The sequence below is a fragment of the Siphateles boraxobius genome, unplaced genomic scaffold, assembly GCF_051911475.1.
Source record: "Siphateles boraxobius isolate OS27281-9 unplaced genomic scaffold, OSU_SipBor_1 18, whole genome shotgun sequence".
Classification (NCBI taxonomy): Eukaryota; Metazoa; Chordata; class Actinopteri; order Cypriniformes; family Leuciscidae; genus Siphateles; species Siphateles boraxobius.
Window position 1 is genome coordinate 4,882,501 of NW_027508788.1, and position 118,236 is coordinate 5,000,736.

General features: G+C 39.0%; 12 protein-coding genes across 18 annotated transcripts; 5 read left to right on the top strand and 7 right to left on the bottom strand.

The window, feature by feature from the left end:
* Window positions 1-8,044: 8,044 nt before the first annotated feature.
* Window positions 8,045-9,378, bottom strand: LOC143740689 (growth arrest and DNA damage-inducible protein GADD45 gamma). The gene is given in 5 exon segments (XM_077232689.1): window positions 8,045-8,652; window positions 8,756-8,957; window positions 9,065-9,207; window positions 9,209-9,339; window positions 9,342-9,378. Coding segments are annotated over 5 exon segments (627 nt in total). The 3' UTR covers window positions 8,045-8,538.
* A 2,696-nt stretch (window positions 9,379-12,074) lies between these two features.
* gadd45gb.1 (growth arrest and DNA-damage-inducible, gamma b, tandem duplicate 1) lies at window positions 12,075-13,475 on the top strand. The gene is made up of 3 exons (XM_077232690.1): window positions 12,075-12,280; window positions 12,390-12,597; window positions 12,712-13,475. The coding sequence occupies exons 1-3, from the start codon at window positions 12,138-12,140 to the stop codon at window positions 12,823-12,825; spliced, it is 465 nt and encodes a 154-aa protein (XP_077088805.1). The 5' UTR covers window positions 12,075-12,137; the 3' UTR covers window positions 12,826-13,475.
* A 667-nt stretch (window positions 13,476-14,142) lies between these two features.
* Window positions 14,143-18,699, bottom strand: nim1kb (NIM1 serine/threonine protein kinase). Its single transcript, XM_077232966.1, has 4 exons — window positions 18,405-18,699; window positions 17,688-17,975; window positions 17,265-17,533; window positions 14,143-16,575 (listed from the first exon to the last, which is right to left on the bottom strand). The coding sequence occupies exons 2-4, from the start codon at window positions 17,956-17,958 to the stop codon at window positions 15,820-15,822; spliced, it is 1,296 nt and encodes a 431-aa protein (XP_077089081.1). The 5' UTR covers window positions 17,959-17,975; window positions 18,405-18,699; the 3' UTR covers window positions 14,143-15,819.
* Window positions 18,700-21,986: 3,287 nt separating this feature from the next.
* ccdc152 (coiled-coil domain containing 152) lies at window positions 21,987-24,394 on the bottom strand. Its single transcript, XM_077232967.1, has 8 exons — window positions 24,145-24,394; window positions 23,914-24,019; window positions 23,575-23,643; window positions 23,067-23,131; window positions 22,862-22,964; window positions 22,580-22,707; window positions 22,350-22,445; window positions 21,987-22,235 (listed from the first exon to the last, which is right to left on the bottom strand). The coding sequence occupies exons 1-8, from the start codon at window positions 24,205-24,207 to the stop codon at window positions 22,110-22,112; spliced, it is 756 nt and encodes a 251-aa protein (XP_077089082.1). The 5' UTR covers window positions 24,208-24,394; the 3' UTR covers window positions 21,987-22,109.
* A 1,154-nt stretch (window positions 24,395-25,548) lies between these two features.
* On the bottom strand, window positions 25,549-37,279 carry ghrb (growth hormone receptor b). Its single transcript, XM_077232972.1, has 9 exons — window positions 36,600-37,279; window positions 34,584-34,674; window positions 31,348-31,483; window positions 30,959-31,134; window positions 30,108-30,292; window positions 29,714-29,855; window positions 29,527-29,617; window positions 28,697-28,766; window positions 25,549-28,621 (listed from the first exon to the last, which is right to left on the bottom strand). The coding sequence occupies exons 2-9, from the start codon at window positions 34,657-34,659 to the stop codon at window positions 27,758-27,760; spliced, it is 1,740 nt and encodes a 579-aa protein (XP_077089087.1). The 5' UTR covers window positions 34,660-34,674; window positions 36,600-37,279; the 3' UTR covers window positions 25,549-27,757.
* A 3,279-nt stretch (window positions 37,280-40,558) lies between these two features.
* LOC143740872 (succinyl-CoA:3-ketoacid coenzyme A transferase 1, mitochondrial-like) lies at window positions 40,559-46,347 on the top strand. Its single transcript, XM_077232988.1, has 17 exons — window positions 40,559-40,757; window positions 41,488-41,599; window positions 41,813-41,903; window positions 42,109-42,244; window positions 42,689-42,838; window positions 42,955-43,061; window positions 43,246-43,306; window positions 43,410-43,517; window positions 43,629-43,743; window positions 43,851-43,945; window positions 44,029-44,077; window positions 44,546-44,618; window positions 44,778-44,853; window positions 44,953-45,042; window positions 45,137-45,217; window positions 45,308-45,409; window positions 45,772-46,347. The coding sequence occupies exons 1-17, from the start codon at window positions 40,659-40,661 to the stop codon at window positions 45,805-45,807; spliced, it is 1,581 nt and encodes a 526-aa protein (XP_077089103.1). The 5' UTR covers window positions 40,559-40,658; the 3' UTR covers window positions 45,808-46,347.
* Window positions 45,910-53,770, top strand: LOC143740871 (complement component C7). Of its 4 annotated transcripts, none has more exons than XM_077232987.1 (18): window positions 45,910-46,049; window positions 47,340-47,389; window positions 47,485-47,560; window positions 47,652-47,793; window positions 47,878-48,013; window positions 49,201-49,339; window positions 49,431-49,565; window positions 49,659-49,902; window positions 50,374-50,487; window positions 50,607-50,773; window positions 50,881-51,109; window positions 51,708-51,879; window positions 51,965-52,052; window positions 52,163-52,295; window positions 52,648-52,836; window positions 52,912-53,005; window positions 53,101-53,282; window positions 53,486-53,770. In XM_077232987.1, exons 2-18 carry the CDS (start codon window positions 47,340-47,342, stop codon window positions 53,653-53,655), a joined length of 2,460 nt encoding a protein of 819 aa, XP_077089102.1. In that variant the 5' UTR covers window positions 45,910-46,049; the 3' UTR covers window positions 53,656-53,770. The 4 variants fall into 4 exon arrangements, with proteins under 4 accessions (XP_077089102.1, XP_077089099.1, XP_077089101.1 ...); XM_077232986.1 differs by lacking the exon at window positions 45,910-46,049 and adding an exon at window positions 46,744-46,932; XM_077232984.1 differs by having other exon boundaries at window positions 45,917-46,049; window positions 47,652-48,013.
* A 117-nt stretch (window positions 53,771-53,887) lies between these two features.
* c6.2 (complement component 6, duplicate 2) lies at window positions 53,888-67,627 on the bottom strand. Its single transcript, XM_077232983.1, has 18 exons — window positions 67,371-67,627; window positions 66,689-66,863; window positions 66,418-66,574; window positions 65,581-65,725; window positions 65,288-65,435; window positions 65,005-65,137; window positions 64,441-64,551; window positions 64,083-64,323; window positions 63,819-63,941; window positions 63,576-63,742; window positions 63,191-63,416; window positions 62,787-62,955; window positions 61,626-61,743; window positions 61,390-61,522; window positions 61,088-61,282; window positions 60,856-60,943; window positions 54,450-54,691; window positions 53,888-54,337 (listed from the first exon to the last, which is right to left on the bottom strand). Exons 2-18 carry the CDS (start codon window positions 66,832-66,834, stop codon window positions 54,156-54,158), a joined length of 2,724 nt encoding a protein of 907 aa, XP_077089098.1. The 5' UTR covers window positions 66,835-66,863; window positions 67,371-67,627; the 3' UTR covers window positions 53,888-54,155.
* Window positions 67,628-69,620: 1,993 nt separating this feature from the next.
* On the bottom strand, window positions 69,621-73,348 carry rgs7bpb (regulator of G protein signaling 7 binding protein b). The gene is made up of 6 exons (XM_077232993.1): window positions 72,911-73,348; window positions 72,127-72,293; window positions 71,890-72,020; window positions 71,531-71,675; window positions 70,616-70,686; window positions 69,621-70,512 (listed from the first exon to the last, which is right to left on the bottom strand). Exons 1-6 carry the CDS (start codon window positions 73,058-73,060, stop codon window positions 70,421-70,423), a joined length of 756 nt encoding a protein of 251 aa, XP_077089108.1. The 5' UTR covers window positions 73,061-73,348; the 3' UTR covers window positions 69,621-70,420.
* Window positions 73,349-73,824: 476 nt separating this feature from the next.
* On the bottom strand, window positions 73,825-79,627 carry rnf180b (ring finger protein 180b). 2 transcript variants are annotated; one of them, XM_077232990.1, is made up of 8 exons: window positions 79,498-79,627; window positions 78,945-79,043; window positions 78,703-78,795; window positions 76,722-77,039; window positions 76,401-76,643; window positions 74,787-75,000; window positions 74,575-74,700; window positions 73,825-74,479 (listed from the first exon to the last, which is right to left on the bottom strand). In XM_077232990.1, the coding sequence occupies exons 1-8, from the start codon at window positions 79,513-79,515 to the stop codon at window positions 74,286-74,288; spliced, it is 1,305 nt and encodes a 434-aa protein (XP_077089105.1). In that variant the 5' UTR covers window positions 79,516-79,627; the 3' UTR covers window positions 73,825-74,285. The 2 variants fall into 2 exon arrangements, with proteins under 2 accessions (XP_077089105.1, XP_077089104.1); XM_077232989.1 differs by having other exon boundaries at window positions 76,401-77,039.
* Window positions 79,628-82,853: 3,226 nt separating this feature from the next.
* On the top strand, window positions 82,854-86,844 carry LOC143740866 (uncharacterized). Of its 3 annotated transcripts, none has more exons than XM_077232969.1 (11): window positions 82,854-82,982; window positions 83,514-83,601; window positions 83,693-83,827; window positions 83,914-84,018; window positions 84,123-84,256; window positions 84,392-84,528; window positions 84,613-84,706; window positions 84,789-85,121; window positions 85,209-85,389; window positions 85,873-86,000; window positions 86,086-86,844. In XM_077232969.1, the coding sequence occupies exons 2-11, from the start codon at window positions 83,520-83,522 to the stop codon at window positions 86,350-86,352; spliced, it is 1,596 nt and encodes a 531-aa protein (XP_077089084.1). In that variant the 5' UTR covers window positions 82,854-82,982; window positions 83,514-83,519; the 3' UTR covers window positions 86,353-86,844. The 3 variants fall into 3 exon arrangements, with proteins under 3 accessions (XP_077089084.1, XP_077089083.1, XP_077089085.1); XM_077232968.1 differs by having other exon boundaries at window positions 82,890-82,982; window positions 84,123-84,262; XM_077232970.1 differs by having other exon boundaries at window positions 82,905-82,982; window positions 83,959-84,018.
* A 1,325-nt stretch (window positions 86,845-88,169) lies between these two features.
* On the top strand, window positions 88,170-89,868 carry htr1ab (5-hydroxytryptamine (serotonin) receptor 1A b). The gene has a single exon (XM_077232691.1). The coding sequence runs from the start codon at window positions 88,543-88,545 to the stop codon at window positions 89,782-89,784; it is 1,242 nt and encodes a 413-aa protein (XP_077088806.1). The 5' UTR covers window positions 88,170-88,542; the 3' UTR covers window positions 89,785-89,868.
* Window positions 89,869-118,236: the final 28,368 nt, after the last annotated feature.

A 118,236-nucleotide genomic window follows, 5' to 3' on the forward strand; every position in this document is an offset into this window, starting at 1 on the left:
TGTCAAGACTGTTAAAATCACCATGAAATCAAGCATTATTTATTATAGGCTAAATGATTTATCCATGCACATGATTTTTTTTTTCAATTCATGTGTCATGATTTCATGTGTCAATGACATGATGATGTGTTTGCTGGCGCGAGCGTGGGACAACCTGTCACTAAAATGAGCAAACCACAATGATTTTATCAATTCCTGTAGGACAAAATCAAGTCCCGCCCTACATTTTTTCTTGTTCGAGAAGCCGTTTCACCAGAGCTGTGTATAAATCACCCCTGGCCTATAAAGTTGTGTCCAAAACCTTAGTGGACCTTTTTAATTGATTATTAAATTGTTTTATTTAAGATTTATTCATGCCAGTTTCCATGACAGTTTAAGATAATCTTTTCATTACTACTGGAACTGCCAGTTTGCTAAGTTTAAGTGATTATTATATAGCAAGCACAAACTAAACACGGCAGCCCTTCCGGCACAATCAGTGTCCGAATTCACTCTCTCGTTTTCATTCACTCCTTCAAGTGGACTATATGTGGAGTAGGCCTAATGTAATAGTCAAAGTGTGTGTAGATCTGATTTAAAATGGGAATGAAAGCGAGGCTGTGAGGGATAGACCTACATGCATCTCTTCAGTGAGTTGTAGCCTACTGTTATTTCATGTGTTTTTGGATTGTTCTGTTGACGAAACACTGCAGAAATTACAGGCAACATGAGCTGTGGAAAATTAAAGTGATCTAGGAGCTTTATGCAGCTTTTTACAACGAGTGCCATTGAAAACATGGCAAGTCTATCCCTGAAAGCCTCGCTATCATACCTATCATGGCGCTGCTTTAGAATAAGGTCTATAATGGGCGATTTAGGATGTCGCACTATATCGCAACTTCCGTTTCATGTCGACTTAAAAGCTTTTCTCCTTTTCTTCTTTTTTTAGGGATCAAATGAACTGGGTGGCATTAGCATGAGAGATTTTGTATCAAATTCTTAATAAAAAAAATAAAGACACAAGTGTAGCCTACCACTATGATGTCAATTCACACATGTTGTTTCTAATATGGCAATCATTTAACAATGCAACTGTGGTTAACTCAGCTGGGATGTGTTTTTTATATATATATTTATATATTAGCCTATAATAAAGCCTGTAGTTAAGTTTGATTACCATGCAATCATCCAGGCTAGCTCGACCACACACCCTGTTGTGACCATAAGATAACCACGAGGCAGCCTACGGCATTGACGGAGTTCATCTGTACGTGGCCTAAGTAACCACTAGATGGAGACATCAACACATGCTGTAGTAGACTGTCAAAAGCAAAAAATTAAAATCTATTATTATTATTATTATTATTATTATTATTATTATTATTATTATTATTATATGAAACACTAATAAAAGGGGTCAGAAGGAAAATCATGATACAATGCATCCACAATTATTGTTATTTAGATAGATTTAGAAATTTTATAGTATGAAGCTTGAAATTTCGGCTACTAAATAATCAAATCTGAATTAAAAGACCCATGTATACATTTTATATCAGGTATTTATATACGCAATACAGAAAACCTTGAAGGAAACTTTGTGAGACAGTAGATGACAGACCTGTATTTTACAAAAGTACCGCAAGAGGGCGTCGTAATACATTAATTAGTTGTATTTCTAAGCACACCAGATCTGACGTGCTTCTTCAAAGCAGATTAATTATTTTGGGCCTCTTTGAACTTATTTATTTATTTATTTATAATTTATTTAGATCCTTCTCACATGCACTCTCCAAAACAAAGCAAACTGCATGCATAATAAATGTATGCAGCAGTTCCTGAAAGGAAATTTTTGAAATGCTGCTTAATGTTATAAAAAAAAGTATTTTAAAGCTACGTAATGTTCACCCCTAAGAACATCAAAACTAACATATGCACAGTTGGACCCATTTTTATATTGCACATGACTGAAATAAACTCATATATGCCAAATACTCAAAGCTAAATATGAAGACTCTTGTTTGCCGAATTCTTAGTGGTTGTTTAAGCTGTGATAAAAGGTACCGGTGATTTCCAGACAAAAGACAAGGATCCTCTGCCCATATGGCTGCCCTGTAGGACTCTTTTGTGGAGTGATGGATATACTCACGTTAAAGGCTGTCATCTTTAAAAGTTCTTTTTCAGCATCAGACCACCATACCTTCCCCCTTCCCTCCCCGCCTCCCTTTACTGCCACGAGATGGTCGTATCTCCAAAGTGTGCCTTTCGTTTTGAACACAAATCCTCAATGCCCCTTGTCCTCTACATACCCCCACCGGTTCCAGACTTTGTATTTATGAAAAGGGGGCATCTCAAATGTCCTGTGCAGGCGCAGCAGCTGCCACCGCGACCACGCCGTTCTTTCAGAAGTTCAACAAAGGGAGGGGAGTGTTTTCTCCCCTTTTTCCTTTTGACAGGGGGCTCTGTGCACTTTTGTGTTTTAACACCACCCCTGACCCCCCCATACACTTTGAGTCTTTGAGTTTAGGAGCAGGAGAGGAGGCTGCAGCTTTTGTCTGCTCATGGACGGGGGGAGCCGCTCTGCAGCTACTCCTTTCAACCATCTGATACGGGTCCTCTGCAACCCTCAGGGCCCAAGCTGAGCCCGACAACAGAGCCACGGCACAGCTGGCCAATACAGACAAACTCCCTGACCCAAACCCCCTAACATACACGAAAAGACCACAACTAATCCGGCCTAGTCCAGCACCATCAAGAGAGACTGCAGAGGGTGGTGAGCCTCCAGCAATCTTCAAGAGCCATAACAATGTCTGACTGATAGTGCTGCATTGTGTCAACAGTTGCCAACAGCTCTGCACACCCTTGATCTGGCACTGATATGAGGCTGACACTTCTGTAATGAAACAATATATTGCGTACACATACACGCATGCTTTCTTAGCAGTGCGAGTGTAGACGGAGACAGAAGTACACAATATGCAATTAGTGATCAACACCTGGTGAAAGGATAGTTCGCCTGATAATCAAAATTCTGTGATCAATTAATTACACAAACTCTGTCTCATGCAGGACACACAAAACAAAAAATGAAAAGGAAGGATGTTTTAACTGTGTTTGCTTGTACAATGAAAGTCATTGGAATTCAAAACCACATTGAACCGCATTGACATTCATTGTATGGACAAAACCAGCATTTTTCTAATTATTGATTTGAATTTATGTTCCACGGGGTGGGGGGGGGGGGGGGGGGTAATACAGGTTTGATATGACGTGTGGATAAATGATCACAGAATTGTCATTTTTTAATTTTGAGTAAACTAACGTTTGAATACAGCAATGTAGAGTGATGCTTTAAAGGGATATTGTGTAGGAATTTCTCCCATCTAGCGGTGAAAGTGTATTTTGCATTCAAACAAAGTGTGCTCTCCAGCGACTCGCTTTTTCCAATGCGTGTTGCATCTACGGTAGCTGTCATGTACCAAAAAGCTATGACAGGATGTCTTCTAATAGCACTTTGTCGAGTTTTCCTTCGGGTGAACAGGTTTGTTATTTCAAACAAACTGCAACTTGACACAACGAACACACGAATGTTACAATATGAATAATAACAGTGCAATGCAGCCTTGTAAACTTGCCGGCGCAGTGACAAGCGCCTTTCACTGCTCTGCTCCTCCCTTTCTGCTGCTTTCAGTTACGTGACGCTGGCTCTGAACGAAAACGCGTTGTGGAAACGCGTTGGCCTAGTACTTTTTGACCCTCTCTGCTATTATAGTTTTGCAAGATGACGGAACGACATGGAAGCCTTCGTGGACAGTTTATGGGACCTACCCGTCATATGTATATAAAGATAACAAATTCTTCGTTTACGAGGATAAGTCAGATAATTGGCAGAGGTATTTGTACACCATTGAGGACATATTTATGAATTAAAATATTGATTTTAGATAATAAAATACCTAAAAAAACTACACATAGTCCCTTTAAACATTTTAGTAAAAGTTTTTTTTCACTAACTCCACACACTGCTCAAATACTTTACTCTTTCCACAAATAGCAAATTATTTCTAATTATACTTTTGATGAACAGCCTCGATCAGTCCTTGAACTTCATGTCAACAAGATGCAGTGCAATATTTGCTATTTATTCTTGGTGCGAACAGTATCTACCACTATTTAAACTCAGTCTAATAATATCTACCTTTTTACACTTAAGGTCTGGGCACACATACTGTTGTTCGGCGAATTTTCACGGGGAAAATCTTGTCATTTCAAGAGAAATCCATGCAATCGAATTTCCCCATATGATTTTGCTCATGTTTAAAAATTGGTCACTTAAATTCACCATGTTGACCAACAAAAATCTGCTTAGTTTGAAAGTAAGTCCTGTGTGAGCTGGGCTTCATTCATCACTACACTATAGATAATGGACCTTTTTTGCCCAAAAATGTTCACAAATATATCAGCATCTTAAGTGTAAACAGCCATCCGGTCCCATCATAATTTGTTTTCAAATGCTAAAAATGAAATGCTAAACTTTGATATTTGCATCATCTTTCGCCAAGCTAAGACTTTAAGTGGTCTGCTAAATCAAAATGAGCTTTATCGAGACTAAAGCTCTATGTTGAATGTTTGAGCAGGTGATGTGGAGGCCCTGGCGCTCGTGCAGGACCGTCAGCATTAGATAGGAGGGGTGACCCTCTGACCCTGTTCATAAAGACAGCTGGCTCACATAATGAGTAATTACCATACACTGCAGACTGGAGCCTCTCTTACCACACACTATAATCTGCAGGCCTGCTTTACAGCCTGCCAGAGCAATGGGGCAACACACGACCAGAATGAATTTGCCAGAAATGAACTGAAAACAATCTATATTGTTGTTGAATTTGTCCTACATTTACATATACTTCTTCTTAAATCTTGAAAAATCTCATTTTAGAATACTCAAAAGAGCATGCATGATACATACACGGTAAAAAAAATAAAAATAAACAATTTTGTTTAATACAATAGTACTTGATTTATTTGTAGTTTGTGAAATTCATTAGAAATTTCTATGTGAAAAATGTTTCTGGACAAATGTTTCTAGTGTATTAGAAGTGCACTGTAGTGTTTACAAACATAACAAAAACGTGCTGGTTTTGTTGGCATCACAATTAAAACATTCCTCCGTTGCTTGTTCCCTCATCGTTTTGTAACACCCTAGGGCTGGTTCTTGATAAGGTGTTTGTTGGGACAACAGAAATACCAATCGCGGTATCCTCGGCAACAGGAGAGCCCTTCCAAATCCACCCTTCACCACCATCTGCTGCTGTTCCTGGGGTGTCTCCACTTCGGGAGGAGGGGATGAGGGCTGGCTGAAAAGGCTACTCGAAGCCATGCGATAGGACCACTGGGATAATGTAATATTATAATAAGGTTGGGGATTGGGGTAGTGCAGCACTCGTCCACAGAGACAGCTTGCTCCTGGACATGTGTAGGCCCTCCCTCAGTCCTCGAAAGTGGCCCACCAGAGCACGCCCCTTTTGGGGGTCTTTGTGAGAGCCACTCAGTAGTGGGGGCGAGTGGCAGATATCCCAGGGGGGAATGGTTGTATAGGGACTGGCTTGTGCCAGGCACAGGGCGGCCCTGTCCCGCTTCCTCTCCTCCCACTGCTAGGCACCTTCACTCCAGCTCATTATGCACAAGAGCAGATGGAGCCCGTTTTAGTGGCCTATAGTCTCTGGGTAGGTTTTAGGTTTTAGGGCTTGGCTTTATTTGTATTCTGCAGGCGCTGGCTTTCTGAAAGAGCACAATGGGGCTCGCCTGCATGCTGACGTATTGTTCTGCAGGGGATTATTTGATTGCTTCTTTATGCTTTTGGTAGTTTAAAACAACAAAGAGCGAGGGGTAATGCAAGTTCAGCTGTTTCTGGACGTGGCAACAAAGTTCTTTTTAAAATATAAAAAAACTAATGAGATGAGTAGTTTAGTGTAAAGAGTTGCTTGTAAGTTTTGTTATATCTTAGATAACTTCTACAATCCTGCACAGTATTTTAATGTGTAGAATATGAGTATGCCTTTAAATACTTTTTAATAGTCATGCTATGCTCCTTTAAAGCTATTTCAAACAGTAATGTGCTAAAATTTCACATCGTAAACATGTAGTGGATTATAAAACATTATAGAAATGTATAAACATGCTGCAGCTTTTATTGCTTTACGTTAATTGAGGTACTTCGTGGAATCATTTATTTGTCACAACGCAGGATCATTTTAAAGGTAAAAAGTAAAAATGGTAAAAGATTTATAAGAATGGGAAAAACAAAGTTATAGGATATTTTCATTTACTTTCATATTATAAAATAAGTCAATTTAATTCAAAACATAATCAAAAGTTTGAGATTGTATGGGGGAAGTGTGGGAGGGTGACCAGATGGCACTTTCTAAACCAATCAGATGCTGTTGTTAGGAAGGTTCCGTCATCTATGAGCCAAGCAGAGGAAATCACACTTCACAGATATAAGCAGGAAGAAGTGCAGGCAGTATTAGAAGTTTCATTGAACTGATGCTGGCATTTCATTTAAGGTCATGTTATTTTTGTCATTAATCAGATCAATTTCATTAGAGGCTAGTCTATAAAATAGTCTAGATGTAGTTAGTCATTAATCTTCACCAAACATTCGTGATCTATCGCAATTAAAGATTACATCTCTGGTGAAATTTAAACATTTTCTGTATCACAATGTGGGTATTGAGTAATATACTATAATAATGTGTAAAATTGTATGTATACTCGATTATATTTAATAATCTTGTAAATAGACAACACACTTTAAACCCATATGTTGAATGTCAAAAAAATAGCATGTGTAGGTTCAAAGCAATGAAGTAAAAACCTTTCTCAACACTTGTAAAGTTTTCATCAAACGCAGTCTTCAATGAGTAACTCATATTTGCATAAAATTTTGTTATTTTTACTTCGTAATCTAAACTGAATTGAGAAACTAAACTTTTTCTCTACAGATCTAATGCAGCAAAATCTGCTGTTTACTCCTGTTGCAATTTTTCTTTCTTGCAGACTTTTACAACAAACATCAAGGACAGATAGAACTAACAAACACTTGCATGTCTTATGTTTTGGCCATCCATAAGCAGTCTGGGAGAAAGAGAGATGAAGTGGTCATTTTCAGTTAAGTCATGGTTAGCAGTGTTATTATTTAGGTATGTCCAACATTGGCCAGTAATCTGCTAAATAAACTAAATGCTGTTGTTGTTGTTTACTTTATTGCATGCATTCATAATTCTATAATCTGAATGTTTTAGTGAGTTAATCAGGACTACAATGACATCTTTATTGGTGAGATCAGGTTTGTCCCCCATTGGTTGAGCCTCATGTTTTTGGCCAGTGCTTCTGCTGAGAAAATGTCTAATAAATATGGAAAAAACGTTCATTTTAAGATCTAAATGTGATTGGTTCAGGTCATAACTTTATAGGAGATGTCAATTTCACTCATCATGAAATTGCATGCCAATCAGTCTGATTTAGAGATAAATGTACAGGCCTATATATATATGAATAGAAAGTAACAGTTTTCAATGCCTTTGTAAGAAGCTGGCTGTGTCATGTTTTGGTATGGAACTCAACTCACAAAAATTGAGAACAGTGAATACACATAATGCATTAAGTTTACTGCATCTAATGTTTGTTCTGATGTGACAACAATCTAATATCCTGGTTACCCAGGAATTCAAGTAAAAATGAGGGATCAAAAGGCATTGACTGTTTTCTGTTGATAAGTCAGTACAAATATACATACAAAAATAAGCTGCTGCACAATCAAGATGAATTCAAACTATCTTTTATTTGTATACATTTTTTTGTCTCATACAAAATATCTAAAGTGAAATCTCTAGGCAAATTTAATCATATTCACAAAATTTTCTTTTGTCTACAAAAAATAACAGCATAATTAAATATTTCGTTCTTCATTTTTTTTAAATCAGATGTTTCTAAAGTTAAACCTTTAGAAATTTAAGTTATTATTATTTTTTCCCCCTTTAATGTCATATTAATATTTCTAAAGTGAAACCTTTAGAGAATAAGACGATTCTGGAAAGTGGAAAGCACATTGCCGACAATAAGGCACGTTATATTGTGCAGCAATTTCATTTTTAAAAACGTCCGAGATGTTAAAGTCCATTTTTAAAAACGTTGCTTCGACGCACCGCCGCGTCCCCTGCGTGTCCAACGCTTGCGATATTTGCTCTGTGTAACAGAGGCAAAACTCGCTTCTCCTTTCTCTCCAAACCTCATCCGCACAAAGAATGAGGGCCATTGTGTCGCTCTCGTGGCATACCTGACCTCATTCACATAAAGAATGAGGATCATCTTGGCATGGACGGGACGAGGAACGACGTAACCGCGAGGGCCACTCGGGCCTGCCTCGCGCTGCCTGGACGGTTCAGCCTCCTCAGGAGCATCCAGGGATGTGGAAACATCATCATCCTTGCTTCAAAGGATGAGCAGAGTATTCCTCAAGGTTTACAGCATCTCAACAGAGAAGAGTAAAGGTCCAGATCAACGCTCGGGGAGAGTGATTTCAGGAACCCACTCGTTATAACTGCGACTTTCTTCACAGAACAGGTGAAGCTTCTCCAGAGCTGGATCCTCCCATGAGTCCTCAGCTGGGTTCTGTTAAAACAGAGCGGAAGAGTTTTAAAAACCAAGTCTTGGGACAAATAATTAGCTTGATGTTGCACTTAAATGTTACTTTTGAACATATCCTTAATCTCACCGTTATAAGGACACAATGAGCGTCCTCGAGTTGACCCTTGGCACCGACAAGAGCGTTGAGACGTTTCAGGTCGTTTACTCTGACGATGCTGATGTCGTTGTCAAAGCAAAACGCTTGGATCAGAGTGAAGTGAATCTGTAGAGCGACGTCACACTCAAAGTCATCAGTGGCCAAAAGGCAGAAAGACACACTATCAGGGTCCCTGTGAAGACAAAAATGGGGTTGAAATGAGTCAATCCGCACAGTATCATAATACGGATAAATATACATGACATGGGTTCTCGCATGGAAGACTTCCTCCAAACTTACTCGTTCATTATTTTTGCGCACTCGTAGACGCCAACGGTGAGGCGACCCTCCGCCTTGGCAGACAGCAGGGCTTCGGACAGGGATTTTCCTTCTTTAACCATCTTGGTTTGGATTGAAGTATGCAGTAGCTGCTTGAAGTACAGTCAGTGGCACGAGCTGAGCGAGATAAGTTGGGAGTGAATTTCCACCTGACACGCGACCCGTACTTATAGTGGGATAGTGGCACGCGTTTTCACCGCGCGTTCTGATTGGCTGTTCAGAACAATAAAGGAACGGACTTATCCAAGGCGCGTGCCTTTAGATATGCGTGACATCTATAGAACTGTAAGAAAGGATCAAACTCTGATCCTTTCACTTTTGTCCTTAATTAAACAGATCAACTTTTCAACTCAAAAGACATGGCATAAATTCAACAAGCTGAAAAGTAGGCTATTGCACACATGTTGCATTGGGGGTTGATATGAGTGACTAAAAAGTTTACATAACTGCGTTGTGACATGCTATTATTCTTTCAAACAATTATTCTAAACAGCTTTTTGTTGTTGTTATAATTATGTTCATGGAATATTTTACAGCTTAAAATGAACTAGTGAATGCAAAAAGTGCTAATTAGAGGGAAAAACTTAACCAATTTCAGAACGATAAACTCCCTTATACTAAGACTATGCGTGTAAAACATAACCTACCCTAAAATATTGACGTTAAACAAAACTATCAAAAACAATTAAAAAGTGAATTAATCAACATGTTGGCATAGGCCTATATATTCCATCAGTTATTCCAAGTTATAAATTTGAAATATGTTAACTCATTACAAATTGGTGATTTTATCAGACTTTTGCTGCTGATTTGACATGTTGAAAGTTATTTAATACCTTGGTGATCGTCTTCACATACGCGTGGCTAATTTGCATAGCCTGACTTACGGCGCGTGGCATCTGGACGTGCTTCTCTTTTGCTACAGGAAACACTCCCCATCTGCTGATGGGGGAAGATAAAGGATCAGCTGAGCAAAGTTCAGCTGTATTTAGACTTATAGCCCACCTATTTATGCCTGCAGACACAAACTTTATGGTGCCTTTAAATAATAAACGTGATATAAATATTCTTAACTGCACTTAAAACAATCGGTTTGCTGACTGTGTAAGCTATAGCTTTGCGTGTTTGGAATTTTTATTAAAATCGTCTTGAACGCGTCTGAACAAATTTTTGCCTGACTTCTTTTAATGACCGCTAAATCATAGCCTATATAGAAAATGAAATGGCTTTGCAACAGATGACTGTGCTTATCTGACTGCAGCTGCAGGAGGGACTAAGTAAAAGCATTTGTTTGATTACTCTGCTTTGCGCTCGAGCACGTTTGTCTTGGAACACCTGTCACTCTCGCGCACTAAGGGGGGTAGGAACGGGATGCCCGGACTGCAGATGTGAAAGAACAATGCATTGCCTACGTTGCAAATCTGAAACGAGTTATTTTCTTTTTACTTATTTTCTTTGTATATAAAGAACAAGCCTCTATGGGACGTAGTGTACTTTTGCAAGTGTTTAAAAAGATTTTTAAGTTATCATTTTATTGTTTGCATGTATGAACCTCAACTTGCAAAATATCAGGAAAACATCACACTCCGTTCTATTTTTTCCTGCTGCAGCTTCACTATAAGGAAAAGTTCAACTGAATCTGTTCATGCTCCATTTTGAAGTAGACACAAAAAACTTGCTCACAATAGTCATATGTGCTGCTGTGATGCGAGGGGGCAGTGGGGGCATCCTAAATGAGGCCTCTCCATCTGCTCCTGTTCTGCATGGTAACAATAGGCCTGCATCAGTCATCGTCAACCTGTTATCTCGAGCCTCTCAAATAACCAAAAAAACTTATTTCATTCGCTGCATATACATTTGCACTTAGTAATGATCTGTGATTCTGACTTTTTTCTTGACATTGACATGATGCAGTATATCAGGATGTTTTTTTCTCTCTAATGATTTCTATGCAGCTTTAAAACCACCTGTGAACAAAATGATTAAAATGTCAGTGCATATGAAACGAGTGGTTTATTCACACATTAAATGCGTTAAAGCTGCGAAAATGTCAGCAAATGGAGAATATAAGAATATAAACATTGATGAATTTTCAGGGTGGCCTACATTTGGAAAGCTGCCTCTTATCACGTGGTCTGTGGTCGTAGCAGGCCAGATTGGGCAGCGGGGCGTCATGGCACGCGCATCCTATTTGCATTTGTAAAGGCGTCTAATAATAGAAGTTTCTGAACTAACAATAGGGCCGTTTCAGTGTGTCCACAGATGGCCACACACTCCACCTGTCTTTTGCGCTGAGGGAGGGGGGATGCATGCGATCCCTTATCCACATTTGCCAACTTTCACCAATACATTATATAGGCTAAAATATAGCCTAGCCCTAGCCTATACTAAAGTTCACATAACTTTAAAAAAAAATGTATTAGTGTAATTTGATCCTCTGCAATATTTCACTTTACTAAAACACATTGCTAAATAGGCTACCTGTTACAGCCTATTTAATTAAATAAAAGCTCTTAAAGAGAAATGTATCCCAAGTATAACAAAGTTATTTGAATCTTTTGAAGAGAGTCAGGTGAGATATTATTTTTTGTTCGTGTAGCCTAAACAGTTAGTCCGGAGATAACAGAACACATTTTAATACATCTAAGACACTAAAACGCACAAAATCGGGCAAAATGAATAGGCCAAAATATGATTGATAATAAAACAAAAAGAATACTGCTTAAACGTATCAGCCTAATGCATTTGGTTTTGTAAGATGCTAAAATAATCGAAAGAATTAGTTGAAGTCTGCAGCAAGCCTCAAAAAGTGACATTATAGCTTTCATCAATCTGCCACGAGCCGGAGTGTGACAATAACATTAGCATACCAATGCACAATTCAGACGAACCAATCATAAGACGCTTCTTTCATAGCCACCACGAGCCGAAGAGTATAAAGGCAGCGAGCACACTCCGTTAGGGCACCAATCCTTTTGGATTACATCCAACTTCAGTTCTGCTGTCTGCTCCTTGTGGAATTACAACCAGCATCATGACTTTTGAGGAAGTGCTCACCCAGAAAAGCAGCGACAGAGCTCAGTGCACTGGACAAGCACTGGAAGAGGTTTTGCTTTCTGCCAAAGCGAACGATTACCTTACCATTGGCGTTTACGAATCTGCTAAAATTATGAATGTGTGAGTATGCTGTCTATTCACTTCTTTCATGCTTCCTTTTTTAATAAATCACTTCGACTGATTTAGTAGTAGGCTACATGTTATTAATTTGCCTTTTCTTGTATTTCAGTGACCCGGACAGCGTGTCTTTCTGCGTCCTGGCAATGGATGAGGATTTTGAGTGTGACATCGCTCTCCAAATCCATTTCACTCTCATCCAAGCCTTCTGTTTTGACAACGACATCAGCATCGTCAGAGTGAATGACATGCAGCGTCTTTCTGAGATTGTTGGTGACGAGCCTGAACAATTTGAGGATGCTCACTGTGTGCTCATCACGGTATGTAGGCTATAGAAAATATTTTACTCACTTTAGCAAAAGCAGAAACTATATGTGTGCATTCACAACGTTTTTGGTGTCATGCTAAATTGCATTTTATTATGACCACAACAGAACCCAGCTGAGGACTCATGGGAGGATCCAGCTCTGGAGAAGCTTCACCTGTTCTGTGAAGAAAGTCGCAGTTATAACGAGTGGGTTCCTGAGATCACTCTCCCCGAGCGTTGATCTGGACCTTTACTCTTCTCTGTGGAGATGCTGTAAACCTTGAGGAATACTCTGCTCATCCTTTGAAGCAAGGATGATGATGTTTCCACATCCCTGGATGCTCCTGAGGAGGCTGAACCGTCCAGGCAGCGCGAGGCAGGCCCGAGTGGCCCTCGCGGTTACGTCGTTCCTCGTCCCGTCCATGCCAAGATGATCCTCATTCTTTATGTGAATGAGGTCAGGTATGCCACGAGAGCGACACAATGGCCCTCATTCTTTGTGCGGATGAGGTTTGGAGAGAAAGGAGAAGCGAGTTTTGCCTCTGTTACACAGAGCAAATATCGCAAGCGTTGGACACGCAGGGGACGCGGTGGTGCGTCGAAGCAACGTTTTTAAAAATTGACTTTAACATCTTCAACGTTTTTAAAAATGAAATTGCTGCACAATATAACGTGCCTTATTGTCGGCAATGTGCTTTCCACTTTCCAGAATTGTCTTATTCTCTAAAGGTTTCACTTTAGAAATATTCATGTGACAAAAAAGAACAAACTAACTTAAAAATCCCTAAAGGTTTATAAATATTTGATATAAAAGTGAAGAAAAATATTTAAATATGCTGTTTCAAACTTTGCATTGTAGAAATAAATAAATGAGTGCATACAAACAATAAATATGTTCAAATGAATAATTGTGTCATGTGTTCTCTTCCGCAAATGACTGCATTCTTAACACACTCACACATTTGATACGTCCATATTCATATTTCGTAAATAAAAACGAGGCTGTTCGTTCAGTCCGTTCAGAAGTTGGATCGTAGTATGCCTAATATCTGCTCTTGTTCAGCTGAGACATCAATTCCTTAGTGACAAAAATACTCAGGCTGTTAAAATAATAGGCATACATGAACCTCACTGCACGCGTATCCTTCAGGCTCACTTTTATTCGCGAAAAACAATGGCTTCTATAGTGAAAAAATTTCTGTTCACAAAGTTTTCTTTCTGAAGTAACTCTGTATTGGGGGCAGCATAGTGTCAGCTGCCATCTGCATGTGTAAAGCTACAGCACAATAGTAGCGCGCTGTCCCGTTAAATTGGGGGCCCCAGCACAAGGAACTCATTGTTACCGCGGCAGATGTCTGAGGCACGACGCTACTCCATCTGCCAAGCAGCGCAGATGGGAGGTGAAGGCGGTGTCGCGGGGTGAGTGTTTGGCTGCCAATCCTATGGCTCCCTGTCAGTTGCTGTATTGTTTACAAACCGCCCATGGCTTCTGCACGGATTGCTGTGGCTCTCAGCGTTGAAAGAGGGGCTTCAATGAAAGCAAAGAGGAGCTGTAAACTGATTATGCAGGGCTGTTTTATTTAGTGAGAGTTTGTACACAAAAATGGAGGAAAGCAGTAAGGGCTGACAGACGTTTTCATACATTTTTACTTGCGAAAATAGAATAACAGGACTGAAACATAAATATGACAGGCCTATTTAAGCCTCTGATATAAACAGGTTTCCTATGTAATTACAGAAAGCAAATGATTTTAAAAGCACTGTGAACGTTGTGAACGTTTAGCAATAAATATATTAATTTTCTCATTGATTTGGTCTATTAAATATTTTGTGCTACATGGCATGATAACTGTAAAACTGTAATTACACAACTCCCACACTTTTAGGCTGAGGATTTTTCAACCAAAATGTTTATTCACCCTCATTTTGTTCCACATCTGTATAATTTATTTGTTCTGTTAAATACAAAAGCTATTTTGAAAAATGATACAGAGTTATTTTGTCCATACAATGAATGCCAATTGGCTCCAGTATGGACCCAATTGACTTTCATTGTACTAAACTATCCATTTAAAGGTGCAGTAAGCAATTTCTCATAAAGGCTGTTGATATTTGAGATCACCAAAAACAAACACACCCCTACTCAAAAGGAAAACACCCCAATCTTGATGCCGCCGCCCCCACATTCACATAGAAGCTACACTCTAAAAAGTTCAGTTTAATTAACATCAAAAAGTAAGGAAACCCGTTGCCTTGAAGATATTACAGTAGGTAAATAAACGTCATGCATAATTGAAACAATTAAGTTGTGTGGAATTGTCAAGTTCACTTAACTTAATCTTTTTCAATTACACATGAAGTTTATTACTTTATAATAATAATAATTTTAAGGCAATGGTTTCCTCATTTTTTTTTAAGTCAGCTGATCACTTTTTTCATTTTAATGACTATGGCGAAACCTTCTGTACTGCCCAAGGATATGATGGCATCAATAAGTTAAAGCAATTTGTATTACTATGATAATTCATGTTGAATGTCTCATTGTTATAAAGCTCCTCTACTCCTTCGATAACTAATTTTACAAATATGACAAGATTAAGTGGTTATAGCAATCACTAAAAAGGGAACCAAAAGAAAAAACATTTATTAGGAGTATGGTATCTCACTTTTCAGACTCATTTTGAGAGCTGGTGCTTGAAATGGGCAGAGGAGGAGGTTTAGACATTCCTAGTCTCGCATAACCAGACCTCCAGACTGACGGAAGAAGGTCTGGACTTCATCACAGCTTTCATAGGCCAAGGACCGCCCAAGAGGCCGTCTGAATTACATGTAATGCAACCAATCACAATTCGTTTTGTTACACGTCATGTTTAGGGGCGTGAAAATGTAAAGTCGATGTACCTACGATAACAGACTAGTGCATCTAATAAATTATTCATTCAAGAACGTTGTGCAAGTTTACTGCAACAATTGGGCCTCAAACTTCACATACTTTGGAAAACCCAGCATTTAGTTGATCCTGGTAAGTGCTCATTGTCACAGTTGTAAACACGGCGGCTTTCTTCTTCCATGAGGGGGTTTGGCATCACGATGGCTTTGTTTCCAGGCGGACTGTTAAAGAACACGACACACAGGTCTCCCTGACATCCTGTAGAATTCAAGCAATTAGATGACGACTTCAAAACTCCTGAAGTGTTTCCAGTGTGCCATATGCATCAGATCACCTACCGTACCTTTAAGAAACAACGCACAGTTTTGAGGAGTGCCGTAGATTTCTGTAGGCACGAAGACTGTCTCTTTTAGGATCTTTGACGACTCCACTGATTGTAGGCACAAACTCGGCTCCCCTGTTTCTCTTAACTCTGTGCAAGAGTATGCGGTAAACCCCTGTAATGGGACTGCGAATGTTTTTTCCTTGGTTATTAAGAATATGTTCCTGAGTGACTCCCAGTTTCTCCAGGATACCTTTTACCTCCTCCTGGTCTCTGTCTAACTCCCCTGGACCGGCCTCGACCAGATGAATGGGGTTGAGCTGGTATAAGGGAGGAATAGGGAAGAAGAGTTCCACTGGCAACAGCCACTCGCAGCCCAACATCTGGTCCAGTGCGCATCGCTCTAACGGTTCTGGCTTCAGTATCCCCCGGATCAGCCGCTGACATGGAGCAGATACCCAGGTTGGCAGGACATAGGCCCCGTCCAGCACACTTTGGCGCAACTTGGCCACAGTGTCAGCACGGAACGGCAAGGAGCCAGTTACCATGAAAAAGAGGAGGACGCCCATTGCCCACACATCCACAGGTGGCCCGATGTAGGACTCGTCTTTGAAGAGCTCCGGAGCTGCATAAGGAGGAGAGCCGCAAAAGGTGTCTAGGGCTTGGTTGCGATTCTTGACCCTCTTGCTGAAGCCAAAGTCAGCCACTTTAATGCAGGAGTTAGTTGTATAAAGAACATTTTCAGCCTTCAGATCTCGATGGATGATGTTGTTCTCGTGCTGAAATGAAAACACATGCAAATATATAAATTCAAGAGATTCAAAATTCTCACGCAGTGATTAAGATGATTCGGTTCGATGACATACTGTACACAATAAAGAAATGAAAAAAATAATTTAAAAAAATGTAGTATCAAAAACATTTTAGAAATGTAGTCTTTGTATTCATGTTAGTTTTATATTATTTTGAAAAGCTTTTAGAAAAAAATATAGTTTAATGGTATATTTTAAACATATTTTTGAAGGTTATATATATATATATATATATATATATATATATATATATATATATATATATATATACATACATCATGAATTATAATGTATTTTAATAATTATTATATATGTAATTCATAAATGTAAATTAAATATTTGAAAAATCAAAATATTAACAAACAGTTTTTTTATTGTTTTGTCCTGAGACATAATTATAAAAGATCATGCTTCAGAATTGAGTTTGATCCTTATGAGGGTTTTGACATTAAAATATCAAAATTAACTTTAATGCAGAAATTTTAGACATGCTGTTCATAGAAGAGGTGTATTTAAATCGTTTTGTGTGTGAACTGCATTTTAATCTGGACACAAAAATGAGCATCATTAACCCATTTAACAGTTTTACTATACTTATTATGACTTACTATTGATGTGTTTTCTAAAATCTAAAGTACAATGTTTTTGAGTCTGACCATGTATTTGACTGCTGACAGGACTTGGGCGAATACAATCTTGCTTTCTCGGTCAGAGAGTTTTCCTCCAGAACTGATTCTGGTGTGGAGGTCTCCTCCTCCAGCAAACTCAAGAACCAGGTACAACCGACTTGGCGTCTCCAGTACCTCATAGAGCTGCAATAAGTTTGGGTGATACAAGCTCTCCATGTTGGAGATCTCTCTGGACAGCATCTTCTGGGTCTGCAGATCGAGTCTCATCTTATCCATGATCTTAATGGCAACCTTGTCTAAAGGAAATGCGTGCAGAGTCAAATCTGAATGACGTCATTACACATTAATCCTGTTAATTTCTTAATTCTGACCTACCTTTACCATTTCCTAACCTAGATTCAAAAAGTCGAAGGTTTTGTTTATAACCACTTTGATAATGAAAAATCTCACCTTTGGTGAGGGCGTGGATGGCCAGTTTGACCTTCGAAAAGTTCCCACAGCCGATCTGACCACGGACTTTGTAGAAGCCCACCCTTCTGCCCACCATCAGCTCCTTTATGGTGTCTTCGTCTTTGCACATTTCCAGCGTTAATTTTTCCAGGGGTGTCAGGCACTTGGAAGGGTCTTCCTCTTCCTCTGACCCACATTCTGAGCTGCCCGTCAGGGTGTAGTGATTGTGCCGATGCACCTGTGGCGACACCTGAATTGTGCTCGCAGGCATTTTGCAGCTGCTTAAGGCTAAAAAAAACAGGAACCAACAGTAACCAATAAGCAAATTAGTTACAGCGCACAAAATTTGCTTGCATGCATAGAAATGAATGTGTGATGCATAAAAACATCTAATCTTCTTGTTCTATAAGAAAAAAAAACATATAAGCAGTACAGCAGTGAATTATGTGAAATTGTTCTTTAACAGACAGAATCAAAGTGTATAGCTGGCATGAACATATAACTGCAGCCCATGCTAACGCTAATCACATAGACTTACTTCACCTTGTTAATAATTTTATATTGTCTATTTCAGCACTGTATGCATTGAATACACTTCAACAACATTTTAAAAGTTAACAAGCATGTTGACAAGCTTTGTTGACTAAAACATCCACAGGTGTGACACTACACAACCACACTACACAACATTAGAAAATGTAAAATCATTTATCTCACCGTTGTGCTCTCGCAGTAGACTAATGCATGGCTGCTTTTCTTTTTTATAGGATCAGAAGTCAAAGAATATCTCCACATGCTTACATTTTAAGATTTGATCTAAATAAGTCAGAGTAATAATATTGAACTTATTTTGCAGTTTAAAACAATAGTCACATTAAGTTATTGTAAAGGTCAAGTAAGACCAATATGTAGATGTTCATTTTAACTGCCCTGTTCTGTAACTGCATGAATAAAAATCACTGATGTAGTTTCCCCTCAATAGTCTTCCTGTCTCCAGGGAAGTCTTCAGCTCTCTCTCTGTCCATCACGTTGTCAAAGTGAAACAGAACATCCTGGTATCATGTTTCCTAATCTGCCAGCTTTATTTAGAGCTACCTTAATCCTCTCTGCTGTCTGAGACGATGCCTGTGATAAACAAAAGGCAAGAACCACTGCGAAAGGAGGGTGAATAACTGGCAAACACGTGCATCGCTGATTCTTTTAAAGTACTCATGGGATATATTGTTATGTTTGTGCTGGTGGGATACAATCATACAGGAGGTCAGGAGACCCTAGATGTGATCGTCAGTGATCTTAATGAGGCTGATCTTTGACCGTACAGACGTTATGTAACAGCATTACTAATGAGATTACTGCAGGCCCTCCCTGACACATCAAGGGGTTTGGCCGATACTATAATTATTACTAGTCCGCCAGCCTCTCATTGTGAATGATGAGGCTTCACATTCTCATTCTGGAGCGCATGTGTGCCGCTTGTGATGGAAAGAATTGCTAAAATTGAAATAAAACAATAAAAAAAATTGATTAAAGAACTAAACAAAAATTTAAAAATGTGCATAAAGGGTAACTAAACCCCTGGTCGGAGCCTGACTCAACCCACTGCCAATATTTGAAAAATGTTGAAAAAGTGGGAAGAGCCCAGCAGAGATAGAGAGGACGAACAGAGCATATGTGAGCCCCCTGAGCGGGTTGGGGGTGGCGTGCACCTGAGACCCGCAGTGACGGATTAATTGACAGCTGCTGTCAAACTCGCTTAAATGGAGCGCGACTGGAGTGACAGAACGGTCATTTGAAGTCGAGGACTTTTCTCCCCCAACTTCACCTGAAGTGGAGGATGTTGAATTGTCTGTGGACACAGGGCCACAGGCATATCAATTCGAGCCGCTGGCTCAAACTGTTATTCAGTCATTTTGAGGTAATTCTTTCCAGGTTTATTACTACTATTACGTTCAGTATATTTTGCTGCTATGTGATAAAATATCCAGCAAATCGCGCGTTTGTTGACACTAGAGGGTTAGCCTGATAGGAAAGAACATAAATTGTGATTAAAAATATATGCTCACTCACATCATGGCGTCGCTGCGGTGGTGGAGTCCATGCAGGAAGAGCAGCTTTTGGCACTGCGTCGCTTTTCAGCACGAGCTGTGTGGAGAAGCCCATTTCCACTAAATAAAGATAAAGCTAATGCTAAAAATCATCGCTATCCTAACTGATGTAATACTATGCTACTAACTAACAATGCTTCTAACAACTATGCTAATTAACTACCTAGGCTACACGAAATCTACGTAATTCCAACTCCTGACTCGCTACAGTAGTTTTAACGGAACCAGATGCTCTTATACCAGGGGCTGCCAAGGGCCCAATAAAACACTTTAAACCCAAATGTCAAAAAATGTACTTGAATCAATGAACAGCTTTTATAAAGCTCCATTCTTACAGATCATTAACTTAAACAAAGTTGTTTTAGTGTTTAGTTACCCTTTAAATAAGTTGAAGTAATATAAGTTTCTGTCATGAAACTCTAGATGGCGCAGGCTGATCGGTTCCTGCTGCATCAGTAGCCAATGAAATCGCTGCTCAACCTTGCTACTGTTCAGCATTGGCTATAGCAGTGCAGCATGCATCAGAGACCCTCCACCTTCACCAGCTCCACTTGTATTGATTTGCTACGGGTAAATCATGTATGCTATATCAGACTGATCTCATGAAATGGCGTATGTATGACACGCCAATTCGTATTTCCATTTTTGGCGTGCTATCAACACGCATAATCACTTTTCAGCGTGTTTATCAACGCCGTTGACTTAACGTTACATCACTGTATATATAAATATATGACCTACCCCAACCCCGTCCCTAAACCTACCCGTCACTGGGGTTAACACCATTTATGAGTCTTCCCCTACCATCATAGGAAAAAAAATATCGCTCCCCAGATGTAGATATACATTTTGCTTCGTTTCGCTCGGACATTTAACTGCGTACACATGCACGCGGAATCACTCGGACATTTAATGGCGTAGACATACACGCGGAAGATGACGGTTCGTTTCGGCGCGGACATACACGCGGATAGCTAAAAATGCGTATAGATAACACGCCACTTGACTTGAAAGTGGCGTGTATGTTTACGCAAAGTCATGATGTCATGTTGGCTATATTGTGCAGCAGCAGCATGTCTTGCTCACAGCCATAGTTCAAATTACAGGGGGTATTGGGGGTGCAACCCCCCTAGATGAGACTTGGACCCTCCCAAAAGGGATGAAATTAATAATTTGTGGGGTACTGAAAAACTGTAATAAAATAGAATGTTAGCCTGTCCAAAATTGTATGTATTTAAATGCAGTATTACCATCACATACTAACAATTCAGGAAATAATCTAATAATCTAACAATCTAATGAAATACGATTTTCAAACCCTCACTCCCCATTGGGCTGTACCATTTCTCTGGTAGGTTCAGACTGTGTTCTTTGATATCACTTCACTAGCTGTTGAAATGTATGTACCTGGTGTGTCAGTGAAAAATTTAGAGTAAGTGGCTGAATCAACTTTAATCTCTGCATATAGTTTTGACTGCCATGTATATCATCATGCGTTGTGCTTTGTGGTAAATGTTATGAGCAGCTCAGCATCTAAACAGGTTTTCAGAACTGTCTTAATGTGGTTGTTCATAGTGTTTCACTCATCTATAATGAAGTCATAGTCTAGCTACCTAGCTAGTTAAAAGTTCACGCAGCTCCTGAAGCTCTCTGTACCAAGCAAATATTGTCCGTATCTTGGTGAAACTAAGCCAAGAATGGTTGCATTAATGCAAGCAGTTGTTTATTATCTCACGGAGATAATAGGTTGTTGGATGGAAACGTGCTCAAATGTGTGTTTGAACTGCTGCAGAAGCTTTCACAGAATTTCGGTTGGGCTGCTGAGTGATTTAAACTGTACTTAAAAAGTAATTTATTTCAATAGTCTGATTCTTTGAATGAACCAGCATTTTCCTGGTATTTGATGTCACGAGGCACTTCCTTTGTGTATTTGCGTGCATGTACATGTCTGTGTGTCTGAGCAAGGCACTGAATTGCCAACGTCTCTATTGATGAGATTACAAGCTTTATCTGGAACATGGCCGTTGTGTTTACAGGTGTGCGGACGACATGCAAGAGCACTCAGGCCATAATCTCCCTGAAGTCCGTGTCACCTGCCACTGCACTCCTTTTTAATTACCTCTCACATAGCAGTCTTCACAGCAATATGTTCATAAATGCACATTTAATTAAATTAAGAACATAACACAGAACGTAATTGAAAAAGATTTAGCATATATTCCAGGGGAAATGCTTTTTCAAATAAATACAACTGTCAAACACAAACAGGTTGCTGAAGTTGGCCCTCACGTTACAATGGACAGATCATAAGAGGTTTTCAGTTTTTCCTCCTCTTCAGGCGAGGGTCCATCAATCCGTAAAGGCTCTGCTGTTCCAGCTCTCTCACCCTCTGACGCAGAACCTCGATCTCTTTGTTTTTCTCATCCTGAATGAACTGGAGCTTCTGAAAGTCACAATAACAACGATACAAAAAAGAGGTAGAAATAAAGGTGTAATCATAAACCTTTCTTTCCACAATGCTATGAGGTGTTTTGACGGACGCTGCAGTATGACTCACTCTTTTAAAGATGTTCTGTGGATGAGGAGCAGAGGCTTGTGTCTGTGGATGACTCTTTGCAGACATGCTCTGTGCCCTTGCAAGCTTAGCACCAAACTGCAAATGGATGAAACATTTTTACAGCCATAAAACTAAAACAAACATTAAACAATGTATATGATTTAATAGTGTATTAAAACCCATTAAAGTTTAATTTATTTACAAAATTAGGTAACTGAATTAAATTCTACCTCCATTTGAAGTTTAATGGTTTGGCTTTGCTTTTCTTTCTCCTTCTCCCTCATCTGCCTTCTCATCTCCTCCAAAGCGCATTCATTTCTCTCATGAGTCACTTTCAGATCAGTATCTTTAGCATCCACTTAGAAAGCAAGATATAAATGTATCCTTTTTGAATGTATAATCCTGTTTAACTGTATCTATACTGGACAGTAGCTATACTAGCTGTCTCATCTGTTTTATTACGGTTGATACTGTAAGGATGGTAGATACAAAGTGTTGTGATTTTCACTCACATTTCCTTTGTGCTTCTTTTTCACGGTCTTCCAACTCCCTCTGGTGTTGATCTCGCAGCGCTTTCATTTCAGCTGCCAGTCTTTGAAGCCGAGTCTTACTTTCCTACAACCACACAGGGGGAGAATAAAGCTCCAACAACAAACACAAAAACGTGATGCAATTTTATGCTTATGCCAGCAGTAATTGAATACAGCCCCATCTTACCTCTATTTGAGCTTCATTTTCTTTCTTCATCTGAAGAGCTTCATTTTTCAGCCTTTCATTTTCAACTAGAAAGAGTTGTGATCATTTATGCACATTTTAATTTGGATTGGATTACACTGAAATGTACTGTTTATATTAAAGGGACAGTTCACCCCAAAATGAAAATGATGTCATCATTTACTCACCTAAAAGTTGTTCCCAATTAATTTCTTTCTTCTGCTGAACACAAAAAAATATATTTTGAACAATATGGGTTACCAAACAGTTAATGGACCCCCTTGTCTTCCGTAGTATGGGGCAAAAATACTATAGAAGTCAATGGGGCCAAGAAATGTTTGGTTACTGACATTTTTTAAAATATCTTCTTTTGTGTTCAGCAGAGTAAAAAAATGTATACAGGTTTGAAAAAACTTGAGGATGAGAAAATGATGACAGAATTTTTATTTTGGGGTGAACTATCCTTTTAAGAGAACAGTAGCTAGCCTTCGAGTTAAGATTATTTCTCTACCTCTGAGGTCGCACTGTTGTTGTAAGGTGTATTGTAGACCTTTGACAGTTTCCAAAAGTCCATCTCTCTCTGTAGAAGAAAGTAAACCATGTCAAAGGTGTTATAATATTATATATACTGAATTAATTAACGGGATACCTTTACGTAGAAAGAGAGCAAATTACTATATTGCAATTCAAGTATGGGGATAGAAATGTAAACCCTATAATTCACATAAACACATTAAACAACTGAAAAACTTCAACATTTCTACAATTACACCGCCAGATGGCAGCAGAGTTCAATTTTTTCCAATTCTTTGGCGAATACCTTATTTTATATCCATATTTATTGTCTTACCTTCAGTTAAATGTTTCTCCTTGTTTTGGGCGAGTTTTAGAAATCTGCTAGTCTCGTCCAGTTGTATTTCAAGAGTACTATTTTCCCCTTTCATCTCCGTAATTTTCTTAATCACACAAAACTCAGGTAATTTAACAGTTACCTCAGAACTAGCGCATTCACAGAGCTTTTATAACAACGTTCTTCACAAAGTTTACTTGAATATCTTAAATATACATTTAGAGGCCTTACATTCTCCAGTTGGATGAAATCTTTCACAAGTTTAGTCAAGTCGACGGCAGTAAGCTTTTTCATCTTGGCCAGCGTTTAACTAACGTTATAGGCAGCAACAATTATATATATTTGACGCTTAGTCGTCACTTTGAGGACAAATTATTGTAAATAATGTATGGTAAACGAGTTTCTCAACGTATACTACGGGTACGTTTTCAGGATAAACACATGGAAAGAAGCATGTGTGTGAAATAAAAGGCTTGTTCGACTTGAACCGGCGCTGCGCAGACCGATCGGTTGATGACATCAAAGTACCGCGAGAGCGATTCAAAAGCATAAGGAGCCGTCTGCTCTCTAATCGCTCTCGCGGTACTTTGATGTCATCAACCGATCGGTCTGTGCAGCGCCGGTTCAAGTCGAACAAGCCTAAAGTAATAGAGTGCCGAAGTTATGACGTCACTTTGTAGGCCAAAACACGAAAGTGAGTTAGCATTTTAGCACTTCCGGTTCCCTCGCCCGGGTTTTTGCTAAATCGCCTGAAATAAGGTCTGTGGTTAACAAAGCCTCTAAATATTTTCACGTTTTGATCTATGACATAAAACACACCAATAACCTGCTTGTGTTTTTTTTAAACTGTGTTGTGTCTGCTTGTGTTTTTTAAAACTTGTTTAAAAAATTTTAAATTTTGGATTAACTTGTAAAGATTATCTTGATAGACAAAACGTGTAAGGGTCACAACTCTTTGTTGAACACAGATCTTATTTTTTTTGCGATTTTCCAAAAGTCTCTGGGGAAAATGCATAGCTTTTCGATCGAGGGAACCCATGCGCTAACTTCCGAGTTGTCATACAAAGTGACGTCATAACTTCGGCACTCGAATTATCCACCACGTGATCCCTGGTAGTAGTATACAGAAACGTCTTAAAGGGATAACTCACCCAAAAATGAAAAGTAGCCCATGATTTACTCACCCTGAAGCCATCTTAGGTGTACATGACATTCTTCTTTCAGATGAATACAATCAGACAAATACAACTCTTCCAAGCTTTACAATGGGAGTGAATGGGTCTATGTATTTGGAAGTTCATCAAAGCGCATCCATGATTAAAGTGCTTCACGCATCTCCGGGGATTAATAAAGGCCTTCTGAAGCAAAGCAATGCGTTTGTGTAAGAAAAATATCCATATTTAAAACTTTATCGACTAAAATAACTACAAAAAAGTAACCCTTGAACTTGATGCACAACGTAATGACGAACGCGGTTGCCCAGTCCTGTTTGTTTGAACCGCGAGAGGGGTCAAAGCTTACGCTACTCCTACATCCTATGTCATACATCGTCAAGTGTTACTCTTTTGGCGAAAGTCGACTTGTGTTGGCCGGGAGTATAACGGGAGTTGTAGGTCACAGAGAGCAAAACCAGTATTTCTTAGTTCACTGCTGTCTTTTATTTTGAGATACTGCTTATTTTACAAAGTTAAAAACATCCCTTTTGAAATGATAAACAATACTGAACCAAGGCCCAAACACCACTAGACAACCATGCTAACAAAAAACACATCTTAAAGGGGTCATCGGATGAGCGTTTTCCACTAGTTGGTATAATTCTCTATGGTCTTCATGTAAAGTTTGTAACATACTTTGGTTTAAATTCCTCAATGGTTGTGTAAAACAACATCCTTTTTCAGTCTTTCTGTCTTTTTCGGCGACCCGTTTCGGTGCATGTCTCTTTAAACGATAATGAGCAACTGCTTACCCCACCCCTCTCTTCCGTGGGGCGTGTCCACACAAGACATATAAATTGCTGCCTTGGTGGGCTGTATAAAAATGCCTGAGGGGGAAATCATATTGCTCAGAAAATCCAAATGGCTTGATTGTTGAGAGTGTTTAGACTTTTTGAGGATTAAAAAAAAAAAGGAGTGAATGGATTTTTTTCATTGTATGGTGGTTGTGTCGACACACTGCAAAGATAAATTTATATGCAAACACCATACAAAAGTGAATTTTGCATCCGATGCCCCCTTCATAACTAAAACTAAAACTATAGTTTTCGCTGGTTAATGGTCTTTCAGCCTGGCCAAGCTGGTGTTTAGCTGCTCGGAAATCTGGTCTCCCTTGAAAAGTGCCCAAAACCAATCTAAGACCAAACTGATAGACCAGGAAACCAGTTGAGCCGGGTTTAGCCCTTGTGCATCAATTAAAAAAAGTTACACATAGCTACATAGAGGACAAAAATGTCCACGTCAAAAAACTGTCATAAAATTTTTAATCTTGGGAGCACAGACTTAAAGAAGACCCGTGGCAGATTATTGCTGAAGTAAAAAAATAAAAAAATAAAAGGTATATAGGTTTAATATGAAACACATTGAACTCTAAAATGGCTAGAAAAAGCCATAAATCTAAATAAGTTGTGTTCTAAATTTGAGGTTGTTATCTCAAAAAATTAGCTTTCAGTAAGATTTTGTTTGGGTGCACTTACAGATTTTCCCCATTGGATGCCAGCAAAACTCCACTGGTGCACACAGTAATTGGATTTGTTATTTGCAGTTGAGTTTTTCTCTCTCAATATTACAAACACACACACACACACACACACACACACACACACACACACACACACACTTTTTTATAACACACATACTAACCAAACTCTGACATCCATACCAACACTCCCACACAATTAATGTTGCACAATTTATCCAATTAGCTCTATAATATGTTGAAGCAGAAAACAGGAATAAAGCGAGTACTGTATTTGCTTTATAGGCCAAACCTGAAAAAATGGCACCATCTGATAAAAAATACTAAAAATTTTAATTTTGAAGCCTTGCCAACAGAATGAAAGCCTGTTAACCAAGATTGCATCATTGTATAGTTAAATGGCCCTGGGATAAAAAATTGCGGTTTTAATGGGGCCATTTTTTCAAAACGACGCTAAGTGGGAGTATTTTGTGTACCTAGTGCAAAATAATAAAAAAATAAAGGAAATGGGGTGAAATATTAAAATTCCAATACAAATACACACCTGTGGCAAATTGTATACAGTTAGCATTAACACAAAGTTATCAACAAAAAAAAAACTGAAAAAGCCAAAAATGTCCACAAGGATGCACAAGGGTTAAGCTGTTTTTGTTTGTTTGTTGTTTTTTCAGCAAAGTTGGCTAGTCGTGAAACAATATTGATCATATATACATATTGTGGCACTGAGGACAAAAGCCTGTAACAGTTCACATAAACATAAGAATCCCTCTTGATATAAATGTGTAACATTGTTTTTTAACACTGATGATAGAATCTTAAGTAGGCACATATTGGTGGTTTGTTCTCTGAAAACAAACTATAAACACACACAAAATTATATAGCAATATAACTGTTATCCAACTGCATGTGAGAGCATAATGTATACTTCTGCTCCATTTCTGCTCAAAATAACCTCTGAAGCTGTTAAACCTCCAAATTAGGAGAACAAAGAAAAGACTCCAGGCCTTATACAGTCCACTATTAGCTTGCCAAAAGATTTGTTTCATGACATACATTCCCCTGGAGAAGGCTTGGATCATGGATCCACATCTTGTTCGATGTTGGCTAACCATGGCAGACGGCACATGCACAAAGAACAAACGCACTCCACTTTTAGTTAGGGGTAATGTTGTCGAGTAGGTCAGGAGTCAAGTATCCTTCAGGAGTTGGCAAATTCTTCACCGCTGCCTTCTGTGGGGTGGTTGGTGTATTTGGTTTCAGGAAGAGACTGTTTTTCCAATCCACCCCATCTACCAAAGTGTACTCTGGAGTGGTGGGCTTTGCAAGGGTGGGAAATGCAGTAGACAGAGAGGACGTGTTCGTCTCAGGGCTCAGGTTTTGAATGTCTCTGGATGCACTGTGTTTTTCTTGACTCTGTGATTGGTCTGTAATAGGTGGGTTTGGTTTATCGAGGTGTGCGCTGATTGCACTGGCAACAAGCTCGGAGGTGTAGCCGCTTTCGTCAGGGATCACCACCAACTGTTGGATTTCTTTTCTCTTATTGTTGTCTTTATCCTTCTGAGTTTCATTATGACAGGTGTTCATTCTTTCTTGCTCTTCCAGAGAAAGCACAGCTTCACCACGCTGGGTGACGTCACTCACTTGTGAGTAAAGGCTGTTAGACCAGGTTGTTTCTTGTGGACAGATGGCTGCAGGTTGCGATGGCCCAGAGTGTGTACGCGACAACGGGTGGAAACCGTCGTGGCAACTGGTTGAAGGGTGATGTAGATCCGTTTGATCGTGATCTGACAGGTCCGGATCACAGCAGCTAGCCCGTCCCGAATCATCATCCCTGAAACTACTGGACATTTGAGGCGAGTCAGAAACCGGAGAGTCGATAAGGAGCTCTTCTTCGTTCTCGTGTGGTTCGTCGATGTCCACCTCTATGAACTCTACCCACGGATCATTGCTGTACAGTTCTGGCCGCAAGCCCGGGTGGGTGCTTAAGATTGATGTGAATTCACTCAGCTGACCTTTCTTTGGAGAAATGAACAGAAAAGCTTTAATTTGTAGCCCCTAAGCGTTCAAAAAAATGAATGTGAAGTCACATACCTGTAAAAGCACAGGGTCAATCCCTTTGATTTTTGGTCCGGGGACTGGCGGCAGGAAAATCACCATTAGCCTACAACAGAAATCAGGCAATACTTAAGTTAAAGCTTTTCTTTGAGTAGCCAAATGGCCAACTATGCAGTTTTCTATACTGTATATTCCATCAAAATAATCAGAAAGGATGCATGAACTGATAAAAAAATAACAATAAAGACTTTTACATTGTTAGAAAAGATTTATATTTCAATTAGGCTAAATGCTGTTCTTTTGAACTTTATATTCATCAAAAGGTTTCTGCAAAAAACGCAAGGTTGCGAGACGTTTTTTAAAAGTTGAATTTGTTTTAACTTAAGCGCCACGTTTTTAGAATGCAGTGTCATGCGCGAGGTGCTACAAAAGTGTTTAAAATAATGGAAAAGTAGCGCAGTAGAAATGAAAAACGCATTCTATGTGAATGACCCCTTAGTGAGCATAAGAGATTTCAACATTCAACCTTTTGAACAGTAGTGAGAATATTAATATATTTTGAGAGAAAAACACATTCCTACCCGTTATAAATGAGAATCGGTCTTGCCTGACTTTGAATTTGCCTATATTGAGGTCTTGAATGTAGCACAGTGGAATTCAGTTGTAATTTATTGTGTGTTTTAGTTGTAATGCAATAAAAGAATAAACTAATAAATGCAGTAAAACATTAAAAGGTAATGCAGGAAAATGAAAGGACAGAGAAAACTAATAAGTGTTTAGATACGAATGCCAGAGTAAATCATTGTATTTATACATACATCTGTTAGATTTCCTTTACACTGTTATATATCAGAGCATGTACTTACTTATGTTGACGTGAAACTACAATCAGCATCAAGATAATTGCGACACCAACAGCAGAGAAGACAAGCACAGGTGTAATAGGAATTCTTGATTCTGAAAATGAAAGGAGACATTCAAAACATCAACGAAAAAAAACTTCCTTCCTTCCTTCCTTTCAAAACCTACAAACCGGTAGATCTTTAATCTGACCTTTGTTAGGAATGAGAATGAAGATGGAGTCACTGAAGACACCAAAATCGTAGCCTCTCATTTTTGACCTGACTCTGACTTCATATTCAGTGTTGCTGCAGAGACCATAGATATTCGCCTGTGTGTCTTTGCTATTCTCCAGCTGTAGAGAGTCAAAGAAAGCTAAGACACATCATAACACTCCAACCTTGAAGCCTTGAAGATATTGTGTTCCAAACATGGTCTTATTATGTCTGCAAAATCCAGGTCATAGTCTTTACCATGGTGAATCAAATGTAAATGCCAATTACTTTTAATAAAGCTTCAGAGGAACATTTGACTTCAAGTCTTTTTCTCATTAGGAGCAGATTAGAAATCTGGATGTGATGATTACACAAGGTTGCGTGAGACTCACTGAGATCCACTGGTCTGAACCCTTTTTTCTGTACTGTGTCTCATAAACCAGCAACATCCATCCTGTCTTTACATTCTCTGCAGCAGACGGAGGAGGATCCCAGCTCACAACCACATCAGAGATTAAACCAGATGAGCTCAGACTCAAAAGAGTCCAGTTTAGTCCTACAGGCGGATCTGGAAACACTGAGAAAATAATGAACATCTATGAATAAATGGAACATGTTTGCAGGTATTTTGCCTTTTAATGCAATGAAAAGGGGGGTTTAGTTATCCAGAGGAAAATAAGACTGATGGGAATGTTTAGTTAAAAGAGCATCATCCTCTCTTAAGAATGTATTATTGAAAATATATTTTGGACAATATAAATATATCTGGTAACAGTTTAGTTTAGGGTCCAGTTCTCAGTATTAACTACAGCTTTTTAGCATGCATATTACTAGGATATTGGCTGTTTATCAGTACTTATAAAGCACATATTAATGCCTTATTCTGCCAGACCATATTCTACATCCCTAATCCAATACCTAAACTTAACAACTACCTTACGAACTACAAATAAGCAGTAATTAGGAGTTTATAGAGGCAAAAGTCAGAGTTAATAGTAAGTTAATAGTGAGAATTGGACCCTTATCTGAAGTGTGTTCATATATTTATATAGAAAATGTATAGAAAAAATTAACAAATAAGTAACTAAAACTTATTGAAAATAGATTTATAAAAACCTACATGTATATATGCATGTATAAATATATATGTGAAAAAAATTAGCAAATAGGGATTGTATACTTGAAAGCATGCCAAGACAGAAAAGACTAAAGAGCCGGGGTTTGTGTTTGCCACATGGCTTACCAATCTCCTCCACGCTGAAAGATTTTTCATCATAAACAACATCAAGAGAGCGTGAACGCAGCTGTATTGCGTAAGTGTACCATATAACAGTATTACTGGAATCAAAGTAGCATTCATTCCTCAAGGAGCTGTAACTTGGACATTCACTCCATTTTCTCTCACTTTTCTCAGAATCCCTGCAGACATATGGGAAATTGGTGATCATTATTAGAAGAACAGTCATACTCATTTGTCATCAACTGACTGCTATAGACTGATTGTACTTGCATTAATTCTCTTTTACTTGTAGGTGCAAAAGAGTTATGTTACCAAATAATACCAATTATCATGCAGTTTTTTATATATTAATACTGCATTTTATTCTATGATGTACTATGATTACTAATTACTTTTCTAAGATGTAGAAAAGTCTCAGATCCTCAAGTTCTTTGCTGTTCTCTAAGGATGCAGTCTCCCACTGGCAATGGAAAGTCATCAGCTCTCGAGAAAAGCATCCAGTCAGACGAGGCAAAGTTGAAGTTTGACCTGCAAAGAAAGGGGAAAAATACTTTAACCCTTGCTGGCATTAAACATACTTGGCTTGGTTTCCAAGAAGTCTGATGGACCAGAAAAACATAATTATGACATTTTTCACTGCATCATCTTCCTATACAGCAAAATAAACATTTCAAAAGATATATGAACATGGCATCAATAATTAAGTTCTATATTATAATGCTTTTTTTTCTTGCAATTCATAAATTATAAGGAATATGGTTATTTTTTATGCAAAAGTTTAAAAATGTGTGCTATCATGCACATCTGAGAATGATCAAATGTTTTAAAGCTAAAATAATATTCTGAAAAAGGGAAAAGATTCTGTGAATTTCCTTCAGTTTAAATCAGTTTAGGACTAACAGGATGTAACATAAATCCCAGTTGGGCTATAACTGTCAGCTGTGTGTTCCTGGAAATGTGTGCAGGCATTTTTCACATGTAGAAGTATATGAGTGGCAGAGCAGCAGTTATTGCCTGCAAGCTCTTTGAAAGGCTCTCCCCGACCTGCTCAGATGACAACATTTAGACAGCAATTCTGATAAAACTTTAATTGACAATTTAAAGTAACAGCTAAATTTAAAAATGGTTCCCAATGGTACGATTCATCTCAAAGTAGTGTGTAATGGAAGAATGACTGAGGATTTATTTCTAGGCCACAACATCTGTGTGTTCTGGTTATTTACACTCCCAGTGTTTTTTCAGTTCATTCATTTACATTACATTTAATCATTTTGCAGATGCTTTTATCCAAAATACTATTCTTCACCGTCTCTTATTTTGTCGTTTTTTTCCCTTAGGAAAAACAGAGGAATTATTATTAAGAGCCATCATGCTAGTTTGGCTTGTGAACTGGACATGTTTGAGTTTGTCTGTTTAGGGCAGGGGTGGACGAAATCTTATTTCACGATAACAATATATATATATCATGATATAGTCATTTTTATATTATTTCATTTCCATTATTACATTATAATATTTTATTTTTTATTCAAAAATATGAATTAAATTCAGTTTTCAGGTACAATAGGTTTGTTTAACATGTAGTTAGAAATAGTACAGAAATTGAATAATCAAATGCTGGGGGGGTCTTCCCTGTATGAATTAAATATAAAAATGATTATTATTAAAACTGCAAAAGTTATTCAGTCAAGAGCAGTACATTTTTATCTCTTTTGCTGATAAAGATTAATGACAGAGAGAGCAGCAGGTTTATTAGGTTTCTGTCACTTTATGACCGAATGCACGGATCCAATATAATGATTAACACATCCGGTTTACGGCCAACTGTTTATTTTCACTTGATTTATTCATGTTTACATGAATACTCCACACGATGGGCATTTTGACATAATTGAGTTTGTATTCGACCATTCAAGTGCAATAAGACATGAAAGAGAACTGAATTCGTGATCACATGTGGATAGTTTTCAGTCTGTGCGAGCACCGCACTTAGTTTTTTCACAGCTTATTGCGCTTAGCTCTTTTTAACATCAAGCAAGTCCCGCTCTTCATTGTCTCATTCATGCAGTAACGATCCCTCCCTGTGTTTCCTGTGTTTGTTATCATGGACTCTTATTTTGCAGTTCTGCGTTTCCATTGCTGCTTTGTTCACCGCATGTTTGGAATCTCCTGTTTGTTGTCTGGATTTACATTCATTGTTTTAATAAAATAGTCACTGCATTTGGGTCCTACTCTTGTTTCTCTGAAACAGCCATCGTAACAGAACACCAGACCACTTATGGGTCTCTGACAAGGAGAACAGCATTGAGGGCTATAAACTAATGAACTAATGAGTTACTATGGAACCTGAAACACAACACTTCGAAACAAGAGTCCATAACAACAAACACAGACAGGGATCGTGATTCGTTACACAAGTGTTTTATCACTCTAAAGTGTCATTAGTGCGATTCTATGTGTGTATATTTACATACTACGATACACAGGACAGAGCAAAATCTCTAACGATAGGTGTTTTATACCATCGCCACAATATATATCGTCATACCGCCCAGCTAGTTTGGTGTCATTGATCCATCAAAAGTATTCAGTAACAAATTGTAACAGAGCAAAATCTTTTGCTTGATTTAAAAGATTTCCAACCATGTATTCTCATGTTTGTGAGTTTGATTCAGGCTTGCATCTTGTGATAACACTCTGACTCTCAAATAAATTCAAATTTAAAACGCTGACTAGCAAATTACAATTTTTTCCTTGTGCAATAAATTAGCCATGCTATTTTATAGTCAGTATTTTATAGTCCGTTGTATACTGTATATGCATTTTTTAAATTAAATTGTTTGGAAACTAATACTCTGCCTGATAAAGTATAATAATTAATCAGAGCTGTCATTTCAGGAGAATATGTTCCCATAGAAACTAATGTATAGCACAAACAGCACCTGCAGAGTGATGTTGTTAAGCAAACATCCATTTCATAAAGCAACATGCATTCCCTCCCACTTACCGCTGCCACTTTCACTCAGAAAACATTATATTTGATAGAATTCATAATGGGCAGACCTGTTCAAGGCACAGTAGACTGTTTCAAAATGAAAGCATTAAATGGGCTTGTGAAGAACGGAAGTGTGGCGGTAACAGCCAAAAGAAAACTGAGCAGTGTAGTTCATTAATTTCATCCTAAGAGCAATGGAAAAATTCTGATTCCGGCTCAGATTGACTTAATTTGCTTAATACAGTTTCTCTGCAGCCTGCATTTGGAGTCCTGAAAATATTTTAAACTTAAGGATTTATTTGATTTCTTTTGTAAAATCCAATCAGTATGCAGAGGTCCTATTGAGTATTTGCAGAAAGCCAAACAGCTACCTCAGTGTTTCACAATGGTGCCCAACTAATAGGGTGGAGCAATGGGTGGGTTGCTAAAGAAAACATCCTGTTTTCTTGCTGTTTGGCTACACTGTTGAACAACATGGCTCTTTAAGGAAAAAAAGTTGCTGAAAGTGGCAATAAGCCTATTTGTGTTGTTTTCTCTGAATGTTCCAAATTCAAACGCCTCAAGCAAGACGCGGAGCATGTCACAATGGGCTAGTCCAAAAGACTGTATAACTAAAAAAAAAAAACTGCTAACCTTGTATTGTAGGAGGCACACTTTGTGTTGCCACAGCACCGGTGAACAAGATACAGATGAGAAGGGTGGTCTCCATGGTATAGTATAGTCCCTGTGAAAACCAAAATAAAGTCAAATATGAAATCTGTTAAAAGCCTACATTGAGAGTAATGGAAGCTAGCACTAGCAAATAGTCCTAAATCTTCATATTTCATCTTTACTTCAATTCAAACACAGTTGGGTCCATTTATTTCAGTGTTGAATTCAATCAGTCCATGATACTGACACGATTACGAAATCACAGTAAACAGTCTTCAGCCATCCATTTTAAACCAAAGGCTCTAGCCAGCTGTTGTGAAATATATCCCCACGACAACATGGGTTCGCTCCAATCTGCTTCTGGAAAACATCTTCTCAGAAATCCATGTATTGACTCTGCACTTCAGCTGCATGTGGATCCCAGCCCTTCTCTTTGAGATTAAAATGGCCTTCACACTCAGTGCAGCAGTACAGAGATAACAAACTCTCACTGAGGGTGAAGGGCTTGGTCCTTGAAAAAATGGGCACAGCCTGTTCTACAATGCCAAAGTGCATAATTAGGAAGTTGATAACAGAAGTGCTGTATGTTTGATATGGAGCTTCCTGGAAGAAATCTGAGATAGTCTCTGCGCACATTTCTCATTTAACATGACAATACCACAAGTGACTATATATCAAAACAATGAGCTACTGACATTGTAAAAAAAAGTAGTACAAAAATATGTAGCCCTACTTGACTATGTTCACTGTATTTAAAGGGATAGTTCACCCAAAAATGAAGTCAGTAATTATTCACCCTCATGTTGTTCCAACGCCGTAAGACCTTTGTTCATCTTCGGAACACAAATTAAGATATTTTTTATTAAACCTAAGAGCTGGATCACTCCTCCACAGGCTTCTAAGGGATTAAAACTTTTCGACGTACAACACTGAAGCACTATGCTATTACACTACGTGAACTGACTCGAGACCCACAGAGAAGGAAATGAATAGTTGAAATAAAGTCGTTATTTTTGTTTTTTTTACGCACACAAATTATTCTCGTCACTTGATAAACTTACATTTGAGCCACTGTAGTCACTTGGACAATTTTAATGATGTCTTTAATAACTTTTCGGGGCCGGCAAGTTAAAATCCCTTAGAAGCCTATGGAGGAGTGATCCAGCTCTCAGGTTTAATCAAAAATATCTTAATTTGTGTTGCGAAGATGAACGAAGGTCTTACGGGGTTGGAACAACATGAGGGTGAGTAATTACTGACAGAATTTTCATTTGTGGGTGAACTATCCCTTTAACACAGAGTTTGTGAGGGGACAGTGTAGTTAGCCCTGAGCGAGAAATATGTGAGTTAATGGTTTGTGCTTTACTCACACAAATAAAGTGAAGATACATAACTCAGCAAGGAGTTTTTTTAAATCAAAGCTTCAGCAAGGAAATTCACAAGGACATCTCTGTCGCTCAGCTCCACTCAAGTGTTCCAGTCCGGCTTTCAGTTTGCCAGTTGCTTGGTGACACAAAAAGCTTGAGTTTTGGGCTTCTTTTGGAACTGTTTTCTTTGTTTGAGATGAAATGTACAAATACTGGCCAAAAAAAATACTGAAAAACTATACATGGACCTGTATAAAAGAAATATCACACTTGCAATCATGCCAAAGACAGAACTGCCATGCTGATATGTATTTTAACTCCAGCAATGTTGCTTAGTTAAAAACGTATTGTATACACTGTCATCCACATCTGGACATAATATGACGTGCTATGACGTAAACCTAAAGTCCCCATATACACGTAGGCTATACATGATAAACATAGCCTAAGTGTTCCAAACAGAAATACAGATAATGCAGTTAAAAACAACTTTACATGATACATCTGTATGATTTTTTTTTCTTTTTCTTTTTTGCCTTAAAAAGTTATATTTCCCTAAATTAATATTCCACATCAGCATCCACAATGATACAGAATGAATCCCATGTGTGTCTCATAACATTGAACTCACCTTTTCCAAGAGTGCGATACAGATTTGTAGCCTATATCCTGTACTTCTATGAAAGTATTCCTCGCGGAAACTTCTTCGTATGACAGCTTGGTTAAATCAATCAATTTTTTTAGAAAGGTATCATAAATTAGCCCGGTGTTCGCTTCTGCTGCTTTGCCTAAAATGTGTGGACTGGACCTAGTCTGCTACACTCTCTGGTCATCTGGCTCCAGCATCCGTAACTTACTATAGTTTTTCTCTAAGGCGTTCGAAGAAAGGCTCCAGTTTTCTTTGAAGCACCCTGCGCAGGGAGCTTGTAAAGCAAACCCTTATACAGCAGGGCACTAAATCGGTTTACTGCATGCAGATTTTCGCATGCGAAAAATAAATGCACACGGGACTCCGCCCTAACAAGCGTCACAGTGTTTTCCCACAACTGGTCTGTAAGGGGAAAAAATGCCACGCGCGTTATTTATCACTGTGTTCATTTTTATAAACGCTCGCCTTTAAATACATAGGCTACATCAATCGAGCATTGTGGTCAGAGATTAATTATCTGAGCTTTCCTTCTAAAGCTAAAAACATTGACAGTCATTTTCAGAATCATAGCTGTCGGTGTAATTAGGTTTTCACATAGGCATAGCCTTCATATCCATCCCCATAATGGCTATTATTGGCAGGTTTTGTGGTGTTGTGCTCTCCATATATAGGCGCTTACACATGATAAACAATACAGGGTTGAATGGATACACGTGACTGGACTGGGACACGTGTTTAAGGGGTCTTGCAATATTACCCTTTAGACTCAGCCAGAACAAACGCATGTAGCCTAGTAGAAAAGTTTGTGTGGCAAAGTGAAATATTTAAAAGTTAGGCGTTGTGTCAAGAAGGGCTTTAGTTGGCACACTTTTAAAACAGTGAATATTCAATTTCTGTATAGCCTCTTTGTTCTGGATACAAAAAAGCTAATGCTTGCTTATTTATTGATTGATTGATTTATTCATCACAACATAATAAGTATTCAAACAGCAAAAAAGTCTCATTTTATTAGATGACATATAAACATGTGACTTGCCTAAGTTAAAAACTATAGTTGAACCTCAGTTGTTTATTCAACAGCTTTAACAATATTTTTTTCTTTTTTTTCTTTTTGTTCTTTTACAGTATTGGAATTTTAAATTTGGGAGAAAAATGTAATTCAACAGAAAATATTGTAATTTAAGATTTCCATTTTATTGTTTGAAACCAACATACAAGTGATTGAGGTTTATAACATTCATATTTAGCCTACAAGAAGCAAATAAAACATATAAAAGGGTATTATAAATCTCATTCTGGCTTATCTCGAGTTTACCAAAACACACAAACCCAATCTGTTGTTGAATGTTTGGTTTCCTGGAGACATTCAAGCTTACTATTAACAATAAATCACAAAACAGGGTAATTTTAACGATCATTAACTGTATACATTTAAAGGAAAGTCTCTTGATCATACATTATCTATGATCATGTAAATGATATCTTGTAAATCTCAGAATGACAGACACACAGCATATAGCTGATCAACTCTGCGGTGTCCAGTGTCAGAACTGTTCCTGTGTGCTGTTATTGTGGTAGTCTGGACATTTCTCAACAGCTGTCAAAATTCTTAAAAGGGAATGACCTTTAACCCTGGTCTTCAGTGGTTTTGCATGGTGTGTAAATGTGATTAAGTTTTCTATAGCAAATAGTTTCCTCCACAACGAGTAGTGGGGAGCATAGAGAGACCTCACGTTGGGTATGACAACATAGATACTACAATGAAGATGTTTAAATGTCTGTATTTTGGATGTGGATTTCATGTAAAGAATGAATAAGTTAATGGAAACAGAGGTTTATGATTTTGTATCATTTATAATACACTGAAAAAAAATTGGAGTAGGATTTACTTGAAAAAAGCTAGGCAACTTTTTCCACTCAGAAAATGCTAGTAAATTTACAAAGATTTGCCAAGTAAAAACCTAAACATATTTATCAGTAACTTTAATTAGAAATATTTAAGTTAAAATTTACTTGGAATTTGGAATTAAGTAAACTTTACTTAACCTAGTTAAGTGAAAGTAACAAAGAAAATAAGTAATTATAACTTGGCTAGTAAAAGGTTGATTAGTATCGATTTAGTTGAAATTTCCTTTGCATTAGTTTCACTCAAACAATTTTATTGATTTATACCAGTCATTTATAGTATGTGTTTTACTTAGACTAAGTAATTTATACTTCATCATGTCAGATGTTAAGCATGATGTGAATGCAAAGTCCTCAATACTTGGTAGACAATACACAATGACGGTAACATTTGATGGATCGTTTTTGTGTTTGAATGTGTCATTTGCAGATGATACAACAGTAGTGGGGCTCATTTCTGGGGATGATGATGTTGCCTATAGAAAGGAGGTCCTCTCACTGACTGAATGGTGTGCCAAACACAATTTAGAGTTAAATGTCTCCAAAACTAAGGAGCTAGTGGTTGACTTCCGTAGAAGGGGGAAGTTGTCCCAGCCCCTGTACATTAATGGGGAGGTGGTGGAGAGGGTGGACAGTTTTAGGTTTTTAGGCACTACGATATCATCATCTTTAAAATGGGATGATAACATACTAAACATTACGAAAAAAGCCCATCAGCGGCTTTTTTTCCTTCGCCAGTTGAGGAAATTTGGGGTGGCCTGTAAGGGTATGCTGCAGTTCTACCAAGCTGCCATCGAGAGTATCCTCACTTTTTCTATTACTGTCTGGTATGGCAACTCTACTGTCCAGCAGAGGTTGCAGCTAGACAGGATGGTCCACACAGCCTCAAAAATCATTGGCTTTAAACTCAACTCCATCTGTGAGATTTACGAGGCCCATATTCGTAAAAAAGGCCTAAAGATCTTACAAGATGATACTCACCCGGCCGACTCTCCTTTCTCTATACTCCCATCAAGAAGAAGGTTGAGAGCTATTAAGACAAAAACCTCCCGCTTCCTTAACAGCACATACTGCAGAGCCATTAAATCTTTAAACAGCTCTCAGCTTCTGAACCAGTACCTTATGAAAAAAAGGTTCTCTGAATAAGTCTGCATAATTTGAACTTTTTTAGAAGTGTTTTATTATTATATCATTTTATATGTATATATATATATATATATATATATATATATATATATATATATATATATATATATATATATATATTTTATGCCAATCATATTAACGTTATAGATTTATTCATTGTAAAGTTGAGGAGCTGTGCTCTGTATCTTTATGCAAATTTTTACTTCTACCTGACATCAGCCACTATAGTCTCCTGGACTGTCATCCAGGTACATGATGAGTGGCGTGTTCTCTTTATCTTTATCTTTTCTCAAGTGTCATCCCATGTGGGATATTGTTTGTGTTGATTTATGTTTTTTGTTGAACGAGCACACTGAAGCAAATCCCTAACAACTTGCACCGAGTTGTATGGCAATAAAGTATAGAATTGAATTTTGAGCAGAAAATTTACTCGAAATGTCACAAAATGGCAAGTTACTAATCCTGACAACAAAAGCAATGATAAAACAGTGCAAATACAGCTGGAAACCAGTGAAAAATGAAACTCATTAATTATGCAAGGTCCAGTGCATGATGGGAACCCCAGTATCAGAAAAGTTGAGTAATTTTTACTTAATTTTATTGAGTTGATATTTACGCTTTCATTTCTACTCGCTTGAATTAAGTACTGATATGGAATTTACTTAGTTTTTTTTTTTCTTGCCTGAAACAACTTTTTCTTGTAAATTACATTGGGTTTTTTTTCAGTCGTATTTACCTTACCAAAAAATCATTTTTTACAGTGTAGTTTCAGTTGATGTACAGAAGCCAGCAACAGGGGTGGGGGTGGGGGGTGCTGGGATGGGATTCATTGATCTACAATGACAGAGTACAAAAGTACACTTCAAACAGTCCCTAACCCCCTGAAAACCTTCCCTTTGCCCTATTTTAAAACTGTGCAGGATTGATCCAGGTCCTGTAGTAGACAGTGATTACTTTCCAGTAAAAAGTTTAAGTTAAGTTGTTCTGAAAATGTCATTTCAGAGATTACTATCTAGGTCAAATTCTCTTCTCAGAGGAAGACTAATATCATTAAGAGCTCAGGGATGTATTTATATTCATCATGGTAAGGTAAGTAACAATTGCTGAGAACACTAATATTTAAAGAAAAGTAAATATTTGTTCAAATAATCACATAAATGCATGTTTCAGACATCAGGAGAGATGTCAATATATGGCAATCCCTGAATAATCTTTTTGTCTAAAGAGTTAAGCATTTTTTACCCTCTATAATCAGTTTGAGATATTGATGCAAATCAAACATCCAAACAATTCACTTTGTAAAGTTTTATATTTTGCATATACAGAGGAACAGATTCAAATAAAGTTTAAAATAAACTAATTCTGCTGTATTGATTTTCTGTTTGAACAGCAATGATGTTTGCACAATATCAGCATGTCCATATGTCCATGTTGCGCTGTCAGGTTGTTTGTGACGCATGAAGCTTGGCACTCAGCACATTTCATCTTGCCTAAATAAAATCACAAAATGTGCTGATTTGTCTCTATTTATTAATGCAGCTGTTTATAAAAGCTAAAGGAGACTAAAATACATGAGTGATATAGCCTAATTAACTTTTAATGCTACATAGTTATTTACTGTGAACTTCTCTTCAAAGAGCTAAAGTTTTGCCTGATTCAAACAACCGTGGGCATCAACAGAGGTTCAAAACGACAGCACATTCAATGTTTCATAATTTTAGTAGCAAAAATACTTTAATTAATGAAGGGAATAAAATGCATTTTCACTTTAATTGTGCCTAAAAGTGTGCCGTGCTCTCCCTGTCATATTACCCCACAGGAATTCAACATTTCACGTTTCTCAACCTCTCAGTCATGGAGTGCATGTTTTTATTCGGATCCCACAGAGATCGTCAGAGACATTCCTCATGGCTCCACGCTTCTAGTCGGAGGTAAAAGGAGGAACCTAATCCTTATCCATACATGTGCCCACTGCATGTGGCCTCTATACATGTATTTCTGCACAAGGATGCAGTACTGTATCTGATAAGTTGTTTGTACTAAATAGCATTTCCTCCACTGATATTCTTTTGTTGTAGATAGAACATAATGCGTCCCCAAGCGTTATCATTGTTTGTGTTTAATTTCCCCCTTTTCTGTCCCAGGCTTTGGCTTGTGTGGGATCCCGGAGAATTTAATCAGTGGCCTGTTGAAAACAGGAGTAAAAGGCATCACGGCTGTGAGCAACAATGCTGGGTGAGAGAGATTTCTAATTAAAATGTCAGCAAAGGGACATGTTTGTTCTCAGAGAATTCCCTAACGTGACCGAACTCACCGGTCAAGGGACAGGAAAGAGGGAAAAAGGGAAGTGGGCCCTCAGGAATCAAGGCTTTCAGCAACACCAGTGTATAATGTGATTTCATGTCTGACTAAATAACTAAGTGATTGTTTCTGATGACAGGGTGGATAACTTTGGCCTGGGCTTGCTTCTGAAAACCAAACAGATAAATCGCATGATATCTTCATACGTTGGGGAAAACGCAGAGTTTGAGAGACAATATCTATCAGGCGAGCTCGAATTAGAGCTTACCCCTCAGGTAGATCATTTAACTTATTTACATTCTCCATGCCTATATAGTCAGGATAACTTTTTCTTTTTCAAAATGTTCATAGCTTTAAAGTCAACATCAAACCAAAATCAACTTATTCGCTTAAAAATTACTATACGCTCCTGGTCTTATTGTGAGCAATTCATCAGTGCATGTTATTCCAGCAAAGAAAATTTTCAATTTGTAATCTTGAATAGGCTATATGTCAAGAACTAGCCAAATATATATTTAGGCACTACATTAGCAAACATGCTAACACCCTCTTGTCTTGGCTAACACCCAGAATCGAACAATCTTCAAAATCTAACTTTCTTTCCCTCACTGAATATCCTTTTTTACTTAGAAATACATCAAGGAAGTAAAATAGGTTGCAAATCACAATTCATGCGTTGACCTTATAAATACTATTTGATTGATTTGATTCTATCCCAGGGCACACTAGCAGAGAGGATACGGGCTGGTGGTGCAGGTATCCCAGCGTTTTTTACTCCCACAGGCTACGGCACTCTCATCCAGGAGGGCGGCTCACCCATAAAATATAACAAAGATGGCAGCGTTGCCATTGCAAGCGAAAGCAGAGAGGTGTGTTGATGCAAATCACTGTCAAAAATTGTCCTAAAAATATTTGTAATTTTTTCACCTTCAGAAAAAAAATACTTGTGTGGATCAATTTCTTGTCCTTTGATTGTTTGGTCCAGGTTCGAGAGTTTAATGGCAAACATTATGTCATGGAAAAAGCCATCACTGGTGACTTCGCTTTGATAAAGGCCTGGAAATGTGACAAAGCAGGAAATCTTATTTTCAGGTTAAGATATTCCTGCATTAAAATGACTTAATTCATGGCATTTTCTTCCTAAAATACTTACCCTAGCTTGTCCACTAGGTGTCAGACTTCATCTGTGTATCAATCTAAGGAATCTCTTTGTTTGTAGAATAATTGTAAATCACATTATTACTAAACTTTGTTCCACGTGATAATTTTTAAACAGGAAAACAACCCGTAATTTCAACCAGCCTATGTGTAAAGCAGCCAAAGTGACCATAGTGGAGGTTTGTGACCTTTCAATTTGTGATAATCTTTGTGGATTTTATATTTGCTGAAATATCGTGTTTGAGGTCCTGTTTGCTGAAAATGTCTTACTTTGGTCCACAGGTTGAGGAGATTGTTGATATTGGAAGTTTTGCGGCAGAAGACATTCACATCCCCGGAATCTATGTAGACCGCGTAGTGAAAGGAGCCAGCTATGAAAAACGAATTGAGGCGAGAAAGACAGATGAACATCACTGTTTATTCCATTATATTGTTCATTTTAGTACACATTTAACTTTACAAGATTGTGTAAGTCATGTTCAGGACTTCTTTTACTTATAGAAAAGGATGGTTCAGTCGAATAAGGAAGAGAAACCTAAAATCAAACAGGACTCAGATATAACCCGGGAGAGAATCATCCGGCGAGCTGCACTGGAGTTTCAGGACGGAATGTATGGTATCCTTCAGTAGCTTGACTACAGATAAAACTGCCAACATGATAAATAACAAAAGTTACAATTGTTTACAGTCCTATTCCCAAATATACCTTGACTATCTTCCCAGCAAATCTTGGCATTGGAATCCCTATGTTGGCCAGCAATTACATAAGTCCTGAAACCATTGTCCACTTGCAGAGTGAGAATGGAATTTTGGGACTGGTGAGTTTTTGTTATTTAATAACCTGAGTAATTTCCCAACTATTTTTCACTTCCAATCCACTGTTTTATTTTTGTCCATTTAGGGTCCCTATCCAACAGAGAGTGAAGTGGATCCGGATTTAATCAATGCTGGTGCAGTGACCTCTCTTGTTTTTACTTAATCATATTTTATAGTCCCTTAATTGTCACTACACCATATAAACGAGTGTAACAGTGAGTGAAAATCTTGGGTGCATATAATATAATATAATATAATATAATATAATATAATATAATATAATATAATATAATATATCTGACTTAAAACCTGTGACAAAACAATATGCGGATGGTCCGTTGTGTTAACCTGTAACAGGAGCAGCCCAAAAGTGTGCGTGTGTGTGTGTGTGAGAGAGATTAAAACATAATTATTACAAAATATCAGACATAAAACCTGTGGCAAATAAATATGTGGATGTGCCACTGTTGCAGCCAGTTATAGGCGCAGTCGAAAGTGTGTGTTTGAGAGAGATTGTAATATAATATAATATAATTAAATATAATATAATCAAAATCAAGTCCTTATTTACCACTTAGATCATTGCCTGTGTGTGTGTTCAGGTAAGGAGACAGTAACAGTTTATCCAGGAGCTGCCTACTTCTCCAGCGATGAGTCCTTTGCCATGATCAGAGGGTGAGTGTCTGAATGCATCAGTCATCTATGATTAAACTAAACTGCACTTGAAATGAGCAGGATTTCTAGGGTGTCACAATTGAGAAATGGATTATTTTTATGTTGTTCCCCATATTTCTCTTTCACTTTAACTTCACCTTTTGTACCCTTTTGCTTTAGTGGTCACATTGATCTGACCATGCTGGGAGCAATGCAAGTTTCCAAGTATGGAGATCTGGCCAACTGGATGATTCCAGTATGATTTTCATGCTATATTTTATTGTATCATCACTGAAAAAACATGCCGTATGTTTTTACTTGCTTGGTTTGACATGTACCCATGTGTTTCTCTCAGGGTAAAATGGTGAAGGGCATGGGCGGAGCGATGGACCTGGTCTCTAGTGATGCCACAAAAGTAGTGGTCACTATGGAACATTCTGCAAAGGTACAATACCCTGAATCCTTACTCTCTCATTTACAGTCATTACACTTTAACATTTATTGTCACTCTTTGTAATATTCTTACCTTCAATTTAAAGGGTGGGAAGCATAAAATCCTAGACAAGTGCACACTTCCCCTGACTGGAAAACAGTGTGTTGACCGTATAATCACTGAAAAGGTCAGTAAAGCATCTAAGAGACAGAACAGTCTTTTAACTTATCTTGGATCCTTTCAAGCACAGTGTGATGTGTGTTGTCACTTGTTTTAGGCAGTGTTTGATGTAGATAAGAGCAAGGGTTTAACTCTCATTGAGATTTGGGAAGGACTGACACCAGATGACATCAGAGCATGCACTGGGACGGAGTTTGAGGTAAGACTGACAGACACCAAACCACAATGCATTTACTGAACTGATGGAGTGTAACTGGGGATGTGTTAGTCATAATTGTTGAATTACTTCAGTAGTGGCTGTGGTGAAAAGTTATATGCAATTAAAAATGCATCCTAATTCATCCAGGCAAACAAGATTATGTGCTGTTGAAACATTGTGCTTTGTAAAGTCTCTTTGTAAAAATTGGCAAATTTTGAAATGTGTCTGCAACTATCTTGTTTGTGAAAAATAAATTTGTCATAAGTTTAGACTGACAGGATTAGATTAACATTATCCTCCCACACATTCATTTAGATTTAGTATTTGGGGGGAAAGATTTAAGTCATTTTGGTATTTTTTAGGTGTCTCAACACTTACAACCAATGAAACAGATATGAGGTAATACCGAGGATTTAAAGTGACGAATTCCTTCTGCCAGTATGCTGAGACAGGACCAGAGCAAGAGAGAGGACTCCCTTCATTTCAACAGCTTTTTTTCGGATGTGGAATAAAAACAGATTTCAGTATTAAATATATGCATGATTCTCCATACCATATTAATTAAGACGAGACTTGCTGTTAGAAATATAGAATACTAGAACACAGTAACTGTCCAATAGTTAAAACATCATCTTTTAAGGTAAGGTTTAAGACATTACCAAGCTATAATGTGTCTGAAATGACATTGTCATTTTAACAGAAGTGATGGAATCCGAATGAATATAACATTGCATATTTTAGTATTAGTATTGTTAAATATTATTATGCACTGAAACTTATTTTAATTGTATTTTAATGTTTGTGGTTGGTAACTACATATCTCTAAATGTCAGTTTTTAGCTAAATAATGAAGCTGTGCCACGGCCACTTTATACTGAATCATTTATTCTTGCCACAATTTGAAATAAATAATGTTGGCATAACGTTTGTTTTAAAAATTTGTTTTGTCAGCAGTCATTTTATTACTTTAAGATGTAACTCAATATACTGTAAACAGGAATCCTGATGACATTCTGTAAAAAGACCAAATTAATTAACAAAGCTGAGACATAGCAGACTATTGAGTAGATCTCAGCTCAGTGGAAGTTTTTGACCCTTGTGTCACTCTCTGATTGGTCATCGACCTGAACAACAGATATTGCACAACTATCTGAAGACAGAGGTCTGTGTGTTCCGCAGGGTTTGGAACAGAACACTATTTCACCACCCTCCTTACAATGCTAAACAAACCCCATCCAGTTTTCCAAATTAAAGCCACAAAAACAACATGCATACACTGTTTACTGAAATTTGCAGATTTAAAGACTAGATTGTGAAATTGTGACATTAATCCCAGAGAGGAAACATAGACTGGCAAAGTCAGGGTGAGGGAAAACGAGCCAGCACTGAATGTCCGGCATGCTGAGTCATGCTGGGAATTCCTGACCAGGGCAGGATGATGTCATAATCCCTTAAGAGCCCCTGTATATGAGCAGGGCTCATTTCTGTATCTCTATTCAATCTATCTATTCTACAGCATTAAGGTAAGGAGTTGTTCATACAAAAAACTTTTTTTTTTAAAGAACAAGAAAAAAAGGTACGGCAATGATTCGCAGATGTAAAGAATAGTAATGACACTGTAGTCATAGCTGGATTATGTTTGTCCAATGTTATTATTGTTTACTAAAGCTAGTAAAAACTAAAACAATTTTTGGTAAGTATAAAATAAAGCTGAAACTAAATAAATTATAAATATCATATGAAAAGCTTTAAAAAATGAAACTATAATATAACTAACTAAAATATAGAAAAAAATAAATCTAAATAAAAAATATAATAAAAAAACTAATGGAAATTTCAAAAAACTACTTAAACTAAAATTAAAATAAATACTGAAAAATATATAAAAATAAAAGCTATTTCAAAATATTAATAACACTGATGTTTTCAGATGTGCCCAGCTGTTTTATTAGTTCTGGCCACGTTTCTGCCTTATATTTGGTGAGTGCTGCATGAATACTAGATTTTATGCAGTTATAAAGAAGTAATGCTGGACATTTTGCATCTTAACTCGCCACACGCGTTTGTTATGAAAGGTGTGAGCAGCCGGTAAACTGCAGGTGGGGAGCGTATGGGGACTGGTCAGAGTGTGACGGCTGTACCAAGACACAGGTAACAGAGCTTTAAAGCAGCTCTAGAAAATATTGCTACTGACCACTGGCCACAACTGAATGACTTACCTACTAATGGTGTTTTCTCTCAGGTTCGATTGCGTCATGTAGAGACATTCCCTCAGTTTGGAGGCAGCACTTGTAAAGGCGATGCCATACAGAAACAATCCTGTTTTCCAAAGAAAAGCTGCCCCCTTCAGACAGGGTGCGGAAACAGATTTCGCTGCACGTCTGGTAAGTCACTTCTGACTGTGCTATTGAATTTGTTTATACAAATGTCCTGTCAGTTTACAGTTTTCATTGTTGGTTTATTTATAGGTCAGTGCATCAATCCATCTCTGGTGTGCAATGGAGATCATGACTGTGAAGACGGTTTAGATGAGCAGCGCTGTAGTGGCACTATAGTGTGTAATGAGCAAAAGCCTCCGCCCAACTCTGACCTCACAGGAAGAGGGTAAAACACACCTTTTACATTTAGTATAATCTAGAGTGCTTCGCAAACGAAAGGCTGCATTAAGCCGTGTCCTTTCTTCCTAGTTTAATCCTAGTCCAGGAGCTTTGTAGTCTATAGTCCTCCTGTCCATTAAAGGTTCTCTAAGGGATGTCACGCGTTTTTTAGGCCAAAACATTTTTTGTCACATACAGCAAACATCTCCTCACTATCGTTAGCTGCCTGTCCCCTGAACACACTGTAAAAAAACGCGGTCTCTGCAGACACCCCAGGCTCCAAAAACCGCAACAAAAACAAACTGGGCTAACCCGCACCACAAAACATAACATACTGTTCCAGCCAATAACCGACCAGAAGGATTTGGGGGCGGGGTTTGGGGGGTAAGTGAGCAGATGAGGAGGAGGGAGGGGAGGGTCTACCTAGCCTCCGTTTTGTTTGACAATACTTTAAACGTCAACAAGAAGTGACCTCACCCAACATCGCTTAGAGCACCTTTAAACACTAGGGTCTAGTAAGTGGTCTAGTAAATGTACATGTTTCCGCCCCCACGGTCACGAAGCGAACATACAATTAAAATTTAATTATGAAAAATACTATAGATTAAAAACCTTTACGTTAGCCTTTCTATTAATGCAGTACAGGTAATGACAACCATCTGTGGTCTCCCAGTGGTTTACATGTAGGCTAATTAATTTACAACAAAAACAACTTAATGCCTTTATCTCCAAAATCATTTTTGGGAGATAAATATAATTCTTGCATTACATAGTGAGATTGTTCAAGCTCAGTGCAGATTAATTTTCTGCACATTCTTTTGTGTGTGTGTGTGTGTGTGTGTGTGTGTGTGTGTGTGTGTGTGTGTGTGTGTGTGTGTGTGTGTGTGTGTGTGTGTGTGTGTGTGTGTGTGTGAATTGGAATGCGAACAAAAGGATTGTGGGTAATTGGAGGACGCGAAGAATGATGCATCCTTCAAAACAGGCTAAATGAAAGACGCAAAATGAAGGCTGCTTTCAAAGGATCCTTTAAATTAAGATGTCCTTTGACAAAGTTTGATGACGTGGCTGCCGAGAAATGCAGCCTTACTAGGATGCAGCCTTCCGATTGAGAAGTGCCCCTATAGTACAATTATAAATATAATATTAGTGGAATAATGCTATACAGCAAACTAATATTTGCTTCGTATCCAATAGGTTTGATGTGTTGACGGGGGAGCTGAAAGCCGGTGTCATTAACACTCGTAGCTTTGGTGGGCTCTGCAGGAATGTCTTCAGTGGAGACCATAGAGATTTCTACAGACTTCCGCAAAATCTACTCAGATATAGTTTTCAAGTAAAATGTTCATTTTTGGCCAATGTCTAATGTTATAATGATATCTAGGGCATAATAATATAAACTAAGAGTTCCTATCATTTCCTTTCAGGTCAGGGTAGAAAATGATTTCAGTGATGAGTACTATGACAGTTCCTGGTCGTACATGAGGCATGAAGAGGAAAGAAAGAGAATTAGAGGAGGTCACGATCATAAAACCTTTCATAACAAACTGAAACAAGACAAGGTGACGATAGATTCAGTACATCATGTAAAAAAATTGTCTGTTAAAAATATTTGATTATATTATATTTTAAATGCTGTTATTTCTGTTTCACAGACCTATCACCTGCTGATAATAAGAAATGAGGTAGAGGTGGCTCAGTTCCAGAACAATGCTCCTGAGTACCTCCCTCTTTCTGAAGACTTCTGGAAGGATCTGTTGGCCCTGCCCAGCGCATATGACCCATCAGCTTATCAATTCTTTATTCAGCGTTATGGTACCCACTACATGGAAGAGGGCTCTCTGGGTGGCCAGTATCGGGCTCTGCTGGAGCTGGATGCAAATTATATGATGCAGATGAGTACGTTAATTTTCCCTTTTCTCTGTTAAAATTTAATTGTGATATTCAATAAGGAAGTCTTCAATTCAAACAAGTTTCTTTGTCAGCCTAGTCCATCTCTTACAGACTTCGGCCCAGGTTTTGTTTGATGGATGCCAGAATCACCATTCAATTTTAAAATTTCCCCACTACCAAAATCCCTATTTAACCCTTTAAAGCCTACTGTATCATATATGATATGCAAATTTGCCTTAAAAAATGCCTGAAACTTTTGCTGAACAACCTGTTACACAGAATTTACTATAGTTTAATTCTTATTCTTAAACTGTTATCGTTTAATTAATAGTTTATAGTTTTTAGCAAGTCGAAGACCTTTTAGTATAATTTAAAAAATGTCTCCCTTCATGCTGTGGTACACTGTCTTTTTGTGTATAGGGCATTTGTGTATGTTTCATTGTTTCATTTAGTTTTATACATTTTCTTTTAATGCAGGTAAAACAGACATTGATTTCCACCAGTGTATTACACGTGTGAAGCGACGTCTCTTCTATAAAAAGAAAACAACCAAGTGTGTGAAACTGATGAAGACAATTGAGAGTTTCAGCGGTTAGTCTAAATGACTGGTTCTTTGGCTAAGTCTTTGTCACTAAATGTATATTTAAGTTTCAGGTTTGATTCTTATGACCTGATAGACTTTGCTGCACACCCTTTTAAATGTTTTACAGAGAACAAAAATCATAAGATGCCAGTAAAAACAGACATTATTGGAGGACATACCGCTTATATCGCTGGCCTTAGTCTCTTAGACTTGGAAAACCCTGACAGTAACAAAAAGATGTATTCCAAATGGGCTGGATCAGTGAAGGAGTTCCCTAAAGTAATAAAACAGAAGGTATGTCTGAATTAAGATATCAGAAGCATATGTGCAGAAACAGTAATGTACTTAAACATATAGAGTAAGTATAGAGAAGCATTTACAGCATGGTGTCATATTCCTAGTTGAGGCCACAGTATGAACTGGTCAAAGAGGTGCCATGTGCCGGGCTAAAGAAGCTCCATCTAAAGAGGGCACTGGAGACCTATCTTGAGGAGCAGAGCCCCTGTCACTGCAAACCGTGTCAGAACAACGGTATGGCTGTGCTCTCTGAAGGTCTGTGCACCTGTGTTTGCAGGCCAGGCACCAGTGGTAACGCCTGCCAGAACGGCCATGTCCTTGGAGAACAATCAGGTAGAAATTCATTCATTTCTTACAAATAACATTCAAATGTGTATGGTTGTAATACAGAAGATTAGTCAGTAATGCAACGGGCAAAAAATTTCGCTACGGACATCTCTGAAAATAAGATTCAAACGTGCAGTTCAGTAAGTGAGTGAGTCAGATGTTGATTCAGAAACAGCACTGCTTGATCCAGTTCAGTGAAGTATTCAGTGGTGTTCGACTTAAAGTGGTTTTGTGCAGACAGATTGGTGTACCGTGTTAAAAATACAGCGAAAGCGATTTGAATGCATATTATGGGTGTGTTTTTGATTCACTAGTACACAATATACTCATTCACGACCTTAGAAGCTATGACGCACCCACTGATCATGCTGTGTGTTTTTTGATTCACTTAAAAGAACAAGACCAAAAGTCATTCAAGATATCAGACTACACTGTTTGTATGTTCACTAAAAAGAACTGGTTCTTAAGAGTCATTCAGTGAGAGAATGCATTTTCTGCACAATTCTAAATGAGTAAAAATATTAAAGTCGGCACACCTTAAAGTTAATTTGTAACAAGCTTGTTCATCTTGTCTCAAATATGTCGAACTGATCATGCTTTATAGGAGTGATTGAAGGAGGCTGGAGCTGTTGGTCTGCCTGGAGTAGCTGCTCTCAAGGTCAAAAGTCAAGGACTCGTTCATGTAATAATCCTGCTCCAAGAAACGGAGGCAGGAATTGCATAGGAGAGACCATAGGGCGTATAAGCTGTGAAGAGCCTGATTTTGAACACCTCAAGTGAGAATGAGAATCTGTGGACTTATCCCTTTTTTCATTTATATTTTGTGCACACCTAGACTCATGGCATTTTTTCATACTCTAGAATGATGGAGCCCCAATGCTTTGATCCCTCATTGACACCAGTTAAGACATGTAAAACTCCACCGCCTTTGGTAAATGGATTTGTTTTGGTAAGTGTCTCCCTAATCAGGGGAAATCGAGGGGCCGTGGGAATACACACATTAGTGAAAACTCTTTCAATACAGGCATGTGTTTTAAATCTAATCCATTGTGTATTCAGGACCCAAAAGACATCTATCCAGTGGGCAGAAAGATTGAGTACACCTGTGCAGGTGGACATGATCACATTGGTGATCCAATTGCTGAATGTACAGAGAACCTGACCTGGAGGATGTCACCCATGGAGTGCAAAAGTAATTCATTAAACTATACATCAAGGAAAATGTACAAAATTATAGTAATTATAAAGTGGACTGGGTGGTTGCCATAACATTGCAATGTAGTTGTTAAGGTCCCAGACAGCTACATAGTGTCTGCCCAGATCCGGCCCACATCTGGTATGTGTGGATTCCACGTGTACCAGGTGTGGGCCGGATCTGGGCAGACAAAATGTTGCTGTCTGGGGTGGTGCTTGGAGATTACTAGCTATCTAAATGGTTTGAGTTCCCTCGTTTAATGTATGTTAAGGTTATTTTTTACATCTGTTTTAGCATTAAAATAGAGAATTACAATAAAGTATTTTTCTTCTCATTGTGTATTCACCAGAAACAGCATGTGATCCTCCAGCTGTTCTGAGTAATGTAATTGCCACACCCTCAAAACAAGCTTATCTGATCGGTGAGAGAGTGACCCTGTTATGCCCAAGTGGGATGCAGAAAGAAGGCGAAGCAGAAATCATGTGCCGACTTGGCCTCAGCTGGTATCCATTACCTGAGACTGTCCGATGCAACATAGGTATGCCGTACGTTCCTATAAAACAACAATCAGGTACTTGGTTTCAATTATTGCTTACATTATTTTTCTGAATAGTGGAAGCAGTGCCCACCCAATCAAGCCTACTCTGCAAACCATGGGAAAAACAGGCAAATGATCAGTGTGTTTGCAAAATGCCATATGAATGCAAGTAAGTTTATTGGTTAAGGTATTACGTACAAAAAGTAATAATGAAAATACAAAGCAGCTTGCATTAATGTCAAACCTCTATGTGACATTGACCAGGGTGTCACCCCACATTTGTGCCTCTGTTCGTCCCGGCCGGGTGAACAGAATGAGCATCTGCCAGCTTGGGGCCTTGCAGTGTCTGGGGCAAAAGTTTTCATTAATACAGGATAGTGCATGCAGTTGGCCAGAAACCAAATTCACATCCTGTCAGGACTGCCATCAGTGGGAGACATGTGACGGTAGGCTCTTAATAAAACATCAAAACCTTTTTAAACATGGGTCAATGACTCGAGACTCATTTGTTGTGCAGGTCTAATCATATATTCCAGGTCTGCAATATATATATATATTTTTCATTGGTCTGAAAAAAGTTGCTTTGGATAAATTGTCTGCCAAATGCATAGATATAAATGTAAATCTGTATGTGTAAATGTATCCCCAGGTTTTAAATGTGAATGCATAGATCCTGAGGACTGCTCAGATGACTCCGCCCACCTGTGTGTCTCTCTAAAGGGCGGGACTCCTGAGATGATTTCAGAGTGTGAGGTGGGAGCTTGGAGATGCCAAGGGAAAGAGATCACAGTCCTCAGCATTGGAGAATGTCGGGCATAAACAACATTTTTTTCAATTGCTTTTTACAACTGTGTGATGTTTTTACTGTTAAGTGTAGTAATATGTAATGTATAAAAATCATGTTTTCGTATTGCAAATAAATATTGTAAATAAATGCACATTTGTTAGTAAATTTGTCTTAAATTGTGGGCAATGTGACAAACAGAGCAAAGCCACATCGACAGGATTTCAGGGTAATCGACATACAAATGGCTTAGATGCAGAGAGATGCTGAGATGGAAGAAAGTATTTTAATGTTTGAAAAATATATACACTTCAGATGAAAGAGCATTTAAATATAAGAACATCTGAATGTGTGATAACATTTTATTGTGCGGTTCCACATCAATATACAGATTGCTCTAATGCACAGCATATTACTGCATAGCATGCTGTGAGTGACTATAAAACATCAAAGCGTTTTCTGTATAAATCAATAATGGGTGCAAATATGTGAGCATTTCAACTGTGAACATTTCTACAGCAAGATTGGTGCACAATTAAGAACTTGCGCAAGGACCTTCATGCAGAAGTTCAAACTCCATCTTGCTGCACTTCATGGCAGCCATGAAGCACAGACTCATGCTTCGTGTGCTTTGCGTTCTCACAATTTTCAGGCAATACATTTGCTTCCCATCCTTTGAACAATCTCTGGGGATTTTGCACTCACATGTAGTTGACACTAAGAAGAAAAAACATTGAAAAATTGTTGAATTATTTAAATTGAATACAAATCAAAAATGCTTTGCTGCTGAAAGGATATACAGCATAGGGGTTTGTAATAAAATCTGCACCTGAGCAGGTCTCCCACTCGTAACAGGTGTCTGAACCACAGGGCTCCTGCACTGAGCTCCGCTCGGATACACTGGCCCTGAATTTGGCCCAGTCCAGACTGCCTGCGATATTTTTGCACGGTCCTTTATTCATAAAGTATAATCTGTCTCCATGACAACGGTCAGCATGAAAAGCACAGAAGGACATCATAATGGCACTCTCCTTGTCTGCGTTGAAAACACACAAGTCTTCTCTATAATTTCTGCAGGACACACAAATACATGGTATTTAATGGTCAAATTTCCCAACAGGCCACAGCATTAATATATACAAATAATTATTGTTCATCCACAAATCTTGTCTTTGTCTTAAACCGTGTTTCCACAGAAATTACCCGGAACAATTTGTCCCAGGAACTTATTTCGGCTTTAGTTCCCAGAAGGAACTTTTAACTGGAACTATCGCAATAACCCCGACTTCATAATCCAATATATGGCTGCTCAGCGTGTCTACCGTACTGAAACAGTTGTAATATATTGTTTATTAACATTTCTGTTTGCTTATGTCTCAATAAACTCATGTGGTGCACTATCCAACCTCTATTAGTGGACATGATTCTTCGGCATTATCTGTGCAAAAAAAACGTCTCGGTTACGTATGTAACCCTTGTTCCCTGAGTAAAGGGAACGGAGACGTGTCGTCGGGGGAGTTCCCTGACGAATTGGGATCACGCTAGGGAGCCAATTGCCTTCGAGAGAATTAAAAAACGAGCCAATAGACATTGGCATGCAAGATTTGCATTCCGCGACCTGCCTACCAGCGCGGGTATAAAAGGCGGAAGTAAACATTGCGCAATGCTTTTCGCTGAGGAGCCGAACAGTGTCCAGTCCTCCGCGAAGGTACAGCAACATGGCGAAGGGACGACACGTCTCCATTCCCTGTACTCAGGGAACGAGGGTTACATACGTAACCGAGACGTTCCCTTTCGTCCTGGGAACTCCGACGTGTCGTCGGGGGAGTTCCCTGACGAATTGGGATCCCTAATAAAACGCCATGGTGCTGGCCCCTTCCAGCACCCGGCAAAGCTACCCTGCAGCAGTTTCTTGAAATAAGTTGTGGGAGCTACCACGGGAAACACACTGCTGTTCCGCAAGACCCGCACAGTGGATATTAGATAACACTGGGAAAGCGTTCCCTCAAGAGAGGAGGGAACGCTGCGGAAGCCCCAGCCTGACTGAGGAAGGCCAGGAATACACATATGTTCTAGCCATATGGCATATGGCAGTCCCTGAGGTAGTCCCAATCCAAGGGAAGTGGGAGCGTACTCAACAGGGACGACGAACGAGTCCGTCAAGGGGAAGACACGGCTGAACTGCACGTGGCATCATGGGCCACAATAGAAACCACTGGAGCACCCAGTCTACTAGCAACTCCTTACTAGAGGTAGCAGACCTGGTGCCGGGCGGTCCGTCACGCCCAGCACCGAGGGGTGAAGGAGGAACTCACGAGGCTCACCGACGTAGGGCACCAACGGAGCAAGGAACGCACGTATCCGCTGTGAGGCGGAGTGGCGTAGCAAGCCGACACAACTTATTGCCTCGACCCACTGGCTGTAGCAAGAACTCCGGAGGAAACAGGTTCCACACGAAGGCTATAGAACCTAGCGAACGTGTTCGGTGTCGCCCAGCCCGCAGCTCTACAGATGTCTGTCAGCGAGGCGCCTTGAGCCAAAGCCCAGGAAGTGGCAACACCTCTAGTGGAGTGAGCGCAACCTGGGAGGACAAGGCTCACCCAGAGACTCATATGCTCGAGTGATAGCATCCACTAACCAGTGGGCTAACCTCTGCTTGGAGACGGCCTTCCCCTTCTGCTGGCCTCCGTAACAGACAAAGAGCTGATCTGAGGTTCTGAAGCTTTGCGTTCTGTCAATATAAACCCGCAGGGCGCGGACGGGACAGAGAAAAGCCAGGGCTGGGTCTGCCTCCTCCTGGGGCTGCGCTTGCAGGTTCACTACCTGGTCCACGAAGGGAGTGGTAGGAACCTTGGGCACATATCCGAGCCGGGGTCTCAACACAACGTGAGAAAGGTCCGGCCCGAACTCTAAGCACGATTCGTCGACCGAAAAAGCCTGCAGATCCCCGACCCTCTTGAAGGAGGCCAATGCTAACAGGAGCGCTGTCTTAATGGACAGGATATTAAGCTCTACTGTCAGGAAAGGCTCAAAGAGGGGACTTTGAAGAGCTCTAAGAGGGTACAGAGTGCAAAACACGAGGTGGATTTAACCTCCTGGCACCCTTAAGGAATCTGATGACCAGGTCGTGCTTCCCAAGGGACTTACCTTCCACTGCATCGTGATGCGCGGCTATTGCGGCGACATACACTTTGAGGGTGGAGGGGGACAGCCTCCGCTCCAACCCATCCTGTAGGAAGGAAAGCACGACACCGATCGGGCAAGTCCGGGGGTCCTCCTGACGGGAGGAACACCACTCGACGAACAGGTTCCACTTCAACGCATAGAGGCGCCTCGTAGAGGGGGCACGATTCGGAAGTGATGGTGTCTACCACTGCCTGTGGTAGACCACCTAGAACCTCCGTGTCCCGTCCAGGGACCAGACATGGAGTTTCCAGAGGTCTGTACGTGGGTGCCAAGTCCTGAACCAAGTCCTGGTGGGCCAATACGGTTTCACTAGAAGGACCTGCTCCTCGTCCTCCCTGACCTTGCACAGAATCTGTGCAAGAAGGCTCACTGGGGGAAACACATACTTGCGCATGTCCCAGGGCCAGCTGTGAGCCAGGGCGTCCGTGCCGAGGGTTCCCTCGGTCAGGGAGTAAAACCACTGGCAATGGGTCGTGTCTGGAGACGCAAACAGATCTACCTGTGTGGCTCCGAAGATTCTCCAAATCAGCTGGACCGCCTGGGGATGGAGTCGCCATTCTCCTGGCAGGGGAGGCAATTGCGAGAGCTCGTCTGCCACACGGTTGAGCTCCCCTGGAATGTGAACGGCACGAAGCGACCTCAGATGCTTCTGACTCTATAGGAGGAGGTGGGAGGCGAGTCGCGACATGCGACGGGAGCGTAGACCACCTTGATGGTAGATATACGCAATGGTCGCAGTGCTGTCCGTACGGACCAGTACATGCCTGTGTCTGAGAAACCAATTGAGTTGACGGAGGGCTAGACGTACTGCCTGCAACTATAGGCAGTTGATGTGCCAATGCAGTTGAGGCCCCGTCCACAGACATGAAACTGCATGCCTTTTGTACATGGCCCCCCACCCGGTGGCAGGGGCATCCGTGAAAACCACAGAATGCCTGGAAACCTGGACTAGGGGCACTCCGGCCCGTAGCAACGCAGGATCTGACCACGGGGAGAAGGTTTGGGGACAGTGCGGGGACACTTTGACCCGGAACGTGCCGCTGTGTCACGCCCACCTCGGGATTCGATCGTTACTGCGGCTGCGGCCGCCATATGCCCCAGGGGCCTCTGAAATTGTTTCAGTGGAACCGCTGTCCTGCCTCTAAAGGACCTGAGGCAGGTGAGCACTGACTGGACGCGTTCCTCCGTGAGGCACGCAGTCTGGGCGACCGAGTCCAGCTCCATACCGAGGTAAGAGATCCTCTGCACAGGGCAGAGTTTGCTCTTGTCCCAGTTGACCTGAAGCCCCAACCGGCTGAGGTGCCGGAGCACCATGTCCCTGTGATCGCACAACACATCTCGCGAGTGAGCTAGAATGAGCCAGTCGTCGAGATAGTTGAGAATGCGAACGCCTTGTTCTCTCATAGGAACAATGGCCGCCTCCGCGACTTTCGTGAAGACACGAGGCGACAGGGCCAGCCCGAAGGGTAGGACCTTGTACTGATACGCTCAACCGTCGAAAGCAAACCGAAGAAACGGTCTGTGTCGTGGGAGAATCGAGACGTGAAAGTACGCGTCCTTCAGATCGATCGCTGCAAACCAATCCTGGGGACGGATGCACTCGAAAATGCGCTTCTGCGTAAGCATTTTGAAAGGGAGTTTGTGCAGGGCCCGATTCAAAACACGCAGGTCCAGGATTGGCGTAACCCACCGCCTTTCTTGGGTACAATGAAGTAGGGGCTGTAAAACCCAGACCTCATCTCGGCAGGAGGGACCGGCTCGATCACGTCCTTCGCTAGCAGGACATCGATCTCTTTCCTCAAGACAGGGGCGTCCACTGACCGCACACGGGTGAAGTGGACGCCCCTGAACTTGGGAGGCCGGCGTGCAAACTGAATTGCATAGCCGAACCGGACGGTGCGGATGAGCCATCGGGACGGACCCGGAAGCGCTAGCCAGGCTTCCAGATAGCATCCCAATGAACCCACCCGAACCACCGGCGTACCCGCGGAGGGGCAGCGAGGTGGAAGACAGGGACCTGGCTCTGGTGGCGTTGTAGCGACCGAGAGCGGGGTCTGGGTGCGCCTGACACCAACCTGCTTCCACCGAGGGGCAGACGGCAGAGAAGGCTCGTTGGCGTTCTGCTGCGGACTGCCCGGTGGCGAGGGGAGGGGGAGAGACGAGGAACGAGGCCCTGACTCCTTGTATGCTGGTCTCTGCGCCTCCGGGCCCAGCTGCAGACCGGAGTGACGCAGCTGGGGCTGCGTCACTGCTATCCGCAAACTTGGAAGAGGGGAACGGGGGTGTAACCGCTCGGGGGCGGCACACGCTGCCGTCCTGGCCCTCTTGGACGGGGGAGACTGTGTGCCCATCAGTCTCGACCGTGGATGATCTGGAGGAGGAAGAAGAAACTGCTCTTTTTTTGAAAATGTGGGTACCGCTGATCGAGTGGCCAGCGGCGGAACAGAAAGAAAACTGAAACAAGGATTTTCCGCCCGGCCCTCCCCCGGGGCAAGGAGGAGTATAGGGGCACCCTCCCGAAGAGCAGTATCCGGAGCCTCCACCAGGTCGCCCGTCTCAGGGAAGCTTCCGGGCCTTCTTTTTACGAGAGGGGGCGGGAGGCGTTTGAGCGGGCTTGGCCACCCTCTTACGACCCGACCTCCGTCCTCCAGGGTTAGACTGCTGCCCTGAAGGAGGGAGCAGCCGGAGGCTCTACGGCCACAGAGGACGGACCAGCAGCAGTCCGCCTCCTGTGCAGGACGTGCCGTATCGCCTCCGACTGCTTCTGGGCGGTGGAGAACTCTTGGGCGAAGCTCTCCACCGTGTCGCCAAAGAGGCCCCCTTGGGATATGGGGAAGTTGAGAAGTTTGTAATTCTCTGCTTCCCGCATATCCGCAAGGGTGAGCCACAGGTGGCGTTCCTGGACCACAAGGTGGACATCGCTCGACCCAAGGAACGTGTGGTGACTTTCGTCACCCGGAGGGCGAGGTCCGTCGCCGCACGCAGCTCCTGCAGCAGACCCGGGTCGAGACCAACCCCCTGCATGTCATGGAGTGCCTTGGCCTGGTGGACCTGTAGCAGCGCCATAGCATGCAGGGCGGAAGCGGCGTCTCCACACGCCATGTAGGCATCCCTGGTCAGACCAGAGGAAAATCTACAGGCGCGGGAGGGGAGTGAAGGGGCACCCCGCCAGGAGGAAGCGGTCTTAGGACACAATTGCATCGCAACCGACCGCTCCACTGGGGGGATTCCCTCGTACCCGTGCGACGCTACTCCCGCAATGAGAACATGACTCATTCACAAACGCTGCCTCAGCGTGCTTTAAGCCCAAACACGAGAGGCAGTGTTTATGACCATCCTCCTGAGGGAAAAGTCGACCGCATCCAGAAACGCACGGGTGAAACGACATCCTGAAAAGAACGCGAAACGCCCGTGTTGCTCTTTTAGAAGGGAAAATATACTCTTTTTTTTATATGCCGAGGCACAGAGGAACCACCGCGGCAAACACAGCGGGGAAACTGCAAGCCCGTGTGTTGCACTCAATACCCGTACCAGCCGTTAGAACAGCCTTTTTTTTTCTAAAAGAGAAACGGCCAGAAGCGATGGTCGCTCAACAGCCGTGACACCAGCACCGAGGATCCTTCTCCTTCCAAAGAGGACTCGAAGTTTTAATCTTCTCAGAGACACACTGGATGGCTCCAAAGCAAAAAGCATTGCGCAATGTTTACTTCCGCCTTTTATACCCGCGCTGGTAGGCGGGTCGCGGAATGCAAATCTTGCATGCCAATGTCTATTGGCTCGTTTTTTAATTCTCTCGAAGGCAATTGGTTCCCTAGCGTGATCCCAATTCGTCAGGGAACTCCCCCGACGACACGTCGGAGCTCCCAGTACGAAAGGGAACCCTGATTTTTTATGGTTTTAAGTCCATCTTAGATTTCCTGGACTGGAATGCGGGCAACTCGGATGTGACGTCATTCCCAACTTTGACATCTTTCCTCTGGGGTCAATGGAACACAGCATTGAAACACATGACAAAATTAAAACCGTCACAAATAGGGACGAGTTCATACCTGCATCTCTCTTCGGACATGCAGATGCATTTAGTCCCATCATGCATCTCTCCAAGTTTACAGCTGCTGTCTGGTACAAAGGGTTTATCTGTGGAAAAATATGTTTAACCATGTTTGCATTAAAGGAGCAAAAGTTGTTAACATAAATTAATGTCATTTATACTCAAGTAAGCGGCAAGATTTGTGAATCGTATGAATTATTGCAAAAAGCTTATTTATTCTGTGAAAGTACCAATCTTGCAGTGTATGTCCTGTGGAATGCTTGGCTCCCAGACAAGACTCTTCCCACACGAGTAAGACTGACGCCCTGAAGGACTCATGCCACTTTCTGAGCAGGCCAGCATGATGCCACTTCCTACGTTATACTCCATTTTGTCTGGGTATATCTTCATGCCATCAGGCACTGTGGGTTTGAAGCAAACTTTTTCTGGAATGACAGGAGAACATATGGAGTGAAAACTGTAAGGGTCAAAATAAGCTTTCAGATCATAAATTGTTTTGTTTTGATATTATATCAGCACTTCTATGGCTTACTAATGCACTGTCCTTTGGGTTTCTCCCAAGTGCGATCCTGCAAACAATGAATGAGCTGGTATCCGTCCAGCTCAAAACCAGTGAAGCAAACAAACTCCTCGTGATCTCCATAATCGTATTGACGTTTGTTGATCTGGAATTAGAAGGAAAGAGTTGGACGTTAGTGGAAGAAAGCAGGAATAAACAGCAACAGGAGAAGATGTGATGTAAGCGTTTCAGCTCTTGTGTCCCCTCACTCTCAGGTGGCTGTTGGCAGGTGGACGGGGTTTTGGACAGCCAGAAGCTCCAGGGGGCAGCTGGCTCTCACGGGACCCTTCAGTCACAAAGTCATCATCATTAATGCAGACATTTTGCCTGTGAAAGACAGATAAACAAGAATGTCTCACATGTGATATTAATTCACCATAAGTTAAAAAGCATTCAAATTCATACATTCACAATAAAAATTTGAACCAACTGAAACTACATAACACAATAAACACAGGTAAGCCATATATTAATTAATAGTAATTTAATAGGGATAGTTCTCCCAAAAGTGAAAATTCTGTCATCATTTACTCAGCCACCATGTCGTTTCAAACCTGTATGACTTTCTTCTGCGGAACAATAAGATAAAAATAAGATATTTTGAAGAATGTTGGTAACCAAACAGATCTGGGTCACATTGACGTCCAATGTATGGACAAAAATACAGTATAATGGAAGTCAACGGGAACAGAAACTGTTTGATAAACCAACATTCTTCTAAATATTTTCTTTTGTGTTGAACAGAAGCAAGAAAGTCGTAAAGGTTTGGAACAACATAAGGGTGTGTAAATAATGACAGAATTTAAATTTTGAGGTGGGCTATATTTTTAAGTCATTTTTAAAAATATACATTATTAAAAATTGAATAACTAAACAAAATTCCAATATTTTTATGTCTGAGGAATTTTTTAAATAAAAATATTAAACAAAACCTGTATATGCATATGCACAGCTGGCAAATGAATGGTTTGAAAAATGATCAAAATAGTCTTGGTCTATATAAAAACTGTTTGACATGTTATACATGTTTTACACATTTTACTCTTTTGCTCTCAGGTAAGAATGTGAGCAAAAGAGTGCAAATGAGAAGAGGTGAGAGTGAGAGAGAGAGGTGAGATTGTATGCAAATTGCTAGCTGCGGGCGCACACTCCTTAATTTAAAACAATACAAACATTAAGGTAAAAACTTTTTTTAAATTCTTAATTCTTTATTTGCATATGCACAATAATATGAGAACTTGTATGAGCACTTTATCTGCACACATAAATTCCCCAATTGTATGACATTTTTTTATGCATGCATGCCAATGACCGCATTCTGACCCCACAGATACCTCTTCTGTAGTCTACAGATAAGAAAGGGCACTTACTCCTGGAAAATAGAGATGGTACACTCCTCCACCTGCTTCTCAGGGCCTTGGCAGGGTGTGCCGCCCCGCTGGGGTGCAGGGTTGTTACAGATACGCGAACGATGCTTCTTCAAGGTGGCGTCACAAGTACTCCAAGGGCTCCAGCAACTCCAGCGCCCATCAACTTCGTCTGTGGGATGTAGAGAGAATTTTATTACTGGCATGTTATTATTATTTTTTAATATAAATAATACTATATATAATTAGGAATTAGGAATTATATCATATATAATTACTACATAATTATTTTATTTTATTTATATTATATATTAATATTATATTTTATATATTCTTAGAAATATCTGTATGTCTATACATAAATTGTTTTCTCCATTATACATATATTTAAAGGAATGCATGTGAACCTGCAGTGTAGTCTGGTGCTCGTTTCTCGCAGTTTCGTCCATAGGTCCCGGTCTGGCAAATACAAATGCACTCTGTTCCGTAAAGAGCTGGCCGGGCATTGTTGGGGCAGGGGGCACATTTACAGGAGTCAAATTCAGTCTGGTACTCCATCAGCGCCCTATGGAGATGCCGTCTCTTTGTCACAGCACAAGGGAAGCCCCGCACCAAATTCCCAAAAGGCAAAAGCTAGATAAAATATTGACAAATATAAATTAATCTGGTTTTCCTGTTTTCAGTTTATTTGCATTTCTTTTGAAGAAAAGTTTTTTTCTATACCCCAGAATATTTGACAGGTTAATATATAACCATTTTCAAATGACATAAATGTTTGTCTCTCCTCCTAACCTGAAAATCTATAACAGTTGGATTGTCTATTGTAGATTTGATCCAGTCCTGGTATGTAGTGCTGTCTGGCGATACACCCCTCTTCTCCCAGGCCAGGGCTGCTGTGAATTCAGCTCTACCTCCTTGCACGGATGTTATACACTTCTCTGATGCTTTTACAATCGACCCTGAAATGGACAACAGCATTTCAAATTAAGTTTATATAATCTGAAACATTTAATAGCACATTTGTATGTGTATTACCTTCATATTTGGTTTTTAATGTATTTTTCCCACAGGTGGAACTATGTGAGATTCTATTATAGAATATAGCGATGATGGTGGAATCCTGATTAAAGCAATTGTTCATTTCTGCTTCTGTCAATCCTGGGAATTGTAAGGAGACAGCACTGATTAGAGAGCACAGTTGCAATGTATTTTAGAAATGAGAGATAAAGTTACGTGAGCTGATTAAGGTCTCTAATGTTGTGCCAATGTTCTTACAATCAGATGACAATGTCTGCTTACCGTAGGTTTTCAGTTCTTCTCGATCATATTGGAAAAGGAGATCATACTTTCCCCCTAATGTCCCAGAGCTGAAATAATGTGTCCCAAACAGCTGGAAGATCTGTCTATAAAGGGCATAGTTGTATTCCAGTGGTAGACTGTTTAGAAACTGAAGGAAAGGGTCTGATAAGTAGAGGTCAGACGATTTCATTCTGAATGTTGATGTGGCAACAACCTGATGCACCCTGAAATACTCAGAGTCCTGCATAAAAATAACGAAAAGAGATCTTTGTGAACAACGTGTTCAATTTAGATATAAAGACACATTTGTGTAGTGTTAGGGATAGAAAAAATGAAATAAGAATTTGAAATCCCTTACTTTTTGTTGAGATGCTTTCACTGCCTTTTTAAGAAAAAGATTTGATTCTTTGGCCAAGATGACTTTTTGGGGTTTGACTTCTTTCACTTGAAAATCTTCAATATTTTCTACCTGGAATGAAATCAAATAATATTAAAATGTCAAAATCATCGATCCATTTCATGTGGTTTTGTGTGATTGGAAGATAAAACAATAAATTGCACCTCATATTATGAGCAATTTAATATTTTAGTGATACACCGATGTTGAAATTATGGCCAATCCTGATAAGTCAATAATTATTGTTTTGCCCAATAATGGAAGAATATATATGTGTGTATATATATATATATATACATATCACTTCTGAACATATATATATATATATATATATATATATATATATATATATATATATATATATATATATATATATATATATATGATGCCAGTGTATTGTGCATCCCTATGTTCTTTGTATGTTTTTTGGATATAGAATTTAATTTTTTAGAATTAGATTTAATTATTCCATCTAACAAGTAAATTATTAAAAGCACAAACAGACAGAAATTAGATTTTTCCCACCTTGATTTCATAACTCTCAATGTTGGCAGGGATTCGGTAGTAGTTCCTCTTCAGTTTCTTAAGAGTGCATTCACCCCCCATGAATGAGTTGTCCAGAACAGCTCCTCTCATCTGCTCTGCCGCAGCATCAAATCTAATTTAAAAAATAACCTTTAGCAGTTTTAAGAAAAGCCCAAGCTCAGATTTATTTTGCAGACAACATGATAACATCTCTAAAAGCTTACCACGGCCATGAAGTTGTTTTGCAATCTCAGGGAGCAAATGATCTTTATCTGTAACTCACCCATAACCAATCAGGTCTGCTCCAGGAATGAAAGCAAATCTCCGTTCACTTGCACACACTTTTTTGGTTTGCGCACAGTCTCTCTCGTCAGAGTTGTCTCCACAGTCGTTCTGATTGTTGCACTGCAGAGCAGCATTTATACATCTTCCTTTGAAGGCAATAAAGCAAGTTGGTGATCGTGCACTTGCTTTCTAGAGCAAGCATTTAAAGACTGTACAGATTTGCTAGATTATAAAATCAATAGACCATGCATCATTAAATCTAATATGATGTGATGTTGTGAAGATATCTACCACTGTCACAGGTGAACTTCTCTTTACAGTTGACAGGCTCAATCCTACATTCCTTGGAGGGATGACAGAGTCTTTCCTCTGTAAGCGATGGACTACACTCTTTCCCCCCAAACTGAGCCGGCCTCAAAACAGACCTGATTCTGAACTAAACCACACACAATATACACACACTTACTACAGCAGTAGACTATATTTGAGCAATATCACAGTAGCAAGAATGTTGTTGTTCTCGGCTGTAGAATAAGGCTGCAGTGATATTTGAAAAAACTACATTTTGTGCATGTGATATTGCTTTTATTTAGTTAATATTCAGTAACACACATTTTAGATATAATATTGCCATTTAATTTCGAACATTTAATCAAACACATTTTTAACAAATCGATTGAATGAATGAGAGTCAATGACTCGGTCAAAAAAACTGCAGCACCACCTTAGAATAACGTTCTGGGAATGTTGGAAAAACATTAGAATAACGACAGGGGAACGTTCTGGGAATATTAGAATAATGTTAGAATAACATTCGGGGAACATTCTGGGATTGTTAGAATAACGTTAGAATATCCTTAGAATAACGTTAGAGCAATGTTAGGGTAACGTTCTACAAATCAAAAACTAACATTCTATTTCCGTTAAGAAAGCTTTCCATGGCTAACCAAAAACAAACCTTAAAACAGAATGTTCTGGGAACTAAAAACTAAGGTTCTGGGAACCAAAAATTGTTAGCTGTTTTGATTACGTGAAGAAGATTACAAGAGCATATGAATTACCACCAATATTCCCTAAAAATTAAGAATTTTGCTTAAATATCCTAATAGCTGTGTGTGTTTTACTTACAGATTTTTTGGCACACGGCGAGCACTCTGACCAGGGTCCAAACTCAGTCAGCTGGCAATGTATTGGACAGGCCTCGACATTACACGCTCTAGTCTCATTTATCTGACACAGCTGGAAACAATTGTTTTTGGTCCAGTGCTCATCATAGCGCACAGCCCTGCAACAACAAATGCACAGTCCACATATTACCATAATAAACTTTATCAGAAATATCATGTTAGGTTTAACCTTCCAAAAGAAGCAAATACAAAAATAAATCATTTTAGGTTACCTTGAACGTGTTTGGGTTCCAGAGTCACAGGTTTTGGTGCAAAACGACCATAAACTCCATGGGTAGTGGTCACAGAAACATCCTGTAATGGTGGTAAATGAAGCCAGGGTGCAGAGTAGGACAAGGGGAATGGAAGTACGATCCATAGAGAAGAGGGCCTTTCGGAACTTGATAGCTTAAGGTAAGGGAGAAGGCTAGTAGGTTATAACGCCAATGACATTACACATGCACAACTGATTTGTTTATTTCCATTATGATTTTTCATTTGCACGGTGCATATTATGCACATAAATTAATGAACACAAATGAGGTATTCTGAAAGAACATTATCTTTAGTTTAGGTAAGCAGATCATAGGGTTTGAAGTATGGAATAATATATGGACCATTTTTAATATATTGAGTAAAAGTGCTCAAAAATAGTGATAAAAGTGGGTTTAAACAACCAAACAACATTGAAAAGCCTTTATGTAAAAATAAATATAAAAAAAAATACTGATTTAATATAAAAAATGGTAATATTAAATATATATCATGGTACCAAACCTAAACCTAATCTGACAAATTTGGATATTAAAAACTGATTTAAAGTAAATCCAACAATTAAATCGAGACCTCACCACAAACAGTTTCTTGACAAGTTGCAGAAACCTAATAGTACCTGAGCTTGTGGGTAATACTCACATAAATTTCAGACTCCTCCAAAAAGCATATAAGCACACTATCACGTCTAATTTTATTCTCTGTGTCTGTCGGCAATATGAGTAAACATCAAATATCAGCAAGACAGTGGCACAATCCGCTGCACTAGAAAAGTTACTCTTATAACCTGGTTGAATTTTCTTTCAGCGTTCTCTCTCAACGCTCTTCAGAACTTCCACACCCCTTTGCTTCCAGTAAACCCTTGCAGCTGCAAGTTTTCACTTTGACATTTGGCTTCTACTTTAGAACATGGGAATGTGGACAGAGAGTACATGGATAACATGTTATTACAGGAGAGTTATTGTCTTTCTCCGTGCCAAAATAAAGGTTGCTTTGTAACTAAATCTTATTTTTTCATAACATGCATCACTTTTCTAAAGAATTTCTTACAGACCCGTGGTGAAAATCAAGTTTGTAATGTTATAAGTATATGTGGTGTTTTTAATGTTTTGGTGTTTTCTGAAGTCATAAACTACCTTGTAACCAATCACGTCAACGTGCCTGGCTTTAGCATATTAACAGCAAACTAGTAGGGGAGTCTCGAGAGTTCCAGGTTATCCCAGTATTTTGGGGAACCCGGGAAGCTATCCCAGTTTTTGTTGATATGAAAAATCGTGTAGATATAGCAATATAACGAGTGTATGATGTATATTACGATGTTATGATGAAATGCCTTTCTTCACTGACGTTCTGGCCCCGGGTTGTTCAAAGTGTTTCTGATGATTGTTATAGGGCAGCTGCCTGACTCTGAGATGGCAAACGGGAACATGGTTTGTGTAACATTAGCAACAGCTGTTAGTTTGATAACATTCAAGAAAAAGGCTATTCATATTAATTAACGTTATGTGTCCGATTCTGTAATAGCGATAGGCCTACCCAGGGATGGGCAGTATTTCAGATACATGTATTTAAAATACTTATTTGAAATACACTATTTTGTAATTTGTATTTAAATACATTTAAGATTAGTATTTTTGTATTTTGTTTGTCAGGGTATACTGAGGATGTCATGATCAATTCTACTTGGTGAGTTAAAATAGTGCATTATTCAGATTAGTGGGAAAATAGCGTTAGCCAATCGGATTCTTATCAACTAGCTTGTCAAATGTGTTTAAAACATTACTGCATGATAGGGCTGAATGATATGACACTACATATCATATCGATGATATAAAGTGTGAATCGATGGAACTTCTTCTAATTCATTTACAGAGATAGGCCTATTTGTGGGGTAATCAAATGTATCCTTGCGGCTTTTAGTGGGCAGGAATTATTGGAACGTTAGAGTGGAAAAAGAAGCACTGATTAATGACACACCCCAAAAATCTTCAGCTTTTAATTTTATTCATAAAAAAATAGTATATAGCAAATAGTATAGGTAAATATAGTAAAAAAAAATATTAAAAAGTAAACATAGGTAAATAGTGTCAAATTAATCTAAATGAATTCAAATTTAAAATTGTAGATAAACTTTCTAATTTTGAAAACTGATATTGAGAATTGTGAAACCATAATACATTTTGTTACTGTGAAGAAAAATTAAGATTTTGGTCATATCGCCCATCCATATTCTTTGCTAAATAGCAGAAGAGGTTCCCACAGTTTTACATACTGTATGAAATTTTAGTGTTCAGCACAAGTAATAGACTACATGTAACCTGGTTAGAAATCAGTATATAAATGGTTGCTATTTTGCCTAAGTTTATTTGTAATTGCAAACAAGAAAGAAAGAAAGAACGGCAGAGATAAGATTAGGAATTAAAAGTCAGTAGGCCTATGTAGTTTCTTTATTAACTGTGACCTAAAGACCTGCACTGGATGGCCAATTTCAAATGTATTTTGTGTATTTTCAAAATTTTGTATTTGTATTTAAATCCATTTTTCCACACAGTCATTTTATTTTAAATACATTTCCATGTATTTATGCCCATCTCTGGCGATACCATTGTGCAGTGTTTACCTTAGTAAGATGGCGAGTGAATCTGTGAGCTGGCGTGAGTGGAGGTGAGGCTAATAAGCATATTCATTGATCTGCATATACTAAATTAAGCAAGGGTGTAGAGTTACATTCAAGCATGTAATTTTTTTTCACAGGACAAAATTTTTGTCATTTTGGTGATCAAACATGAGTGTTAAGGAATACAATTATTGACTACAGGGGGACTTTAAAGGGTTTCATTTTAAAGCCAAAACCTGGATGTGAATTACTGAAGGCTACAATAAAACAAACAATTACAGTAAAAAAAAAAAAACCTTTATTATCATTATAAAAGGATGTATAGCTTATAAGAGCTGTAACTATGCATATAGACACCTGACATAAAGTGCAAAAATCATAAAGCGAACTCTCATAAAACTGGGATATGCATTCACACAAACCTGATGTCTTTAATGGATAAATGAAAAATAAATCATTAAAATCATTTATAATAAATACAATGTTTTATTTACAATTATAAGTATTATGTACATTGTGATTTTTACTGTGTTATATTTGTTTCAAGCTTAGAATGCAAAAGCAATGGCTTTAGTGCAGAGCACTCTTGTGCCCTTATAATGACTGATATCATTTTTTAAAAACATGATCCCTTTATGGAAGACTAAATTAAAAGCATAGCACAGTGGCTAAATTTATTAAAAAAAAGAAGAAAAAGCAAGTAGATGAAAAACACCAATCCTAACTAAACGTGCCCTTTCACTGACAACAAACTCTGACTATGATAAAAGAAAATCAGAAACAGTTGTTATTATTTTACTTCATTCACTTGCTTTTTTATACAATCATATGGTTTCACAACACATGACAAAGAATGAACCTTTCGGTAACTAAAAATGTACAATTGATTTTGCTTAAGAACTCAACAGGCAGGGCTTTGAGTCAAGGGAATTCTGTCCTCCAACGAGTGATTAAGTAGTTTTGACACAGTCCAGAGACAAGTTACATTAGCGAAACCATTCCAGAGACACGAAGGAGACGAGTGAGGCGCTAATTGATCAATGATCAGAAAAGAAGATTTGAGAGTATTGAAGGTTTAGCCAGACACAAGGCAACAAAGCCCGGAGAATCGCCTCTTCCTCTGCCTCACCAGTGGATAAGGAGACAGATTTAGCAGACTGCTGTCATCTACACGCAGGAAAATAAATACATAAATTCATTCCTAGCTATTTGCAATTAGAGGGTATAAAGAATCCATTAAAGTACTAGAATAAATCTGTTTGAGACTCACCTTGATTTTTCAGCGGCAAAGGCATTGTCTCCCTGAGTTTGCTTAGAAGGTTTCTCATTTCTCGCATATCACTGGAAGAAATGTCACAACACAGGACATTAACTATCTGAGATCACAGTCAAATGGATATTTAGTACAGTATTTAAAGACCTCATTTGGGCTTTAACACCATTTTACCCCATTAATAACCCAAATTGGTTGACAAGCAATTTATATACACTACTATTTAAAAGTTTGGGGTCACCAATTTATTCTTGTGATGGCAAAGCTAAATATGCTGACTTGGTGCTGCACAAGAAACATTTCTTATTATTATCAATATTGAAAACAAAATGCTGCTTAATATTTTGGTGAAACCTTTGATTCCTTATTTTCAGGGTTATTTGATGGATAGAAAGTTCAAAAGAACAGCATTTATTTCAATTAGAAATCTTTTGTAACATTATTAATGCCTTTACTGTCATTTTTGTCCATTGAATGCGTCCTTTAAAAGTTAAAAAAGAAAAATCTTACTGACCCTAAACCTTTGAACAGTGTATATAGAACTTTATATATTAAAAAATGCTACAAATTTTAAGTGATTATTTAGTAAAAAAAAATTAAATATTGTTATTACACCTGTAATTAATAATTACAAATAAGTAGTTTTAAATTGGGTCATTATTATTTTTCTTATTTGAATACATATTGGGATTATAGCTCATTCCGTTCAAAGGTTTACGGTCTTGCACCTTTTTCTCAGATTTTCAAATACTTTTTGCTCAAAATCAAAGTTTGTCATGTGGTTCATCTACGAGCTGGTTGGTTTGCTTCATTGCTTACAACTCCTTACTGAAAAATTGCTTGAAATCCTAATGGAGATACTGAATAGGAAAAATTATTTCATTCCTAATCCATTCATTCTGTTTTTCATACCTCTCTATGTTCTCAATGTCTGTGCACACGAGCCAAGATTCCTGTGGAAAATCTACAGGTGATGATGAACGATCTTCCAGCATCGGCACATCAGAGCTTTCGTCTACCCTGCAGTCCATGTTTGCTTCAGGACACACATCATTTCCTTTTAAGTGAGTGAAACAAAACAGTGCAAGATAGTTATACTTTCTTTTGCTAATAGAAAAACCAGGTGAATTGTCAAGCTGTTTTATGTATTTATTTTGCCATCCCCGCCACCTTCGGACTATATTCCGTCATGCAGTATATTAGCTTTATGTACTCATGTCTGCTAATGTAAAGAATCTGCTGTCCTCTGCTGGCTGTCATTGACACAACACCTTTCCTATTGAGCTGCAGAACACCCAACAGACACATAGACTTGAGCATCTCTGTAATGTACATCTCCAGGCAGCATTGAAGCTGGATGAACAACCTGCATATTTCTGGGTGGATTTCACCATCCTCTGGCCTAAGACAGGCATAGAGAGAAAAACAGACTCAATATCAGCTGAGCTTCATGACATCCTACAGCCACATCTTCAAAACGACATGGCTATTCTAACATAAATGCTTACCCATAGATTGCAACGAGGTTTTGATAGGCAGCCTGGGCTACAGCACATCCTTTGATTCGAGTCTTGTGCATCTGTGCCCTTAAAGAAGGACAGTCGATTGTATTCTCCCCTATGGAGATGACCTGCTCACGATGGAGGGCCACAAGAGTGTTGAACTCCTGAACGGTCTGAAAATGTAGACAAATCCTTCTCAGTCTATTTTTAGAAAGTGAATATGTATATTCCTTCTGGAAAACTATGAATAAGCAGGCAGCTGTGTTTTGGAACATAGCTGGTTTGGTTGGTACTGTAGACTATCTGAAGATGTCAACCTGGCATTTGGAACATGGTAGCTGGTTGATCATTTTTTACTAGAGAGAATCCATCCATGTTCCAAAGCACAGCTAGCAGATTAAACTGGATTTTCCAGCAGGGTAAACACGAGTTTATAGCTGCATTATCTAGATGCCACATAGCAACACATGGGATTATAAGGATGTAATTTCTAAATAATGGTGCAATATGAAAACACAAACGGCGATGTGATAAGCATTATAAAACCAATAATTTATCTTGTAATCAATTCACAAACAGAGACCCAATCATTATTTATGTTTCAATACATCACATACCTTACAGGCTTTTAGTAAATATAGTATGCATACTGCAATTATCCGTAGGCTACTGGTAAACAGCCTGTTCACTTGCATATAATTGACAATCATTTTAATGTGTAGACACAAATAAAGCCTATCCAAAAATAGCACCCGTAGAAGTGACAGCGGTTGTTCTACCGTACGCTCACCGTTCTACAGTCATCCATCGCCCGCTGAGCTCTCCGCGAGCTCTCGGTGCTCTCCCGGCGCTCCGGATCCCTCATCGAAGACTTGCAGATTTGAAAAATGTTGGTTGCGGATCTGGGGCGGTTCTTTCGCCCGATCGGTGCAGAACACATGCATACGCATCCACGAATAAAAGTAACTCACTGCGAAAATGTCTTTAATCAGTCTGTCCTCGATTCAAGGGTGAGGTCGATCCTTGAATGAGGGTTGTTGTTTCTCTGATGATTAGAGTGATGTGACAAAGCCGAGCGAGCGTCCGCAACGCTTCTTCTGCATCTCCGCACCAACAGGCGAGTCACCTTCACCTCTGTCGGGAGCCGAGAGCGGCTTTAACTCCACTCAGCTGCGGGCTTCGATCCTGGATAGACGAGTTCGTCGAACAAACACAATTGGTTAGTATGAGGGAAAGAAGATATTCACGATTTTATTTGTAAGCGCCGTCTCAAACATCTTTGCTTATTTATATTCATTGTTATCAAAAGAACGGCTGTAGGCTACATCAAAAAGCTATCTGAAACGTTCTGGGGACGTTAATATTTGGTTAAAAATCTTTCAAGACAGCTATTAGAAAACATTATGTCGGTAAATTCTTACGTCGCTGCAAAAAACCTCTTGAAATGTCAATAATAATAATAATTAAATTATTCGAATTATTAATTAATGAATAGAAAACGAGTTTCCATTCTGGAAACGAGTTTATATGGTTTTAAAAAATTGGTTGAAAAGCAAAAATGGGGAAAAGCATGTTATTCTCACGTAGGAATTAAGAGGAACAAAAACTAATCTTTGCTTTGAGATACAGAAATGGGCTGTCATTCCCGGCCATTGCCAAATTAAATAATCTCATTCCCATAGATTGAATTGACACAACAACTAATGTTCTCAAACCTTTTACTGTGTAAAAGAATCCGTTAAAAATATTGTACAGCATGTTTTAGTGGAATAAACCTGGGTTCTTGCTTTAGGCAAGCATCTAAATGGCTCCAACTAATAGCAACAGAATTAATAAAGGTAATTTATAAAACTGTACAAAGGAGACTAAGCAATTATGCCCTCCCTGAATTATTGCTTTTTTTGTTTTCTAATGAATTATAATACTGTTTACAGGTCAAGTAAGCAGATAATATTAAGCAACAGCTAAATGTGATATCTATGAATTGCACAAACCCTGTAAGACCTAAACCATAAATAAACACACAGTAAGAAAAACACCTTAATCATTTTTCATCATATTTGTAGCTACATTGAAATAAAAGTATGAGGCACTTGATGAGATGTCCACCGTCAAAAACATTCATTTGTCCAGCAACAGCAAAGTGAGATCTAATCCTCCATTCATTAGATGAGGAGGAAGTAGCAGAGGCCACAGAAGACGATGAACGCCATCACCCAGTGCAGAGAGTAGATAGAGATGATCACAAAGTCAATGTCAAATGGCCAACCCCACATGTCCCCCAGATCCAATGCATCCAGGCCAAATGCTCTGTGGGGAAACTGCCAGCGACTGGCAGGGCCTCCGTGTCTCGGAAACCCTGAAATAACAAAGACAAAGGAAATAAGTGGGCAACTTGTCATTTAAAATCCTTGGGTACTGAAGACATGCTTATGCAAATGACATATGACCAACCCCAAAAGATGCGAAAACGCTTTGGACAGTTGGGCAGGGGCCATTTCAAATAGTTGATCTTCTGAAAGATCTCATGTCTTGAGTGATATACTTTTGGGAAGCACGTCTTTGTAGTTTGATTAAGCTCTGAAACAAACAAACAAAAAGTATTAGGTGGTTAGATAAGTTTAGATGCACTGAGAAAAAAAATTGACTTTATCTGTTCCACTCACCTTCCTGAAAGAGAACATGGGATATAAGGGTCCTACAGAGGGGACACGGGGTATTGCTTGGCCGATTCTTGGCCAGAGTTCTCAAACAGGGCTCACAGAACACATGACTGCAAGGATGGCACTTGTAGGGGCTGTAATATACGTCTAAACACACGGCACATGTGTATCCCTCTCTCTCCTCATCGTCGCTGCCTGTTAGATCCCACTTCATAGCCTGATAGGTAGAATTAACAAGAAGACACAAATAAAACATCACTGAAGAACAGATGAATTATGTTTATAATAAAAAAACAGACATTCAATTCATTTTCTGTGTAAAAGATGTGGCCCACTGGTTGTCAAAACTATAAAAAAGAAGAAAAATTCTCCAATAAAATGACACCTGCTGCAAGAGCCATGTGCAGCTGTGAAGGGCTTATTAAGATCCTCAGGATTCTTGCAGCAGCCTATTATGTGGATTTATGCCTGTCTTTATCCACGGCTGTATTATTGACATTTTGCCAGAACTCGTCAGTGCAACACAGCTCCTCGTTCAATAGCCCACATTCATTTCTTGCTTTTCTGACACTTATCATACATTAAACAAACTAGAGCTGTGTACCATTCAGAATAAAGGAAGCAAACAGGATGCATACTTGTGATTCAAATGTTACAAGAACAAAAAAAAGTAGATTAAAGGACTGCTCACACCAAGGACCATAACTATGTGATGTTACTGTAGCTCATACAGTAGAGCATGGTGCTAGCAATGCCAAGGTCATGGGTTTGATTTCCAAGGAATGCATGAACTGATGAAATGTATACATTAAATGCAATGTAAATCACTTTGGATAAACCCACCTGAAAAATTCATTAATGAAAATATAACTATAAAGTTTTAATGAGAATAGGGAGGTCCACATCACAATTATAATGATAACGCCACAGTTAACTATAATTGGAATCACTTTCAGAATGTTTTTCCAATTTGACCTAAAGATCCACCTTCGACTTTAAAGATCGTGAGAATTTAAAAAAGCAGACGACATAACTGCAGCATTAGCTTATACAGAACATTATTGGGCATTGGTGTGGATGCTAATGTAGTTATAATTACAGTTATTTTACATTTATCGTTCTTGGTGTAAATGGGCCTTTAAAATGGAACAAAACGTATAACATCCGTGTCATTTTTAATAATACATTTTCAGTTAATTAAACATACAATTGTGGTTTATATATGTTATGTTTAGTTCTGTATGCTAAAAATGCCTTCTTTCAAAAAAGAATAATAGTTATGTCTGTTTACAGAGAAACATGCCTAATCATTTGAGAAGAAATGTATATCAGGGAACAAATAAGCATAACTATTCAAAATTAATTATTCATGTTTTGTCACAAAACTTGTTTTTGACAATGTAATACTTGTATGACTATATATTGAATTTCTTTGAATGCAGTTAAATAAATTTCAATAGAACACCTGTCGGGGAGCCATATTGATTTAAATGAATTTAACAAAGCCAATTCTTAAACTCTGAATATTGCCCAGTCTTGCTAGATAGTTATTAAATTCACAAATAGGAACAAAGCAAGTCAGACTTTGGCACTCGCCATGACTTTAAAACATCTCACCATATCTTTTGCCTCCTGCTGTCTCTGAATCCATCGTTCCTTCTTCCTTCGCTTCCTTCTAAGGCTTTTAAGGCGGTTTTTCTCTCTCTTGTCAAGCTTTGGCTCTACATTGGGTAAGATGTTTCTGGATGGCTCCTCCATCAGTCTGACGCCCTCTGGATCAACTGCTCTGTCCAGAGGAGTTCTACTCTGGGAAGCAGAACCCACATGCTGTTCCTCTAAACTCTCCTGATCATCATACAGCTGTAGAGGCAATTCAGGAGGTAAAGAAACATCTGTGCCTCTCTCAACATTCTCAAGAATTTGTGGTTCTTCACTTGCCTCAACCTCAAGTTGAGTTTCAGCAGAGATTACATGAGAGACAGCACAGGAGAAGTTGAGGGTTGTGGAAGGAGAGGGAGCTAAGCTCATTGTCTGAGGGAGAGACTCCACCTCATTGTTCCTCCTTCTAGTATGTTCTCTGGTCCTTCCTGGTCTTGTTAAAAGAACTAGAGGATTTAGATCCTGATCAACACGACTTTTACTGAGATGCACAGTTGTTTCATGTCCACAGGTGCATTTGGAACAATTTATAAAATTAAAGCCTCCTAAGCGAGCTCCACAGTACTGGCAGTTCAATTTCCCGACAGTCCAATTGACCTGTGAGAAGTGTACATTTTATCAGAATAGATCATTCCTTTTCCAGGTGATTGTCAATAGCCCAAATTGCATAAATTAAAGGGGTGGTAAAACATGATTTCACTTTTCTAACTTTAGTTAGTGTGTAATGTCGCTGTTTGAGCATAAACAACATCTGCAAAGTTACAGTGCTCAAAGTTCGAAGCAAACAGAGATATTTGCTTTTAAAGAAATCAATTTCTAAGGACTACAGCAAACAGCCGGTTTTGGACTACACGACATTCCTCCAGGGTTGCTGACGTCAGTAAACCCCATTATTTACATAAACCCCTCCTCCGAGAATACTAAAAAGGGGGGCGAGGCCATTTTATATTGCACTGGAGAAGAGTTATTGTGGTATAGGAGTGTTGTTGCCGCCGCAATGCCGTCGAAACGCTGTTATTTTCATCAGTGCCCGGAATTGCAGGTCCACTTTGTTCAGCCTTCCTAGGGTCGCGGGAGTTAGGGATCAATGGTTAATCATTACCCAAATCTCGCTCTCTGTGCTGCAAATTTTACGGAGGAAAGCTTCCACAATCTTCGCGAGTTCAATGCAGGATTCGCACAATGGCTTGTGCTGCTGAAAGATGGAGCAGTTCCAACTTTAAGAACAGAAGCTGTTGTTTACGGGCCACAACCTGTAAGTATGATTTATTTTTCGTCGATGTGTTTTCCTGTAATAGTTCGTATTGTTAATTGTACGTTGTAGCAAGGAAGTAAACAAATGAGGCTCTGCAAACCAGCTTGTTAAATGCTCATTCATACTGAACGTTATCCGACAAACACCTAACGTTACAAACTTTTTTAAATCTCAACAGCGAACTTGGAATTAGAGTAAATTATTCTTTGATTAGAGCTTTTATGTATTGTTTATCGCTTGTTTATCTACAGGCATGCTAAACATGGTTCTGTGTTTGATTTGGCTACTGCAGTAAAGCCAATGTTTAGTGTTCGTTTTGGGTTAATAGTTCTGGCGCCAGATATTTGGCTACAATCGATCTAAATATACAAAAGTAACCGTGGCATACAGTCCGCAACGATCACTATAGATCAGCAGTCTTTACTCAAAATAATCCCTTTGAGGACTGTAGTATAATTTGTTAGAACGATTATATGAAATTCTTGATTATGAAGCTTATTTTTTTTGTAATACTATAATAATTAGTACAATTAAATAACGGCGTATATTAAAGGCAATGAGACAACAAAAAACAAACATTTCTGAAACGTCGTTTAACAACCGTTCTTTGAACAGGTTCTGCTCGATCATCTTCACTAACATTCTCTGGGTCCGATTCGGGCTCAAATTGGAATGGTTTTATTGATGCTATCGTTTATAATACACCAAAGCAAACTAGGCTACCGGTAAAGGTACAGGGCGTGACGTTTCCGGAAAACGTGCACTAGTCGGTTAGCGAATCACAACACATATGTCGCGTATTTTTGAAGGACTGGCTTCATAGAACCCGGAAACCATAAGACCGTTTTTACAAGGAGGGACAGAGCAGTGTAGAATATATGAAAAATAATGCAATTTTTAAAAAAAACAAAGCATGAACACGTTACAGTGCACCCCACAAACACAATCAAGCCTTTGAAAAAATGTTTTTTACCACCCCTTTAAAAACAAATGCAAACTCTGTACCTGACCAACACTTGACAAAATCCAATCTGGCAAAGATTCAACATTTAAATGCCACACATTGCATGTGGCTGCAGCCTCTCTTGATATTACCACCTGTAACAACAATACATCACTTAGTTATAAACAATATAAATGTCACTTTAAAAAAATTTATCAAAGATTTTTACATAAATTAATATCTTTAACCATTCCCAAATTGAGATGTAAAGCATTTACCTCCTTTAAAAACAAATGTCACCAACCTTGAGGAGACTGGTTGAGTCTATAAGACATCTACGGCACTTTCTGCAGCGAAGGTTTGTTGAATCTTCTAGTGTCCTTGATTTATCCTGTTCTTCATTCTGTTTGAAAGGTGCAGAAGAAAACCATATCTTATACCTCTACACATCCTTAGGTAGATGAGTACCGAATGCAACGATGCATCCATAAAGAATTGATTGTTGTAATGTAATATCCTTGGTTGTCATCACTGTATGGCTTTATAATATGCCTTTTTCTGCATATTAGAAAACTTTTGCTTGACCATACAATAGGCCAATACAATCTCGTTGCCACAAACACCAACATTTTTACAACTTAAATAATATTTGATGCATTTAGTATCTAACCTCCCACTCAATTTTACGTCCAGTCTGTACGGTACAGACGTAAACAGTGTAACTTTGTTTTCTCAATAAAGAATCAACAGCGATAGTTCCTGTACTGGCCGGTGTTTAGTATTCAATTATTATGCAAATACTCTCTGTTTGACTAATTTAAACATTTGGTTCACGTACGTACAAAAACATGACGTACCACGAAAGAAGTAGCCATTTTCTTGGACGGAATTTCTGAAGAGTTCCTCAAGATGTTTGGCTAAAAGGCTAAAAACAACAGTCTGGCCCTGTACTGCTCGGAGTACAGCTGCCTTCACTACGGAAGCCGCAGAGGGACAAAACCGCCTTGGATAAAGACGTGGGGCTGTTACTGTACGCTCATACCATAGACTGTAAAAAAAGATATAATTAAATGATTTCTCATTCATAAAGTCATTCGCTTATATAATCAATCATTAAAGATCTCCAAACCTAAACCACATTTACAGTCGGCTTACCGGTCAAATGATTGGAAACACTAGGGTAGAGTGGGGGAAAACGCCCCCCTTATGGAAAATGTGACATTACAGTGAAACAAAACATAGATGTGACTAGAATTGCCATCCCGGTTTTGAGTGACTATGGCAGGAGTTATTCACCAAATATTAAAATTGCTCAGCCTTCATAATATTAAATACATAAAATATTTTTGTACAAAGGGGGCGTTTTGCCCCAGCGGTGGGGTAAAACGCCCCCAAAGGTGGGGTAAAATGCCCCCTTTCTTACCAACCAGTTTGCTTCAGATCAACAGCAAAATTAACAGGAAATAGTTTTTAATCTCTAAAAGTAAAAGGCAAGTAATGTATCAACATGTATATATGTTAATATTTATTTCAGGAATGTCCAAAATAGCCAAGTTTAACTACCTTCCATCAGTTAACTAACTGTGCTAGCAAGCTAGCTATCTATGCTCACTTGAGGTAATTTTTTCATGTTTTGTTCAAATATTTTGATTTTACCACCTAGTTATACTGCATTTAGTGTAAAACAAAGGATTTGATAGACAAAATATGTTATTATAGTAATTATGATAGAGATAAACTATGCGTTTTACCCCTCAGCGTAGGGGGCATTTTACCCCACAAGCTATGACTTTAAATTTTTAAAAAAAAAAATTCAAATATAATTATATTCCTTATAAATAACATATGATCTCAAAATACAGACTTCACTATTCATCTATCATACATCACTGAGATATCCTGCAGAACAATATTCTCTTAAACACTTGTTACTAATATCTGAAAATTATAGCATTTACCATGTAATCCTCTTCTCTTCAAATATGTTGCTGGTGTCAGCTTCTCCATAGAGATGTGTATATCCCCGTTATCAACATAGTGCATGGCAACAGTAAAAATGTATAACTACCTCTAGTTGTTATTTTGGGAAAAACAGGTGGGGGAGGTTTTACCCCAGGCGGGCGTTTCCCCCCACTCTACCCTACTATTTTTAATGTTTTTGAAAAAAGTCTCTTATGCTCATTTATTTGATCAAAAATACAGACACAAAACAGTAATACTGTGAAGTTATAACAATTTAAAACAATGGTTTTCTGTTTTAAGATATCTCTATATGGCTCTGTTTAGGCCTACTGGCTTCACAACAGATCAAGTCCAGACCGAACTTCCCATCCTCAAATGTTGTGGGCGGGGCTAAATTCGGCTGGCATCCAGGCCAGATATCTCTATTTATCACTCCACAAAGCAGAAAATACTGTCAACAGCCGCTAGTCTGAAAAAACACTTTATGAAAAGCCAAAAAGCCCAAAATCTCAAAACTGACAGATGCATGAAAAAACACTGTTTTTGCCTGTAGTGTCTCGTCTTAAATATAATTTACTTCTGTGATGCAAAGCATTACTCCAGTCTTCAGTGCTACATAATCCTTGATACAGTTATTATATAATAACAGTGGTGCAGCTTAATATTTTTTGGAACCCGTGATACTTTTTTTAAGGATTCATTGATGAATGAAAAGTTAAAGGTGCTCTAAGTGATGTCACGTGTTTTTTAGGCCAAAACATTTTTTGTCACATACAGCAAACATCTCCTCACTATCCGCTAGCTGCCTGTCCCCTGAACACACTGTAAAAAAAAAAAAAATGCGGTCAAACACCCCATGGGGAGACATGCTCCACAAACGGCAACAAAAACAAACTGGGGTAACCTGCACCACGAAACATAACAAACTGTTCCAGCCAATAACGAGCCAGAAGGATTTGGGGGTGTGGTTTGGCGGGTTAATGTGCGGATGAGGAGGAGGGAGGGTTTAGCTAGCCTCCATTTTGTTCATAGACAGTAAAAGAAATGGACACAGCGACCCCCTTGATTTCTATTTTTACAAAAACGGCTTCTAGGGGGCCATAACATAAGATACAAAGTATTGGAGCCTTTTATACATTGCCGTGTCTCTTTAGAAATAAATAATGGACAAATTAAGTCTCTGGACGCCTCAGATGTAAAGTTATTCGCTGTCAAAGTGACGCCAAAATGAATGGGTGTCAATGGAATGCTAACAGCAGGTGATGGTCTGCTATGGTGGCCCCCAAGGTAGGCTTCAGTTTCCGGCTGATGGATTACCTCCTTGGTTTTGTTTGACAATACTTCGAACGTCAACAAGAAGTGACGTCAGCCAACATCGATTAGAGCACCTTTAAAAAGAACAGCATTTATTCAAAATTGAAATAACAATATAAATCTTTAGGCTACTATCACTTTTTATCAATTTAACGCATACTTGCTGAATAAAAGTATACATTTCTTTCAAAAAAGAAAGAAAAAACATTACTGACCCCAAACTTTTGAACGATATGTAGCTCTATTGTTACAAAAGATTTCTATTTTAAATAAAAATATGTTTTATTCATCAAAGAACCCTGGAAAATGTATAACAAGTTATAAAATAAAATTATTAGGATAAGCAGCAGAACTGTTTCCAATATTGATAACAAATCAATTGGTTAATCAATCATATTAGAATGATTTCTATAGGATCATGTGGCACTGAAGACTGCAATGACGCTAAAAATACAGCTTTGCCATCACAGAAATAAAACATATTTTAAAGTATATTCAAATAAAAATTGTGATAATTTTTCACAATATTACTGGAGTTTTTTTCATGTTTTTTTTATCAAAGAAATCCAGGCTTGATGAGCATAAGAGTCAAGACTTATTTCAAAAACGTTAAAAACATTAGCTGTTTCCAAACTTTTGACCGGTATATAGGGGTAGAATGAGTACAGTTGAGACACTTTTTTGCGTTTTGATTTTTCACACAAAAATAGATACTGAAAAGAAGTGAATTTCTACATGGCATGCCACATGACATTTCATTAGCTTGTAGACGAAGATATTATCAATCAATAATACCCATAAGTACACAGCAAATTTCAGGAGTTGAAAAATCACGAGTTAGGCAAAAAAGTGTGAAAGAGTTAATTTTTTGGAGTTAATTTGTTCACTCTGACTACAGTATGTGTTATTGGATACTCCCCGGCTGTGTTGTATTTTGGAGTTCATTCATTGGTGTTCAGGAGAGTGTTTTAACACTACACCTGGAGTTATTTTTGAGAAGTGCGCCACGACACGAGCCTGGTTCTGCTGCACAAAGGAATAATGGACTTATGTGCTTCGTCGTGAGGTAGGTAAAAGTGTATATAAAACTATTTAAAAATGTTCTATATCTTCTGACAAACACGTTTGGTCATCGCGTAGCTGTTACGTTATAGGCTAGTTATACTGTTTAACGTAAACGACCATGACAAACTTATTGCTGTTGAACGTATAGGCCTTATACTTGTTTCAAAATTTGAAATGGCTATTTGCGCGGGATTTTTTGTCGATGTAAACGAGTTAACATTAGCTAACCGTCTTTCCATTCACCGTGTTTCTGAAAATGAGTGTTTTGCCGTGAAATTGATGCATCAATGTATTACAGGCGTACGTGGTTACAAAATTGCAGTGTCTAACGTTACCCTGGATAATAAGATATAGTTGAGCTTTGCTGCGTAACGTTAAGTTAGGCCTGCAATGATTTAAATTGTAACAGCTATGTAACGTTAGGCTACGTATTAGTGGTGATCCACGATGTGCGTGATTTTCAGCTTATATATTTTTGCATTCTCAATCATTAGCTGTTATCTTAAATGACATGTTTTCTCTTTAATGTCAGGTCACGATGTTAATAAAAGTGCAATTTGGAGGGAAGAAGAAGTATGTAAAACTGGAAGAAGTTTGTTTCACAGATTTTCTCAGTGCAGGTGAGTTGTATGTTTAGTATTCAGTTAATAAAGAGTAAATAACAGTAATTTTGTCATTTCTTTTAATAACGTTGTTGATATTATGGTGTAGTCCAGCAGAAGTTTCTGATACCTGAGAATACAGAATTGAAAGTCACAGATGACCAGGGCATAGAGGTGGATGAGGATGTCTTTCCAGAACTTGCAACAACCAAAGAAATGTGTTTTTTCATCCACACTGATGATGGTAGGACATTTTAGTACTTTTGTTTTGTTTTATAGATATTTTGAGAGTTTGTATCTTGACTCAGAAACAAAATATGTGCATTTCAGAACTTCCATTTCCTGAAAAATCCAAGAACTCTACTGACTTTTCAGACCTGACAGAGTTTGGTGCCACCTCAAATCTGACAGAATATGTTACTCTCACTACTTGTGGTAAGCAGAGTTATATGAAATTTGATTGTTTTGTCTGACCCTGGGCATATCCACCCTGGTGCTAGATTATATATGCCTCATACTGTTGTTTTTGTGATCTTCAGATATGACTGTCCTGCAGCAAGCGGTTGAAGGTTACTCCTCCCCAAGTCTGACAGATACATTGTCTGTCTCAAGCAGTAGTGATTCTGCATCTCAAATGATTCCACCTTTAATGGACAGTGTCAATGCAAGAAATGTATATGTATATACATTTTTTTTTACTTGCACACAAATATATATTTTTTATTAGATTTAGATTAAATGTCTTTGTTTAAAAAAACAGGTCTAAGTTTCGTTGTAATTTTTCTAAATAATGTTTTCATTGTTTTAGAATGTTGAGCAAATTCTTACTTCAAAGCCAGCGGGGATGACTGTGATTAAAGAGTATCAAGAGACTGGGAGCTTGAAAGATTCCACAAGGCGGTTAATGGTGAACATTATTGTTGCTCACATGCATGAAAAAGAAGGGTAAGAAGCTTAAAGAAGGCATGACTACCCTTTTTTTTTTTTTTAGATTAGAGTCTAAATACAAATATGTTTTCACCTTTGCAGGAGAGCTGTTAGTAAAGCAACAAAGGAGTTCCATGCTCTTGGGATTGTGTCACTGTTCCCATCTTTGAAAGACCCATACTCTAAAAAAGGATATGTAAGTCTTTTTACATCTTATATGCTTTTGAGCCACTGCAATTGTATTATTTTGTCCAACATAACATACTGCTTCCCCCCAGGAACATTTCTTTGACATTCAGAGCAACAAAGGCTTTCTTGAGTGGCGTATAAAGACTGTGCAACGCAAATCCAGAATCGTCTCTACCTCACAGGACAGAGTGGAGCTAAAAGGAGGTCCCACATCATCAAGAACAACTGGAGCCATAGATGACCAGCGAATGGGAGATGAATGTATGGAAGCCATTTCTCTCCTCCACCACACAACTGACCGTGACTTGGTGTTCCAGAAGATGAGAGAAACTTTCCACTACCGTCAGCAGATTATCCACGACTCGCAGCGCTCTGCTGATGTACTACAAATGTTTCCTCGTTTCTTGGACATCAAAGGACTGGTAAGTATTAAATAAGAATGCAAAATTGTATTACAAATATTATGTTAAATTATTTGTCTGAATGGTTATCTTTCATTTTTTAATTAGATTTTGCAAGACTTCTCACAAATGTTTGGACCAGAGGTTGCTTCAAGGTTCCTGGAAAAATGGAACACCAGTTTTAAAGAAAAAGTCATTCAGGAGGCCAGGAACCTTAAAGAGACTGCTCTCCTAAAACAGCATCTGAAAGCTGCACTGAATGAAGAATCTGACACTACTGATGATCCAGGTACAGTCATCATCAAAATAGTAATGTTGTTACTTGAGTCAATAAATCTTCTGGATAAAAGTTTTTATTGATTATTTCCCAAAAGCATTTCCCCCAAAAGTCTTAACTCACAGTTAATTCTTAATTTAGTTTATTACAAAAGCTCATCATTAAATTCATGCTTTGCAAATGCTTTTCATAACTATTTACATTTTTTAAAATCATGCTGTTTGTAAGAAAATTGTAATAACTACCTTTCTTTCCTTTCCTTTTCCTTTATTTATTTTTAAACAGGGACAATGCAAAATATACATTAACCTTAAGAGGAGAGATGCATTTTACCAGGTTATAGCACTTGTGCTAATTTTCACCTGTAGTCCCTGTTTAACCTCACAAATAGTTTGTAATTTTAAGATATTATGATACACAATACACAGGGGTAATTTAATTTATGGTAATGCCATAAACAGACTGGTTTGAACTACTGTTATTTTCTGTCTCCAGAATGGGACAGCGACATGGCTTCTCTACTTGTCCTGCTGCATCTTCTCACTCCACAACCAGCTGGAAGAAAGCGGCCCAAGAAGATCAGTGTTGGAGAGGCAACAGATCATCTGGTGAAATTTGTGAAGGTTTGTTAAGACAACACTATCCTATTTCAAATAATGCCTATTTTAAACAAATTGTTTAAAAAGGGACATTTATGTTGTGTTTCAGTCATGCCAAAGCCTCGAGGATCATCTCCTGACCACTGAAGGAAACCCTCAGCCATATCTTCTTGCTTCAGGGACTTCAAAAGCACAGGTTTTTACCTTTTACATTGTCTTGGACAAAAAACTTCTGCCTTGTCAGTCATCTACATCCTTGGGTGCTTTTGACGAGCTGTTCAAGTGCCATTTTGTTTTCAGTGTGAAGTATGATGATGCTTTTCAGCAAAATAAACCTCAATCATTTTACACAATGATAAAGTATTTTTTGTTTTGATTGAGCATGAAACATGTTTCCATGATCACTTCCATGCTTTTCAAGTGACTGAAACCCTACCAAGGAAGATACTGGTTATAGAAAGGGAAAGATTAAGATATTTCAAGTCTTTTGATGCACAAATGTCATACGGGTGTGATTCACAATTTTATGTTGTTTCAGAAAGTTGCATTATCTGATTTCTAGTTTACTGTGAAGTTATTGTTATACTTCATCTGATGTATCTACCTCAGGTTACACAATCCTACTGCACTACTGTTTTTTTTTTTTTTAATCCAGCAGGCTTGATTTTATATAATGCAGTGATGTGTTGTTGACAATGTTTTATACAATTTTACTAATTCACTTTGTTAGCTGCCTACATGTATTAAATGTTAATGTTTTGCTGTTAGGTTTTACAGTATTTTATAACAGCAATTGTTTTCAAAGTCTGTCCATGCATTGAATTTCTGAACCATATGGATTTGCTCAAATAAAGGCAGTAAATCAAGAGTATGGTGTTCAGTGTAGTAATTTCCACATAAAACATTGTATTGTGTTAAATAAATGTTAACTCTAAGAAGTGTTAAACTAAATATTTTTTAAGTGTTACTTTTTAACACTGGTAAGGAGTTCATATAATTAATTTTAGAGTTACAGTTACTCTCCGTAGGATTAGTATTTTAACTCCATAAAGAGTTACATTTTAACTCTGAAAAAGTGTTAAAAATTCAACTCCAAGAGCAGAGTTATTTTAACTCTGCGCTGGAGTCTATTTGATGGTCACGCATGTACACTCAGATTGAGTTGATTTTAACTAACAGAAACCAGAATTTGCTGTGTAGTTTATATTTTCCACAATTAGCTAATAAAAATAAGGTGCTTTTTGTCTTAACTTTATCTCAACTGTACCCATATGTGGTACAGTTGAGACAGTACCATGGTACAGTTGAGACACCCATTTTTAATGATGTAAAGGTAACTAAATGTTCATTGCAAATAAAATAAAGACAAATGAAGAAAAAAAACAATTGGGCAACATGTTTATTTATTCATCCATTTAAATTCATTCATTTTATTTAAATTAGCACTGGTTAAAATATATAAAACAGGAACAATATATTTAATATATTCATTAATAATACACAGTTTGAATATCACAAATATCAAATTTTATTTTCATTTGTGTCCTATGCTGGCTAATTACGACGTTAAACCTGTTATCATAACACTGAACAACTAAACAGCGTGTTTCCTAATAGAAATCTATCGGGGATACAGTTGTTGATACACGTGTGTCTCAACGGTCCCCCGCTGCCCACCTCGCACATTTCTCTAGATTTTGCAATGATCTTGCATGACACAATACCATGAAATATGCCAGTTTTTAGGGCACAGAATAACGTTTGTGATGACACCAGTGACGTTTAACAGTCACATAAGGATAATAAGCTGTTCATTGTGGAGTGTGCATGGTGAAGTGAACGTCTTATCTTAGAAAAAAAACTTTTGCCGATATCTTCGGATCGGAGATGCGTCCGTTGTTCAAATTTCCCACGATCAAAGAGGACACTAATACGCATGTGCACAGCAAAAATCACAAGTTGTGCTTGCTGCGCACGCAAGTTATTTAAGGTGTCTCAACTGTACCTATGTCTCAACTGTACCCAGTCTACCATACCGGTTTATAGTATATACTATATATATAGTATAAACTAGAGGATATAGTTTTTTCAGCAGCAGACGCGATACAGCAGGTGGCAGCAGCAGCAGCAGCAGCAGCAATACACGTTTCAGCTCCGCGGGAGGTGAACAAAAAACAAAAAAAGTTGTACTTTAATCCGTTAAAATTTTAGGGAAATGAACCCCGTTCTGGCACGTTTTGTCAAGTCATCACCAGTTGGAATATTAGGCTACTCGCTTCAGTAGTTTGTTTTAATACACCAGGTAGGCCTATGATGAGGATAGACTGATCTCACTGGAAGAAATTCTGGAAAAGTGCATGTTGTATGTGGAGAGCCCACCCGACACACCTGCGTAGGTAACTGACGCGTCTGTGGACCACTGCAGCTGCTGATATAAATGGAGCCGCGTCGTCACAAGTCGTCAGTAATAATGTTGATGGTTGGCATCGCCTTCAAGTGTACCAGCTCCTCTGAATGGAGTAGTGCTGTCTTCTGAAGCTTTTGCTAATTTTATGCTCTACACGACATGGAAGAATACAACGCCACGTTCTTATCATTTCAGAACGACAGTGGGTTCGAGCACCAAATCGTCAATGTGACTTTACATGTGAAGGTTCCTCTGAGTTATCAGATCTCCACTTCTTTCCTGATCGGCGCGCTCATTTTATGTTCCATATTTGGAAACGCGTGTGTCGTGGCGGCTATTGCTTTGGAAAGATCCCTGCAAAATGTTGCAAACTACCTGATCGGATCACTTGCCGTCACGGACCTCATGGTGTCGGTGCTTGTGTTGCCCATGGCGGCTCTTTATCAAGTTTTAGACAAGTGGACACTTGGACAGGTAACTTGTGATATTTTTATTTCTTTAGACATCTTATGTTGCACATCTTCCATTCTGCATCTGTGCGCTATAGCTTTGGATAGATACTGGGCGATCACCGACCCTATAGACTACATGAAGAAAAGGACATTAAAGCGTGCTGCTCTTTTAATAACCGTTACCTGGTTTGTCGGCTTCTCGATTTCAATTCCACCCATGCTGATCATGAAGTCTCAGCCCAAGAGTAAAGCAGAAGACATGGCCAATCCTGAAGCTTGCATGATCAGCCACGACCCGTGGTACACTATTTATTCCACCTTTTGCGCATTTTACATCCCTCTGATTCTCATGCTGGTCTTGTATGGACGTATATTCAAAGCGGCAAGATTTCGCATTCGCAAAACCGTTCGAAAACCTGAGAAAAAGAGGGTGAAATGTTTGACTGTGTCACCTGCGCTTTTTAAGCGAACGAACGGAGAGGTGGGCAAAAACTGGAAAAGTGCAGTTGAACCCAAGCCCGCCGCGTGCGTAAACGGCGCGATTAAGCACGCGGAGGACGGCGATTCTCTGCAGATCATCGAGGTTCATAGCAATTCCAAAAACAACTTGCCGTTGCCCAACACACCAAACTCTGTCCCTCTGCTTGAGAACAAACACGAGAAGAACACCGAGGCGAAGAGGAAGCTCGCCATGGCGCGCGAGCGCAAGACAGTGAAGACTCTCGGCATTATAATGGGCACTTTCATTCTGTGTTGGCTGCCATTCTTCATCAAAGCGCTCGTGATGCCTTTTTGCCCATCTTGTTATATGCCTTTGTGGCTCAAAGATGTTATTGATTGGCTCGGGTATTCCAACTCCCTTTTGAATCCCATAATTTACGCTTACTTTAATAAAGACTTCCAGAGCGCGTTCAAGAAAATCATTAAATGCCATTTTTGCAGACCATAAACATACTGCATTTTCAGTTGTAACTGTCAGAAACACGCGTTTAACCAGTTATTGATTGCTCAGAAAAAGAATGATGTATTTTAACAGCCCTGAAAACTTTCTTTTTAGTACGAGTTTAAATATAAATTGTTTACTCTGATTTATTTTATATATCATATATGCTATAATTATGATATCAGGTTACATAATGTGTACTGCAAATGTTTATTTCATGTCCATGATGTGAAAATAAAAAGGTTCTACGTGGTTTTGTCCTTGTTTTTTTTTAAATGAAAATAGTATGCACAGACCAAAAATCATAAATAGGCTTCTAATGTGTTTGTGAATGAGATCACATGATAATACATGACATATTGCAATGCCAAAAAAAATAATCGAATTGAATAATTAAAAAAAAGGAATATTATATTCTAACAATGCCTGACAAATTAAATAAAAACCTTTGCTTTTAACGTTTGACTTGAAGATATTAACATGTTTATAACTTTGATGGAGAGAAGTGCATATCTAAAGAATGTATAAACCTATGTTCTTTTCCATTGTGTCTGTCTGCCACATGACAGCATTTAATATTTCACAGATCAAGAATCTCAACAAACTAATTGCAGGAGGTGTCTCATGCTGACACTTATTCAAAGTGCATTATCAATATTTGCTACTGTATAAACATGACAGTGTTTTTTTTTCTCTCTCTAGAGACAGGTATATATTTATTGATGTGTCACTCTCAGTCCATCATTTAAATGCGTCTTTCTACTTTTCCTCTTTGCCAGGCACTTTAAAACCCATTAATCTTGACTTGCGCCTTCATCACCCGTGGATCAGAGTGTAAACCTTGCGTGGAACAATGGATACAAAGGAGCGATAGAGAGGCAAAAAGATCCTCTTAACAATTCCCTTCATAAAAGAATGTTTTCACAACAAGATGCTCCGCCGCACATATTTCTTTTTACTTCTATGATGACAGAAATCTCAAGGCTTTTACACAATCAGGAATGTGCCAGTGCAAATTGTGCCAATTAGTTATATTAACAGGTCTCCAGCATACGCTTTTTATGTCAACTAATGAATTCTTGTGGAAACAAAAGGTGCAACTTTTTTTAAAACTTATATTTAAAATCATTTGTTTCCCATTAAAGCAGCCAAATTACCAGATAATTATTCGTTTTTTTGGAGGATTGCAGTAGGATCGTAGTCTCAAAAGTTGCTACAACAACCCTGCCATCCAGTTTGAATCACTAAAAGCCACTAGACAGATTAGACACAGGGGTGCTGGTCACCATAGCGACACTCAGATGTCTCAAACTCTGGTTCTGAGGTGCAATTATCTGATCAAAGGCCTAGGACAATAGACAGAGCCCACGTGCACACCCACAGCTGGCATGATTTAGCGACCTGAGGATCCACAGCTATTTATTACCAATGAGAAACCTCCAGAACCCTGCAGAGAAACATTGCTGATCACTCAACAAACACTGTTGAGGTCCATGATTGTCTATTTTGAGTTAGAGCTCTGACAGAACAGCTTGAGAGCTTACAAGCAAATATATAGTAAAAACGGTTTGAAATTGGATTACAAATAAACTTTTTAAGCAGTTACTGGGTCTGTCTAGCTCTGAGAGTGATACAAAAAACTATTTAGGAAATCAATTTGTTCACAATGCTATATTCCAAATCATTTAAACCATGCATTAGTTTTGTGTGAGGAAAAGGCCAAAATTGAAGTCCGTATCCAATGAATGTTGGATGGTAGTGAGTACTGTTGAGCCAAGGTATAGTTAAAAATATAATGAATATCGGCTCAAGATTAAGCACATGCTTGTATCTTAATAAATTGGTATAATATTGACAGCATGCAATCAAATTAAATGTCAGGAACTGTAGGTGTTAATTAAATGAGGGGAAAAAATGACAACAAGAAAATTCATAAACAGGCTTTTATTGAGATCCATAAATTCATAATATTTCCCAGTCTTTCAACCAAGAATAATCAGAGCCAGATGCAACGTCAAAAGTAGAGATTCTGGAAAGTCCAATGTAATCCAGCCAGCTGAACACTGATTCTCAAGAGGCCGTTCTTCAGTGGGCAAGATACAAAAAAACTTCCTTTTAGGGTGGTTTGCACAATAGCACTTGTAAAAAAACAAAAAAACAATAAAATAAAAAAAAATATTTTATTTATGTGGTTTACAAGTAGCTTGAGTGTGTGTCAATGAAAGCTTTGCCAAAGGTGGCACGTGGTATTCAACTACAGTTAAAGGACATATGAAAGCTAATATTTCCAAACCACTTCATACAAAATCAGCACAAAAGAAAAGAAAAGAAACCCTTTTTTGACAGTCAGTATTCCACAAAGTTCCACATTTTAGTTTTGGGCTTTTTGCCATTTTTAATGAAAGAGACAGTTGAGAGAAGACATGAAATGAAGGGGAGGACGACACTAGAATCAAACTCACGTTTCCTACGTTTTTTTGCACCTGGAGCATTTACTACATGGCTACGGCTCTGATAATGCAATATATTTTCACTACTTCAATTCTTCAAAAGGACAAACATGCAGCCTGGTGTAAAGGACACTCACATCAAAGACACTCACACACATGCAGTCAGGCACATCAAATATTTGCAAGGATGGTACTGGTTCTTGCTTGTTTCCTAAATAGAAGAATTACTTCACAATTCAAAGTCACAATTCAGAACAACTTTAATTTGACAGACTCCTTAATGTGATCATCCATAAAAATGTCTCAGTGCTGAAAAATATTAGCTTTATTTCAACAAAACATCCAAACTTGCTCTTCAAATGACAAATTCATTTTGCTTAATGAGATGTAAAAAAAAAAAAAAACATTAAATGGCAGAGAAATATGTATAACATTCTATATAGGGATATATTATATTATCAAGGTATATATATAAACAAAAAGACAGCTTTCTTTCATCATATACACAGGCAGACCCACAGCGATTAAACTGGGAGAACAGAGCTTATACATCTGACCAGAAAGTGCTTTGAGCATTAATACATTGACTGTGACTGAATAATTTTTGTTACAATCATTGATTTGAATACAAATAAATTTCTGAGTTAAATATTAAATCCATGGCAAGTTTTCAGTTCATAAAAAGGTTGTGAACTTTTGCTCCACAATTATCATATTCCTCCTGCAGCTATTTGAAAATGCAAACTTATACATTATCAGAAAGGGAAGTGGAAGAGAGTTATCAATTATCCAGATATACTTTGTGGACTTAGAATGTTTGTACATGAATGAACTATGCATTTCAGACAGAAACAAAGGCACAGATGCAGTGTGCTGTAATTCACACAACTGCAACTCAGAGGCAAGTATTCACTCAGTCCACAGTTTTACACTATACAAATAATTATGTATAGGCCTAATATAAAATGTAAAAAATAAAATGCAATTTATATACATATATTTATTTTTAAAATGTATACACTACCATTCAAAAGTATGGGGTAAGTACATTTTTTTAATAGAAATGAATACTTTTATTCAGTAAGGAAGAATGCATTAAATTGATCAAAAGTGACAGTAAAGACATTTCTGATAAAAAAAGGCTGTTCTTTTAAACTTTCTATTCATCAATTTTTTTTAGTTTTTTGTGGGGGGGGGAGGGGCTACCATGGTTTCCAGATAAATAATAAGCAGCTGTTTTTAAAATTAATAATAATAATAATATATATATATATATATATATATATAATTCTAATTTGCTGATTTCTAATTTCATTTTAAAATATATAAAAAAAAACATCTATTTTAAATTGTAACAATATTTCACAAATTGGTAAGAAGAGACATTTTACCAACCCGTAACTTTTGAATAGTGTATATTTATTTAGATTTAATTTATAATTTGTTTTTATAATACATCATTATTTTCATACTTATCTATTTGATATTTACTTAGACATTGACTACGTTTACATGCAACCAATAACCCGTTCAAAACCGGAATATTAGCAATAACTCGGTCACGCACGGCCATGTAAACACCGGCAAAAACCCGAATATGCTCATATCCCGGATTTTAACTACCCGGATATGATACCTGGGGTACCCCTTTTCTAACCCGAATTTCTGGTCATGTAAACGCGTATCGGCATATCCCAATAGTGATTTGTGTTCTGCGCATGTTCTATTCGCAAGGAATCTTTTGAGAAGAGGAACTTCTTGGCGCAAACAAAAACCCGCGTTCAGTATACCGGAAGTAAACATGGCCAAACGCAGCACAGCATACATTTGGAGCGAGGTCAGTACCAGCACCAAAGCACAAACAAAGGCGATCGCTATCTGCCCCGAACTATTTATTATCCGCGCGCTGCTGCTGTTGTTGTTGTCTTTGGATACAGGAAGAAGAATCGAAATGATGCATATTGCGTCTTAAGGTTGTCCGTACGTCCAGACGCTAACCGTGCATCGCCGTTTACATCGGGATATTGCAATTCCATGCATACAGGAGTAACTCTCTCTGCTCACGCATGTAAACGGGTTATTCCTAATGTTTCAGAAATCCGAATAGTGACCTTAACCCGACCATAACCCGAATATTGGCTGCATGTAAACGTAGTCAATGAGAGAGAAGGAACTCTGAAATCCGAAGAGGACACAGAGGAACAAAGCAATGGAAAGTCTCCTCAGGAAATCCCACCCTTTAAAGGAAATTACAAAGGCAGATTCAGGAAACAGACAAACAGGCTTTGTTTGTTTCAAAACAAATGTAGGAAACACATTTGAAAGCATTTAAATGCAATAAAACATTTAAATAATGGTAAAAAATATGTATAAACGCATAAAAAAAATGATCCAAAGTAAATTCAAACAGGAATGTACTTAGAAAGTGTGTGATTATTTTAACAGCCCAAAAATAAGCACACAAAGTGAAAACAGCTGTGCTTGTACTTGAAAGCATTGTCAAAGAGCAGAGTGTTCAAACAGGATCACCTGCGTCTGACTCACACTGGAGAGTCTGGAGGGTCGCAGGACTCCGATCCGCGAGTACACCTCTGCATCCGAGCCCGCTCCACATGATGGGTGAGGGCTGGGTGGGGTGGTGTGGATAATGGGGGGAGGCACGTACAACATTGGCGGTGGAGGTGGAGGAGTGAGGTGGAGAAGCGGTGGAGGTGGGGAGGGAAGAGATGGGGTCACTACAGGCAGACTGGGCTCTTTTAGATCATACTGAGCCATGTGGTAGAAACCGAAGTATTCCAGAGCATTCCCGGCCTGAGCGACGCGGAGCCTGTGGCGCAGCTGGAGCACCCAATACAATAATGCCAAGATCAAAAGCCCAGCCAAGACCACCCACAGCACAGCCAAACCGAGCTCAAAGTCCCAGCAAACACGGGGCAGAGTCGAGATCCCACAGACCACGGTGGATTGATTCACGGAAGATGGCTTCCTGAGAGGGACATCAGCCAAAGCAATCAGGTTTCTGTCGGTACTTTCAGTGGGCATAACTCCCGTCACTCCAGACATGTACGTTTCTCAACCACACCTGTGAGAAGTGTCTGGGCAGTGGCGAAAGCAGTCGACCGCTGCTGAACATTTGTTGTGGAGAACGTCATTTGCAATCCCAGGAATTGGATCAGGGCCTGGCGGCGACTCCTAGTGCTCAATTAAAACAGCAATGGAACAGAATGAACCTTTGAGTGACTGACTGAAATATATATATACGTGGTTAACCTGCTGAGAACAGTCTACTGAGCTGGCCATCCTGTGGAGATCTCAGGTCTAATATAGAATTTAATGAAAGGCTTCAGCGAGTCTTGCACACAGAGCTGATGAGGCTGCGCTAACATTGAAGCCATTTGTGAGGCAGTTGAGCTGTTACTATGTTATACAGACTTTGCAGCACAGTGTAATCATTCAGTCTTCTGAGGTTTGCATAACTTATAACACTGTGGGAATTAAATATCTGTGCAGAAATTAAAGTTTAAATGGATTAAAAACTTACTTTTTTACAGCATTCCATAGAAGTATTCCTGACAAGTATAATGACTGAGAGTTGCGCTCTGAAAATGCTGGAGAGAGCATTTGTCATGGGAGGAAATTCAAAGAGAGTTCAGGAAAACATTCCACACAGGCCTGACTGGGGATTGGCTGAATTAATTATCTCTATGGTTACAGGAAACAGGCAAAGGATGTTGTTCTGTATCGCAGAGGAATTCTCATGTGAGAGGAAAGAACAGACATATAAAAAAGAAAGAAAAGAAAACGTGCTCTTGCCCAATGGCCAATTGTAAAATTGAGTCACATATACATGTAAAACAGGTTGTTGACAGCTTTACAGTGCTGTTTACTTTTTGTGACTTCAACTCAAGTATAATTCTAAAGTCGAATAAAAACAATGAGGTTCAAAATGTCTTAGATCTAAAAGTTGAAAGGGTCATGACTTGAGAAATTAAAAAAATCTTTTGACATAAAAAAATCTACTTCAAATAAATTTTGTTTTGAACATTCTATTAATCAAAGACTATTAAAAGGTTAGTTCTTACGGGTTTGGGACGACATGAGGGTGAGTAACTCGGTTGCACCATTTGTTCTTAAGGCAGAACGTAGTTAGTAGGTCGCAAACTCTCCGTAAAGTAATGCGGGGTGGGGAGTGCGTGCGTATTAGACGCCATAAAGTGCGTATCATATGCACGCGAAAACTGCGTAGCATATGCACACAAAAACTATTTTTGGCGTATAAATGGAACTAGAAATAACATATGATTCGTTGTATAGATACGCAATTCCATGAGATCGGGCTCAAAGGCTTTGTGTATTAGGAAGCACTGCGCTGTTGGCATTGGCTCCGCTGTGGTCTAAGCCACCTGCAGCCCTCCTCAGGCACAGCACTAGGAGACAGATTAAAGCCAGCTTATAATCACTCATGTCTGTTCCCCCAATGGACAGGTGGGTTAGCATGAACCCAACAATAATAATAAAAAAAAAAGCTCTCAGGGGCCATTGCGGGTTACCAGAGTTGCTGCAGGACTCAGTAAGCGCATGTCAGTATCACACTGAGATGTCTTAGCAGAGTCTAAAACTTGCGATTGGGAGAAATGAAGTCCATTTGGAGATATAAGGAAATTATGAAAAAAAAAGATTTTTTTTATCCTTAAGCAGAACTGGCTTCCTTCCACAGATAAATCCGTTTTATTTCAATACATCTATGACAGTGTGCTCAATCTAATATTGTCTCTTCACATTATATAACCTGAAAATATCCATTTAGCCACAAGAGGTATTGAGGGGACAAAAACTGGTTCTTGTGTGAAACAATTTAGATGTTGCCCAGAAGAATAATTGTTTTTTCCTGCTATGAAAGTGAAACAAGATTGAGTTGTTTTTCTAAATTACTGTGGAGAAGACGCTAGGTAGTTCTTGACACAGAATCCAATCTTTCAAATAAATAAAGCTTGTAATAGATCAACAAAAAGAGGAAAATTGAATGGTCACTTGCTTGGTGCTTGGAGAAGTGGAGGAGAATAAATAAACCTGTAAATAAACAACGAATTTGAAAACAGTTCAAACAAAGAAAAATTATGATATAAAATAAATAAAAGATATTGATGATTTAGAACTATTTCTAGGTCAGTAATAAACAAATTTGTCACAATGACTATGTGCACATTTCATACTTTCAATTGATCCTAACATATGTTATAAAATACTATTATTACTTTATACATCAAATCACTGATGGTCATATAAAAAATCAATCAGTTAATAGACTGATGTAATTCTAATATACATTTTGAAATGGACATAACTGGAAGATCAGTGAGGGAATTCAGTTGGGCATTGATTTACTCATTGTGAGGTTGAAAGAATGTTGCTAATTTATGAATATTTTCGACTGAAATAAAAAGGAACCTGTTCACAAGAGTCATTCTGCACGAATTGGACATCGTGACTCGTGCTGTTTATTGTTTCCTGCAGATAACTCTGGTACATGGTCTAACGAGATTATATCTTATTAAAACCGCACAACTTTTCAACTGGATTTTAAATTATCGCACATTTAATTGTTTGATATTATGGACCCCTGTAAAATGGAACATGCCGAATACTAAGACAATAAAAATTCATTTAAATTTCACACATAGACATACATGAAATAATAAAGGTTCTTTATGGCATTGATGGTTCAATAAAGAAGCTTTAACATCCATGGAACAGTTCAATTGCACAAAAGCTTCTTTATAGTGGACAACTGTTCTTCAGATTATTAAAAAGTTCTTCACCCTAAAAAAAAAACATAGTTATTTTAAAAAAAACTTTCACTGAAAGGTTCTTTAAGAACCAAGAATGGTTCAATATAGCATCGCTGTGGAACAGATTTTGAAACAGAAAATTGAAAAAAAAAAAATGTATAATGTTATACCAAAAATGTAATTGGACTTGTAATCAGAAAAATGCATAAATAGAAACGTTTTGGACCCCAGTGTATCTTATAGTGAAGCATTTGATGCCTGAACATTGGTGCTTGAGCTGATGGCTCTCTGCTCTTATCGACGCACGTCATCTTTGTTATCACAGACTGACGCTGTTTTCAAGCTCTCTGTCCTTCTTCAGAAAGTTGTGACCTGTTTATCACAAATCCTAGGAGGAACAGAACATTACAATTTGTGTATCATCATGGTAGTGTAGGTTTACAAATGTACTCAAGTGAACTTTTCACCTAATACACCCATCAGAGTTTTTAAGTGTTGTTGGACATCATTAATCCATTAAAATCACTGCAAGTGTGTGTGTAAAGAATTTTTTTTTTTTTTATCAGCAGAGGTGGTTGCAGTACTGAGATGTCACTTCACATACAAACAACTCTCCTCATGCATTTTTAATAGTTCAACTGAGCAAGATTGCATCCCAAGGAGAAGATAGATATACTCAGAACAACATGCTGTTGTCAGGGTTGGAGTGCTATGAAGCAGCATATGTCCAGGGGCTCATGGGAGTTATCTGTCAGATCATCTTATCACACAGAGATGGACAGCACAAATGTCATCCAGATATCACCTCTAGACACAGGCTAACCCGTCGGCACAGGCTGTTTGAAAAGAATGCCTGCCTTTTCCCACCAACTCAAACCACATGAACAACATTCACAACCTTTAAAATACAGAGAGGAACTCACTCACAACTGAGGGAAAAGACTGGAAAACTTTGCAGAGATACTGAATGCTCAAGTCAGCACACAAAAAAAGAGGTGTTTGTAAAACTTTACAAATTCAACCGATTGCATGACTTTAGTTTTAGATTTAGATTAAATAATATTATTTATCATATGTTTTAGTAAATTTATTGACTGATTTTAGACTGCCATATTGTTTACTTCAAATCTGTCTTTAACTTTTACATTTTTCACCCAGAACCATTTTAATAGGAATTTTGGTTTAAATTAAACTAGAAAACGTTCTCTGTGGGACTTGCAAGTTTTTACATCATGCTGTAAAACCATTTAGGCTTTATTTTTTAATTATTTTCAAATGGTTGAATATAGGTGCTTCTCATGTCTCATGTTTTCCATCTCATCACAGATAGAAGTGTTTCTTGTCTTAAAGGCACAGTATGTAATTTTTGCCGCAAGAGGTCGCTTATTCAAAAAGGCGTAGCTTGATGACACCGTGAGCGGGGAATCATGGGAGTTGTCGTCTTCACCTCCACAGCTGTAAAGCAATCCGGCTGGACAAGGCAGGAATCGTATTCATGGATGAGCTAATATATTAAAGTTTCATTAACGTTACTGTGGTATGAAGCAGGGCGGGCCCGAGAGCCTGGGGTGTTTTTCGTTGCTGTTTTTAGTATGCTTATGTTGTATGTTGCCTGCTGATGCTCTTTTCATTTAGTTGTTTGTTTATTCTATTAAAGTTACTTTTAACGTCTTTCTTCCTTGAACTTGGACATTATTACAGTTACATCTGATCACTTAAATTCACATTATTTTTTATTTCATTCTAATGAAATAGCCAAACCTGCTGAATTACTATACAGGTCTCTTTATTTAATGAATTAAAATTGTGGGGTAACGCAGTGCTTCTTTCGTTGGTTAAAAGTCATACTAAAATAGGTTTGAGTGTGTTGAAATGTTATAATGTAACTATGTGCATTCACTTGGTGGCTAGTAGCCTAAGCTACATCGATATTAGAATAGCTAATAATAATAGATGGATACTACTTGTGTTGCTAAATGATTTGCAGTTAATTTTAAAATATATCGTATGGTGGAGAAAATGCTGTATTACTGTAACTACAAATAAAGCTCTTCCTGATTATGCTATGTTAGCCTCTTGACAAAGAAGTGTTGTCTTTGAGGCATGGTACAAACATGTTACTCGTGGTAATCAAGAAAACAAGAGATTCAAACAATAAGACTACCCCGAAGGTATATCCAAACAGTTTCTCACCTGTTTAATAAAACATGTAATATATTAAAGCATCTTTGGTTTCTCAATGCTCAAATCATGACAAAACCCCTGAATATTTCAGGCTGGACCAGCCAATGCGCATGTGCAGTGATAAGCGCGAGCCTCAGAACATTGACTGTTTATACCGCAAACAGAGCTTCTAACGGCAGCTGCTGTGATGCAATGACTTTACCAATTGGCGATTGGCTTTTTTATATATAAGACAAGACGGGACTTATTCCTCCATAATGCACTTGCTCCCTATCATATAGGTGCACAGTCTTAGTCTTTGTATCTAAAGTCTTTGGCCCTAATAATATATATTTTTAAAAAAAACATTATAATGTAGGCCTACAATAATAAGCTAATACACATACCTCAATCCAACACGGGTAAAAATCAACTAAACTGATTATTTTAACATTATCCTGACATCACAAGACAAAAATTGACAAAAAATTCATCAATAAATGTTAAGTTGTCAAAGAATGCAACCATACATTTTCATCCCCCAGCGCATCCTGGGAAAAGTCTGAATGGGACTGAACCACAAAAACACGACTTCAATGTATGCCTTTTTCAAATAATAATAATAAAAAAATCATTTATCCTGCTCACCTGCTGTGCTTGTTGTTCAACTTTACATTTTATACTGTAAATAAAAATAGATTTAAAACATGAAAGAAAAAAACCTTGTTCCTGAAAGTTGGAGGTGTTAGAAGAACCTTAGAAAAGTAAATAAGAAACAACCAACTACTATAATCAAGTAAATCTTTTTCAGCATTTTTTACAGTCCACCAAATGTCATTTTACCAACACTGCAAAGAACCAACAGATGTGTTCTTCATTTCATGCAATTCATCGTGCGTTCTTGAGGCCCCCGTACATGGACTTGTCGGTGAAGAATAAGAGAAAAGAGGCCGCAATGGGATTGAAGGGACTCTTGATGCTGAAGAGGGAAAGAGGGAAGTGCAATTTGAAATATTTGGTGGTAATCAGCTCTCTTTGATATGAAGATACCAGGATGTGGAGATTTTTTTTGACATGTCTACATAGCAGCCCACTGATGGGCACTTCAGAGAGCCCACGCCGTGAACTGCAGACGTGGATCTCACTCAGTCGCATGACCTCAATGATTTGCCCTGGCGTTTAATGAACCCCCTGGTCCAAAGAAAGCCGGTTCAATCGCCTCCACGCCCGCTCATAAATATTTATCTCATCAGTGACAAAAGGATTTGCTCACTATCATTATGTCCTTTGTAAGTCAGATAGAAGTGGGGTGTGTGTGTGTGTGTGTGTGTGTGTGAGAGAGAGAGAGAGAGAGAGAGAGAGAGAGAGAGAGAGAGAGAGAGCAGTTCTCAACTTTTGTCATTTAAAACTTGAGCAGAGAAGCGATTTCTGACCTCCAAACTAGTTGTAAATGGCATCAAAATGTATGCGTGGAATTTATTATTGCAATTACAACCTAGATGCTGAGAATATTACAATAATATAATCATCAATTACATGTACAGTGGGGTCCAGAAATCTGAAACCACCAGTAAAAATATGTCTATTCAGCATTTTCCTATTTTAATATTTTTTGTAAATGTCACAAAAAATGATACATCTATGTATCTATATCTGCAGTTGTAATCAAATTATTAAACCCCCAATTGCAAATCAGGTTTATTAGCAAAATGTACAGAATTTCAGCTGTTTGCAATGAACAAATCAAACAAAAGTAGCCTAATTGAAGTGGTTTCCCCAAATTCAACTGAAAATGCAACCTTTAATGACTTCTGCAGTCTTAAAACTGATTCAACTCCCTGAATAGAATCCCTCACAACAGCTCAAATCTGCAAATCTGGTGTTGTCGCAAGCACACCTGAAGCAACTAATCAAGGGCTTCATTAGTTGCACATTACTTGGCACATATCTGAACTGGCTAGGTTTGTTGAGTGTCACATTTTACTGCATGTTAGAAATATAGCTAAGTCAAAAGAATGGTCCAGAAAGCAGGGATTAAAGTGAAAAAAATTCTTCTGACTGAAAATTTTTTTCAGGCCAAGTCATATTCCTTTAACTTTATTTAAATACTCGAGACCAATATCGTTTTAAGGGGAGATGTTTTAAACCGCTTTAATATTGCCAGTTTGCATATTTTAAAAGCTATTTTAATCTATGAAAAAAAATTACTTAGCTTGACAAATAATCAACCATCTACATAACTTTTCAGTGCATGTTTTTATTTATCTTATAAGACCAAACAATGCTAAATTATATTAATAAATAGTTTGTTTAATGGCAAATCGTTTTGGCTGAGGGCAAAGTGAAGTTTCATAACATTATATATTTAGGCTATTTAACATTAACTGTGTAGCCTATTAGAGAGCCGACTAATGTTTGACTGAATTGTTTGCTTTATTTCTCATTGTATAGCTTCTTATAGCCTACATATTAGGCTACTTATACTTTTATGGATATTATTGATAATTAAAACTGACATTTAACAAAAAGCAACAGGGTTGTGTAATGTTATATATTCTAAAATATATAAAATATTCTTTATATATTTTACTATGCATTCTCTTGTATGTGTACATGCATAATAAAATAAAATGATACAACCCTGTCTCTGTTTGTTAAGTTTGTCAGTTTTAATGATCAATAATGTTTCATATTTTTAAAATGAAAACAAAAAGAAGCAGGGTTGTGTTTTATATTGCGTGTTGTTATAAATATATGGAGTGAAGATAATCAATGTGCGTTATCTGAACCACATTTGTGTGGCCATATAGGCCTAATATGTTTATGATAATATGTTCATTTATAAATGAAAGGAGGTGTTTTGTATATATTTCGTTTTATTGTTGATGAAAAGAGGCAGAGTTGTATTTTATACCATATTTCATTTTATTGTTGACTAAAATATACATAAAGAGATAACCGGAGTAGCCAGAGCGAGATGAGTGACGAAACCAAGATCGGCGCGGATCCGTTTGCAGAATAACCGGACTCGCGTCCTCGGGAGTTCGTTCTCCCGAGTCGAACTTGCCACGTCCGAACTATCAAGGACGCAAGTCCGAGGTTTGCGTAGCCTATTGGTATTGAGAAACGGCCAATATTGACCCGCGTTCTGTTTTCTACCATGCGCCGTGCACGTTTGCGTTGACGTAATATGCACGCAAACGCACCAGGGTTCGATAGAATTAAGTTGAACGTGAAACCAGACCAACGCTGCGGGGGGCGCAGGGAACAAACTCGCTCGGATTCGGACCGCAGCAAACCAGCTGTAGCCTGACATGCACTTCTCCAAAACTAAGATTAATTGAGTGAACACGGAGCAGTTTTTCCGTGAGCGGGAATTGAAAACCCGGACTGGACCATAAGCGAAGTGATTACAGAATGTTAGAGTGGAGAGAGGAACGTGCTTTCGCTCCGATCCAGGCTTTATCACATCCCCCTCAGCAGGGTGAATAAACCTCGTCTTTCCTTAATTTAAGACCTATTCAAACTAAAATTAAGACATTTATCACACTATTTGAGAAATGAAAGCCTATTTACGGCCTTAACATTATGAAAAGTGAATTTAAGACATTAAGGACAGACGGGAACCCTGCAATTGACGGAAATCCGTCATAGACTCGCTGCAATTAACGGAAATCCGTCGTAGCGACGGAGAACTTTAATCCCTGAGAAAGTTAAGAGAAGATAACATCGCCCTTCGCAAACAAGAAACAGGATACAATTTTGCCAATAAACCTGATTTGCAATGGGGGTTGAATAATTTTGATTGCAACTGCATCTCTCTCTCTCTCTCTCTCTCTCTCTCTCTCTCTCTCTCTCTCTCTCTCTCTCTCTATACACACACATATAGAGGTCCTTCTCAAAAAATTAGCATATTGTGATAAAGTTCATTATTTTCCATAATGTAATGATAAAAATTAAACTTTCATATATTTTAGATCCATTGCACACCAACTGAAATATTTCAGGTCTTTTATTGTTTTGATACTGATGATTTTGGCATACAGCTCATGAAAACCCAAAATTCCTATCTCCAAAAATTAGCATATCATGAAAAGGGTCTCTAAACGAGCTATTAACCTAATCATCTGAATCAACTAATTAACTCTAAACACCTGCAAAAGATTCCTGAGGCTTTTAAAAACTCCCAGCCTGTTTCATTACTCAAAACCGCAATCATTGGTAAGACTGCCGAACTGACTGCTGTCCAGAAGGCCATCGTTGACACCCTCAAGCAAGAGGGTAAGACACATAAAGAAATTTATGAACAAATAGGCTGTTCCCAGAGTGCTGTATCAAGGCACCTCAGTGGGAAGTCTGTGGGAAGGAAAAAGTGTGGCAAAAAACGCTGCACAACGAGAAGAGGTGACCGGACCCTGAGGAAGATTGTGGAGAAGGACCGATTCCAGACCTTGGGGGACCTGCGGAAGCAGTGGACTGAGTCTGGAGTAGAAACATCCAGAGCCACCGTGCACAGGCGTGTGCAGTAAATGGGCTACAGGTGCCGCATTCCCCAGGTCAAGCCACTTTTGAACCAGAAACAGCGGCAGAAGCGCCTGACCTGTTGCTCAGTGGTCCAAAGTACTTTTTTCGGATGAAAGCAAATTTTGCATGTCATTCGGAAATCAAGGTGCCAGAGTCTGGAGGAAGACTGGGGAGAAGGAAATGCCAAAATGCCTGAAGTCCAGTGTCAAGTACCCACAGTCAGTGATGGTCTGGGGTGCCATGTCAGCTGCTGGTGTTGGTCCACTGTGTTTTATCAAGGGCAGGGTCAATGCAGCTAGCTATCAGGAGATTTTGGGGCACTTCATGCTTCCATCTGCTGAAAAGCTTTATGGAGATGAAGATTTCATTTTTCAGCACGACCTGGCACCTGCTCACAATGCCAAAACCGCTGGTAAATGGTTTACTGACCATGGTATTACTGTGCTCAATTGGCCTGCCAACTCTCCTGACCTGAACCCCATAGAGAATCTGTGGGATATTGTGAAGAGAAAGTTGAGAGACGCAAGACCCAACACTCTGGATGAGCTTAAGGCCGCTATTGAAGCATCCTGGGCCTCCATAACACCTCAGCAGTGCCACAGGCTGATTGCCTCCATGCCACGCCGCATTGAAGCAGTCATTTCTGCAAAAGGATTCCCGACCAAGTATTGAGTGCATAACTGAACATAATTATTTGAAGGTTGACTTTTTTTGTATTAAAAACACTTCTTTTATTGGTCGGATGAAATATGCTAATTTTTTGAGATAGGAATTTTGGGTTTTCATGAGCTGTATGCCAAAATCATCAGTATTAAAACAATAAAAGACCTGAAATATTTTAGCTGGTGTGCAATCAATCTAAAATATATGAAAGTTTAATTTTTATCATTACATTATGGAAAATAATGACCTTTATCACAATATGCTAATTTTTTGAGAAGGACCTGTATATATATATATATATATATATATATATATATATATGCACGCATATACTGTATACTGTTTATGTGCTGTCAAATCGATTCATAGCATTTAACATAAAAGTGTGTGTTTATATAATATAAGTTACTCGCTTCCGGCCGTTACCGGAAGCCAGTGATTATAGTTTATAAAGTTGTAAATATGATTATTTTTCTTACAAAAACACATCGCTTCACTTCAGAGGGCCTTTATTAACTGACTGGAGTCATATGGAAGTGCTTTTGTGGGCTTCAAAATCTAGGGCATCCACTCCCATTATAAAGCTTGGAATAGGCAGGATATTTTTAAATATATAAACATCTTCTTTCAGCCATCCGATTGTGTTTGGCTGAAAGAAGAAAGTCATATACACCTAGGATGGCTTGAGGGTAAGTAAATTATGTGATCATTTTCATTTTTGGGTGAACTAACTGTTTAACACAGCAATTACACCTTCAGCATTTCTCACATTATCACAGTTTAATCGCTATAGTTTAGAAAATGGTAATAAAATATGACAAAAACTCAGAGTTATCAAATCAGTTGATATTTCACTGGGTTTGGCCATCCTTCTGCTAGAGATTCACAAATGAATTAGATTGAATAGCTGTCAGCTGGTAAATTTAAGTACACAATTAGATAATACCAATTGTTCAATCTATGGTGTAAAAAGGTTGCATTAGCAATTAAAGAAAAAAAAACGCTTAAGCAAAACATGGTCAGGTCAAAGTGTCTGAATAATTTTTGGTCCCAAATTTTTTATAAATGTTACTTTTTAAAGAATTTTTGGGTATAAAATGTCACAGTTTACTTTATTTTGGTATCCTCACTTACACATATTAACTATAGTGTCCTGCACCCACTAGTAAAAAAAATATCAAAAATGTTATCTGGTGTCTGGTTATCTTATTTTTGGTTTGACTGTATATGGAAACACCCTTAAATGTGATGCACCAAACAGATCCACTGCATTTAATCCTTCACACAAGGTCCAAAATCCATTGAATTTGCCTAACTTATTCACAGGTCAGTTCCTCTAACAACAGCTGGATATGAAATGGACGATAATCAGACATTAGAGTAATCGGCTAGTTTTCGCTGAAGCTCATGGACACCATGTCAAATTCATTATGAGGTTTTAGAACTCATCAGAGGTATTTAATAAGAGCATTCATTAAACAGACATTAAATACTTAATAGGCATAGAATGCTGTAAGGCACTTAATCCGGGCCTAAAAAGGAAAGCAATTTCCATATTCAGAATTTATGCCCCAAGGTCAAGCTCTAAACCTCTCTGGAGATGTCCTGTGGCAACTGTCACAGAGGCAAGTTCACAAAAAGAAATTTCATCCAGCAGTGATAAAAATGAGGATACCTTTAAAATGAGTTACATGGGCTGAATGTACTAACACATATTTTTAAGAAAAGAGCATACTTTAGAAGATAAAAAGGGCAAAATTTATAATGACCTTTTGTTGGAGATAATAATTATAATATTTGACCTGTTAAAACACATGTGCCAACTACTCATACCAAAACGCTCACACCAATTATGGTTCACAGCTCAACAGATAAACGGGAATACAAATCATTTTCATGCATTTTTTTAATCGGCATGACAGTTAGACATTTAGCCTGCCCAACACACACAACCCTACGCCTCACAAAAAACTTCCAAACCTATCTAAGGTTAAAAATTTAATTGATGTTCAACAAATAAAAAACAGATATAATACAGATGAGCAAAAGATAAAGCTTGGGTTGCTGAATATTCGATCCCTTACTTCAAAAGCACTTATTGTTAATGATATGATTTCAGGTTATAACCTAGATGTGCTGTGTTTGACAGAAACCTGGCTAAAACCAAACGATTACATTACTTTAAATGAGTCCACCCCGCAAGATTACTGTTATAAACATGAACCTCGTCTGAAAGGCAAAGGGGGGGGGGGGGGGGGGGGGGGGTGTTGCTGTAATTTATAGTAATATTTTCCAAACCACTAAGAAATCTAGTTTTAAATATACTTCTTTTGAAGTGTTGGTGCTTAATGTAAAAATATATAGTGTAAACGATAAATCACGTTTGAGAATTCTGCTGGCTACTGTATACAGGCCACCAGGGCCTGAAAATAAAGACTTTATCAAAGAATTTGCTGACCTTCTATCAGAATTTGTATTGGCTGCAGATAAAGTACTAATTGTTGGTGATTTTAATATACATGTAGATAATGAAAAAGATGCATTGGGATTGGCATTTAAAGACATTGTAAACTCAATTGGAGTTAGACAACACGTGTCAGGACCTACTCATTGTCGTAATCATACTCTAGATCTAATATTATCACATGGAATCAATGTTGATGCTGTTGAAATACTGCAGCAGAGCGACGACATCTCAGATCATTATCTAGTCTCATGTAAATTACATTTAGCCGAGGCTGCAAAGCCGACTCCGTGTTATAAATGTGACCCTGGATCACAAAACCAGTCTTAAGTAGCACAGGTATATTTGTGGGAATAGCCAACAATACATGGTTTGGGTCAAAATTATAAATTTTTCTTTTATGCTTTTATCATTAGGTTATTAAGTAAAGATCATGTTCCATGAAGATATTTTATAAATTTCCTACCGTAAATGTATAAAACATTTTTTTTTTGTGAATAAATGCAGCACAATCACGAACATAAATGGACAACTTTAAAGGCGATTTTATCAATGTTAAGATTTTTTTGCACCCCCCCAAGGGAAAAAGTTGTTCTGATTTCCTCCACAGGGCAGCTCTGTGGACATAAGCGTCTAATGCCCTAACAGGGCAGAGTGAATTAAGTTTCTCCTGGTCCGATGACATAAATGGAGGAGGACAGAAAGCCTGCAGAACCGTAGGTCTAACAATATTAGTAGGAACCTTAGGAACGTAACCTGGCCTAGGATGCAGAAAAGCTTTAACCATGCCAGGTGCAAATTCCAGGCACGAGGGTGAAACCGACAGAGCCTGCAAATCTCCGATTCTTTTTAGTGAAGAGATAGCAAGCAAAAAGATAGTCTTAAAAGTGAGAAACTTCTCGGGAACTTCTTCGATAGGTTCAAAAGGAGCTAGGGAAAGACCTTCTAATACAATGGCCAGATCCCAAGTCGGCACCCTCGTACGAACTGCTGGCCTCAGCCTCAAAGTGCCACGGAGGAAACGAGTTATAAGCGGGTGTCTCCCAAGAGAAACTCCACTCAAAGGGACGTGGTAAGCAGCTAGTGCCGCCAGATACACCTTTAGTGTGGAGGGGGATAACCCTGTGGAGAAGCGCTCCTGCAGGAATTCCAGCACTGCACCCACTGGGCAGTTAACTGGGTCCTGCAGGTGTTCTCCACACCAAGAAGTGAAAAGTTTCCACTTCAAGGCATAAAGCTTCCTCGTGGATGGAGCTCTGGAGTTAAGAATGGTCTCAACAACCTCGGTTGAGAGACCGGAGTCTATGAGCTGGGCCCCCTCAGAGGCCAAGCCCACAGTTTCCACAATTCTGGGTGGGGGTGAAGTATCGTGCCCCCCGCCTGGGAGAGTAGATCCCTCCTGACCGGGAGCTCCAAAGGAGAACCGTCCAGGAGAGAAATCAGGTCCGCAAACCATACTCGGGCCGGCCAGAACGGGGCTACTAGTAGTAGACTGACCCCGTCCCGGCGGACCCTCTCCAGAACTCCTGGTAACAGAGCAATCAGGGGAAAGGCGTACAGTCGTGACCTCGGCCACGGCTGCACCATAGCATCCAACCCCTCTAGGGGGGCTGGAAGAGTGATGGAGAACCACCGATGACAATGAGTGGTCTCCTTGGAAGCGAATAGGTCCACCTCGGCGCGACCGAAACTCAACCAAAGGAGCTCCACCACCTCGGGGTGGAGTCTCCATTCCCCTGGCCTCGGCCCCTGCCTCGACAGGGAGTCTGCTACCACATTCAAATACCCAGGGAGATACATTGCTCTCAGAGATAGTAGCTTCCCTTGGGACCACAGGAGGATCTGACGGGCCAACTTGTAAAGCCGGCGAGACCGCAGGCCCCCCTGATGATTTATATAAGAGACCACCGACGTGTTGTCTGATTGAACTAACACATGATGGCCTCTCAGGTCTGTTAGGAAGTGTTTCAGAGCCTGAAACACAGCCAACATCTCTAGACAATTTATGTGCCACGAAAGATGATGATCCTGCCACAGACCTTGGGCTGGGCGACCACTCATGACCGCCCCCCACCCTGTGAGGGAAGCATCCGTCGTTAGCGTTATGCGACGACAAAGAGCCCCCAGCACAGGACCTTTGGATAGGAACCAAGTTTCTCTCCACATGACCAGAGCACGAAGGCAGCGCCGCGTGACTTTGAACGTGCGGAGCGGATTTCCCCTCGGGGAGAATCCCTTGGTCCTGAGCCACCACTGTAGCGGTCTCATGTACAACAGGCCGCAAGGTATAACGTTGGACGCTGCTGCCATCAGACCCAACAGTCTCTGAAACTGCTTGACAGTGAGTAGCTGGCCTAGCTTCACTTGTTTCACAGCTGAGAGAATCGAAGCGATGCGGGTCGGAGAGAGTCGCGCCCGCATCGATACCGAATCCCAAACGACACCCAGAAAAGTGGTCTTCTGGGAAGGAGATAATACACTTTTCTTTGCGTTCAGCCTCAACCCCAACTTTCTGATATGAGCGAGGACGACATCTCGATGCCGAACCGCCATCTGCTCGGTCTGAGCTAAAATCAACCAATCGTCGATGTAATTGAGAATACGAATGCCCTGAAGCCTCAGAGGCACTAGTGCTGCATCCATGCATTTCGTGAAAGTGCGGGGAGATAAAGCTAGGCCAAACGGAAGAACCCTGTACTGGTACGCCTCGCCCCCGAAGGCGAACCTCAGGAACTTCCTGTGTTGTGGAAGGATGGACACATGGAAGTATGCGTCCTTCAGATCTATCGTGACAAACCAGTCCTCGGACCTGATTTGAGACACGATCTGCTTGATAGTGAGCATCTTGAATTTTAGCTTCCCTACCGAGCGATTCAATATGCGCAGGTCTAAAATTGGACGCAACCCCCCATCCTTCTTTGGAACGATGAAATATCGGCTGTAATAACCTGACTCCAAACTGGGAGGAGGAACCCGTTCTATAGCCTCTTTTTGAAGGAGCGTTTTCACCTCTTGTTCCAATACCAGAGCCTGCTCGGGGCCCACCACTGTGTGCAGAACCCCTCTGAATTTTGGTGGACGACACCTGAACTGGATAGCATAACCCTTTTCTACTGTCTGCAGGACCCAATGAGATATTTTTGGAAGGCTTTTCCACTCTGCCAGAAATTCTACTAAGGGTACCAGCCTCTCGAGACTGGCCTCTGGTGTAACTTGAGCAGCAGACGCAGCGCCCTGTAACGGCGCACCGGCAGGGAACAACTGGTCTGACCGCTCTGAGACCCTCCTCAGAGGGAGCGAGCGTCCCTCGGGAAAGCGCTCGCTGGGATCGTCTGTGCCCCGGCATAAAGGCGGGGTTGGCAGAACGAGCCCCTGAGGGCACCGAGGAGGAATGGGCACCGTAAAAAGAGGTGAACACCTTTCCGCCTCGGTGGGGACCACCCTCAGCATCCTGAACGGCTTGGCGTCAGGACTTCTTTTTAGCCGAAGCCTTCTTAGCCAATATAACTGTCCTCAGATCAGTTCTACTGGGAGAAGGCTTCGGCTGAGAGTGTCGCGGCTGAGCCCACTGTCCAGCAGGGGGAGCACGAGACGCGACACTCTGCCTCTGCTGCGCTCTATGTGATGAGCTCGAAGACGGCCGGGGCTGCTCCCGCCCAGCAGCCCCAGGGACATGAACTTTAAGGGGAAGAAACTTTTTAAAAGCTGCAGTTTGTTTCTTTTCTTCTTGGAATTTATCGATAACTGAATTCACAGCATCACCAAACAACCCCATGGGAGAAAGAGGAGCATCTAAAAGAAAAGCTTTTTCTCTCTCTTTAATATTAGTCTGATTTAACCACAAATGTCTTTCTGCGGCCACCAGAGCTGCCATAGAACGACCCATTAATTTGGCCGATTCTCTGGTGGCACGCAGGGATAAATCAGCAGCCTGACGCAGTTCGCGAACTACGTCAGTACTGACCTCCTCACTCTCACTCATGTCCCTTAGCAGATCAGCCTGGTATGCCTGCAAGATTGACATAGTATGCAGACATGACGCAGCCTGACCTGCTGCCGAATATGCTTTACCCACCAAAGCCGAAGTGTTTCTTAAAGGCTTGGTGGGTAATGCCGGTGCCTTAAAAGATGATGCTGCTTCGGGGGAGAGATGGCTCGCAAGCGTCTCTTCCACACGAGGCAAAGCACCATAACCATGAGCCTTGGCTCCCATAATATTAGCGTATGCTGAAGTCTGGGGACTAAACACTCTATATGACACCGGTTTTCTCCATGATTTCGACACCTCGGTGTGGAGATCATGGAAAAACGGCAGGCACCGGCGTGGAGGCTGCACACGTGACGGCAAAAATCTCTCATCCAACTTTGATTTAGAAACAGACTCCTGTCTAGTCACTGGCCATTCAATATTAAGTTTTTCAACAGCTCTTGTTAACACCTCCATAAGCTCATCACTCTCAGGAGTGTGGGGTGGCGAATCCTCCACATCTCCCTCAACACTAACAACATCAAGTTCCTCAGAACTGGATAGCTGCAGCATTGGTGCCTCAGCCCGAGCGGAAGAAACCGCAGCGCGTGCTTCCGAACCCGGGACTGAGGCACTGGATCTCACAGGTGAAGGGAGAGATAAGGCAGAGCCCGTCTCAAACCCCGCTGTGAGATCCATCTGCGATCCCCACGATAAGCGCCTCTCCTCAAAGAGCGATCGGCGGGAGCGGAGCGTCCTTAACGGCAAACGCTCGCAATGCTCACAGTCTGCTCCCTCGAGAGCAAACTGGGCATGCTGAACTCCCAAACAAACAACACAAAGATCATGTGTATCCCCGCTCGTTAAATAACGCGAGCAGGGAGGAACACACTTTCTAAACTGCTGTTCGTCCGCCATAATCTCTCAATATATACATATATAGGGATAAATTGTTTGTGTGGTGCAGGGTATGTAAGACAGACAATATCACACAGGGACAGATTCACATGTAGCGCGACTGAAAGCACAGAAGCTAATGCGCTTGTGTTTTTGGGGTGCTTTATAGTTTCCTGGTCGATGACGTCACCCGCCTATGACGTTTCATCTCTCCATTGGGCTGATTCCATACGTGCTTCATGACGCACAACGCAGGGGCGTTCCCGCAGCGTTTGACGCAGCTCGAAGTTCCCTTGAAAGGGAACCAGGAATTATGACCATATTAGCCCGGTTCTGTCAACACTGCATTGGCTCCTTATTAAACATCGTATACATTTTAAAATATTGCTGATTACTTACAAAGCACTAAATGGTTTAGCTCCCCAGTACTTGAGCGAGCTCTATTTTAATTTTTATTGTTTAAGGTGTTTTATTGCTTTGTTGATTTTATTATATTCTGGGAATTGTTCTTGACCTCTTTGCTACTGTAGCACTTTGAGATTTCTTTGAAATGTAAAGTGCATTATAAATAAAATTTATTTATCTTAACCCATTATAGTCCTTCACGTCTATTGCGATCTCAAAATTCTGGCCAGTTGATAATACCTAGAATATCAAAATCAACTGCTGGCGGTAGATCCTTTTCCTACTTGGCACCAAAACTTTAGAACAATCTTCCTAACATTGTCCGGGAAGCAGACACAGTCTGTCATTTCAAATCTAGACTAAAAACACATCTCTTTGGCCTAGCATACACATAACACATTATAGATTGCTATAATTCAATGTTAGGCTGCATAGTTTAGATCAGCCGGAACCGGGAACACTTCCCATAAATCCTGATGTACTTTGTACATCATATGAAGGATGGCGTCTACACTAATATTAGTCTCTCTGTTTATCCCGAGGTTTACCTCAGTCCGCCGGATCCAGGCCATATCCAGATCTGGTGAAGGACCATCACATGGACACGACAACAACGCATCCCTGAAGTGCCAGCCTCATCAACACTGTGAAGGCCTCATGGACACCTCAACAAACTCTTCTCCATACCGGCGTGATGACTCCGACCCTAACCAGATTAACTGGATAAATATTGTGAAAGTTCTGATCCAATCTGACTTCTGACCTATTATGCCGCCTGAATCATAATCATACACTGTTCGTTTGTTGGTAAGAGGAGAACTGGCCCCCCGACTGAGCCTGGGTTCTCCCAAGGTTTTTTTCTCCATTCTGTCACCTGATGGATTTTTGGTTCCTTGCATCTGTCGCCTTTTTTTCACCTTCATTCGCCATTGGCTTTTGGCTTGCTTAGTTGGGGACATTTAACTTTTCATTTTGAATTTAACAATACTATTACAACTTTACTTTCCTGTTATCTCTGTAAAGCTGCTTTGAAACAATTTGTATTGTAAAAGCACTATATAAATAAAGGTGACTTGACTTGACTTGGCACTGTAATGATTAGCAAGTGGAAAACAATTATGAAATTATTTCACAGCCTAAATACATTTTTATAATGGAGCCGAGCCACATATGGATAGGCCAATCTGTCTAAGTGTATTTGACAATGAAAGTTCACAAAAGTGATGTTTGGCATGTTTGCACATTGTGATCAGCAATTATATGTCAAGGTGAACCTGCAATACTAAAATCCTTCTTCCCATTAAGCAAATGACAATTCTTCTTGATTGGCGGCTTATTATGCAGCTAATTTGCAACTCCCCTAATTGGCTGCCCAAAGAAACACTGAAAAATGTAAATGGAATGACTAACAGGGTAACTGCTCATCACCGAATCACTTTCAAGATAATTAGAACACTTCTATCAGCCTGTTCATTGGCCCTGAAGAAAGTCTGATATCCACTCACTGAAGAGATGATCCAGTCCAACACACATTTCACTTACGCTGAACTCTTCTTCTTCTTCTAAAAATAAAATTAAAAATAAATAAAAATATATGACAACTATAAACTGAACAATATAGATTGGTATTTAAAATAAAATAGTGTTATTATTATCATTTTGAAACAGTTATTATAACATGGATATTCCGACTCTAAATTCTGAGTTGTATTCAAAGCAGTAAAATGCAGATACATTCACACCTGTGACCATGCATTCATTAATGCACCAAGTTGATGCTTGGCAACCATAAACTCCCGCAGTTAGGATAATGATTAGGCTATATTTGGCAGTAAAAGTATGTATTTATCATTGAGCTCTCAGCTCTACAATCCTAACTTCAATCTGTAAGTATATCTAGAAGGCTAATTTCCCTCAAGAAATGTCCAATGGTTTTTATTTTATTTACTTACATGTTTTGTTCTACAGCGTAAATGATCAAATGTTAATTTTAAAGAATTTGTTTTAAATGCAAGTTTTTTGCTGTAGTCTTCATGTACTTGTTAGCAACAGCTGCAAAAATCACGATTTGACTGTGAACATTTATATTGTAGAACAAAATGTTACGTATTTTCAATCTTCAGTTATAAATCTAAAACATATAACGCCGTTAGAAATTCCATTTTTTGCCCCCAATTATAGGGCTATAAAGTGAACAGTTCTATTAATAACAAATATAAATCTGTGGTAAAATAGCTGAATAGACAGCATCACACAAAATTAGAAATAATTTAGAATGTTTTAGAGTCTATCAAGGGTATTTATGCTCATTATTATCAGTATTATATTTAGTATAGAAATCACACAACACAAAAAAATCACAAACAGTTCTCACTTGTGCTTGAACGGCTGTCAAAAATTGTATTCACTTTTCCTGCACATGCATTATGCTCTTTTGATATTGGTGCTTGAAAGGGTCAGAGGGGAACAGAGGAAAGCCATTAAACAAAATAAGAGCCCAAAACACATTTCTGAGAGAAGTATCCCGACTCAAAACCAATTCATCTTGACAGATTGAAAGATGAAATGAAAGGAGCTCAATGAAAGAAGTTCACACATCACAAGAGGATTTTGTCAGTTGTTTACCAAACCATAGTTTCAATATCACTATAAAGTCAAGCTTGAGTAACCTGATTCTGGAAATGTTTTGATATACTCTCAATATAAAGAGCTATTGTGTTGGTGTACCAGCAAACACCAAACAAACTGTTAAAGTCACTGGGATAAATATACTCACAAACCATGTAATTGTTCTTTTCCTCTGGGGAATTGGACTATTTTTAAGGTGTAACAGTCAGTGGGCTTGCGGGGCGTTCGAGTGATCAGGGGACCATAAACTAGCTCACACAGCTTGATACGCTGAGATTGACCAGCATCATCAATGTCTTGCCAGATCAAGCGTAAACCCAGAAAGCCCTGTGAGTCTGAAAGGAGACATGATTCAGTTGCTGTCTTTTGACTCGAGCCAAAACAAAAGACAGCAAGTTTGTTGTGTTGACCAGATATAGCCTATTGTACTGAAACAGCTTAAACACGTTATAACCCATTTGATATATAGACATTAATTTTCTAGAGAATTTTTGTTTTTAAGTTAAAGGTATGCAATTTGCTTTATAAATATTTATTGTTATTCTGGTTGAAGCTCTCTTCACATCCTGATCGCAATCATTAATAGAGTGGTCTAAATATTAAAACATGTATACAGTGCTGATCAGAATTATTTGCCCCCTTAGTAAATGTGATCAAAGATGGCTGTAAATAAAATACATTTGCGTTGTTAATCCTTTTGATATTTTATTAATTATCAAAAATCTAACCTTTCATTGAACTAAAAGAATTGAACGTGGGTGGAAAATCACATTATGAAATAAATGTTTTTTTTCTTCTCCAAAACACGTTGGGAACGATTATTTGGCCCCTTTTATTAAATACTTTTTGCAAACTCCTTTTTCCAAGATAACAGCTCTGAGGCTGCGTTTACACTTGGCATTAACATGCGATCACCATGATCCGATCAAGCAGATCGGATTATAAGCCAATCAAGACACGGTGCGTTTACACCTGTCCACATTAAGTGGCTTCTGTATCTTGCATTCCCCCCTAAAAAAAAAAAAAAAAAAAAAGGATGGCTCCGGTCCAGTGGCAAGTCGACCTGTAGTGGTGTTTAAAAAAAAAAACAGTTTTCAGTTGGGGTACATTTTACAAATCTCATAAAAAAAAGAGGAGGATGAAGAGGCTGCAAGTAGCCTACTAATAATGTGGATAAATCCCGTAATGGCCTACAGAGAAACGTATGGGTCCGAGAACATTGCCAGCTGTGGTGGGAAAAAAATATGCGTTCTTTACAATGAATGGTTCTGCAACTTTAGGGTGCGAAAGCAAACATTTCAGTATAGGATGTACTTCGCATTCGACTGTATCGCAAAACCACACAGCTAAGTGCAGCAATTCCTGGAGAGAGGAGGGGGAATAATGACAGTGGGCGGAGTTTTGTATGACGCCCACCTGTGAATGCAGACAAGAGCTTAGATTCTCTGCCCGAGCCCGAACTTGACCCGACCCTCGGGCCAGGTCGGGCCGATATTTCCCGCCACTATCCTTGGGCCGGGCCGGGCCAGGCCCTTGATCAATCATGTCACGTGTCATGCGCAGCGTCCTATAATGCCTGATGAGTTTGGAGAACTCCTGACAAGTGATCAGAGATCATTACTCCATACAGAATCTCTCCAGATCCTTCAGATTCCCAGATCCATGTTGGCGCTTCTTCTCTTCAGTTCAGCCCACTCATTTTCTATAGGGTTCAGGTCAGGGACTGGGACGGCCATTGCAAATGCTTGGCTTTGTGCTCAGTGGCCCATTTTTGTTATGATTTTGATGTTTGTTTTTGGATCACTGCCCTGTTGGAAAATCCAAACATGGCCCGTCATAAGACTTCTCAGGGGTTGTTAGGTTTTGATTTTTTATCTGTTTTTTATCTGTCGAATCCATGATGCCATGTATCTGAACAAAATGTCCAAGACCTCTGGCAGAAAATTAGGCCCACAGCATTAAAGATACAGCAGAGTATTTCTTTTTACACATAGGGTAGTTTTTTATCCATATGTGCACCAAACCCATATTAAGTGTTTGCTGCCAAAAAAGCATGTTTTTTTGTTTCATTTGTTTCAAAAACGCTAATTTGTGAAAACGGTGACGCCAGCATACTTTGTGTTCAGTAGGCGCATAGTGCTTCATTACAAAGTGACATCGCCAACTACTGGCCTGGCATGCATAATGTTTGTGTGAATGAGTGTATGGTCTGTGTGAATCCGTTTTTAGTACATCATTGTCGTGCAAACGTACCCTTAATCACTTCTGGTTGGTTCTTATTTGCATTTCTCCTGTGTTTACTGCTATTTATTCTCCAGCAATCTCCTGTAAGTTTAGTTTATTTAAATAAAGACTATGTGTTGTCTTTATAGGTGTGTTGACTACCACACCGTAACACGTGTTCCTTCAGAAATCATTGTAATATGGCGATTGGTGCTTAAGAAACATTTCTTAGTATTATGTTGAAAACACTTGCTCTGCTTAATATTTTTTGTGGAAACCATGGTT

Bases quoted from the DNA above. Each gene is read 5' to 3' on its own strand.
- LOC143740866 (XM_077232968.1), top strand. From the start codon at position 83,520: ATGTTAATAAAAGTGCAATTTGGAGGGAAGAAGAAGTATGTAAAACTG. The intron at 84,019-84,122 runs GTAAGCAGAGTT...TGTGATCTTCAG, and splicing joins TGTTACTCTCACTACTTGTG to ATATGACTGTCCTGCAGCAA. The intron at 84,529-84,612 runs GTAAGAAGCTTA...TCACCTTTGCAG, and splicing joins CACATGCATGAAAAAGAAGG to GAGAGCTGTTAGTAAAGCAA.
- nim1kb (XM_077232966.1), bottom strand. From the start codon at position 17,958: ATGCCTGCGAGCACAATTCAGGTGTCGCCACAGGTGCATCGGCACAAT. The intron at 17,534-17,687 runs GTGAGATTTTTC...CATTTCCTTTAG, and splicing joins CATCCACGCCCTCACCAAAG to ACAAGGTTGCCATTAAGATC. The intron at 16,576-17,264 runs GTCAGACTCAAA...TTTTCATTTCAG, and splicing joins TGTCAGCAGTCAAATACATG to CACGAGAACAACATCATCCA.
- c6.2 (XM_077232983.1), bottom strand. From the start codon at position 66,834: ATGGATCGTACTTCCATTCCCCTTGTCCTACTCTGCACCCTGGCTTCA. The intron at 65,726-66,417 runs GTAAGTAAAACA...TGTGTGGTTTAG, and splicing joins CGCCGTGTGCCAAAAAATCT to TTCAGAATCAGGTCTGTTTT. The intron at 61,283-61,389 runs GTAAGCCATAGA...CTGTCATTCCAG, and splicing joins ACCCAAAGGACAGTGCATTA to AAAAAGTTTGCTTCAAACCC.
- ccdc152 (XM_077232967.1), bottom strand. From the start codon at position 24,207: ATGAAAAAGCTTACTGCCGTCGACTTGACTAAACTTGTGAAAGATTTC. The intron at 24,020-24,144 runs GTAAGGCCTCTA...TGTGTGATTAAG, and splicing joins ATTTCATCCAACTGGAGAAT to AAAATTACGGAGATGAAAGG. The intron at 22,446-22,579 runs GTAGAATTTAAT...ATCCATTTGCAG, and splicing joins CCATTAAACTTCAAATGGAG to TTTGGTGCTAAGCTTGCAAG.
- LOC143740872 (XM_077232988.1), top strand. From the start codon at position 40,659: ATGTCATTTCAGAGATTACTATCTAGGTCAAATTCTCTTCTCAGAGGA. The intron at 43,062-43,245 runs GTTAAGATATTC...ATTTTTAAACAG, and splicing joins GCAGGAAATCTTATTTTCAG to GAAAACAACCCGTAATTTCA. The intron at 45,410-45,771 runs GTAAGACTGACA...GGTATTTTTTAG, and splicing joins GCACTGGGACGGAGTTTGAG to GTGTCTCAACACTTACAACC.
- rgs7bpb (XM_077232993.1), bottom strand. From the start codon at position 73,060: ATGTGTTCTGCACCGATCGGGCGAAAGAACCGCCCCAGATCCGCAACC. The intron at 71,676-71,889 runs GTGTTGTGTCAA...CTCACTTAAAAG, and splicing joins TCTGCAGCTCAATAGGAAAG to GAAATGATGTGTGTCCTGAA. The intron at 70,687-71,530 runs GTATGAAAAACA...CATTTCTTCCAG, and splicing joins GACATTGAGAACATAGAGAG to TGATATGCGAGAAATGAGAA.
- rnf180b (XM_077232989.1), bottom strand. The intron at 75,001-76,400 runs GTGAGATGTTTT...TCTACCTATCAG, and splicing joins AGCAGGAGGCAAAAGATATG to GCTATGAAGTGGGATCTAAC. The intron at 74,701-74,786 runs GTGAGTGGAACA...TGTTTGTTTCAG, and splicing joins CCATGTTCTCTTTCAGGAAG to AGCTTAATCAAACTACAAAG.
- gadd45gb.1 (XM_077232690.1), top strand. From the start codon at position 12,138: ATGACTTTTGAGGAAGTGCTCACCCAGAAAAGCAGCGACAGAGCTCAG. The intron at 12,281-12,389 runs GTGAGTATGCTG...CTTGTATTTCAG, and splicing joins TCTGCTAAAATTATGAATGT to TGACCCGGACAGCGTGTCTT. The intron at 12,598-12,711 runs GTATGTAGGCTA...TGACCACAACAG, and splicing joins CTCACTGTGTGCTCATCACG to AACCCAGCTGAGGACTCATG.
- LOC143740871 (XM_077232984.1), top strand. From the start codon at position 47,340: ATGTGCCCAGCTGTTTTATTAGTTCTGGCCACGTTTCTGCCTTATATT. The intron at 49,340-49,430 runs GTAAAATGTTCA...ATTTCCTTTCAG, and splicing joins TACTCAGATATAGTTTTCAA to GTCAGGGTAGAAAATGATTT. The intron at 51,880-51,964 runs GTGAGAATGAGA...TTCATACTCTAG, and splicing joins CCTGATTTTGAACACCTCAA to AATGATGGAGCCCCAATGCT.
- ghrb (XM_077232972.1), bottom strand. From the start codon at position 34,659: ATGGAGACCACCCTTCTCATCTGTATCTTGTTCACCGGTGCTGTGGCA. The intron at 30,293-30,958 runs GTAAGCCATGTG...TTATTTTCTCAG, and splicing joins TTTCAGCGTGGAGGAGATTG to TGTTTCCAGATCCGCCTGTA. The intron at 29,856-30,107 runs GTGAGTCTCACG...GACTCTCTACAG, and splicing joins GTTCAGACCAGTGGATCTCA to CTGGAGAATAGCAAAGACAC.
- htr1ab (XM_077232691.1), top strand. From the start codon at position 88,543: ATGGAAGAATACAACGCCACGTTCTTATCATTTCAGAACGACAGTGGG.